The sequence below is a fragment of the Nerophis lumbriciformis genome, linkage group LG17 (assembly GCF_033978685.3).
Source record: "Nerophis lumbriciformis linkage group LG17, RoL_Nlum_v2.1, whole genome shotgun sequence".
Taxonomy (NCBI): domain Eukaryota; kingdom Metazoa; phylum Chordata; class Actinopteri; order Syngnathiformes; family Syngnathidae; genus Nerophis; species Nerophis lumbriciformis.
The window spans coordinates 12,192,501-12,305,000 of NC_084564.2; the positions used below are offsets into that span (position 1 = coordinate 12,192,501).

At 39.3% G+C, this 112,500-nt stretch overlaps 4 protein-coding genes, 1 long non-coding RNA gene and 1 pseudogene across 5 annotated transcripts in view; 2 read left to right on the top strand and 4 right to left on the bottom strand.

Moving 5' to 3' along the window:
- Window positions 1-6,192: 6,192 nt before the first annotated feature.
- On the bottom strand, window positions 6,193-42,112 carry tgfb1a (transforming growth factor, beta 1a). Its single transcript, XM_061972510.1, has 6 exons — window positions 40,898-42,112; window positions 13,069-13,353; window positions 12,754-12,988; window positions 8,326-8,476; window positions 7,029-7,139; window positions 6,193-6,967 (listed from the first exon to the last, which is right to left on the bottom strand). Exons 1-6 carry the CDS (start codon window positions 41,226-41,228, stop codon window positions 6,920-6,922), a joined length of 1,161 nt encoding a protein of 386 aa, XP_061828494.1. The 5' UTR covers window positions 41,229-42,112; the 3' UTR covers window positions 6,193-6,919.
- An 11,019-nt stretch (window positions 42,113-53,131) lies between these two features.
- Window positions 53,132-72,498, top strand: LOC133614511 (cyclin-dependent kinase-like 1). Its single transcript, XM_061972511.1, has 10 exons — window positions 53,132-53,491; window positions 57,939-58,127; window positions 59,146-59,267; window positions 62,544-62,616; window positions 64,281-64,371; window positions 64,612-64,812; window positions 64,887-64,969; window positions 65,053-65,109; window positions 67,149-67,301; window positions 71,001-72,498. Exons 1-10 carry the CDS (start codon window positions 53,465-53,467, stop codon window positions 71,094-71,096), a joined length of 1,092 nt encoding a protein of 363 aa, XP_061828495.1. The 5' UTR covers window positions 53,132-53,464; the 3' UTR covers window positions 71,097-72,498.
- A 2,246-nt stretch (window positions 72,499-74,744) lies between these two features.
- LOC133614903 (cytochrome P450 2F5-like) lies at window positions 74,745-76,257 on the bottom strand (annotated as a pseudogene).
- Window positions 76,258-78,332: 2,075 nt separating this feature from the next.
- LOC133614512 (cytochrome P450 2F3-like) lies at window positions 78,333-90,432 on the bottom strand. Its single transcript, XM_061972512.1, has 9 exons — window positions 90,224-90,432; window positions 89,988-90,150; window positions 85,768-85,917; window positions 82,299-82,459; window positions 81,457-81,633; window positions 81,213-81,354; window positions 80,942-81,129; window positions 79,198-79,339; window positions 78,333-79,001 (listed from the first exon to the last, which is right to left on the bottom strand). The coding sequence occupies exons 1-9, from the start codon at window positions 90,398-90,400 to the stop codon at window positions 78,820-78,822; spliced, it is 1,482 nt and encodes a 493-aa protein (XP_061828496.1). The 5' UTR covers window positions 90,401-90,432; the 3' UTR covers window positions 78,333-78,819.
- A 3,823-nt stretch (window positions 90,433-94,255) lies between these two features.
- LOC133614514 (uncharacterized) lies at window positions 94,256-107,439 on the top strand. The gene is made up of 4 exons (XR_009816589.1): window positions 94,256-94,671; window positions 99,617-99,702; window positions 103,664-103,727; window positions 106,806-107,439. It is a non-coding gene; the product is annotated as an uncharacterized lncRNA (long non-coding RNA).
- Window positions 106,191-112,500, bottom strand: part of frem2b (FRAS1 related extracellular matrix 2b) — a 230,062-nt gene continuing 223,752 nt past the window's right edge. The window contains exons 21-24 of the mRNA XM_061972514.1: window positions 109,443-109,569; window positions 109,165-109,352; window positions 108,956-109,102; window positions 106,191-107,309 (exon numbers count right to left, since the gene is read on the bottom strand). Of these exons, the coding sequence (XP_061828498.1) occupies window positions 106,812-107,309; window positions 108,956-109,102; window positions 109,165-109,352; window positions 109,443-109,569 (960 nt within the window). The 3' untranslated portion in view covers window positions 106,191-106,811. The remainder of the gene's footprint in view (window positions 107,310-108,955; window positions 109,103-109,164; window positions 109,353-109,442; window positions 109,570-112,500) is intronic.

The following is a 112,500-nucleotide window of genomic DNA, read 5'->3' on the forward strand; positions in this document are numbered from 1 at the left end:
AAAACCAGCAATGTCACGGCGTGACTACGGCGCGCCGTCATGCCAGTTTAAAATTTTTAAAAAAAAGGGGAAATCTGTACTTTTTAGAGGCGGTATAGTACAGTTTATGATTCATTAGTATGGCGGTACTATACTAGTACCGGTATAACCGTACAACCCAAACACACATATATATAAATGTATTTGTATATATATATATATATATATATATATATATATATGAATATTTACCTCTCTATGTATATATTTTTATGAAACAGGCATTGTTAACACGTTAAAGGTGGTTAATAAAAATACAAGCATGTTTAAACCATGAAGACAAGAAGATAAGTTGGTGTATTACCTTATTCTGATGACTTGCATTGATTGGAATCAGACAGGATTCGGAGTAGTGCTGATAACTTCCACATTTTTAAATTTACATTGTGGAGGAGAAGCGGTAGAAAAATGGATGGATGGATGGAGGAGAAAAAAAAGGTTTTGATTGATTGAAACTTTTATTAGTAGATTGCACTGTACAAGGTCCTCCTTTCTGTCCAATACCACACTAAAGTGATTGTTTTTGGCATCTTATTAGTCCAGCTTCCAAACTCGCTTTTATACACTTTACAAGAAATACATTGACGGCAAATTCCGCAGCTCGCCAGCTTTTGTGCGCGCTAGCTTTCGGAGACTCTTATTTTGTTAGTGCAGGCAGGATGGAGCAGCACTTTTATTGTGAAGACAGGAACTGTGCGTTTGGTCTTTAGGCTTTTGACAGCAGGTGAGAGTGAGAGTCTTTGAAATAAAAAGTGTTTATCTCCTTCTTGGCGGTCGTTTTTTAAAATACGTCGGCTCACAAGATTTCCCGAGTGCCGTGAATGTCAATCAAGTGACGAAAGTGACGTCATAGTGAAGACTGATGATCGCTAATTTTTAGGTTTATTTTTTTAATGTCTGGCTGATCGACCTAACGGGCACTCCTGATGAAAAGTAACGGGAAAAGAGTTGAAATGTCGACGCTAAAAACATACTTTTTTTAAATTTTAGGCAAATTGATGGAGTTAAAATGTTCTGTTAAAGACTAAATCAATGTTATTCTTATTTTTAAGATGACATGCTTCTTTTCATTAATGTTATTAAGAATATGACGTTATAGAGAGGTGTACTTACTAATTTAGAGCATAACTGCAGGGGGAGGGGCGTATTTGCAAAGCACTGATTTAAAGACATTTGTGGGAAATATATATATATTAAAAAAAAATTAAAAGGTCCCTTAGTGATTGTTAAAAACCTCAAGGTATTGTGTGAAAATCAGGCTTGTGCAACATTTTGAATTTGATTTTGGCTTCAAAAAAAAAAAAAAATCCTTGCAGCCAACTAACAGGAAGAGTTTTTCATATTTAACAAAGGTGTTGGATCAAACACTAAAAAAATACTTTATATACTTTTAATTAAACTCAAATCCCTTCAATTTGAATATTTGGATTATGTAAATTATTCTGCGAAATTAAGTTTTTTCCCATCATTTTCCATAATTTGAAAGACATAATACAGTAAATTACCTCCGCCAGGAGATTATGTGATCACCAGTTTGTCTTTTAGTTAGTTAGCAAAATAATAAAAAAAAAATGAATGAAGCTTTCAGGAAATCTCAGAAGTGGGAGAAGTAATTACATTTCTACAATTAAATGATTTATTTAGCATCTATTTTGTTTTAGATAGCTCAAAAAAGTTGGGCGCATTTTCATTCAACATTTGGGAAATATCAGAAATGGGATAAGGAACAAGCGATTATATTTTGGGGCTGATCCGGATCACCGTCCGGGTTCATGAATTATTTTTATTACTGGAAGGTAGAGCCTGCCTCCAAGTACTTTTGTAGTTCAAGTATGTATTTTATAGCAGGGGTTCCTAACCTTTTTGACCTCGGGGCTCAACCTTTCCATTACGGAGGGGCTCACCCAAATATGAACCCTGAATTAGTAATCTTACTCCTAATTTAATTGGTATCCAATAATTATATCTAACTTACTTACAGTTTACAACTTTGTCCAATGATATGAAAGCATGTGTTAATCTAAAACAAACAAACAAAAAAAACATTCTTATTAAATGAATAAGGAATAATGATAACAAATATGTTTCTTAAAGGGGAACATTATCACAATTTCAGAAGAGTTAAAACCATTAAAAATCAGTTCCCAGTGGCTTATATTATTTTTCGAAGTTTTTTTTTAAAATTTTACCCATCACGCAATATCCCTAAAAAAAAGCTTCAAAGTGCCTGATTTTAACCATCGTTATATACACCCGTCCATTTTCCTGTGACGTCACACAGTGATGCCAATACAAACAAACATGGCGCATAGAACAGCAAGGTATAGCGACATTAGCTCGGATTCAGACTCGGATTTCAGCGGCTTAAGCGATTCAACAGATTACGCATGTATTGAAACGGATGGTTGTAGTGTGGAGGCAGGTAGCGAAAACGAAATTGAAGAAGAAACTGAAGCTATTGAGTCATATCGGTTTGAACCGTATGCAAGCGAAACCGACGAAAACGACACGACAGCCAACGACACGGGAGAAAGCGAGGACGAATTCGGCGATCGCCTTCTAACTGTCATGTCTGTATTATCATGTTTTGTTTTAAGTCATGTTTTGTTTAGTTTCTGTCTTTTCACTCCCTTGTCTGGTCACCATAGCAACCATTAGTTTTCACCTGTCACGTCACGCACCTGTTTCACGTTTTGACTCACACACACCTGTCACCAATCATGTCACTGTTATTTAAGCATACCTTGTTCATCACTCGTCCTGCCTGCATTGTCGTCATGTCACTCCGGTTTATGTCTCGTTTTGACAAAGTAAGTTTCCATGTCCATGTCCTAGTTTTTGTTAATTAGCAGCTTCATATGTTTTAGGCACACTTGCCTTTTTTGGTTGTATCTTTGTGTTTTGTGGTAGTGACTGTTTAATGTCAATAAATCCAAGCCTACCTTCACGCTGTCGTCCGGAGCCGTCTATTTTGCGTTGGAAGAACAACCCCGCAGCTAGCTGCGACCCCCCATAGTGACAGAATGCAGGCAGCATACGTTCTTCCGCAGACCGGCCACGAGGAGGTGATGGAGACGCACTGGCAAAAATGGAAGCCAGCCAGAAAGGCTTTTTCTCGCCAGCATAACGCGTTGTTCCCCCAAAATCTTCATCCGGACAACAAGATTCCACAACCAGCCCATTCTTCCTTCCCGCCGCAGGAGACCCGTGCTGATGACGTCATCCCGCCCACTGGTGATGACGTCAGAAACCAAGATTTTTTTTTTGAGTCTATTTACACCCTCTGTCAGCCGCCCACCAAGGACTTCGTTTCAAAAAATAATCCTTTTGAGAATTTTTTTTCTAAATTTAGATTTTTTCAGACCCAGTCTAAAGTGGGGGTGGTGAATAGATTTTCTGGACAATTTAATGGGGAGGATTCTGCCCCCCTCCATACTTCCCCCCACCCACCCTTAAAGAGAGTTCCAGACCGCAGGGAGCGCGTCTGGTATCCGCTCCTTGAGGGGGGGGCTAGGGCTGGGAACTGCACTGGTGGGGTGACTCAGCTTCACCATGTCAAGCCACAGCCTCCCTCACGGCCGCCACCACCAGTCTTTTACCATGCCAAGCCGCAACCCCCAGCTAGACCACCTCCACCTGCACCAGTAGCTCCACGACGCCAAGCTCCGGTACCAGCTCCACGACGCCAAGCTCCGGTACCAGCTCCACGACGCCAAGCTCCGGTACCAGCTCCACGACGCCAAGCTCCGGTACCAGCTCCACGACGCCAAGCTCCGGTACCAGCTCAACGACGCCAAGTGCCGCCATGCCAAGACCTAGACCAAGACCAACACCCTCCACGCCAAGTCCAAGACCAAGACCCTCCACGCCAAGTCCAAGACCAAGACCCGCCATGCCTAGACCAAGACCAAGACCCGCCATGCCTAGACCAAGACCAAGACCCGCCATGCCTAGACCAAGACCAAGACCCGCCATGCCTAGACCAAGACCAAGACCCGCCATGCCTGGACCAAGACCAAGACCCGCCATGCCAAGACCAAGACCCGCCATGCCAAGACCAAGACCCGCCATGCCAAGACCAAGACCCACGCCAAGACCAAGACCTATACCAAGACCCACGCCGAGCTTCGCCGCCTGACGCGCCACGCCGAGCTTCGCCGCCTGACGCGCCACGCCGAGCTTCGCCGCCTGACTCACCACGCCAAGCCACGCCTGCCACGATGACGACGCGCCTGCCTCCTCGTCGGCCACGGATATGGCCGCTACCTGGTCGCCCGCCACGCCAAATGCGCCCACCTCCCAGTCGGCCACGAATGTGGCCATTCCCTGGGCGCCCGCCTCGCCTGCTGCAGCGGCGTTCCACTCGCCGCCGCCACCTAACTCTGCCCCGGTGGATACGGGGACACGTGGTCTGGCGACCCACCGCCATGTCCCCCTCCCGCCCTCCCATGACTTTTGTTAAGTTTTTTTTTCTTGGACATCTGGTATCTGTCCTTAAGGGAGGGGCTCTGTCATGTCTGTATTATCATGTTTTGTTTTAAGTCATGTTTTGTTTAGTTTCTGTCTTTTCACTCCCTTGTCTGGTCACCATAGCAACCATTAGTTTTCACCTGTCACGTCACGCACCTGTTTCACGTTTTGACTCACACACACCTGTCACCAATCATGTCACTGTTCTTTAAGCATACCTTGTTCATCACTCGTCCTGCCTGCATTGTCGTCATGTCACTCCGGTTTATGTCTCGTTTTGACAAAGTAAGTTTCCATGTCCATGTCCTAGTTTTTGTTAATTAGCAGCTTCATATGTTTTAGGCACACTTGCCTTTTTTGGTTGTATCTTTGTGTTTTGTGGTAGTGACTGTTTAATGTCAATAAATCCAAGCCTACGTTCACGCTGTCGTCCGGAGCCGTCTATTTTGCGTTGGAAGAACAACCCCGCAGCTAGCTGCGACCCCCCATCGTGACACTAACCAACGATTGGTATGTGTTTGTTTGGCATTAAAGGAAACTAACAACTATGAACTAGGTTTACAGCATATGAAATACATTTGGCAACAACATGCACTTTGAGAGTGCAGACAGCCCAGTTTTCATCAATTAATATATTCTGTAGACATACCCTCATCCGCTCTCTTTTCCTGAAAGCTGATCTGTCCAGTCCAGTTGGAAATGCATCTGCTTTGAGTGTCGCAGGATATCCACACATTCTTGCCATCTCTGTCGTAGCATAGCTTTCGTCGGTAAAGTGTGCGGAACAAACGTCCAATTTCTTGCCACTTTAGCATCTTTGGGCCACTGGTGCAACTTGAATCCGTCCCTGTTTGTGTTGTTACACACCGACGAGGCATGATGTCTCCAAGGTACGGAAAACAGTCGAAAAAAACGGAAAATAACAGAGCTGATTTGACTCGGTGTTTGTAATGTGTTTGAGAAAATGGCGGATTGCTTCCCGATGTGACGTCACAACGTGACGTCATCGCTCCGAGAGCGAATAATAGAAAGGCGTTTAATTCGCCAAAATTCACCCATTTAGAGTTCGGAAATCGTTTAAAAAATATATGGTCTTTTTTCTGCAACATCAAGGTATATATTGACGCTTACATAGGTCTGGTGATAATGTTCCCCTTTAAATAAACTGTCAAAAATTTTTAATGCAAATGAAAACACGGTTTCACCAGTTTGGTCATAATTTTTGCGCATAAGAAACTTCTCTAAGACTTTAGCTCCAGACTTCTTCTGTTTGTTTGATATTGCCATTACTGCTACAAGTGGTGGAAAAGTGTAGTGCAAGTGAGTACTGCTGCACCCCACACGGACCACAGCTGAGAAACACATATTTCTTGGCTCTTTACCCTATATGTCGGTAAAAATTGTTTTACTGTTGTTAAAATATAATGCGTGTTGAAGTTCGTAGTTATATTTCTGTAAAATATGTAAAACAGTCTTGTATGGCATTTACTGTAAAGTGTAAGTCTATAATACACCAACATTATCAATTAGAATATCATGGAATTTCAATTCTACTTCCTTCAACTTGAATCGTAATTCAAATTCAATACAAAACTCATAAAATTTGGGAAACACATTTTGCACAAGCCTGGTGTTAATAGGCGTGAGGCTACATTTACACACTTGACCCCTGACAGAAGTATGTTGACATAACCATGTAACATCACTTTTTATTTACTGTGTTTCTATTTACAACATTCACACATGAAGTGCACTGGCAAACATGTTACACAATGTCGCTTTGTTCCTAAAACACATGACTCTGCAAGAAGTGAATGGTGCAAAAAAAACAAGATCCTCATACAAATCTGAAACGTAATGCAAAAAAAGTGACTATGGTGGCATTAATGGGGAGAGGGTGCAGCCTGGAAAGCTTCATTTGAATAAGCTAAAATTCAATCATGACAACAAACATTATTAAAACACTTTACACGGCTCAAAAAAGAAAGTCAAACCATGCCTTTGTTAAGAGGGAGTTTCCACTGCGTAACCGTCCTTTTATGGTCTCTGCAAACACACCTGTGGTAATGTCCCCTGGGGAAACCAGAACAGCTGTTTTCCAAGCCATGCAGCTTCCGTGACCCTCTGGAGCAACATAATTTTCTTTTTATCTATCCAAAGATGTCACTTTGGTCCTGATGTGACACGTGTGTCCATCCAACAAATAAATTAATCACGTATGTAATGTAGAAAAAAAAAGTATATACAATATTATCAATGACATCAATAGAAGGAAGTCCATGGTTTCAATCCATCATGGCAAGGGGACTTCCAGGAGGAATAGTTTGTTCTCCGTATTCCACTCCTACATTTCACCATCGGTGGTCCCAAAGCAGGATTCTCCCACGTCTTGAAGGTGTAGCTTTCAGCTTTAGCTGCACTTGCAGGACTTGACGATCATGTTGGACAGCTGCTCCACCTAAAAGAAATGTGTGAAATTTAGTGGTCGCGTTCAAAGTTAAAAACAAATGTGCACGTACCTTGTGTTGCCTGCCGACGTAGTAAAGAATGGGAAGCGGTTCCAGAGTCTGAGGGACGCAGCACGGCTGGGCTGAGGCTCCGGGGTTGTGGTGCTTGTACAAGGCCAGAATCTGAAGAAAGACAAAGATTTAACTTAGTTCCATCCATCCATCTTAATCCGCGGGGGGCCTAAGCAGGGAAGCCCAGACTTCCCTCTCCCCATCCACTTCGTCCAGCTCCTCCCGGGGGATCCCGAGGCGTTCCCAGGCCAGCCGGGAGACATAGTCTTCCCAACGTGTCCTGGGTCTTCCCCGTGGCAACCTACCGGTCGCACGTGCCCTACACACCTCCCTAGGGAGGCGTTTGTGTGGTATCCTGACCAGATGCCCGAACCACCTCATCTGGCTCCTCTCAATGTGGTGGAGCAGCGGCTTTACTTTGAGCGCCTCCCGTATTGCAAAGCTTCTCACCCTATCTCTAGGGGAGAGCCCCGCCACCTGGCGGAGGAAACTCATTTCGGCCGTTTGTACCCGTGATCTTGTCCTTTCGGTCATAACCCAAACCTCATAACCATAGGTGAGGACGGGAACGTAGATCGACCTACTGAAGACCAATCTGCCTGCCGATCTCACGATCCACTCTTCCCTCACTCGTGAACAAGACTCCGAGGTACTTGAACTCCTCCACTTGGGGCAAGGTCTCCTCCCCAACCTGGAGATGGCACTCCACCCTTTTCCGGGCGAGAACCATGGACTCGGACTTGGAGGTGCTGATTCTTATCCCAGTCGCTTCACACTCGGCTGTGAACCGATCCAGTGAAAGCTGAAGATCCTGGCCAGATGAAGCCATCAGGACCACATCATCTGCAAAAAGCAGAGACCTAATCCTGCAGCTACCAAACCTGATCCCCTCAATGCCTTGACTGCGCCTAAAAATTCTGTCCATAAAAGTTATGAACAGAATCAGTGACAAAGGGCAGCCATGGCGGAGTCCAACCCTCTCTGGAAACGTGTCCGACTTACTGCTGGCAATGTGGACCAAGCTCTGACACTGATCATACAGGGAGCGGACCGCCACAATCCGATAGTCCGATACCCCATACTCTCTGAGCACTCCCCACAGGACTTCCCGAGGGACACAGTCGAATGCCTTCTCCAAGTCTACAAAGCACATGTAGACTGGTTGGGCAAACTCCCATGCACCCTTAATTTAGCTTAGTTATTCCAGTAAAATTGCAGGTACATTAAAAAAAAAAGCTTTATGAGTGCCAACATGGGCAGGTTGTAATCCCCTTGAAGTAGACTCCAACCCACGTACCTGAGAGTATTTGTTCTCAGCATTCCAGATGTAGGTGCAGGAGCCCATGCAGTAGTTGGCGTGGTAGCCAGTTGGCCGGTGGATCCACTTCCATCCCAAATCCTTCCTGAAGTCGATGTACAGGCTCCTCACGCAGCAGGTCTCGGTCTGGCTGCATGGAAATCATGCCAGTTAAGGATTTGGCCATCATCTTACGAAGAAGCACATCGTGGTACATTGGTTGCTAGGACGCCGGACCGGCCCCTGGCAAAAACACTCGGCCACAACGACACAGTAGTTGTTGTGCTCTGCAGGTTTTTGTTTTTGTTGGGTCTCGCAGCAGCACAGCCTCGTTTATTCAAAAACCAGTAGCGCAGGGATGTAAAACTTGTTTTCATTGAGGGCCACATCGCAGTTATGGTTGCTCTCAGAGGGCTGCTTTTAACAATGATTAATATATGAGTATACATCTATATTTATAATACATTAACAATATATTTTTTTACATAAGCTGCAAAAGAAATATTTACATTTTGCTTTAAAAACTGGAAGCTCAGTCACCAGAATTTTATAGTAAAAGCAGTTTTACAGCATATAAAAAAATTGAATAAATGGAATGTAATGGAGAAACAATACCACTGTTTTTAGCGGTAAAATTCAAGCAACAGAGCTGCCAGTTGTTGTTTTTTTTACCATAAAATCTTGTTGTTTTAATGTTTTTTGTTTGTTTGTTTTTAATGTTTTAGTGTCTTACTGTATATGGAAAAAAACAGTACCAAAGTTGATTTTATGGTAAAAAAAAATTCAGTCCGCGGAATCTAACCGTAAAATCTATTGTCATTCTACAATTTGATTGATAATTTGTTTTGAAATCATAAGTCAAGCACATATTTAAGTACAGTATTTACCTTTATTTCAACAAAAAATATTTTTGGAATAATATAATATTTTTATTTTGATAATATTTAATTTTAAAAGATATGCAATTGCATGCAGTACATGATGTTTAATGTCAAAAGAGAAAGAACAAACATAATTAGTAAGAAAAGATTAAGCATTTTATTAATGCATATTATTTCCAGGCTTTCGCAGGCCACATAAAATTATGTGGCGGGCCAGATTTGGCCCCCGGGCCTTGAGTTTGACACCTGTGCCGTAGAGTTAATTGCTAATTTAGCATCGCTTCAAATGCCGTCATTCTGACAGATTTACAGCCGTCTTTCTAAAACGATCGTACCATTTAAGTTTATATTGTAGCCGAACCTTTTTCCTAAAAATATAGAGACTAAAAACATTTGTGTTTTCATAGTTTTTGCCCATTTATTGGGTTTTTGTTTACTTTCTCAATTAATATTGAAGCAGAAAAGCAGTTTTGAATTGGCTTCACTGCGTAAACGTTATCAAACTTTTCCCTTTGGATATTATCCGAAAAATAAAACACATGACAATTGAACATATTGGATTGAACCAAATTGTAGTTATCAACATAGTCTTTGTGTTTATGGTTCATATGTGAATATTTACAGTCAATACAAATATTTACATAACCTGTAAAATAATAACAATACTTATTTTTTCATATCTAATCATAAATGTACTTGAACTGCATTTTTGTTGGTTTTGTCTGTTATGCACACACTCAGCCCCCAATAGCCAAATTTACTTCTGGTCACCAAGAGTACTATCCAGTAAACCCTCTTGTATCACTGTTAATTGGTTCCAAGTAGGAATTATGAATTATAAACTGATTATTTTTACAGCTACAGCATAATAAACCTGTTTACGACTTTCTAAATAAGGTTTCTGACATTAATAATGCACTCTAGACATGAATTAACACCCACACTGTCACTTTTACAAGCCGCTCACTGGAAAAACTTACAACCTCAGCAAGTATATATCTAAAAATATCTAAACAAACTTAATATAAGTCACAATATCCTGAATAGGAATTTTTCAGTGAGACATAAGAACTTATTAGGCAATAAATCTTCTGAGGAATAAAAAAATACTACTTTTGAGCATCACAGGTTTGTTATAAGACACACAACTTCACATTATGAGTAAGTGTAGCTAATAACATGTTTTAATTGCTAATTCCAAGATCAAAAATAATGTCTTATTTCATGAAATCTTACCAAGACAAGTTTGACTTGTTCCATTGGCAGATTTGTTTACTCAGTACAAGCAGAAAAAACTTGTATTAATTTTGTTTCTGTTCTTTCTTTTTAAGAGGGGCATTTTTTCCAGTGCAAACTTCAAAGCGCATCATAGCGAAGGACGGCTATATCACAATACTCACGAGGCGGCAGTCATCCCGACTGTACAAACCCTAGCGTGTTACATGAGTAATATTTAAGACAGAAACTAAATCTTTTTAAGGGTCACAAAACATTGCAAAAGAGAGCTGACCAAATCTAAGATGAAAAGATCAGATTTTAGGGAAAAATACAAAAACATAGTTTAAGTATATGCCCATGCAGCTATAGTTAAATTTAATTGATAAAACATGCAAATTTAAGATTTCTATAACTCGAAATGGGTGTTTTTATTCTGAAAACAAGCATTACTTAACTTGCAATTCTTAAATTAAGCATCCAGAATTTTTAAACACAATTTCCTGTGTGGAAAAAACCAAAATATTTTATTTCAATAGTTATTTTCTCAATATTTTTTTAACTAGAATAAACAAAATACAAAACCCAAAACCAGTGAAGTTGGCACGTCGTGTAAATCGTAAATAAAAACAGAATACAATGACTTGCAAATCCTTTTCAACTTATATTCAATTGAATAGACTGCAAAGACAAGATATTTAATTTAGTTTTGCAAATAATCATTAACTTAGAATTTAATGGCAGCAACACTTTGCAAAAAAGTTGGCACGGGGGCATTTTTACCACTGTGTTACATGGCCTTTCCTTTTAACAACACTCAGTAAACCTTTGGGAACTGAGGAGACCAATTTTTGAAGTGTTTCAGGTGGAATTCTTTCCCATTCTTGCTTGATGTACAGCTTAAGTTGTTCAACAGTTGTCTCCGTTGTCGTATTTTAGGCTTCATAATGCGCCACACATTTCAATGAGAGACAAGTATGGACTACAGGCAGGCCAGTCTAGTACCCACACTCTTTTACTATGAAGCCACGCTGTTGTAACACGTGTAGAATGTGGCTTGGCATTGTCTTGCTGAAATAAGCAGGGGCGTCCATGAAAAAGACGTTGCTTGGATGGCAACATATGTTGCTCCAAAACCTGTATGTACCTTTCAGCATTAATGGTGCCTTCACAGATGTGTAAGTTACCCATGCCTTGGACACTAATACACCCCCATACCATCACAGATGCTGGCTTTTGAACTTTGCGCCTATAACAGTCCGGATGGTTATTTTCCTCTTTTGTCCAGAGGACACGACGTCCACTGTTTCCAAAAACAATTTAAAATGTGGACTCGTCAGACCACAGAACAATTTTACACTTTGAATCAGTCCATCTTAGATGAGTTTGGGCCCAGCGTGTCTGGGTGTTGTTGATAAATGGCTCTCGCTTTGCATAGTAGAGTTTTAACTTGCACTTACAGATGTAGCGACGAACTGTAGTTACTAGCAGTGGTTTTCTGAAGTGTTCCTGAGCCCATGTGGTGATATCCTTTACACACTGATGTCGGTTTTTGATGCAGTACCGCCCGAGGGATCGAAGGTCACGGGCATTGCTGCACACGTGCAGGGATTTCTCCAGATTCTCTGAACCTTTTGATGATATTACGGACCGTAGATGGTGAAATCCCTAAATTACTTGCAATAGCTCGTTAAAAAATGTTGTTCTTAAACTGTTGGACAATTTGCTCACGCATTTGTTGACAAAGTGTTGACCCTCGCACCATCCTTGTTTGTGAATGACTGAGCATTTCATGGAAGCTGCTTTTATACCCAATCATGGTACCCACCTGTTCCCAATTAGCCTGTTCACCTGTGGGATGTTCCAAGTAAGTGTTTGATGAGCATTCCTCAACTTTCTCAGTCTTTTTTGCCACTAGTGCCAGCTTTTTTGATAACATGTTGCAGACATCAAATTCCAAATGAGCTAATATTTGCAAAAATTAACAAAGTTTACCAGTTCGAGCGTTAAGTATCTTGTCTTTGCAGTCTATTCAATTGAATATAGATTGAAAAGGATTTGTAAATCATTGTATTCTGTTTTTATTTACGATTTACACAACCTGCCAACTTCACTAGTTTTCGGTTTTGCATAATTATTCATGCTTAAATTAAAAATAATGATGTAAAGTCAATGATAACAAAAAAGTAAATATCTATTAAAACTAGGGAAATTCGTAGAAATACAATTGTACATCTTGGCAAACATTTTGCAGTGTAGGATGGTCCCATCAGTGCTTTCTAGACGTATTGTGGAAAACTGAACCGAATTGCAATTTGGAACGTTAACTTACGCCGTGCAGGTGTCCCGTGTTTCCGTAGCGCGTCGCTTGCGTGACGTGAGGTGACTGCTGGCGCTCTGCGGGATGGACATGGTCAGGATGTAAGGCGGCTGCTGGGTCATCTGCTTCAACATTCCGATGTCGCTTCGATCGGCGTCGATGCCCGAGATGGAAAAGCTAAAAGTGGCGTCGGCTCTCGTCTGGCCGCACTCGCAGAAGAGCCGAAGTTCAAACCCCTGCTCGTCCTCTGCCAGAACAGATGTTAAAAACAGGACTTAAAACATTTGTTAACCGACTGGTAAACCGGGTTCAATGTCTTCAACTCACCGTCGCCTTTGATCCAGTCCTGCAAGGTCTCCGTGACGTCAAAGGACAACCACTTGTCCTTCCATTGGTTGGTGACAAAGCGGGAGGCCAGGTATCGGGCCGACGCCCCCACGCCGTGGTACAGCTCCACCCGCTGCTCATCGGGTATCGCCGGCTGCTTGATGAGCATCCGTAGCTCGGCGGTGGTCAGCAGGCGGCTGTCGCCCACACTTTCCCGGATCTCAGAGATGTTGAAGGACAGGGAGACGCTTTTTGAGTTCTTGGTGGTCCCTAAATAGTTTTTTTCTGCGGGATTGAGAAAAAACATAATAAGGAAAAGAAAGGTAGGTCGCCCTTTAAATCAACGGTCAAACAGAATTAATTGTGATCGTTGATTGACTTTCTCCTCGTTATCCTTTTAACATCTGGGCAAAAGCTACAATGTTTTATATGCACACCAAAACAGCCGAATCTGGGAGGTTCGTAACTCCGTAGACAATGGCAATTTCCGGGAGTTTTCCGCTGAATCAAGAAGAGTTGGCAGGCCTAAGCATGTGACTGAGAAGCATGCGTTTCCCAGCATGCCTTGTTGTTGTCACAATGACCATTTTTGACTGTTTCCATGCATCGTTAAAGCCCCACCTAAGAACTGTCAGTTTTGGTTGATTTTGCCGACGCCAGTGGACCAAAGTGGTAGTGTTTTGCCTGGAAGGAAGAACACATTTCCCATGAGCACCGGCGCATAGTGTCGTAAATTGTCAGAAACTACTGTCACGTGCATAGAAACTGACATGATAAGTTCACAATCATTCAGTACGAAGGATCTGTCCACATACTTGCCAACCTTGAGACCTCCGAATTCAGGAGATTGGGGGGGTATTGAGGTGGGCGGGGTCGGGGTTGGCGGGGCGGGGTTAAGGGGGGAGGAGTATATTTATAGCTAGAATTCACTGAAATTCAAGTATTTCTTATATATATATATATATATATATATATATATATATATATATATATATATATATATATATATATATACAAACCCCTTTTCCATATGAGTTGGGAAATTGTGTTAGATGTAAATATAAACGGAATACAATGATGTGCAAATCATTTTCAACCCATATTCAGTTGAATATGCTACAAAGACAACATATTTGATGTTCAAACTGATAAACATTTTTTTTTTTTTGCAAATAATCATTAACTTTAGAATTTGATGCCAGCAACACGTGACAAAGAAGTTGGGAAAGGTGGCAATAAATACTGATAAAGTTGAGGAATGCTCATCAAACACTTATTTGGAACATCCCACAGGTGAACAGGCAAATTGGGAACAGGTGGGTGCCATGATTGGGTATAAAAGTAGATTCCATGAAATGCTCAGTCATTCACAAACAAGGATGGGGCGAGGGTCACCACTTTGTCAACAAATGCGGGAGCAAATTGTTGAACAGTTTAAGAGAAACCTTTCTCAACCAGCTATTGCAAGGAATTTAGGGACTTCACCATCTACGGTCCGTAAAATCATCAAAGGGTTCAGAGAATCTGGAGAAATCACTTTACGTAAGCAGCTAAGCCTGTGACCTTCGATCCCTCAGGCTGTACTGCATCAACAAGCGACATCAATGGGTAAAGGATATCACCACATGGGTTTAGGAACACTTCAGAAACCCACTGTCAGTAACTACAGTTGGTCGCTACATCTGTAAGTGCAAGTTAAAACTCTCCTATGCAAGGCGAAAACCGTTTATCAACAACACCCAGCAACGCCGTCGGCTTCGCTGGGCCTGAGCTCATCTAAGATGGACTGATACAAAGTGGAAAAGTGTTCTGTGGTCTGTTGAACAACTTAAGCTGTACATCAAGCAAGAATGGGAAATAATTCCATCTGAGAAGCTTAAAAAATGTGTCTCCTCAGTTCCCAAACGTTTACTGAGTGTTGTTAAAAGGAAAGGCCATGTAACACAGTGGTGAACATGCCCTTTCCCAACTACTTTGGCACGTGTTGCAGCCAGGAAATTTTAAGTTAATTATTATTTGCAAAAAAAAAAAAAAGTTTATGAGGGATGGCGTGGCGAAGTTGGTAGAGTGGCCGTGCCAGCAATCGGAGGGTTGCTGGTTACTGGGGTTCAATCCCCACCTTCTACCATCCTAGTCACGTCCGTTGTGTCCTTGGGCAAGACACTTCACCCCTTGCTCCTGATGGCTGCTGGTTAGCGCCTTGCATGGCAGCTCCCGCCATCAGTGTGTGAATGTGTGTGTGAATGGGTAAATGTGGAAATACTGTCAAAGCGCTTTGAGTACCTTGAAGGTAGAAAAGCGCTATACAAGTATAACCCATTTATTATTTATTTATGAGTTTGAACATCAAATATCTTGTCTTTGTAGCATATTCAATTGAATATGGGTTGAAAAGGATTTGCAAATCATTGTATTACGTTTATATTTACATCTAACACAATTTCCCAACTCATATGGAAACAGGGTTTTTCTCATCTTTTTTTCCACAATGCACTTCTGCCATGACCCGCCCTCGCCAAATTTTTATTGGTTGACGTATGTGTGTGACGATTACTGATATACGTCTAGTCTCTTACGTGAATGAAATAAATAATATTATTTGATATTTTACGGTAATGTGGTAATAATTTCACACATAAGTCGCTCCAGAGTTTAAATCGCACCCACGGCCAAACTATGAAAAAAACTGAGATTTATAATCCGAACAATACGGTATATATCATTAAAAGGGTCATGTTATGATTTGTTTCTACATTTAAAAGAGTTCCTTGTGGTCTACATAACATCTAATTGTGGTCAAAATGTTGCATAGATGATGTTTTACAGACCATCTTCAAACCGCTTTCTGACCGTCTCTCCAGGATGCTCTGTTTTGTGGGTGGTCTCACTTACGTGCCTCCACTTCAACTGCGTCTTCTCTATGTTGTTGTTTTTAGCACTTCCATAGCGAGTCTACCGACAGATATAAGTGTGAACAATACGCTACTTTGCATTGGAAATAGCAACAGCGGAGGATGCATGTGCATAAACGAGCCCACGACAAGAGGACAGAGAAAAAGCAGGAACTGATTAACTACAAAGTCGGGCAAAAATGATGGACTCGCACAAAGCTTTTTGGGTAACACTTTACCATATATGGAGATATCCTCTGACGTCACATGTTGGAAAAACGTCACAAATTGGGGAAATTCCAAACGGCTCATTTGGATAAAGTATGAATGAAGGCGAGATTGTTTTATAAATATCCCCGCAATGCTTCCATTGTTTGTTTTCAAATTTCCAGTACTCATGCAGATCCCAAATACACAAAAACAGGTGCCAATATGTAAAAAAAGTTGGTTTTGCATAATAAGTCCCCTTTGAATATTGTTGTTCCCTGTGATGATTTCCATCTTTTCTGACTTATAAATGTTGCTAGAATGTTGGATATTTGTGTTAAACATGTCATGTCTTGTCATGTCTAGTTTTGTTTTTGAGTTATTATTGCTCACTATGTTGTGTTAGGTCATATTCTCACGCAACCTATTTTGGTTTCTCCTCGTGTCTGTGTCATCCTGCTGTAATCACTTATTATTATTGAGTCGTGTTTCCACCTGTTTCCTATGTTAATTATGCTCCTTATTTATACCGGTCTCGCCTGCTGGTAGGCGCGAATCCATTGCTGGCTTCATGCGACGGCTTGCGTTTGTTTATACCCTTCTGCGACGAGTAAGACTTTAGTTTTTCCTGTGCACTTTTCATAGCTGCACAATCTCCTTTTGTTTGCTACTTTGTGACTTGCTTAAGGATTACATAGATTGTCCTTACCTGGATGCTGCTTCCTCCTTGCTTTTTGCATCCATAAAAACACCACCATCGCCGAGACGCGACGTGAACGCAACAAAACGATGCCAAAGTGTCCAATAATTAGGTTCATGCATTTGGGTGTGAGCTCACTTGTTTTGGACACCTTGAAAGCCTTTTTTTTAAGTGCCTTTTTTTTTTAAACAATAAGCAATTTGTGAGGTCAAAGACTGACGGATGTACTTATGTGGTCATCCTCGTACATACTGTGTCAGCCTCCTCACCCTCTGCGCAGTAGAAACTGCTGCCTGAAGTTTCCACTGTCATTCCTTCTCATTTATTATCCTCCCGCTTGCTTTGGTGTTCATAAAATAAACATTTTACACGGGACTGTTTCGGCAAAATGGGCCAAGGCGAAATCGGACAAACGCAGACAGAAAAAGACGACAACGTTACAACTTGAATTGAAGAAACCCAGGAGAAGGGGTACAATAACACTGACAAGCTTTTTTCATGCAGCTCTGTATCAATCGGATCGTGTGCAGGTGTACCTAATGCAATGACCGGTGAATCTATGCACATCTTATTTCGGACAGTGTCAGAGACAAAAATGGTAATGATGTCTGTCTTAAAAATAAATATCTAAACAAAGTCCATTTTCAAAAGATACATTCTGATACGTTTAGCAAGGGAGGGGCGTGGAGGGTTTCATTTGCATCTGAGGTAACGCCTGTACACACAAACCGTTTCATAGACTAGAATAGGCTTTTATTGTCATTGCACAATAAAAAACAACGAAATTGTGGCATACTGAGGACAGACGCTGCGAGGCAATACGCTAACTAAGTCATGGAGAAGTTAGGGGTTCAATATCTTGCTCAAGGACACCGCGACATGATCTCGCCAGGCTGGGGATCGAACCAGTATGAAAGACAGCCACTCTAGCCACTGAGAGATGCTGTCCCGTTTGCAGAAAGACTCAAAAAAAGGGGTTATAAATGTAGAGCAAAATGTACACAAAATGTACACTAAAACATATTTGATCTAGACCAGTATTTCTTAACCATTGTTGGACTGCCAAAAAAGATCTTGTTTCACAGTTATTGTAATAAACTTTTCAACCACCTGTGGCAGTAATGACAATCTGAAGCAAACAGAAGAAGTCTGGAGCTTAAGTCATAGAGAAGTTTCTTAAGCGCAAAAATTATGACTTAAGTGGTGAACCTGTATTTTCATTTCATTAAATTTTACTGACAGTTTATTTAAAAAAAACATGTATTATCAATATTTATCATTAAGTTAGTTAGAGTTTGTTTATTTTGGCACTGCGTAATTGTATGTACATTTAGTTTTTATCAGTTTCTGAGTCTATTTTTAGCAGAATATTTGATTATTTATTTTGTTATCAGCCTGACCTGAGCCTTGATAATAATCTTGTACCGGTACATGTACTTTTATGTCACTTAACAAGTTTTATCCTGTTATACGGTAAGTAGTTTAGATGCAATTATCGAATACGATTAAAATCACCAGCGTTTCTTAACCATTGTTGGACCGGCAAAAAATATCTGTTTCACAGCTATTTTAATAAACTTTTCCACCACTTGTGGTAGTAATGACAATCTGAAGCAAACAGAAGAAGTCTGGAGCTTAAATCATAGAGAAGTTTCTTAAGCGCAAAAATGATGACTTAAGTGGTGAACCTGTATTTTCATTTAATTTAAAACACATATATTATCATTATTTATTATTAAGTTAGTTAGAATGTGTTTATTTTAGCGCTGCATAATTGTATGTACATTTAGTTTTGATCAGTTTCTAAGTCTATTTTTTGAAGAATATTTGATTAGTATTTATTTTGTAATCAGCCTGCCCTAAGCCTTGATAATAATCTTTGCAATTAACATGTGCTTTCATGTCACAACTACGGTAAGTAGTTTAAATGTAACTATCGAATACGATTAAAATCACCAGCCTTTCTTAACAATTGTTGGACCGCCACAAAATATTTTATTTCTCAGCTATTGTAATACAATCTTCCCCCACTTGTGGCAGTAATGACAATCTGAAGCAAACAGAAGAAGTCTGGAGCTTAAGTCATAGAGAAGTTTCTTAAGCGCAAAAATTATGACTTAAGTGGTGAACCTGTATTTTCATTTTGTTTAATTTTACTGACATTTAAAAATTAAAAATAAAAACATATATCAGCATTATTTATCATTAAGTCAGTTAGAATTGGTTTATTTTAGCACTGTGTAATTGTATGTACATGTACTTTTCATTTTTACTTCTAATTTCATTTAGTTCTAATTTTAGCATTATATTTGATTAGTATTTATTTTGTAATCAGCCTGACCTGATAATAATCTTTGTGATTAACACGTGCTTTCATGTCAATTGACAAGTTTTATCCTGTTGAACGGTAATGTTTAGATGTAATTATCGAATACGATTAAAATAACGATTAAGATTACTACTTCAGTGTTAATATTTCAGTGGGTTCCGGGGCATCCGCAGTGGAAAATTTGGGCCCTGAGGTCAAAAAGTTTAAGAAGCCCCACAAGGAAGTGTGATAAATGTAGAAAAATCATCGTAGATTCCCTTTTTTATGTGTTTTACTATGCACCCATGCAGAAACAATTCATTTTGACGCACTATTTTATGCATTAGTGATTTCTCCCCAGTATGGAACACTCAAACATAGGAACGTGCGTGACATAACTGTTTTCATCACCCCAAATGTCTTTTCCAGCTGCGCACACACATTAGTAAAATTGAATAAGTGCACACAGAGTAAGGCCGTGGCCAAATATGAATCGATTCCACCTGCGGGAAAGTTGACCATAAAGAAAGAGGGTTTTTGTTTTCGGACTACTTTTTTTTTTTTTTTTTTAAGTGGGAACATCCCCCCCACAGAGTGTGATAGAAAACAGGAGCCAGCACCGTGCTGTAAATCTACAGCTGTGAAAAGACCACGTTGAGTGAAGGTTGTAGGTTGCAGGCAGGGTGAGGTGGAGAAGCAGCAAAGTAAAACATGTATGGAGGATGGGAGAAGGGGGAAGGGGGGCTGCGGGGGGGAATGTTTATCAATGCTGCTCGGCTCTGGCCTCAGCCCAAATGTTCTATTTTGCTTGGGAATGCCAAAGCTATGATTCTTCGCTCCCTTCTTCCAGAGGCGACTCGTTGAAGGCCTGCCTCGCATACTTCTCCGACTTGGATCCGGCCCGTACCAGGATCCTGGGTCGACTTGTGTAACAGTTACCGGAATCGGGGCCGTCGCTCGTGCATGAAAACCCCAACAGAAAGCTGAAAGAGCTGTTGTGGGTTGTTGGGGGGGGGGGGGGGGGGGAGTATCGGAACACATTTGCTGGGGCCCCGCCCTTGCCAGAGGACCGCTGGTGTATGGAAGCGGATGCGACCAACGGCGGGGAGCGTCAGGCCCGCTTGAGTCAAGTGAGATAAACGTGTGAAGGGTTAGAGAAGTGAAGTGAAACAGGAAATGAGGTCACTTCCCCTCTGAAGCGTATTAGCTGCCAGTCCTCACTTCTACTTTTTAATCAACACTCCAGACCTTTGATTGAACTTCTCTCGTGATCGAATCCTCCCACGCCCACGCACCTGTGCGCGTGCGTACACGCACGCCAGCTGCGTGGGCGTGGGAGGATTCGAGCGCCGATCTGCAGGTAAGCGGTTGTTGTGTCAGGTATGGAGGCAGCACTGTAATTACTGGTGGGAGGAAGAAGGTTCCAGCAGATACAACACCCCCCCACCCCCCCACCCGACCTCCCCACCGCATCACATGATATCACACACAAATCTAACACGCTACCATGTTCACCAGTGGCATGACTCTCCTACTTAACAGGGCAGGGACAACATTTGCATTTCAGATTTTGCTGGGACACGACCGGTTCTCGCCCGGAAAAGGGTGGAGTGCCATCTCGGGGTTGGGGAGGAGACCCTGCCCCAAGTGGAGGAGTTTAAGTACCTTGCAGTCTTGTTCACGAGTGGGGGAAGAGTGGATCGTGAGATCGACAGGGTAATGCGGACGCTGTATCGATCCTTTGTGGTGAAGAAGGAGCTGAGCCGGAAGGCAAAGCTCTCAATTTACCGGTCGATCTACGTTCCCATCCTCACCTATGGTCATGAGCTTTGGGTTATGACCGAAAGAACAAGATCACGGGTGCAAGCGACCGGAATTAGTTTCCTCCGCCGGGTGGCGGGGCGCTCCCTTAGAGATAGGGTGAGAAGCTTTGCCATCCGGGGGGAGCTCAAAGTAAAGCCGGTATTCCTCCACATGGAGAGGACCCAGATGAGGTGGTTCGGGCATCTGGTCAGGAGACCACCCGAACGCCTCCCTAGGGAGGTGTTTAAGGCACGTCTGACTGGTAGGAGGCCACGGGGAAGACCCAGGACACGTTGGGAAGACTATGTCTCCCGGCTGGTCTGAGAAGCTGGACGAAGTGGCTGGGGAGAGGGAAGTCTGGGCTTCCCTGCTTAGGCTGCTTCCCCCGCGACCTGACCTCGGATAAGTGGAAGAAGATGGATAGATGGACGACTGTTTTTTGTACAGGGGGAGTGTGGTTTGAAGGGATTAGACCAGGGATGTCCAAAGGAGGCCTTTGGACATCGAGTTGTTTTAGCCTGCAAAATGTTGTCGGAAAAAACAACAACAATAACTAGAATTTGCAATTCCAGTAGGAATTGCGTGTAAATGCCCTACGTGCGCAAGCCACCGAATCCCCGATACGCGTTAGTGGAACTGAAACGCTTGAATGTCCAGGGTGAGTGGGTTGTGTGGATGTTAGAACGGTTCAAATCGGTTGAGAAATGTGGGATATGGAGAGGTTTGTATATTGCCCATTCATTTTTAATGCGGGGAGATTCCTGGTAATTCTGGGTAATCAGGGAATTTTCAGAACCGGTAATTTCCAGGGTGAGTGGAGTGTGTGGATGATGGAACGGTTCGAATCGGATGAGAAATGTGAGATATGCAGTAGATTGTATAATACCCATTCATTGTCAGTGGGGAGAAAATTCCGGGAAAACTGAGAATTTGGGGAAAGGGAAAACATGTTTTGCGTTCGATATATCGGAAGAGTAGTGTGGGTGGATGGTCTAAAAATGGTGCAAAATTTTGAGAATTTAGGGTATTGTATTGTGAATACACACATTAATTTGAATGGGAAAATCCTGGAAATTTTGGGAAAACCGGGAATTAAAAAAAATCTTTATACGAGCACATTTGTCCTAGATGATATGAATGTTGACGTAGTAACAGTTTGAATTGAGAACGGGTATTTTGCAATCCCTGGAATTTCGGGAAAATCGTGAATTTGTACAAAAAAAATAATAGGAGCATTTGTTGCCCCAAATAAGAGGAATGTTTTGAAGGTGGAATGGTCAAAAGCGGTTGAAAAATGTGGACTGTGAAACATTTCCAGGAAGAGGTGAAAATAGGGCTTTGGAGAAAAGAATTTCGGAACTTGGTCAATTTAATTGTCCAGGATAAGTGGAGTGTGTGGATGGTGAAACAGTTCGAATCAGGGGAGAAATGTGGGAGTTGTGCATGTTTGAAAATTGGCCCATTCATTTTGAATGGGAAAAATGTCCCAGAAAACCGGGAATTCTGGGTAATCCAGGATTTTTTTTTCATGTTTTTGGGAAACTCACGATTTCCAGTCGAGCCGAACGTTTTTATACTCAAACGATTCCAATCAGACGAAAACTGTGTGCTGTGTAGCACGCCAAACCTTTGCGGCGGAATAATAAATAGATGATTTTTTGGTGTACAATCAAATTTCAAACATTCACACAAAAGTAGACAAACGAACAAAAATACGTAATGTAATGAGGAAAAAGGTGTAAATGTGACGCAAATTTGAAAAAGTCTAATAATGTGGGGCACATTTTGATATTTTGTAAAAATGTGAAAATGCTACAAACAGACATTATATATCAAAACTACCGTATTTTTCGGAGTATAAGTCGCACCGGAGTATAAGTCGCACCTGCCGAAAATGCATAGTAAAGAAGGAAAAAAACATATATAAGTTGCACTGGAGCCCGGCCAAACTATGAAAAAACTGCGACTTATAGTCCGAAAAATACGATAGGTGTCAGCTTTGTGTTATGAGTGACAAATTGTATTATTATTACTTATTGGTATCAAAATGTCAGCTTTCTGTCATTACATTACGTCTTTTTGTTCTTTTTTTTCCTTACATTTTTACTGATGCTTTTTCCAACAATATGTTGCGGGCCAACAAAACTTGAGCTGCAAATGGCCCCCTGGCTGCACTTTGGACACCCCTGTAATAAATGATAGTACACTTTGTCACCTATAACTCAAAAGTTTTGTCTTTAAATATAGGCAATGTGTCTTTTCCGTATTTTTTTTTACAAAATAAAAAACATATCAAAATGGCCCACGCATACTTGGACTTTTCAGTATGTAAAAAGTTTGTACAGGCCTGGATTAGATGTTTTGGAGATATAGCAATGGGAAAAGAAATGTTCAATACATTTTTTGTCCAAAATAACAAGATTAACAAAATGAAATGAGTAGCTTCAGTTAAGTTTTTCCAGGTTTCATTATGATTTAGATTATGTTGCATGTCCTGGCTGGGAATCAAAACATGTCTGCTAGAACAATATACTGATACTTAGGCCTTTGCACTACCAGGAATTCCTAACACCTCAGCTGCAATTTGCATTCTTATTCCCTTAGGGTAGTGCTTCTCAATTATCTTCTGTTACGCCCCCCCCTCCCGAGGGAGAAGGAAATATTCCCCGCAACTATAAATAGTATAATTTGTCTATACAACTATTATAAGTACACCTCTGCATAACATTGTATCCCTATTAACTTTTAACAAAACAGACAAAATAAATGTAGATCATATTGCAACAAAAAATAATTTTACTAACATTGTTTTTAGTCCTGGTCTGATATTGATATGAAATATCGGTCCGATACCAGCAAAAAAAATTGCTGTACCGAATTATTTCGGCTTGAATCTAAACTTTCCTATATAAAATCCAGATACAACCGGTATGACAGCCACTTAACAGCTAAATGTCCTTTTTAAAATATGTTGGTTTTTTCTTGTATTTACAAAAGGTAAACATGGTAGGCTGTAGGTTCATAGAAGCTAGCAGCTACACAACAGCTAAGCACACAACAGCACACAAGCTAGACATACGTATAATAATAAGTGTCCTTAACTCAGTGCTACTCGTTTTTTTTCTATTTTTTCATGACTCTCCACTGCGGCACAAAATAGTATAATTTGTCTGTACAACTGTTCTAAGTACGCCTCTGCATAACACTGTATTCTTATTAACATTAACTAAAACAAAGAGTTGAAAGAAATATAGATCAACTTCCAACAAAAAATACTTTACTAATATTGTTTTTTAATCTGTAACAGAAAAGATTTAAAGTGCATCAATTTACCTGAAATAAAAAATGATTAAAAACCTTATTGAAATTATTAACATTTTTGACCGACTTGAACCTTTTGATACTGTTAATTAAGTTATATAAACTCAATAAATACTAATACATTCAAACTGGCAGAATATATAAAACACTTTAATCTGCAAAACAAAAATGAAGGAATTAAAAATCTGTTCACATTTTGTAGTGTGCAGTTTTTCGAAGTGGGGTTTGAGGCATGATATTGCACGATACTGATAAAGCATGTTCTCCGAGCTCACCAGCGCACATCCTGGCATCGCACCTCGTTACTATTTGAGAAGGACTGCCTTCTATTGCAAGTCTTAGCTAAAAACAGAACTACATTTGATTGAAGCACAAGACTCCACTTGTTTGGATTTTTTATTTGTTTTACTTGTTGGTGATTCATATGGCTGTGAGAAGGCCAACTCGCTCTTATCTTGCATCTGACCACTGATTGGTCTGATGCTGCGTGCTGTCAATCAATGAGCTTGTGGGTCCGCCTGGCGCTAGTGTTTGACGTGTCTCCATTCATTAGCGTAATATTGTTTTTGGACGTTAAAAAGTGCAAAGAGAAAAAATCATTTCGGTAAAAGTGCAGAGGACATGTCCCCCGCCAAATTAAGTCCATGCAGGATGAGCCAAAACAAATATGACTTTTACAGGAAATGTTATTAAATTCTACAAAGGTCCAGCAAGTTTTCTTTGACCTTAAACTTTAATCTGTTATGATAGTTCCCCAAAGTTTCAGTTATCTTGGTCGCTTAGCAAAAAAGTCATGTTTTTCAAAAAATATACTCCAATTGGGCTCCGCCGATTTGTAGGCAAACTTGCACACGTAGTGCAAAATTAGCAATAACTCAAACTTTAGAGTCAAAATTTTGCAGAGTCCTATACTTTCTGAACTTCCAAACCAGGTCAAAAATTCAGCTTTTCAGGGTTCTCCAAGAATTGTCTTCCACTACAGTGATTCCACTACACATGATTTGTCAAACAAATAGGCCCTAATGCAGTTGACCAAAACATGTTGGGGAAGACTATTGTTTCAATATTTCACTTGTATACCCTGAAGAAGGAAAGTTTTGTATGGGTTCTGTTTTTTGAGTATTACTACTGTAAGTCTCATGACAGCAAGGCCTTGAGACCACTCGGGTGTACCGAGCGCATTCAGCTCGCACAGTCTTGGCAGGCCTTTTCCAGCAACAGGTCGATCTGTTGGAGGTCTTGGTCAACGATGTCGGGCCAAAGAGACCAAACTAGCTGTTAAACTCCATGAACTCCACTCTCGATTGCAGACTTGCACAGAGACCTGCATCAAAGTCTTTACTGTTTGAGCTTAAATTCGACAGTCCTCCATTGTGGTCTAGGTCTTGGCATGTTATTGAACTCTCCATATTATTCCTTACTTGTCTGATCTACGCTTAGGACTAGGGGTTTATGTCAAACATCTAAATCACGATTAATTGAACCCTTTACCTTGTTTTCGGTTAATGCACGATTAGCAAAACTTTGGTTGACGTCATTCTTTTTGCAGCCAAAGTCTGTCCTAACAACTAACACGGAATTGATTTTAGGTACAAGCTGCTCTCGTTGTACTGTTTCGGTTTTCCTCCATGAGGCTTCTGTGTAGTGGACAAGATGGGACAAGGTTACTTGGCCGCTACATCTTTGTTGGCTCCCAGTGAATTTAAGATGAAATTTTAAGGTTTTCTTACTTATGTAAAAAATACTAAACGGTCTATCACCCTCTTATCTCGCAGATTGTATTGTGCCGTATGTTCCGTCCAGAAATCTGCGTTCTAAGAACGTCGGCTTATTATTCCCAGAGCGCAAAAATGTCTGCAGGCTCCAGATTAATTTTGTAGTCCGGTAATGCCCTCCCGGTAACAGTTAGAGATGCTACCTCAGTAGAAGCATTGAAGTCCCATCTTAAAACTCATTCATATACTCTTGCCTTTAAATAAACCCTTTAACTAGTTGACCTGCCGCTTCTCTTTTCTGCTCTTCCCCCTTCTTCTTCATGGAGAGGTTACCAGGTGGCCACGGATAATCTCTAGAGAGGTACCAGTTGGAGGAGGCACTAGCTGTTTGAAATAGTGACCCAGAGTTAACCACTCCTCCATGAAATGGAAGAAGACCTCCCTACGACCTGCCGCTTGCTCTCCGATGGACTGGTGTGGAGGTTTCCCTTTTGTGGGTTCTCCTGACCGTAATAGATCTTCTCTTGAGCCCGGTAGTCTGGTGTAACAATGTTTCTTTTGGGTGGATATGCGCCAGGTTAGCAGTCTGCTCAGCAACGTTTCAGTCCTGTCTCTGTCTTGGCGTGGTACATCTACTGTACATCTCCTGTGTCTCGGCCCGGCTGCTGCTAATAAGCATGGCAGGTGAGTAGATGATCATACCCAGCTGGGTAATCCAATCACCTGCCAGCTGTGCTTCGAGGCCGGTCCTTACACACCCCGCTCCGCGGCAGGCCCGCAGACCACGCCCCCCTCCACAACTGGACTCTGACTTTCTCACATTATCATGCATGTAATAATTCAGTAACTGTACCCACTTGGCATCTATTTCAGCCGATCACCCAGGAGGAGGGTTCCCACATCTGCGGCACATTCCCAAGGTTTCTTCGATTGCCCGTTTTGGTATTTTGGAGTTTTTCCTTGGCAGGATGAGGGTTCAGATCCAGGGATGTCGTTGTGGTTTGTGAAGCCTTTTGAGGCACTTGTGAGTAAGGGCTATACAAATAAACATTGATTGATTAATTGATTCTTTTACTGGGTTTCTGGCAGCCTTCACATTGTTCCACACCTGGCTTCCTGTCGTGTAACTACACACTCAGTAGTGTATTTTAGGGGATGGTGTATTGTTAGAGACAGAATAACAAAGGGGTTTACAAATCCAAAGCATAGACATGGCAGTTTTTTGTTGGCGATTAGCTTTACATGTCGGTTTCCATTATTTTTTGATGAACCGCCCAGCCTTATCTACGACTCTGCTGTCCAGTTCTGTTGACAACTATGTACATTTTCACACGTACACACTGTATCAAAACAATCGCTGTTTGCACAGACCCAAAAAAACAACTGAAAAAGCTGTAGTAATAATGCCAGTCTAGTAGATAACAACTACCCACATGTTCACCAACTGGCCTTTTATCTAAGCCAGTAGTGACCAGTAGTACAATTTTTAGACTCGAGGGGCCGGATTGGGCTTAAAAAATTTGGCCGACTGCATGCAAAGTATAATATACTGTATGTATGTATGTATATATATACACACACACATATATATATATATATATATATATATATATATATATATATATATATATATATATATATATATATATATATATATATATATATATATATATATATCTCAGTATACATATCATTATAATAATATAATGGATATATAATTAATAATTATTATAATTGGTTATTAAGAGTATGTGAAAAGTCGAGTTCTACCTTGTTTTCTTTCGTGACGACCTCTTTAAATGTGTTTTAGTCAATCGCAAATATCAAACATGACAAACACGGAAAAGTGTGGAGAGAGAGTTTTGCATTTTTCCCACCATTCCTCATACTGGATTTAAATTGGTGTAATTAAAACATTTTTTTAATTGTTTTATGCTGATTGGATGTTTTTTTTTATAATATCCACAAAGTTCAATGAGCAGGTTGTGTTATGTGTGACCATGTTTGTTGATTTTTTGCGCTGGATGACTTTTCTTTTCTTCACCATGACTAAGGCAAGTTGTTTGGATAAGGTCATATAAGTTAATGTTGTGCATGAGAAACCATAATAGACACTGACTTGAGTTACTTTTGTTAGCCACCAGATGATGTGAAAATGGCAGATATCAGACCGCTGGCCCTTTGTATATGATGTGAAAACACAGCGCCCAGCCATATTGGAATTTTGCCGTCTCGTGGGCCAAATTGAAGACGGCTTTAGTTTGGACACCCCTGATGTAAGCATATGCAACATTTTATTATGACCAAAATTATCACGGTCATGATTATTGTCGAGGCATTGTTATCTGGGCTCAAAAAGTACTTAAATACCCACTGAAATCTTTTAACCAAGCTTCATTTGAACAATGACATGAAATAGACAAACAATATCATTTCCTGACTGAAGGAATATAAAATATTGTTTTGGCCGTATAATTTATAAAGGTTTTTGAGTGATTTTAACGACTAAGGCAAAGCAAATGTTGCACGTCTTGTTTATGTGATGCCGCACTGGTTCTGTTGGAGATACCTCCAAATCATATTCCTCCCAGCATAGATGGATCACTCTGTTCCAAGAGAGAACAGCTTGTAGTTTCAATGTTTTAATGTTTACAATTGAATATCTTAGTTGCTCAGACAGCAATGTGTTTATAGAAGTTTAGATTATGGTATGTAATTTCTTAATGGGTAAAGACATTAATGTTTCTTGTACTCATGCTACCTTCCCTCTCCAATAAATAAGCAGCATCCCCAGTCTATTAGTTTATCGAAGTGTGTGTATCAATCACGGTTTCACGATAATCTTAATTCAAAATTGTAGTACTAACTGTATGTTAGTCATGTGACTTGGTGTAGTATCTGCACACTTTAATGGATAAGTGTTCTGAACCCACACACAACAAGGGCATTGTTTAGTACCACATCATTGTGTTTCGGTTGAGGCGTACATATTTCCATTAAACACTTAACTACTCTGTCATCAAATGTTTGCCTTGTTAGGTTCCAAACACTGTCGTCATATAAACAAACTGCACTCTTTCACTTTCACCTTTGTAGAGCACACACCCACTAAAGATAATAGAAGTGGGGGTTAATAACTATTACTAATAGTACTCAACTTAAAAGCACCCTAACTTAAGTATTTTGAGATAAGAGCTGTTTCTTGGCTAATTGTAATGCTTTAAAGGGGACCTATAATGCAAAACCGACTTTTCTTAACTATTTGTACCTGTTTTTGTGTATTTGGGATCTGCATAATGTGAAATCAAACCATGGAGGCATGGCGGAGATATTTATAAAACAATCTTGCCTTCCTTCATACTTCCTCCAAACGAGTCATTAGGAATTTACCAAATTTGTGACATTTTTCCCAATAAGTTCCTTCTTTTTTTCTGTCCTCTTGTTGTGAGGCAGACTGTCTCGTACATGCACATGCATCTTCCGCTGTTGCCATTTCTAATACAATATAGCGTATAGTTCCAACTTATATCTGTCAGTAGACTCGCCATAGATGTGATACAAACTACAACATGGTTGACGGGAAGAAGACACAGTTGAAGTGTAGACCCATAAATAAGACCGCCCACAAAACGCCGTATCCTGAAGACACGTTCTTAAAGCGTCTTAAACATGGCCTGTAAGACATAATCTATGCAACATTTAGACCAAAGAACCACCATTACACATTATGCAGACCACAATGAAGTGTTTCAAACGCAGAAACAAAATCATATAATGACCCCTTTAAATTTTAAGCAAAAAATGTGTGTTACAAGCATCACTGCCATCGGTTGGCGTAGTAAACGCCACGGTGAACAACAAATAAGATCTGCCCAAAACATCTGGTCTTACTTGGTAGCATTAGCTTGTAGCTAGAGATCGACCAAACTATTTTTTTCCAACCTTGGGTAGGATATTCAATTTGGCGAAGCAATTTGAGCGTATCACTGCTAGTCCGCACCACACTGAAGCAGAACTAGTCTAATGCCAGTCAAGAATGTTAAAATAATATCCAAACAGCGGACATTTATCCATGAAAATATGAAGAAGCTGCTGATGGCGTGTTTGACAGTGAAGCGTATAAGTCCACTTTCCAAGGTAAATGCTGTACAATATTACATTACTTCATAAAACTACTGTACTTAATAGTACTGCATTATATTGTATTGTTTTTAATACAATATGTATTATCTAAAGCAGTGTCTTTCAACCTTTTCTGAGCCAAGGCACATTTTTTTCAATGAAAAAATTCCGAGGCACACCACCAGCAGAAAACACTAAAAAAATTAAACTCAGCAGCTGATATTGACAGTAAAAAGTCGTTCTCGCAATTGTTGGATATGAGTTCAAACCATAACCAAGCATGCATCACTATAGCTCTTGTCTCAAAGTAGGTGTACTGTCACCACCTGTCACATCACACCGTGACTTATTTGGAGTTTTTTGCAGTTTTCCTGTGTGTAGTGTTTTAGTTCCTGTCTTGTGCTCCTATTTTGGTGTTGATTGTCATGTCATGTACGGATGTACTTTGTGGACGCCGTCTGCTGCTCCACACGCTGTAAGTCTTTGCTGTCGTCCAACATTCTGTTTTTGTTTACTTTGCAGCCAGTTCAGTTTTAGCTTCGTTTTCCATAGCCTTCCCTAAGATTCAATGCCTTTTCTTAGCGGCACTCGCCTTTTGTTTATTTTTGGTTTAAGCGTTAGATACCTTTTTACCTGCAAGCCACCGTCGTCGTTCCCGACATCTACAAAGCAATTAGCTACCTGCTGCCACCTACTGATATGGAAGAGTATTACACGGTTACTCTGCCGAGCTCTAGACAGCACAGACATTCAACAACGGCACATTTGCAGACTATAATTACTGGTTTGCAAAAACTCTTTTTAACCCAATTAGGTGAAATGACATAATCTCCCACGGCACACCGAACAATATCTCACGGTACACTAGAGAGAAACTATTTTTTTCCAACAATGGGAAGCAAAATACATTTGGCGAAGCAATTCGAGCGTATCACTGCTAGTCCGCGCCACACTGAAGCAGAACTAGTCTAATGCCAGCCAAGAATATTTTAATAATATCCAAACAGCGGACATTTATCTATGAAAATATGAAGAAGCTGCCGAGGGCGTGTTTGACGGGGAAGCGTGTAAGTCCACTCTCCAAGGTAATTGCTGTACATTATTACATTACTTCATAAAACTACTGTACTTAATAGTATTGTATTATATTGTATTGTTTTTAATACAATATTTATTATCTAAAGGTTTGTGTTTCTTTTTGAACGGCATGTTACATTTAAAGGTTTTGAAATTATAGCGCCGTCACAGAACCAATTAGGCTGGTTTGTTGAGGTACTACTGTACTAGCTTAAAACTTTTACTTCAATTCAAGTTGGATGTATTTTATGTACACAGTTATGTACAGTACAGTACGACCGATCCAAAGAGTACTTTCCTCCTTCCAAGGAGCTCAATTACACTTGGACAGAGAGCTGGGAGTTGCTGCCAAATGATCCAATTTAGCACGGCCACAATGCAGAACAAAACTATTATGTCCTGACAAACGCTTCCCTAACGGCCGATTTTTGTGGAAAGCGTTAGTCATCCATTTTAAAAAATTACATAAAAAATAAAAAACACGGCAAATTTAAAAACAGGAGAGTTAATGAAAATAACAGGGAGGGATTCCCTCGTGTCCCACACCCACCTCTGTGTTTTTCTAACAATTGCAAACTATTCCTACCCTCGTACGGATCGCTGGGGCCCTGCGAGTGTAAGGAGGGTTTGTTGGAAAGGAAGCCATGTTCTGGCATTCCACAGAGGCATAGGAAACAAGCGCTCCCCACGGGCACCGCCGCTCGCACCGGACCTGAGTCACCAGAGATCTCTGTGGCCATCGGGTTGCCTTCCTTCCTGCCGAGCTGGTCCGTCACGCTCACCAACATGCAAACACGCTGATAGCGTGCTCAGGAAGCACAGGCCAGGAGCGGGGCGAGAGGTTGAGGCCCTAAACCAGGGGTGTCCAAAGAGCGGCCCAGAGCTAATTATTTTATGGCACATTTTTAAAACAATGTTAAAAAAAAAAAAAAAACATTAAAAATGTGGAATAAAAGCGCAAGAAGGTGAAATGTAATGAGAAAAAGTTGCAATATTGACTCTAATAACACCATTTTTTTTTTTTACTTTAAAATGTCATTGCGGAAAAAAATATAACTGATTAAAATCAATGTTGATATGAATTATTGACTTATTCAAAGCTCCAATCACTTGATATTAAATATTCCACTTTAAAATATTTGTGAGGGATATAAATTGCTGGTAACACTTTAGTATGGGGAACATATTTACTAGGGGTGTGGGAAAAAATCGATTCGAATTCGAATCGCGATTCTCACGTTGTGCGATTCAGAATCGATTCTCATTTTAAAAAAAATCTATTTTATTTTATTTTTATTTATTGATTTTTTTTTAAATATTTTTTTATTTTTTATTTTTTTAATTAATCAATCCAACAAAACAATACACAGCAATACCATAACAATGCAATCCAATTCCAACACCAAACCCGACCCAGCAACACTCAGAACTGCAATATACAGAGCAATTGAGAGGAGACACAAACACGACACAGAACAAACCAAAAGTAATTTTAATTCCAACATAGCAGTGATTAAAAATCCCTCATTGACATTATCATTAGACATTTATAAATAAATTAAAAAAATAACAATATAGTCGCAGTGGCTTACACTTGCATCGCATCTCATAAGCTTGACAACACACTGTGTCCAATATTCTCACAAAGATAAAAATAAGTCATATTTTTGGTTCATTTAATAGTTAAAACAAATTTACATTATTGCAATCAGTTGATAAAACATTGTCCTTTACAATTATAAAAGCTTTTTACAAAAATCTACTACTCTGCTTGCATGTCAGCAGACTGGGGTAGATCCTGCTGAAATCTTATGTATTGAATGAATAGAGAATCCCTTTGAATCGGGAAAACATCGTTTTTGAATCGAGAATCACGTTGAATTGAAGAAAAAAAAATCGATTTTGAATCGAATCGTGACCCCAAGAATCCATATTGAATCGAATCATGGGACACCCAAAGATTCGCAGCCCTAATATTCACCATTCATTAGTTGCTTATTAACATGCAAATTAGTAACATATTGGCTCTTAATTAGTCATTATTAAGTACTTATTAATGCCTTATTCTGCATGGCCTTATTATACAACCAGTAAGCCGATAACACTTTAGTATGGGGAACATAGTCACTATTACTAACCCTAACCCTAACCCTAACCAAATAACTCTAAATTAAGTCGTTGTTACTTAGAATATGTTCCCCATACTAAAGTGTTACCAAATTGCTTATTGTTTGCCATAAAAATAAAACGTTGTTTGTTTTGTTTTACAAAAAAAGCCATAAAACATCAAAATATAATAACAACCAGATGGATCTGAAGTTAATCTAAAGATAGAAAATAAAGATGATATATATTGATATATGATTTATTTTTAAGACTTTTGTGAGTGGGGCCCTTTTAGAAAAGCCTTTTTTTTTAAAAAAAAGAACAAAAAGCAATGTTATTATGAATTATTCACATATTTAAGGCCCCAATGATTTCACATCAAATATTGCATCAAATTGGGGAAAATACTCTTTATACCCCCCTGGACGCCTCCCTGGAGAGGTGTTTAGGGCACGTCCGACCGGTAGGAGGCTATGGGGAAGACCTAGGACACTTTGGAGGGACTAAGTCTCTGAGCTGACCTGGGAATGCCTCAGAATCCCCCCAGGAAGAGCTGGACATAGTAGCTAGGGAGAGGGAAGCCTGGGCTTCTCTGCTTAGGCTGCTGCCCCCGTGACCCGGCCTTGGACAAGCGGAAGAAGATTGATGGATGGATTTTGTGTTTTTGCCATAAAAGAACAGATTTTGCCTTGACAAAAAAGGCATACAATATTTAAAAAAGGAAAACTGTCTGTCAACGGATAGAGCTGAAGTTGATCTATCGATATTTAAGCATTGAAGGTAGTATTTATATATATATATATATATATATATATATATATATATATATATATATATATATATATATATATATATGTATATGTATATATATATATATATGGTGTTTTTAACCAACCCTGGACCGTGGGCATCCCCTCGAGGGCCGCCAACAATATCTGCTTCTCAGCTGTGGTCGGTAGGGGCCACAGGTACTCAGTTGTGATTACACTTTTCCACCACTTGTGGCAGTAATGAGAATATCAATCAAACAGAAGAAGTCTGGAGCTAAAGTCATGAAGAAGTTTCTTTGGCGCAAAAAATTATGACTAAAATGGTGAAGTTATATTTTCATTTGCACTTTAATTTTATTAACAGCTTATTTAAGAAACATATATTATTAGAATATGTTATTATTAATTTAGTTATAATGTATTTATTTTGACAAATCATCATTTTATATGAAAGAAAAAAAAATCATACATTTTTATGTGTCCCTTCTTTTGCAGTATATTTGATTAGTATTTATTTTTGCAATCAGCCTGACCTAAGCCTTGATAATAATCTTTGTGATTAACACATGCTTTCATATCATTCGACAAGGTTTATACTGTTAAACTGCAATAATTGTTGAATACAATTGAAAAGCAAAATTACTAATTCAGTGTTAATATCTGAGGGGGCCCCTGGCCCTTCTGGAGTGGAAAAGTTAGACCCCGAGGTCAAAAAGGTTAAGAACCCCTGTAGTAATACATGACTTATGACTTGTTATTACCACTTTTATGACTGAGACCCTTTTGGCCCTAAACCGAGGGGAGCCCTATTGGTACAATAAATATTGTATTGGTTTTGAAAATGAAATATATCAAAGTGGCCCCCGCATGCTTACATTCATTAGGTGAGGACACCCCTTCCCTAAAGCGTGGAGGCATGAGTCGGGTGGGGTGAAAGGTAGGTGGAAAGTGTCCAGGGAGAAACCCACAAGTGACACGGGAGAACCTGACGCTCAAGTTACAGGAAACCCCGTAGAGAGAAAATGAAAGTGTGCATGTCATGTCTTCATTTTTTTGAATTTTCCATCCAATCCACACTTTCATTTTAAAAGCTTCCTTTGTTCTGGCCCTTGGACGGAGTCTCAGGGGGGGGACGCAGGAGAGCGAGGACGCCTGTCAGCTTGGACGCGGGGTTTACAACACATTAGGACGTGTTTACGGTCACAGATTGCGAGCGGTTGCGTAAGCCTCAGCCCAGATGCTGGGTGCTGCTAACGTGCGGCCCGTGACCTCACAGCAGTGCCTGAAGATGTTGGCTGGAGATCAGAAAGATGGACGCTCGCTCGGGCCGTTTATTGGCCAGATTACGGTTGTTCTTGCAGCCGTCCCACATGATGAAATGTGAACATTCAAGCAGCTGTTCTATGGCGAAACGTGTTTTCCCATTTGTACATGAAACATCCACACCAACAACACAACAATGCAGCCCAACTCCAAAACTGCTCAATAAAACTTTGGAGAAGATTTCCCGTGTAAAACGGATGTGGATCCAGAATTGAAAAACTACACTGCAAAAAGTCAGTGTTCAAAAACAAGAAAAAACTAAACAAAAATTAGGGGTATTTTATTTGAACTAAGCAAAATTATCTGCCAATAGAACAAGAAAATGTGGCTTGTCAAGACTTTCCAAAACGAGTAAAATTAGCTAACCTCAATGAACCCAAAAATACCTTAAAATAAGTATATTCTCACTAATAACAACTGTACTAGTATATGAGTATGTATTTTCTATTGTTTCATTGAAAAATCCATTTGGCTGTCATCTGTTTTAATATGAGACACAATTGTGTTAAAGTCATGATTTTTTTTACATTTTTTTACAGAAATTATGACTTTAAAAAAGTAGTTTCAAACTTGTGAGTGTAGATGACACAGCTTTGCAACAGTTGATATTCTAGTTTCAAGCATGTTTTACTCAATATAGGTCATCAAATCTCAGCAACAAGATCATTTAGGACCAAAACCCTTAAAACAAGTAAAACACTCTAACATAAAATCTGCTTAGTGAGAAGAATTATCTTATCAGACAGAAAATAAGCAAATATCACCCTTATTTGAGATATTTAATTTTACTTAGATTTCAGTTTTTGCATTGTACACCTGATACTTGTGTGAACACACTGTTGAAAACAGCAGCAATGTCTTCTCCGTCTTCATCTTCCATTGTTTTGCTATCTTAAACACTTTGTTATGATGGCCGAAATTGATATTGATCAGATATCAGCAAGAATCATGCATACTTTTATTATGTTGGCATGTGGAATGTTAGAAAAGGTTTGATCAAGCGAAATGAGTCAAGCAGAGAACATTGGTAGGAACGAAAAACACTAAATCGGTAGGTTGTGAGTTCAAACCCCGGCCGAGTCTTACCAAAGACTATAAAAATGGGACCCATTACCTCCCTGCGTGGCACTCAGCATCAAGTGTTGGAATTGGGGGTTCAATCACCAAAATGTGTTTTTTCCTGACCGGAAATATATGTGTATATATATATATATATATATACCGGTATATATATATACAGTATATATATCCATCCATCCATTTTCTACCGCTTATTCCCTTTGGGGTCGCTGGAGCCTATCTCAGCTACAATCGGGCGGAAGGCGGGGTACACCCTGGACAAGTCGCCACCTCATCGCAGGGCCAACACAGATAGACAGACAACATTCACACTCACATTCACACATTAGGGCCAATCTAGTGTTGCCAATCAACTTATCCCCAGGTGCATGTCTTTGGAGGTGGGAGGAAGCCGGAGTACCCGGAGGGAACCCACGCAGTCACGGGGAGAACATTCAAACTCCACACAGAAAGATCCCAAGCCCGGGATTGAACCCCAGATTACTGAGGACCTTCGTATTGTGAGGCAGATGCAGCCCCAGTATATATATATATATATATATATATATATATATATATATATATATATATATATATATATATATATATATATATATATATATACAGTATATATATGTATATGTATATGTATATGTATATGTATATGTATATGTATATATATGTGTATATGTATATGTATATATGTATATATATATATACACACATTTATTTTATATTTATATATATTTATTTGTATTTATACAAATTGTAATTTTTAAAAAATTGACAGCAACATTAACTTAGGAGCACAATATTTACAATATTTTAACCTGCAAAAGAAAAATTAAAACAATTTGTGCATGAGTTTATTATATTTTTTAAATAAAAATAAGGACGTCAGGATTAATGGCTACAATGCATTACTTAGGCGCCACTATTTAGGAAGAACTCCACTAACTGAACAACATTGCAGTCTAAAACAGCACATTTGTCAACATAAACAAGTATTTGTTAATTATAGTCGCATAGTGGTTAGAGTGTCCGCCCTGAGATCGGTAGGTCGTGAGTTCAAACCCCGGCCGAGTCATACCAAAGACTATAAAAATGGGACCCATTACCTCCCTGCTTGGCACTCAGCATCAAGGGTTGGAATTGGGGGTTAAATCACCAAAAATAATTCCCGAGCGCGGCCACCGCTGCTGCTCATTGCTCCCCTCACCTCCCATTGGGTGGAACAAGGGATGGGTCAAATGCAGAGAGTAATTTCACCACACTTAGTGTGTGTGTGTGACTATCAGTGGTGCTTTAACTTTTTAACTTTAAATGCTTTATTATGTTGTCTTTATATTGAAGTGGAGTGGTAATGGTTTTGTTTGGGCGACACCACAATCATTTGTTAAATTCAAGTTTGTTACTGCATGGCTATTTTCCAATACACTTGTGCCTTGGAGACTATGTATGTGTGAGTAATATTAAGTTAAAGTTAAAGTACCAATGATTGTTACACACACAGTAGGTGTGGTGAAATTACTCTCTGCATGTGACCCATCACCCTTGATCCCCCCCTGGGAGGTGAGGGGAGCAATGAGCAGCAGTGGTAGCCGCTCCCGGGAATCATTTTTGGTGATTCAACCCCCAATTCCAACCCTTGATACTGAGTGCCAAGCAGGGATGTAATGGGTCCCATTTTTATAGTCTTTGGTATGACTCGGCCGGGGTTTGAACTCACGACCTACCGATCTCAGAGCGGACAGTCTAACCACTAGGCCACTGTAATCAACAAATACTTGTTTATGTTGACAAATGTGCTGTTTTAGTCTGCAATATTGTTCAGTTAGGGGAGTTCTTCCTAAATAGTGGCGCCTAAATAATGCATTGTAGCCATTAATCCTGACTTCCTCATTTCTATTTAAAAAATATAATAAAATGATGCACAAATTGTTTTCATTTTTGTTTTGCAGGTTAAAATATTGTAACTATTGTGCTCCTAAGTTAATGTTGCTGTCAATTTAAAAATACAAAAAAAATATATATATATATATATTAAATATAAAATAAATGTGTGTGTAGAGGATATTTCATCCCTGCAAGCCTGGTTCACAGGTTCCCCTGCTCTTCAGGGGATTGTATTAATAAAATCCCCTGAAGAGCAGGGAAACCCGTGAAACAGGCTTGTAGGGATGAAATAGCCTCTGTGTTTTTTCCTGACCGAACGTATATTCTGCTATTGAGCACTGTATAACGGATAAACCACAGAAACCTTGACTATATATATATATATATATATATATAGCGAAAGAGAGAGAGAGAGAGTTTTGAATATGGATTGAATTTTTTTGATGCACTTTAAATCTTTTCTGTTACAGACTAAGAAACAATGTTAATTAATGTATCCCTTGTTGTAAGTTGGTCTTTATTTCTTTCTTTGTTTTTTTTATTAAATGCAGAGGTGTACTTGTAACAGTTTTATACACAAATAATAAATCTGTAGTCGCGGGCGGAGAGTAGGAGGGAGGCAAAATATTTTCTTCTTCGTGGGCAGAACAGGAATTAATTGAGAAGCACTGAGTATGTCTAGCTTGTGTGCTATTGTGTGCTTAGCTGTTGTGTAGCTGCTTAATCTACAACCTGCCATGTGTGTATTTTGTAAATGCAAGAAAAAACAACAACAACATAGCGTGCTTTTTAAAGGACATTTAGCTGTTACGTGAGCTAAGTAAGTCATTCTAGTTGTTTCACAGTGTTGTATCGAAAAGTTTAGTCTAAACTGAAATAATCCGATACAGTGCTTGGTTTTTTTTGTGCTGATATCGGACCGATATTTGATATTAATATCAGCTCAGTAATCCTTCTAATTTTTGGTCATTTTTTTGGCTGCTATAGTCCACTTACACTAGGGCCAAGTGGGGTGGAAAAAAACATTGTGTGTACGTAAGTTGGCAGGCCATTTTTTGTACTGCCACCTACAGGGTTGGTTTGGAACAACATTTGCGTGAGATAATATAGTCTGGTCATTTTAAAAGATGAGATTGGAGAAGAAATACCATATTTTTCGGAGTATAAGCCGCACCGGGGTATAAGTCGCACCGGCCGAAAATGCATAATAAAGAAGGAAAAAAACATATATAAGTCGCACTGGAGTATAAGTCGCATTTTTTGGGGAAATTTATTTGATAAAACCCAACACCAAGAACAGACATTTGAAAGGCAATTTAAAATAAATAAAGAATAGTGAACAACAGGCTGAATAAGTGTACGTTATATGAGGCATAAATAACCAACTGAGAAGGTGCCTGGTATGTTAACGTAACATATTATGGTAAGAGTCATTCAAATAACTATAACATATAGAACATGCTATACGTTTACCAAACAATCTGTCACTCCTAATCGCTAAATCCCATGAAATCTTATACGTCTAGTCTAGGGGTCGGCAACCCGCGGCTCCGGGGACGCATGCGGCTCTTTGATCACTCTGATGCGGCTCAGCTGCATACTTGCCAACTTGCCAACCCTCCCGATTTTCCCGGGATTTCGGTGCCTCTCGCAGAAAACTCCCGGGATTGATATTCTCCGATTTTCACCCTGACAATAATAATAATAAAAAGGGCGTGCCATGATGGTACAGCATTTAGCGCCTTCTACAATCTGTACAAACAGCATGCCAGCCCAGCCTTTTGTTGTATGCATCTTCCACTTGCATACAGCAAGGCATACTTGATAAACAGCCACACAGGTTACACTGACGGTGGCCATATAAAACAACTTTAAGACTCTTACTAATAATGCGCCACACTTTGAACCAAAACCAAACAAGAATGACGAACACATTTCGGGAGAACATCTACACCTTAACACAACATAAACACAACAGAACAAATACCCAGAATCCCATGCAGCCCTGACTCTTCCAGGCTACATTATACACCCCTGCTACCACCAAACCCGTCATTCATGTAAAACTTGCGGGCCGCACTAACATTCAATTTTCATATTAAGGTGTGGGCTGCGTGTCTGAGACCCTTGGTTTATACATAGCACAAAGCAAAAAAACAACTTTGTATGCAGTGTTATTTCATTTTTAATTTCAAAAGATTTTTGTGGCTCCCATTGTTTTCTTTAATTTGTGAAACTGGTCAAAATGGCTCTTTGAGTGGTAAAGGTTGCCGACCCCTGGTCTAGTCTCTTATGTGAATGAGATAAATAATATTATTTGATATTTTACGGTAATGTGTTAATAATTTCACACATAAGTCGCTCCTGAGTATAAGTCGCACCCCCGGCCAAACTATGAAAAAAACTGCGACTTATAGTCCGGAAAATACGGTACGTGAAAGTAAGGATTCAGTGTGACCCGGTCTAAAATGTCACCGGATCTTCTCAGCCACGCAGTAAAACCGTTTAGTATGACGGGGTTCTGTACTCACTGGTCATGTTAAACTTGTGCAGCACCTTGGCGAAGTACTCCTCCTCCTCCTGCTCCGTGGAGATGTCCATCTGGACCTGGGCCTGCTGCTCCTTCAGCATCTCCTTGGTGCTGTTGTAGAGCGAGATCAGGGTGGACGGGATCTCCTCCTCGTCTCCGGCCTGGTCCTCCGCGGGCTCCTTGGGCATGCGCAGCTTGCTGAGGATCTGACTCCTGATGGCCTCGATGCGCTTCTTCTTCACCATCTCCAAGTCCAGAGTCTTGCACGTGGACATGCTGCTCCCTCGGGCCACCATGTGGACCAGCACTACGATCAGCAGGGCCACCTTCATGGTACCTCTGGAGTCGGCGCCTTCAGCCAGAGTCCTGGCTCACTTCTACCCCCCCCCGCCGGTCCCGGGGCCCCACCTCGGATGGAGTGAATCACCCGCGGAAAGGTGCGACTGACGCAAGGTGTTTACGCTCGGGGGGAACAATTAGAGCAGTGTGGAGAGAGCAGAAGGCCTGTGAATGGCTCCTAACATTTGGGTGTCTCTCCGCTCAGGAGCAGGTGGAGGACGGGTCGGACAGACGTGGAGCTATGAGCAAGATGCTGACTCAGCAAGGCAGGTAACCCGGTGGCGTGTGTGAGCTGTCAAAACCTACATCTACAACAAAAACGCCCTTTTTTTCATTGATCTATCCTCCGGCTCTACGCAGACAAACCCCCCTCCAGCGTTATTCGGATCACCAGTTCTTCGCACATGTCTGAGAGAAAAAAAAAGATACTTCCTGCGCTCCTTAACGCATGTGAACGCCAATCTGGGGAGGTCCGAATCGGGAAATGACCAGAGGACCTCTGTAGGCTTCCTTTTAAGGCTGGGGGATGAGATGCCTCAGAAATGAGCCGTGAGAACCATCACGAAAAATATGTTCTTCTCCGGTTGGGGGAATAAGCAACATGAGAGCTTCTCACCTCCGTCACGCTCAGGCAGAACGTTCACCAGTTCGAACTCTGACACACCTTCTCCGAGCTGCACACTCAGCAGTTGTGATGGACGTCCGTGAGAGTCCTCAGTCCGTCCATGTGTTTGGTTGCCTGCGCCTTCTCGCTGTGACGCGGCCTCGCTCCTCACGCCTCTTTTTAACCACTTTCCGGGGCTGCTTGTCACAGCTTGCTGGTGACAAAGTGATCTGTGGGATCTTGTTAGCTCAGCGAACTTTTTTTTCTCCCCACCCTTCTCCCTCCTCCTCTCGAGCCCTCTCTGGTTCCTGTTACTCGTCTAATAGAGCAGAGAGCTCTCCGCCCAGGAAATGAGCCTAACGGCCGCGGTGTTAGACATCTGCTGCTCAGCACGGATCTGCATGCTGCCTGCCTTCTCGTTGGGGAGGCCAGAGGACGGACATGCTGAGGTCGCCAACCCCCTCACACATGTGCCCCACGTACCACCTCATTGGCCTGTCGGTGTGCCCGCCTCAGAGGCGACGATGACTGACATGTCAACAAGCCGTGCGCGGTGCTGGCGTCTCGTTGACTGACCGCCACTTTTGCCCGGCGGCTGTGAAAGTCCAACCCCTGGCAGGCCCGAGCGCTCGAGCCCCCGGTCTAAAATTGGAGTTCCAAAAGGACGGAGACAACGGGGCTGATCTACCTGCTCTGGTTTCAAACACAGAACGTCGACCACAAACTGAGAACAGGGACTTTTTTTTTACCTTGGAAACTCCACCAACAATAGAGTTTCCAAGGTAAAACAATGAACCAGTGTTTTTTACGTCCACTTTATCTGTGGGACATACTGTATGTGTACATGAACAGCAAATTGATTCACATCCAAATCCCGATTTTTATTTATCACGATTCTAAATTGATTTCTAATTTTAAAAAATGGATTTAAAAAAAGAAGGTAAGCAAATGTTATAATTTTTTCATATTTTTTTTTTTATAAGAATCAATTTCAATCAATTCACATCTGAATCACGATTTTTATTCATCCCGATTCTAAATCGATACATAATTTTCAAAAATCTATGAAATATTTTTATTTATTGAACTTTGAACCCTTTTTTTAAAATAAGAATTTAGTAGGGGTGCACACACAAAAAATCATATTCAAGTCGTCATTCCTCTGATTCTGAATCAATTTATAATTTTAAAAAATGGATTAAAAAAAAAAGGTAAGCAAATGTTATAATTTTTTCATATTTTTCTTTTATAAGAATCAATTACAATCAATTCACATCTGAATCACGATTTTTATTCATCCCGATTCTAAATCGATACATAATTTTCAAAAATCTATGAAATATTTGTATTTACTTAACTTTTAACCCTTTTTTTAAAATAAGAATTTAGTAGAAGTGCACACAAAAAAATCATATCCAAATCGTGATTACTCTGATTCTGAATCAATTTATAATTTTCAAATTAGTTTAAATTTTTTACATTTTCATTTATTTATTTGTTTATTTTTTTATTTTTTTATCTTATTTATTTTGTATAAGAATCAATTTCAATCAATTCACATCCGAATCGCGATTTTTATTCACTGTGATTCAATGTTTTTTTCTAAAATGTATTAAATATATATATATATATATATATATATATATATATATATATATTCTTTTTTTTTCTTTTTTTTTTTCTATTTTTTTTTTTTTACAAATAAGAATTTAGTAGGGGTGCACAAAACATCAAATCACATCCAAATTCCGATTCCTCTCATTTTAAATCAATGTATCCTTTTCAAAAATGTTTAGATTTTTGGGGGGGGGTTTTATTACATTTTTTGGGATGTTTTATAAAAATCAATTTAAATCGATTCGCAGCCAAAATTACGATTTTTATTCATCCCGATTCTAGATTGATTTATATAATTTTCAAAAAGGGGTTAAAAAAAAAGGTAAATCAAACGTTATGGGTTTTTTAATATATATATGTTTTTTATAAGAATCAATTTCAATCAATCAATCACGATTTTTATTTATCCCGATTCCAAATCAATACATCATTTTCAAAAATCGATAAAATTTATTTTTTATTTAACTTTTAACCTTTTTTTTTATTTATAAGAATTTAGAAGGGGTGCACAAACAATAAATTCATATCCGAATCGTTGTTTAAATTCTTAGAAAAAATATTAATTTTTATCATTTTTTTTTTTGTAATGTTATTTATTTTGTATAAGGATCAATCAATTCACTCGATTTTTATTCACTGTGATTCAAAACATGTTTTCAAAAATGTGTTAAATATTTTTTTAATAAAAACTTTACAACTTTTTTTTTTAAATAAGAATTTAGTAGGGGTGCACAAATAATCAATTCACATCCAAATTGTGATTCTTCTCATTTTAAATCAATGTATAATTTAAAAAAATCGTGTAAAATGTTTTATTAAATGTTTTCATTTTTATTAAAAATGTTTATGTTTAAAAAGAATCAATTAAATCGATTCACAGCCGAATCATGATTTCTATTCATACCGATTCTAAATACATACTAAATACATCATTTTCAAAAATTTATTAAATATTTTTTTTAACTTAACTTTTAACCTTTTTTAAATAAGAATTTAGTGGGGGTGCACAAAAACAATAAATTAATATCTGAATCACGATTCTTCTGATTCTAAATCAATTCATAATTTTCAAATGTTTTTTAAATTTTTTTTACATTTTTTGTTTTGTTTTTTAATCTTTTTTATTTTGTGTAAGAATCAATTGCAATCAATTAACAATTCAGACCCAAATTGCAATTCTTATTTATCCTGATACTAAATCGATTCACAATTTTAAAAAATCGCAGAGAATAATAATAATAATTTCAATTGTTATTATTAAGATTATTTTATTTTTTATATAACAATCACTTTTTGAAAATACATGTTTAGGCCATCTCCATGCAACCAGTAAGAGATTTTCTAAACTGTGACATGTTTTAAAAAGTTTCGTTATAATTGTTATACCAAATGATACATTGCGAGAATTTATTTAAATCGAGAATCGTCTTGAATTGAGAATTGATTCTGAATTGAATCGAATCATTAGGTGCCCAAAATTTAACATGCCTAAAATGAAGGTACATTTTTAAAAGAATGTTCTCTCAAAAGTACTATATTAGTCTTTAAAAGTATATTTTCATACTACCAAAAAGGGTAAAACGTGATATAAATGTGTACTATTTTATATAAAAATAAATGGAGGTACATTTTTAAAAGAATGTTCTCTCAAAAGTACTATATTAGTCTTTAAAAGTATATTTTCATACTACCAAAAAGGGTAAAACGTGATATAAATGTGTACTATTTTAAATCTTAAGGGTACTTGCAGTGTTAAAAATGTGTCAAAGAAAATACCTATTATTAGAAGTATTTTAAACAGTACACTGTAAAAAAACAAACCAAAAACCCCCAAAAAAAACCACTAGAATTTCACTGTAAAACTAAGAGGCACTGTTTCCGTTTTTCCGTTTACAGTAATGCACTGTAACCACAACAGCGGCAGACTTAGCTGTAAAACAAATGGCAGCTTAGTCACCAAAATCTTAGCATAAAATAACAGTGATACGATTTTTACACTGAAAAAAACCGATTGTTTTAAGGTAAAAAATAGGCAACGTAAAAATAACAGTTGTACCGTTTTTCCATTCACAGTAATGCACTGTAAAAACGACGACCATATATTTTACAGTACAAAAACCGGCAGCTTTGTCGCCAGAATTTTACAGTACAAATAATAGTGGTACTCTTTTTCAGTCAACAGTAATGCACAGTAAAAACGATAACCATATTTACGATATACAAAAAACAAAAAAACGGTAGCTCAGTCGCCAGAATGTTACCGAAAGTAACAACTGTTACGTTTTTTAAATTGACAGTAATTATAGTGATTATAACCGTAGATTTTACAGTAAAAAAAGTAGCAATTCAGTCGCCAGAATTTTTCCGTGAAAATAACTGTGGTACCGTTTTTACATTACCACACTGTAAACCTAACGGACATATATTTTATGGTAAAACCTGGCAGCTCAGTCGTCAGATTTTTACTGTAAAAATAAAAGTGGTGAGATTGTTCCAAATACAGTAATGCGCAAACAACAACAGTACATTTTACGTTGCTCAAAAAGGTTCATTATGTCTTCTTATTCATATACTTTTCAAATGTTCTTGTAATCAGAAAATATTTTCGGTATCTAATATGTACAGTATATAATAGTACAAAGCTGCCAGTTTTTACTGTATAATCTAGTAGGAGTGTTAAAAAACATACATTTTTGAATGAATCATGATTCTTATTTGCAACTTAATCGATTTAAAAAAAAAAAAAAATATATATATATATATATATATATATATATATATATATATATATATATATATTTTTTTTTTTTTTTTTTAAATTGATTGATTAAAAAAAAAAAAAAAAAAAAATATATATATATATATATATATATGTATATATATATATATATATATATATATATATATATATATATATATATATATATATATATATATTTTTTTTTTTAAATCTGTCCTGTCCAGCCACTCACACAAATCATATAGTTGATGTACAAAACCCAAAACCAGTGAAGTTGGCACATTGTGCAAATCATAAATAATGCTCATCAAACACTTATTTGGAACATCCCACAGGTGAACAGGCTAATTGGGAACAGGTGGGTGCCATAATTGGGTACAAAAGCAGCTTCCATGAAATGCTCAGTCATTCACAAACAAGGATGGGGCGAGGGTCACCACTTTGTCAACAAATGCGTGAGCAAATTGTCCAACAGTTTAAGAACAACATTTCTCAACCAGCTATTGCAAGGAATTTAGGGATTTCACCATCTGTGGTCCGTAATATACTCAAAAGGTTCAGAGAATCTGGAGAAATCACCAACATTGAAAACCAACATTGAATGCCCGTGACCTTCGATCCCTCAGGCGGTACTGCATCAAAAAGCGACATCCGTGTGTAAAGGATATCACCACATGAGCTCAGGAACACTTCAGAAAACCACTGTCAGTAACTACAGTTTGTCGCGACATCTGTAAGTGCAAGTTAAAACTCTACTATGCAAAGAGAAAGCCATTTATTAACAACACCCAGAAACGCCGCCGGCTTCTCTGGGCCTGAGCTCATCTAAGATGGACTGATACAAAGTGTAAAAGTGTTCTGTGGTCTGACAAGTCCAAATTTAAAATTGTTTTTTTGGAAACTGTGGACGTCATGTCCTCCGGACCAAAGAGGAAAAGAACCAAGGAGGAAAAGCCAGCATCTGTGATGGTATGGGGGTGTATTAGTGCCCAAGACATGGGTAACTTACACATCTGTGAAAGCACCATTAATGCTGAGAGGTACATACAGGTTTTGGAGCAACATATATTGCCATCCAAACAACGTTATCATGGACACCCCTGCTTATTTCAGCAAGACAATGCCAAACCACGTGTTACAACAGCGTGGCTTCATAGTAAAATAGTGCGGGTACTAGACTGGTCTGCCTTTAGTCCAGACTTGTCTCCCGTTGAAAATGTGTGGCACAGTATGAAGCCTTAAATACGACAACTTGAACAACAACTTAAGCTGTACATCAAGCAAGAATGGGAAAGAATTCCCCCTGAAAAGCTTCAAAAATTGGTCTCCTCAGTTCCCAAACGTTTACTGAGTGTTGTTAAAAGGAAAGGCCATGTAACACAGTGGTAAAAATGCCCCTGTGCCAACTGTTTTTCAATGTGTTGCTGCCATTAAATTCTAAGTTAGTGATTATTTGCCAAAAAAAATGACATTTCTCAGTTTGAACATTAACATCTTTGCAGTCTATTCAATTGAATATAAGTTGAAAAGGATTTGTATTGTATTCTGTTTTTATTTACGAATTACACAACCTGCCAACTTCACTGGTTTTGGGTTTTGTCGATGCCCATATTTGCTGTACTGATATACTGTACAAAAGAGAAGTGTTGGATACTTCTCTTGTTGCCTTATTTGTATTTGACTTTATTAAATGTTTAAGTGGAATTTTTAAAAACAAAACCAGTTTTCTTTTAAGTAATATAGACATTCATCATTGCTGTTTATCTATTCTATGGAGGAATGTAGTTAATCACCAAAATATTTTTTTTAAAGTATTGATTTTGAATCGAGAACCGATTCTTAATCGAATTGTTACCCCCAAGAACAAATCCTGTGGTGCCCAAAAATTCCCAGCCCTATAATATACTCATTTTGTGAAATTTTAGTTAGGGCATTTGAAGCCATTATTAACATATTTTTCATTAACATTAATAATAATGACAATAAATGTTCCTATTATTAGAATCTTTGATTATTGCTAACATCTCTGGTACTGGTTTTTGAACATGCGGACACAATTGCAGAGTAAAAAATATGCTCAGTGTGTGTTTTTACCATGTTTGTGTTTTCAGACTATAAAAAAAGCGACGGTTGGCAAACAAACATGCAAAACGACACATTTGTTGTCTGATTATAGTCGTAAAAAAGGCCTCAAAGTAACCAGTGAGACTTTCTGAAGAGTGATTCATCGAGCAAAGCGAGTTGGTCGACTTCAGTCACGGTCTGAAGGAAACGCTGTGACTAAATTACAATCTGCCACTGTTTGATGTGGCAGTTTTTTGGGTTTCTCCTCGATGTTTCCCGTGGGTGTCGCTTGTCATCTGCGGGGCAGCGAAGAATAAGCCATTCATCACACGGTGGCCCTTAGCAGTCAGCAAAATCCCCTAGAATAATCCGCAGTAATGAAAACACAACGACAAAGATGACACACATCCACTGAGTCAACGGATAAGTGATAGAAAAAAACAAACTGGTAGAAGCACCTCCCACACAAAATATGAGATAATTGAGTTCCCATTTAGTATAGCAGAGATTATCATAGCCACCCTAGCAGGCACAAGACATTGATACAACGTTGATTAAACATACATGTCCTTTAAAATTGACTTTGAAACAACGTTGCAAAATAGTTGTACAAACCCCGTTTCCATATGAGTTGGGAAATTGTGTTAGATGTAAATATAAACGGAATACAATGATTTGCGAATCCTTTTCAACCCATATTCAATTGAATGCACTACAAAGACAACATATTTGATGTTCAAACTCATAAACCTTTTTTTTTTTTTGCAAATAATAATTAACTTAGAATTTCATCGCTGCAACACGTGCCAAAGTAGTTGGGAAAGGGCATGTTCACCACTGTGTTACATGGCCTTTCCTTTTAACAACACTCAGTAAACGTTTGGGAACTGAGGAGACACATTTTTTAAGCTTCTCAGGTGGAATTCTTTCCCATTCTTGCTTGATGTACAGCTTAAGTTGTTCAACAGTCCGGGGGTCTCCGTTGTGGTATTTTAGGCTTCATAATGCGCCACACATTTTCAATGGGAGACAGGTCTGGACTAAAGGCAGGCCAGTCTAGTACCCTCACTCTTTTACTATGAAGCCACATTGATGTAACACGTAGCTTGGCATTGTCTTGCTGAAATAAGCAGGGGTGTCCATGGTAACGTTGCTTGGATGGCAACATATGTTGCTCCAAAACTTGTATGTACCTTTCAGCATTAATGGCACCTTCACAGATGTGTAAGTTACCCATGTCTTGGGCACTAATACACCCCCATACCATCACAGATGCTGGCTTTTCAACTTTGCGCCTATAACAATTCGGATGTTTTTTTTCCTCTTTGGTCCGGAGGACACGACGTCCACAGTTTCCAAAAACAATTTGAAATGTGGACTCGTCAGACCACAGAACACTTTTCCACTTTGTATCAGTCCATCTTAGATGAGCTCAGGCCCAGCGAAGCCGACGGCGTTTCTGGGTGTTGTTGATAAACGGTTTTCGCCTTGCATAGGAGAGTTTTAATTTGCACTTACAGATGTAGCGACCAACTGTACTTACTGACAGTGGGTTTCTGAAGTGTTCCTGAGCCCATGTGGTGATATCCTTTACACACTGATGTCGCTTGTTGATGCAGTACAGCCTGAGGAATCGAAAGTCACGGGCTTAGCTGCTTACATGCAGTGATTTCTCCAGATTCTCTGAACCCTTTGATGATATTACAGACCGTAGATGGTGAAATCCCTAAATTCCTTGCAATAGCTGGTTGAGAAAGGTTTTTCTTAAACTGTTCAACAATTTGCCCACGTATTTGTTGACAAAGTGGTGACCCTCGCCCCATCCTTGTTTGTGAATGACTGAGCATTTCATGGAATCTACTTTTATACCCAATCATGGCACCCACCTGTTCCCAATTTGCCTGTTCACCTGTGGGATGTTCCAAATAAGTGTTTGATGAGCATTCCTCAACTTTATCAGTATTTATTGCCACCTTTCCCAACTTCTTTGTCACGTGTTGCTGGCATTAAATTCTAAAGTTAATGATTATTTGCAGTTTGAACATCAAATATGTTGTCTTTGTAGCATATTCAACTGAATATGGGTTGACAATGATTTGCAAATCATTGCATTCCGTTTATATTTACATCTAACACAATTTCCCAACTCATATGGAAACAGGGTTTGTGTTTGTAAAGTGAGACATCATTGTTGTCTAATGTTGGATCCCCTTTGTTGGTTGGGAAATGACCAAAATTCAATGGTCAAATCAACGTCACAACATGACATTGAAAGAATGTCGTCAAAGAGCATGTTGTTTCAACGCTGTAGTCGTGTTGTAGAACAATGGTTGAGAAATCACCAAAATTCAATGGTCAAATCATTGTCACAACATGACTGTGACAGTCTCTCACTGTCGGGGTTCCATGGACCACCAAGAACTGACATGACTGGAGCAATTTTGACTTTGTTTTATTATTTCAATAAAACGTTAGTGCAGGTCGGGTCGCTTTTCAGCTCCTTCCTCTTCCCACTGCTCGTTCTTCCGGTTGCTTTTCAGCCGCCCTCGTCGTCTCCGTCTGCCTCTCGCTCTCTTCCGCGCTGCATCCGTTGCTGGCTCTCCAACTCCTTCTCTTTCCTCGTTCTCGGCTGCCGCCCTTTTACACACTGAGGGGGGATTACACAATTGTGCCCATTACGGCGTCGATCCCGGCGCGCCCCGTCAGCCAGGCCTCCTTGCCACCATCTTGGAGTCGGCCCCGGTGTGCCCTGCCTCGCTGTTGGTCTGCCGGCCACGCCTCCCCACAATGACATTGAATGAATGTTGTCAAAGAGCATGTTATTTCAACGCTTTACTCGTGTTGTAGAACACTAGTTGAGAAATGACTGAAATTAAATGGTCAAATCAACGTCACAACATGACATTGAATGAATGTCGTCAAAGGGCATGTTGTTTCAAAGTCGTATTTGTGTTGTAGAATATTGGTTGGGAAATGACCAAAAATCAAGGGTCAAATCAACGTCAGAACCCAACATTGATTAAACGTCGTCAAAAAGAACATTATGTTTGAGTTGCTCAACGTCTGGACCTAATCCAATAAGTTCTCAACGTTGTTTTATTGTCTTGTGCCTTGTATCTTGGTTTGATTGATATCAGCACTTCAGTCATCAACAATTGCATCATCTGAGAAATGGACATTGAAACAGTGTAGGTTTGACTTCGTAGGATATGTACAGAGAGCAGTGACCATAGTGGTTTCAGAAAGCATAAGAAAAAGTATATACATTTGATTATTACAAGCGGTAGAAAATGGATGGATGGATGGATTTACATTTGATTATTTACAATCCGGGGAGGTGGGATGTGGAGGCGGGAGCGTGTTAGTCTCGGGTTGAGGAGGGATGTGTTAATATATAATTATAGTATTACACCATTGCTATTCTGTCCATAAACTATATTTTTGAAATAATTATGTTTTTTTCCAGAAGAAAGTGAATATGTATCCTGGTTGAAAAATAGTAGATGCATAATCCCATACTTGCCAACCCTTACGGATTTTCCGGGAGACTCCCGAAATTCAGCGCCTCTCCCGAAAACCTCCCGGGACAAATGTTCTCCCGAAAATCTCCCGGAATTCAGGCGGACCTGAGTGACGTGTCGACAGCCTGTTTTCACGTCCGCTTTCCCACAATATAGACAGCGTGCCTGCCCAATCACGTTATAACTGTAGAATGATCGAGGGCGAGTTTTTGGTTTCTTATGTGGGTTTATTGTTAGGCAGTTTCATTACCGTCCTCCCAGCGCGGTAACAACACACAACAACAGCAGTCACGTTTTCGTCTACCGTAAAGCAGTTCGTCTGCCGTAAACAGCAATGTTGTGGCACTCTTAAACAGGACAATACTGCCATCTACTGTGCATGCATATGTGACAATAACATCTAGAGCTTTTAGAGAGTGCAGTGCACAACTGCGCACACAACAAGGAGACGAAGCAGAATGCATCATCAGAGAGGGTGTTTAGCATGGTTAGAAAAATAGTGACAGAGAATAGAACAAGGATGGACAATTCAACCCTTAACTCAACAATGAGTAGATGAGTGTTATGTGTGTGTATATGTGTAAGTAAATGAACACTGAAATTCAAGTATTTATCTTATTTATATATATATAATAAAAAAATAATAATAAAAAAAAAAATATATATATATATATATATATATATATATATATATATATAGCTAGAATTCACTGAAAGTCAAGTATTTCTTATATATATATATATATATATATATATATATATATATATATATATATATATATATATATATATATATGTATATATATATATATATATATATATATATGAAATACTTGACTTGGTGAATTCTAGCTGTAAATATACTCCTCCCCTCTTAACCACGCCCCCAACCACCTCCCGGAATCGGAGGTCTCAAGGTTGGCAAGTATGCATAATCCCCAATCAGACTCTGTTAAGAATGGTGATGCTGTTGAGTACCAATAAAACATTCATAATATTTTTACAAAAATAATGGCTCTGCTTGATTGTCTCTCGTTTTCACAACAATTACTTTATTGTGAACACGTTTCCATTCATTATTTGGCAAAAAAAAAAAATGGTTAGGTAAAAGACATCAAGCGTCAAACGAGTGTTCTGTTTAAAATGAAGGTTAGCACTTCCCTCTGGTGGACAAACATCAGATGACATCTACTAGTGCGCATGTGCGGGTTTTAGTCCACACCGGAAAAAGCACAATGTATGAAATATACCGTAAAAAGTGCATTTAAAACGTATTACTACGAATTAATAATAGCATGAATTACCCAAGACGTTGAATGTCATTTTGATGTAGTCCCTCTCTCCCATTAAATGATGCCTTTAATTCCGGCGAACGTGTCACTCATTAGTGAACAAAGTGCGTAAAAGAGCGTGGTGAATTGCAGCCTTGCGCCATCGTAGGTGTTCTTGCGTTGTCACCAGGATGCAGCCTAAACGTCCTCCTGGCCGAGGCGCCATTTGTTTGTCACTTTGTCAATGTTGACGCCGACGTCAAGACCATTCTTAAAAGTGGCGGGTTTTTTTTTTTGCGTATTGTGTTGTTGTAACCGTGTTGTGTTTCCCGGGTGAGGACGAGAAAGACCCTTCTGGACGTCCTGCCTAACTCGGGAGGAGTTTTGAAGACTTTTGGCTGCTGATTTGTCAATGAAGTACTTGTCAGGTTGTGGACAGGTGAGTGCACCTTACATTGACTTTAATAGTTTATTTTCATAAATAGTTGTCCAATTATTACCTTATTATATAGCCTTTTTATAAGACCTCAACTTTGGAACATATTTCTATATAACTGTGCTTATTATAGCAACGGAACGTATTTGAGCGATACTCTTTGTGTTCAATGTAATTAATTCATGATTATTTTGTTGATTTGATTGTGCCTTCTTATCTTTAAAGCAGCTGAATTCTCAATTGATTTAAAGTATTCCACCACAAACACATTCCGCTCATCCTGGACATTCAAGCTAAAATGTTTACAACTTCCAAAAATTCACGTTTTTTCCAAAGTTCCCCATTTTTTTTCGGAATATTTATTCTTTATTAAAAAGTGTTACTACTTCCACATATCTCAACCAATTCAAATTGTTCCAAAGTCCAAATGCATTTCTTTATTTTAGCAAATTTTACTGGTATGCACCTCAGAGTCAAATATATTAATTTATGCATGCTAAATGCTATCACGTTAAAGTTAGCATGCTAGCTAATTTAGCCTAATATAAAGGTATAGACCTCAGAGTCAAATATTCTATTACAAAACCCAAAACCAGTGAAGTTGGCACGTTGTGTAAATCGTAAATAAAAACAGAATACAATGATTTGCAAATCCTTTTCGACCTATATTCAACTGAATAGACTGCAAAGACAAGATATTTAACGTTCGAACAGAGAAACATTGTTTTTTTTTTTGCAAATATTAGCTCATTTGGAATTTGATGCCTGCAACATGGCTAAAAAAAAGGTGGCACATGTGGAAAAAAAGTTTGTCAAAGTTGAGGAATAATCAGCAAACACTTATTTGGAACATCCCACAGGTGAACAGGCTAATTGGGAACAGGTGGGTGCCATGATTGGGTATAAAAGCAGCTTCCATGAAATGCTCAGTCATTCACAAACAAGGATGTCGGTCGAGGGTCACCACTTTGTGAATTGTCCAACAGTTTAAGAACAACATTTCTCAACCAGCTATTGCAAGGAATTTAGGGATATCACCATCTACGGTTCGTAATACCAACAAAAGGTTCAGAGAATCTGGAGGAATCTGGAAAAAAATTGCTGCACGTAACATTGAATGCTTGTGACCTTCGATCCCTTAGGCGGTACTGCGTCAAAAACCGACATCAGTGTGTAAAGGATATCATCACATGGGCTCAGGGACACTTCAGAAAACCTCTGTCAGTAATTACAGTTCATCGCTACATCTGTAAGTGCAAGTTAAAACTCTACTATGCAAAGCGAAATTCATTTATCAACAACACCCAGAAACGCCGCCGGCTTCTCTGGGCCAGAGCTCATCCAAGATGGACTGATGCAAAAGTGTTCTGTGGTCTGACGAGTCCACATTTCAAATTGTTTTTGGAAACTGTGGACGTCGTGTCCTCTGGAACAAAGAGGAAAAGAACCATCCGGACTGTTGTAGGTTCAAAGTTGAAAAGCCAGCATCTGTGATGGTATGGGGGTGTATTAGTGCCCAAGGCATGGGTAACTTACACATCTGTGAAGGCACCATAAATGCTGAAAGGTACATACAGGTTTTGGAGCAATATATGTTGCCATCCAAGCAATGTCTTTTTCATGGACGCCCCTGCTTATTTCAGCAGACAATGCCAAGCCACGTGTTACAACAGCGTGACTTCGTAGTAAAAGAGTGCGGGTACTAGACTGGTCTGCCTGTAGTCCAGACCTGTCTCCCATTGAAAATATGTGGTGCAATATGAAGCCTAAAATACCACAACGGAGACCCCCGGTCTGTTGAACAACTTAAGCTGTACATCAAGCAAGAATGGGAAATAATTCCACCTGAGAAGCTTAAAAAAATTGGTCTCCTCGGTTCCCAAACGTTTACTGAGTGTTGTTAAAAGGAAAGGCCATGCAACACAGTGGTAAAAATGCCCCTGTGTCAACTTTTTTGCAATGTGTTGCTGCCATTAAATTCTTAGTTAATGATTATTTGCAAAAAAAAAATTAAGTTTCTCAGTTCAAACATTAAATATCTTGTCTTTGCAGTCTATTCAATTGAATATAAGTTAAAAAGGTTTTACAAATCATTGTATTCTGTTTTTATTTACCATTTACACAATGTGCCAACTTCTCTGGTTTTGTACTTCACGCATGTCAAAATTATCCATGCTAATGTTTTATATTTTAATTATATTATGCACCTAAGAGTCAAATATTTTAGTTTACGCATGCTAACTGTTAGCTGCTAAATGTTATCACGTGAAAGTTAGCATGCGAGCTAATTTAGCCTAATATACAGGTATGCACCACAGAGTCAAATATTCTATTACTTCACGCATGCTAACTGTTAGCATGTTAATGCTAGTTATACAGGTATACGCCTCAGAGTCAAATATTTTGTTATTTCACAGATGCTAACTCGACCGATTCAAATCGTTCCAAAGTCCAAATGCTCTTTGCTAATGTTTTATATTTTATTTATATTTTAGCTTGTTTTACAGGTACACACACTAGAGTGAAATATCTTAGTTTACGCATGCTAACTCTTATCATGTTAATGCACATTTTACTGGTATACGCCTCAGTCAAATATTTTGTTATTTAACACACGCTAACTGCACCGATTCAGATCGTTCCGAATTCAAATTGCTCCTCGCTAAATTTTATATGTTTTTTTGGTTTAGCCTATTTTAAATGTATGCACCCCAGTGTCAAATATTTTAGTTTACGCATGCCAACTGTTAGCATGCGAAATTTATCGCGTTAAAGTTAGCATTTTAGCTAATTTAGCTTAATGTACAGGTTTAGACCTCAGAGTTGAATATTCTATTACTTCACGCATGCTAACTGTTAGCATGTTAATACTAATTTTACAGGTTTTCGCCTCAGAGTCAAATTTTATTTCACACACGCTAACTCGACCAATTCAAATTGTTCCAAAGTCAAAATGCTCCTCTCTGTTTATATTTCATTTATATTTCAGCTTATTTTACAGTTATACACATTAGAGTCAAATATTTATCCTTACACATGCTAATTTTTAGCATGCTAAATTTTTATCAAGTTAAAGTTAGCATGCTAGCTAATTTAACTTCATATACAGATATTGACTTTAGAGTCAAATATTCCATCACTTCACGCATGCTAACTGTTCTCATGTTAATGCTAATTTTACGGGTATACGCCTCAGAGTCAAATAGCTTATTTTACTGGTATGCACCTCAGTCAAATATTTTAGTTTACGTATGCTAAATGTTATCACGTTAAAGTTAGCATGCTAGCTAATTTAGCTTAATATCGAGGTAGAGACCTCAGAGTCAAATATTCTACTATTTCACGCATGCTAACTGTTAGCATATTAAAGCTAATTTTACAGGTATACACCTCAGAGTCAAATATTCTACTATTTGACGCATGCTAACTGTTAGCATATTAAAGCTAATTTTACAGGTATACACCTCAGAGTCAAATATTTTGCTATTTCACACACACTAATTTGACTGATTAAAATCGTTCCGAAGTCTAACCGCTCATTGCTAATTTTAGTCAATTGCAAGCATGCTAGTAATTGGGGGAGACCTGGGACATTTGTGTCTTTTCACTGCCATTGAAGATGACGCTATGCAACAGAAACATCATTTTAAAGGTTAGCGGGATGAAAAATGGCTGCACGAGTTGTAAAGGAATTAATGTCAAAATTTGCATTGTCTGTTTGCTAATTTTTTAGCACGAGCTATCGAGTGAGTTTACATTGGAGTTCCCTGGGACCCTTTTTATTCCCCATTGACTACCTTTTATAATGGCCATTTTTTTTATATCAATCAAAGTTGACTTATATAGACCTTAATCACAGATGTCTCAAAGGGCTGGACAAGCCACAACGACATCCCACATCAGGGCAAGAAAAAACTCAACCCAATGGGAACAACGAGAAGCCTTTCAAATTACTGAATTAATTCATATTTAGTAAAACACAAAAGTACCGAAAATTGGTATCGTTGAGTACCTGTATCGATTCTCATGCACCGGTAATTGTTAGCCGTCCCTGTTCATTTCATTATAATGTATTTGTGGAAGTCGCTTCCTAGCAGTTCCACTGAAGACACGGCACAAGAGTCCAGCGTGCAGGTTTAACAAGGTTTTTAATAATAATATTTTTCAGTAATCCATTTCTCTCCCAGAACATGACTTTTCAGTCATGTCCGTATCCACCTCCTTCTCCTGCATCCGGCCGCTCACTGTTAAAGACAACAGATGATTAGATTAACACGCACCACCTGTGCAATCTAATCATCTGCCAGCTGTGTCTCGCCGTCAGCACATGTCACGCCCCCGTCTGATGACGCTCTGATTTCAGCACCATGGACAGAGGCGGTGACCTTTGCTCCTGCAAGCGCGCTGATCACACTCCCTTTCCACAGTATTATTCTTTGTTTCTTCGAAGGTGTCAGCGAGCCACTGCCCGATGGAGAAATATGAGAAACTGGCCAAAATTGGAGAAGGTTCTTACGGCGTGGTGTTCAAATGCAGGAACAGAGACACGGACCAGATAGTTGCCATCAAGAAGTTTGTGGAATCTGAAGACGATCCCGTCATTAAGAAAATTGCATTGAGGGAAATACGAATGCTGAAGGTGAGCAAGCTAGCATACGCAAATGGCTAAAATGGCATTTCCAAACTATAGTACCACCTATTGCTTTGATAGATACCGTATTTTCCAGACCATAGGATGCACCGGATTATAAGGCGCACTGCCGATGAATGGTCTATTTTTGATCTTTTTTCATATATTAGGCGCATTAAAGGAGTCATATTATTATTAGTTTTTTTCTAAAATGGAAAACACTTCCTAGTGGTCTACATAACATGTAATGGTGGTTCTTTGGTCAAAACGTTGCATAGATTATGTTTTACAGATCATCTTCAAGCCGCTTTCTGACAGTCTCTTCCGGATGCGTCGTTTTGTGGGCGGTCTTAGTTACGTGGCTCACCTTCGGCAGCGGCTTCTCCCCGTCATCTTTGTTGTAGCGGTGTAGCGTGCAAGGACGGGGGTGGAAGAAGTGTCAAAAGATGGAGCTAACTGTTTTAATGACATTCAGACTTTACTTAAATCCATAACAGAGCTACCAGAAGGTAAGAAAAGTTGCTTTTGCATAATATTACGAAACAAAACAGCAGATATTATGTCTTACCTTATACACAAACCATAATAATACTCGTATGTTTAATGCACCGACAATCCATCAAGCGGTACGGCTTCATAGCTCACAAAAGTCGTACTAAAACATTTTGGTAAATTTTTGAGCGCTGTGTGTAATGTTCTATATTTTCAATGGAACATTTAAAATCTTGAGACTCATCATAGTGCAGCCTACACTTATCTCTTATGTTTGACTGCCATCTACTGGTCACTCTTATCATTACACCATTTACCAAATAAAATAGCTTCGAGGTGGGTAAGCTCAACCAAACTTATTCCTTACATTAGGCGCAGCAGGTTATAAGGCGCACTGTCGGGTTTTGAGGGAAAACATTTTTATTAAGTGTGCCTTATAGTCCGGAAAATACGGTACTTGAAAATATAAATATAGTTTCCACCTCAATGATGTTGTCTATCATCACCGACATTGTGTCCTCTTGTCCTCCTGCAGCAGCTGAAACACATCAATCTGGTCAACCTGCTGGAGGTCTTCCGCAGGAAACGCCGCCTCCACCTGGTCTTTGAGTTCTGCGAGCAGACGGTCCTCAACGAGCTGGAAAAACACCCACGGGGGTGAGTGCCATGTCACCTTCCGCACTCTCTCTCACCTGCTGAGATGTTCTCTGGAGAGACCACTTGGTTGTTCCAGCTCCAATTTAGGAATTTGGTCCAGCGTATGACAAAATTATCCAAATTGCCAACAAAGACGAGTTTGTAATATTGTTAAACAGATCTGTATATTCCAGGGGGTTCTCTTTATTCCAGGTGTTTTTTCCATTTAGATCCATAATGAAAATTCAGATTTTGGAGATATTCTTTCATATTTGAACAGTAGATATGTTAAGAAGTTATATAATAAACATGTAAAGAAAAACAGCCTGCATGTCAGCTTCGTGCTATATGTGACAAAGTGTATTATTATTAGTGCTAGTAATAACCTTTCAACTTTTCTCATCTTTTTACTCTTATTTTACTTTTTCTGTTGTTTATTAGTCCTATTTTTTTAATTACATTTTTAGAACGTCCCGTAAATGTTAGGGATGGATACCGAATTCTTTACATTTATAGGCACAATTCCGTCGGTACTACCGGGTATAGATTCACGTAAAATCAATAGGTTCCATATTTCAATACCTTTGTTGCTCATGACGACGTCCGGTTGCAGACTAAACACCGGCTCAAACATTTGGCGAGGAAACAAGCCCTCAAACAGCACTCAGCGCGGACTCGGCAAACTGCCTTTAGTTACTGTTGCAATCGTCAATGCCATCAAAGAAAATATGCATGATCGAAAACCCTCAAATAATTTTTCCAAAATGCGCTAGCTTGATGCTAATTTTCATTGGTTTGGCTATGTACATGCTACTACTACGTTTGTGATTTTACATGGCCATTTCAACACCTCCGAATTAGGAAATCAAAACTACAACTAAGGTTTCGTTCAAACTGCAGGTCAATTTCGATTTTTGTATCTGACAGTAGGGACGCCGTGGACGTCATTGTGTCCTCGGGCAAAACACTTCACCCACATTGCTGCCAGTGCCACTCACACTGGTGCATGAATGGGAATTCATTTTTGGTAGTGGTCAACGGGCCATAGGTGCGAACTGGCAGCCACGCTGCCGTCAGTCTACCGCAGGGACGCTGTGGCTACAACTGTAGCTTACCACCAAAAAGTGTGAATGTAGAGTGATTGAATGATGGCTTCTCAGTTCTCTGTGAAGCAGAGTGTCTAGAAAAGCGGTATACAAAATTAATTTATTATTGTCATTATTATAATTTTTTTTCAATGTCTTTGTGAACAGTGCCATATCGATTTTTTTCAAATCTGACCCAGACCTTTTTTGAATGTGGATATACAGTAAATCGGATATGTATCCAATAGGGGTGTAAAAAAAATCGATTTTGTTATGTATTGCAATTCATATATGTAACGATTCTTAGTCGATTCAAAGAAATTAAAACTCGATTAAAACAAAATTTATATATATATATATATATATATATATATATATATATATATATATATATATATATGTATATATGTATGTGTGTATATATATATATATATATATATATATATATATATATATATATATATATATATATATATGTATATATATGTGTATATATATATATATATATGTATATATATATATATATATATATATATATATATATATACGTATATATATATATATATATATATATATATATATATATATACACGTATATGTATATATATACGTATATGTATATATATATATATATATATATATATATATATATATATATATATACGTATATGTATATATGTATATATATATATATGTATATATATACACAAGTATATACGATGATGTAGATGATCATATCTGCTGTACAGAATTACTTATCAAAAAGAGAAGTGTTGGATACTTCTCTTGTTGCCTTATTTGTATTTGAGTTTATTAAATGTTAGGGCAGAATTTAATTAAACAAAACCAGTTTTCTTTTAAGTAATATAGAAATGTATTGGAGCTGTTTGTTTATTTTATGGAGTAATGTACCGGTAGTTAATCATAGAACTGGCTCCCAGTGTTATTTAAAATCGTTTTAAATCGAGAATCGATTCTGGATCGAATCGTTACCCCAAGAATCGAATCATGTGGTGCCTAAAGATTCACAGCCCTATTATCCAATGCGACTGCAGTCTGAATGCTATGGCCGCTTTCATCCGACCAATACCATGTTTACTTCCGTAAACACTGCAGCACATGTGATGTCATGAAGTCTTGTGCATGTGGGTGAGATTGCGTTCACATTAGACATCACATTTAAAAAAAATGTTTCATAAAAATGTTAGATTTGATGAAAAAAATCTGAATTGGACATCCTACAATGTAGTGTGAACATCGCCCTAGATGTGTGCTACAACCAAGCAGCTGTATATTGTACTTATTACACACAATAAGTACAATATTTATAGTATAAACACTTTGTAGGGCGCAATGTACGACTAGATTGGCACATTCATCATCATCCTCGAAACGAGGGGTATCCCTTTATGGAGGATGCCTGTGCGTGACTTAGTTTAACGTGGGGAGATTGGTGCACACATTCAACTTAATGGCAAAGACTACTTCCTAGCTAGGCAACACACTGCCTATACACCACTGCCAGCTAATGTCTTGGAATTGCAACTGCATGCAAAGTCTACTATGTAATACTTGCAATTGAGACTCAGAAATGTAATAAGAAAACAGGATACAACAACTAGATAGCACAGGTATCATAAACGGCTCGTTTTCAAATGTTCCATTAAAAATAATTAGGATTTATTTGCACACACCAAAGTCCCACACATTGGTACTGTATTGGCTCAAATGTGAAAGGTACCCATCCCTACACTTGACCCTATAAGCTCCAAGTGGGATGTTTCCAACTTTCCATCAGTCTTGAATGCAGCACGATACTTTCTAAAGCAGACACTACACACCCTGCTGAGTCATCCTCCTGACTGAAGGTCATGTAGCGTCAGTGAAACTAATGAAAGTGGCACCGTAAGTTGATCATGTTTGCAATCTGCACACCTGTCCTTTTCTTGGCGCTCCGCTCGTGTAAACCAACGTCACAAAAGAGACAGATCAGCTGTTTGAGGCCATGCGACCTTTTTTTCCCCACAAGGCCGTGCAACAGAAACTGTAGCCTGCCCTGGAAACAAAGCCGCTGTTACCCAGAGAGACGGGGCCCGAGGGTTACCGTGGCGACATGGTGTGGCACTGCGCGTCTTTTTTTTTAAATGCCAGCACAAATGGAAAGCCATGTTTCTCATGAGGTCATAAATGATGTTCCTTGTTTTCTCCGCAGGGTTCCTGAGGCTCAGCTTAAGAGCATTGTATGGCAGACGCTGCAGGCGGTCAACTTTTGCCACAAACACAATGTCAGTACAAGTTTGTTCGTGAATACTATGCACTCAAATACTTTGTTTATATTTACCACTGTTTTTTGGGGGGTTTTTTTTTACACATGCACATAAATATTTAAAGACTGCAAAAATGTCTGTATTTGATTTATTCTTCACTGTGTTCATTGGGATTTGCCTGTTTGTTTGTTTGTTAGTTATTAATCCCTGAACTCTGGCTGACAGGGTCTCAAAGCTTTTCCCATTACATTAGCAACGTAACTCAAAAAGTTATGTGCGGATTTTGATTAAAATTTCAAGAAATGTCTCAAATGGGAACAAGTGATTACATTCGGGATTTTGGATTCAGGATTTTTTAAAAGGTCTGTGCTCTCCAAGTGCTTTTCTGATTATTTATGTGTTTGTTATTATTAGGCCATCATGCCTGTTTACAAAAAAGCAAATAAAATAAAAAGCATCATTGCAATATATATTACCAAATCACACACACTAGAATAGCTAAAATACATGATAATGTACAAGCTGAAAAATCACTTTTGCTGTTTTCTTTGAGTGGTTGCTATAAGCAGGTTTGACTGTATTTGATTACTTAACAGTTAGAAACTTCTTAGTATAAATAGTAACGGTTTAGTTTATTTAAGTACAGCACATGTTTACACAATTCATCCATCCATCCATCCATCCATCCATCCATCCATCTTCTTCCACTTATCCGAAGTCGGGTTGAGGCGGGCAGCAGCCGAGCATTTCTGAAAAGAGGTATACCCCCAACCCAATAATCATAGTTTGTTAACGTTCAGTGCTCAACAAATACTTTTAATTGTAAAAGAAAATAATGAAGATGGCAAGCAGGAAAGGGAGATAAATATATTAGTCATAAATAAATAAATTAAAGGAAAATAAATAAAGAAAAAAGGAACCCCAGACAGATGTCATCATAAAACCACAGAACAGCTGCATTCCTGAATGGCCTTAGAGATATATAACAACCAACAAGCACACAAAAGGCTCGTCAACCACCCACATCCCAGTTGTTTCAATCAGGGTTAGTTTGGAGATCAGTTTCTCCTACATATCTCTAAAAGGTACCTCAAAACTTTGCAGAAAAAACATTCAATGTCCGCCCAATCTTCTCAGAATACAGAACATCTTTAATCCAGCGGGTGTGGCAAGGAGGCGCTGTTGCCTTCCAATGAGCCTTCTAGCCAACAAAGTAGTGAATGCTAAAATATTATTTTTGGATTTGCTTAAAGTAGATGACTGAGATATTTGAATTTTTTTTTTTTTAAGTGACGCAATAATTATTTCCCCTAGTAATTGATTACATTCAATCGGGGCGGCATAGAGTGGCCGTGGCAGCAACTTGAGGGTTCCAGGTTCGATTCCCGTTTCTGCCATCCTAGTCACTGCTGTTGTGTCCTTGGGCAAGACACTTTACCCACCTGCTCCCAGTGCCACCCACACTGGTTTAAATGTAACTTAGATATTGGGTTTTTACTATGTAAAGCGCTTTGAGTCACTAGAGAAAATTGCTATATAAATATAATTCACTTCACTTCATTAAAGCATAATTCCGTTTGTCATTCAACTACTTTTTTGGCAAAATAACAACTATAATGAATTACTTTTTAAAAGAAATTTTCCATACAGATTTTGCGTGATGTGTTTTGTGTGTGTCGCAGTGCATCCACCGCGACGTCAAGCCTGAGAACATCCTCCTCACCAAAAGCGGCGTCATCAAGTTGTGCGACTTTGGCTTCGCTCGCATACTAAGTAGGTCCTTTATGCGTGTGTGTGTGTGTCCTTTTATTGTACATTAATCACCACTAATGACTTATTCAGCGCAGCCTCCTTACTTTCAATGCTTCACATCAAGCCAATTAGTGCGTCTCTTCCTGCACTGTTGACCCCTCCTGTTTTGGGTTTCGGTTTTGTGTTGCCATACATGTAGTCTCTCCTCCATAATGTTGTAATTTAGTGCATTCAGCACACGTGTCTGTCTACTGTGCTCAGCTGGACCAGAGGACGACTACACGGACTACGTAGCGACCCGCTGGTACCGGGCTCCAGAGCTCCTGGTTGGGGACACTCAGTACGGGCCCCCAGTGGACGTTTGGGCGCTGGGATGCGTCTTTGCCGAGCTGTTGAACGGAAGTCCGCTCTGGCCCGGGAAGTCTGACGTGGACCAGCTCTACCTCATACGCAAAACCCTCGGTACGACACTACCCATTCCCAGAAGTGCCTCCACAATTGTACCTGCTGCTTCATGCAATTCCTCTTACTTCCAGGGGACCTCATTCCTCGTCACCAGCAGGTGTTCCGGTCTAATGTGTTCTTTAGTGGAGTCAGTATTCCTGACCCTGACACCACGGTATGATTCCCCATCCTCAAAGAGGCTTTGTTTCTCCAAAAAGGCGTCAGTGTTGATGCTCGGTCGTATTTTTGCTCGTATAGGAAACTTTGGAAAAACGATTCTCCGGTGTGTCACCACAGGCTCTCCAAGTTATGAAGGTGCGCTGAAGCTATTATTATTCAACATTTTACTCCTTGGTGTTCCTCTCCGAGGGATTCGTTTAAGCGAGATCCACTCTTACATATTAGAACGTATGAGAAAATCCATAAGATGTCTTGCAGGATCTCATTAGATCAGTGGTTCTCAAACTTTCCTCACCAAGTACCACCATAATGAGCAACATTAAAATACAGTAGTGTAATAGGCCTAAGCATTCATTAAAACAAGTATATTTAATATTTTGGCCACTGTAACACTACACACAGTTTGAACAGTAACACTGTGTTTAAATATAGGAAAATTAAATATTGTACTTTAATTAAGGGATTCTTTGGAGTACCACAGTTTGAGAGTCACTGCATTAGGGATGTCCCGATCCAGGTTTTTGCACTTCCGATCCGATCCGATACCGATACTGACCGATACCGATACTGACCGATACTGGCCTATCCGAGCATGTATTAAAGTTTAAAGGTATTTAGCCTACTTAGTTGTCAGAATCATGTTGAAAAGGGTTTTAGTACTCTTGATAACAACTAGCCAGCTGAATTAGGGGAGTTTGAATAATACACAATGGTTGGTAACAAGAAACTGACCTGTTTATTCAAGGATAAACACAAAATAGACAAAATTATACATGACAAACAGAAATGGCATCATTGAAACTAGGGCTGGGCGATATGGCCTTTTTTTAATATTGCGATATTTTAAGGCCATATTGCGATACACGATATATATCTCGATATTTTGCCTTAGCCTTGAATGAACACTTGATGCATATAATCACAGCAGTATGATGATTCTATGTGTTTTGATTGATTGATTGAGACTTTTATTAGTAGGTTGCACAGTGAAGTACATATTCCGTACAATTGACCACTAAATGGTAACACCCCAATAAGTTTTTCAACTTGTTTAAGTCGGGGTCCACTTAAATTGATTCATGATACAGATATATACTATCAGATATATACTATCATCATAATACAGTCATCACACAAGATAATCACATTGAATTATTTACATTATTTATAATCCAGGGTGTGGAGGGGGGCGCCGGATGTAAGTGTCAAAAAGACAGCCAAAAGAGTTTGATATGAGAATAAATCTAAAGTTAAAATATAGGGTAGAAATGCACCCATTTGCAGGAAATGTAGTCTTGATTTTCAAAATGTTCTTTCAAGGCTTGCATGTCTACATTAAAACATTCTTCTTCATACTGCATTAATATATGCTACTTTTAAACTTTCATGCAGAGAAGGAAATCACAACTAAATAGATCACTAATTTTTTCAGACGGTGTTGATCTGGAAATTTTTGCCTCAGCATTTTGATGGTGTGGGCGTGTGGCACCGAACGGAGATAAGCGTCTCGACAGACATTACAATATTTGAACAATGATGACGAAAACGGTTTTCTCTGTCGTGTCCATGTGTCGAAAATTGTTATGCGCTTATTTTTTTATTTGATTTTGTGCGTGGCATAGATTTGCCGTGCGCAGAGGACGTTTGAGCAGGCGCGCACCTTAGCGGCTGCGCTAGCATCACAGCTAACGTTAGCCATGCTGCTACCTCTCTGCTCGGGGAGGACGTATACGTATGTGACGTATGACGTGACAGTATGTGACGTATCACGTGACAGTATGTGACGTGTGTAAGAAGGTGCGCTCGCTGTCTGTGAGAGGGAGACACAGGAAAGAGTGAGAAGAGCCTGTCGTGTAATGCCAGCAGCTAAAAGCAACTGCGTGAGATTCCACAGACCTGTGGATGTGTTGAAGGTGTGCTGGAAAATGCGGAACGGAAATTACGGAGCAGCAGAAAAGTGGAATGTATTATTTAAATCGGTGCGTTGGAAAACACGGACCGGAGTTTTTTTTTAAACTGGATCTGGATCGGCATTTTCCCATGCCTTGCCGATACGCATTTTTTGGCAAATATCGGCGGCCGATCTGATCCAAATATCGGATCGGGACATCCCTACACTGCATTAGATGTTGCAAGTATACTGTGTTCATAAATGTCTCTCCACGCCTGCACAGTTGTGCCTGGTGATGGACCCGTCCCTTAGGCTCTCCTGCGAAGAGCTGCTGGAGATGCCCTACATCCACAACGACGGGGGGTCCAGCTGGACCCGAGAGGGGGAACGTCCCGCCAGGCGCCACGATAAAGGACCCCGCCGCAGACAGACCGGGGTGAGTGTGAGGTCGTACACTTCTACTCTCAATCATTATTCCCTATGAGAATAACTGCTTAAGTTGGGGCCCTAAGCAGAATTTTATTTGAAGCCCCTCCACCCTATAAACCTTTTTAACACTTTTTTTATTTATGTGAAATGATTTTTATACTTTTTCCATCAAACTTTAATTAAATTGGATACATGTTTTGTACTGAAACAAAATAATGGGAAATTAATTGTTCAATGATTTATTTTTTGTGTGCAAAATAACAAATTTAACACAATCAAAGCTAGTGCTATCAAACAATGCATTTTTCAAATTAAATTAACCACACTTTTAAATTCAATTAATCCCGGATAATCACAGTTGCTACAAATGCGTCATTTAACTTATCTGTGGTACTTTTGTTGACAACAATGCCGCCTTTCAGGTAACTATCCGCGATTAAGTATAAGGAGCATGTGTGGTCAAAATAAACTGCGTGATTAGTCTGTGTTTATACAGTGGAACCTTGATTTACAAACTTAATTGGTTGGTAAATCTAAAAGTTTGTATAATGAAGCAAATTTCTCCATAAGAAACAACGCAAATACGAACAATGGATTCGGGCCTCGATAAAAGTCCATATTTTAGTGAAGGTTTGTACACTTTGACCACAACATAAAGTGCTTTACAGTACTGTATATCAAACAAACATAACAAGGATGTGATGAATTAACTATCTCTTTATTAACAAGCTAAAGCGACGACAAGCTGCTGTCCTCTGTGTGCGCTGCTCTGCCAAGACCCGCACACACAGAGAAGTCCCTTTGCTGCTCTCACAAACGATCAGAAATCACAAAAATCCAGAACTTAAACAACCATATTGCTATACAATAACAAACATTTAAAATATGTAAAAACAACTTATATGACCATATTTTCGGGACCGCACCCTTTCAAACATTTAAAATAAATACCATATATCAGCTGCACCGGACTATAAGCCGCAGATGTATTCAATAATTCAAGGAGCTATATTTGTCACACATGTACGATACGAAATTTGGACTGTGAAATTAGTTATTTGTACAGAAAGGTTTTATAAATGTTTATTTGCATACCTTTAATTCTTTCCAAACGGTGCCTGTCACACGGCAGTAAAACAACTGCTCAAACAAAACAGAAGTCATCGTCGTGGACCCACTAGTTGCGGAGTAACGCCACAGTGATGTTTTGGTGAATTTACTGAGGAATTTGTGAAACTGAAATGATACAAAAAACATGCCGTTTTAAGTTAATAATACTAACACAGGCACTCGTAAATGTGTTAGCATATTAGCTCATGCTAACGACGCTAGCTTCATTACATTATGATAGCACGTACAAATATGCATGAAAACACAGACGTCACAGATGGGACGGTTTAGTAAGTAAGAATGTTTTATTTATATTGTAAAATTTACAAACGTTGTTTGGAGTGATGAATGAAGAATCCATATGAGTAAAAAACGCTATGGACGACTAGAAGACCAAACGGCACTACTACTTCCGGTACTAAGCTTTAAAAAGCAGGAAACACTTGTTGGCATTCACCTAGCAGCACCTGAGCAAACTCATCCAAAAGATGATGCCACACACCATTTAAGTATATTTGCATGAGTTTAATGAAAACTATATGCTTCATGGCCGTTAGCAAAGTAAAATCCATAAATTAGCAGCACCATTTTTTTAAGCCGCAGGGTCCGAAGCGTGGGAAAAAAGTAGTTGCGCTTATAGTCCAACGACCACTCATGAGCCGCACCTCATGAGGAGAGAAAGGAGCAAACAGAGGGGCGGGGGGTGGCGTGTGTGTGTGCTCTTGGAAGAGGCGCCGCTGAATGAGAGTTAGTGTCTGTTCCTGCGCTGTGAAATAAGTCCGCTTCGGCATCTTTTTCTAGAAAAGTCCATTCTCATCCAAATGAAAAACTTGCTGTGGTACGAAGCCAGCTTTCTCAATCGCTTCAATATGAGCAAGCACAAAATCGCTGCCAGCGGTACACAAAATGAATGAATGAAGCGTTCATACACACACTAAAAGTGCCTGAACCCAAAAGTTCCAAATAGAGGAGTTTGTAAATCGAGGTTCCACTGTACATGACGAATGCAATATTTTTTGCGATTAATCACAAGTTAACTTGTTAAATTTGACAACCTAATGAAAACATCCATTGGCATATCTTGCTGACACATCTCTTTTTATAATGTCTATCACTAATGACACATGCCAATGAAAATCATGGGGACATTTGCCATTATATTCTTATGTGACATAGCAGGAATGTGCTAGGAATACGTTTGTGGAGAAATTTCATATGAAGCGCCCTGTCATTCATTAATTGTCATTTTACATGCGCGTATTTATGCAAAACGGGCCCCCCACCCTACGGATCGCATAAAGCAGGGGTGTCAAACTCATTTTAGCTCTGGGGGCGCATGGTGGAAAATCTATTCCCAAGTGGGCCGTAATGGTAAAATCATGGCATGATAACTTAAACATAAAGACAACTTCAGGTTGTTTTATTTGTTTTACTTTGGTAAATTGGTGCAGCTTCAAAAACACAAAGAGTTTAGACTTCGTCCGAGTATCTACAAAGCCAGGATGAAACTTTAAGTCATAGTCTTTCTGGGATTGAACAAAAAACACATGTAAACTCTTCGAGGTATCAAATGCCTCCTTTGTCATGTCTATGTATCAATCCAGTGCTAACTCAACAAATTTGTAAGAAACGGAGGTAAAAACTATTCAAAAGGGTTAAGTTCACTTTTCTCGTGTTTACAGAGACATTTTGGGGCAACAAGGGTGCCAAATGACCCTGTGTTCGAAGCAGAAGACATAAAACGGCATGTTTTAAGTTTGATGTGGGTTGAGAAGGAGGAGCCACAGTCACCCTTTACTGTGTACCTCCTGCTTGGCCTCGGCATAAACCGTTTGCTTGCCTAACAGAATTGCTGTTGTGACATCCAGTGGACACATTTAGAATAGGAGTTTCGTTAAAAAAAAATACCGTATTTTTCGGACTATAAGTCGCAGTTTTTTTTCATAGTTTGGTATGACTCAGGAGTGACTTATGTGTGCAATTATTAACACATTACCGTAAAATATCAAATAATATTATTTAGCTCATTCACATAAGAGACTAGACGTATAAGATTTCATGGGATTTGGCGATTAGGAGTGACAGATTGTTTGGTAAACGTATAGCATGTTCTACATGTTATAGTTATTTGAATGACTCTTACCATAATATGTTACGTTTACATACCAGGCACGTTCTCAGTTGGTTATTTATGCCTCATATAGCGTACACTTATTCAGCCTGTTGTTCACTATTCTTTATTTATTTTAAATTGCCTTTCAAATGTCTATTCTTGGTGTTGGCTTTTATCAAATAAATTTCCCCCAAAAATGCGACTTATACTCCAGTGCAAATTATATATGTTTTTTTCCTTCCTTATTATGCATTTTCGGCAGGTGCGACTTATACTCCGGTGCGACTTATACTCCGAAAAATACGGTAAAGCAGCTAATTTTTATACTTGGCAAACTCATTACGCGGGCCAGATAAAACCTGTTTGCGGGCCTCATCTGGCCCGCGGGCCGTACGTTTGACACCCCTGACATATAAGGAGGGGCAGGCCCTGCCTGTTCATCAACATCATCCAATAATTAAGAACTGTATCTGTGTCCTGCAGGCCCAGTACTTTCCACAGTTAACAAACAGCAACATGTCACCTGCGCCAGACGTCAAGAAGCCGGCGAAGCACAGATATCACCTGCCCAACATTTAGCCAATGACCAGCCAGCCGGCCCCCATAAACCTTGTTGCCGAGGACGCACCTTCTTCTCGCTGATATCACTGAACACTAGAGATGGAATGGTTTATGAAAAAAATCTAAAGCGTTCGTATGAGCTGACATCGTTTCGAAGTGCGTGTGATGCTCGGATAACGTGCTTTTTCTTTGTGTTACTCATTAGTTTGGAGCGTGTACGTGTAGATCTGATCATACGGAATCACGGAACTAGCCAATAAAAACAAAATCTACTGTTAAACAAGAAAAATCATGGAAATTAGCATAAATGTGATTGAAATGCTGTCATCGTGAGGATAGGGAACATTTGTCTGGGGATATCGTGTGTCCGGGGCCCGCTTATCGTCCCTGAAACACTCGTGTGGCTAACACCTGCTAAGTCTGCGAACACGCTAATGCTAGTCAGGACAACCCATACACCTGCAATACTTCTCATCTGCTTGTGTTGTGTTACATTTCCGTTTTCTTAACGTTGAGTTGCAAAAAGTTAGCGGACATCCATTGTTTAATTTCATTAAGACACGCCTCCAGCTGACTACAATCTGGCGTGTTGGTCAGCTTGAGGGGCATGTAGAGTTGGGTGTCATCAGCGTAACAGTGAAGGCTAACACCGTATTTGCGTATGATGTCACCTAGCGGCAGCATGTAGATGCTGAAGAGTGCAGGGCCAAGAACCGAACCCTGGAGAACTCCACACGTTACCTTAACATAGTCCGAGGTCACATTATTATGGGAGACGCACTGCATCCTGTCAGTAAGATAGGAGTTAAACCATGACAAGGCTAAGTCTGACATACCAATACGTGTTTTGATACGCTGTAATAAAATATTATGATTGACAGTATCAAAAGCAGCGCTAAGATCAAGAAGCAGCAACATAGATGACGCATCAGAATCCATCGTTAGCAATAGATCATTAGTCATTTTGGCGAGGGCTGTCTCCGTAGAGTGATTTGCCCTGAAACTGGATTGAAAAGGTTCACAGAGATTGTTAGACGGTAAGTGTTCATTTAGCTGCTGTGCAACAATTTTTTCGAGGATTTTCGAAATAAACGGAAAGTGGGTCGCCGGCCGAGGTTAGGTCTTTTGAGCAGAGGATGAATAACCGCTTTTTTGAATGCAAGGGGAACAGTGCCAGAGGAAAGTGATAAGTTTATAATATTTAGCACTGATGGTCCTAATATTACAAACAGTTTCTTGATAAGTTTCCCAGGAAGTGGGTCAAGTGAACATGTTTGTTTTATCCCATTTACACGCCGTAACAATTCCTCTGTTATTTCATCAAAAAGAGAGAGCCTATTTTGGAGGGCAATATCCGTCGTATATACATTCGTATCTGTGTTAATAAAACCCAGTTGTAGCTAGGATGCGTTGTCTTTAATCTCCTTTCTAATGAGTTCAATTTTCTTATTAAAGAAATTCATAAAGTCCTCTGCCGAGTGGGTGGAGCTACTGGGAGTAGTCCCTTGTTGGGTTAGCGATGCTATTGTGCTGAACAAATATTTAGGATCGTTTTTGTTGAGGTGGATGAGATTTGAGTACTAATTAGCTTTAGCTAAGGTAAGCATGCGTTTATAAGTTATTAAACTATCACTCCATGCTTGATGGAAAACCTCAAGTTTAGTTGCGTGCCATTTGCGTTCCAGCTTTCTACATGATCGTTTAAGAGCTCTAGTTTCTTCTGTAATCCATGGGGTAGACCTTTTAGGGGCCTTTTTTAGCTTCAGCGGTGCTATACTATCAATGGTTTCGCGCAGGGCTTCGTTTAAGTTGTTAGTGAGGTTATCAATAGAGTCCACATAATTTGGGAATGGCGCCATTACCGAAGGCAGTAGGCCAGTAAGAGTCATCGTTGTGACAGCATTAATGTTGCGGCTGCTAAAGCAGTTATTATTATTAGCTTGTTGACAATGAGTCAGAACTTCAAATTTTATAAGGTAATGATCGGACATTACTTTAGTATACGGGAGTATCATGCGTGGGTTCATTTATTATTTATGTAAGACCACAGCTATCAATTATAGTCTGGAGCGTCACGCACGGAGGGTCTGATGGGTATTCATATAGATATTAAAGTCCCCCATTATAATTATATTGTCGATGTGCGTCACTAGGTCAGCGACGAACTCTGAGAATTCACTGATAAAGTCTGAATAGGGCCCAGGGCGGCGGTAGATAACAGCCAGGTAGAGAGGCAGCGGTGCGGCAGACCTCATAGTAAGCACCTCAAATGATTTATATTTAATACTTAGTTTAGGGGTAAGGTTAAGGATTTCATTGTATAATAGTGTGACGCCCCCCACGGGCAATTTGCGCATTCGTATAGTTAGGAGGAGATGCCTCGTTCAGCGCAAAAAATTTGTCTGGTTTGAGCCAGGTTTCGCTGAGACCAATGACGTTAGGATTGTTGTCTCTAATGACCTCATTAACTAATAACGTTTTGGGAGACAATGATCTTATGTTTAAAAAGCCCATATTATAGGTATTGGGCTGTTTTGAGGAGTTTTTGTTAAAGTTATCCGCAGTAGTAATATTAATAATGTTGCGTTTCTTATGCATAGTGCGCTTTAAATAATTTCGACCATATCTCGGAATTGATATGATGGGAATCTTTAGATTGTTTGCTTGGTGCTGCGATACACTAAACGCGTCATAATTTGCCACCTCAGTAGAATGCATGTCCACTTATGGCACAGTCACTGCAGAAAAGGCATTATGTGAGTTGTGTATTATTCTAGGAGAAATGCTATGTGTGGAGGGATTTTCCAGCCTAGCGCTGGCTAGTTGTAGCTCAACTGACTCCTCACTTGGACTAACAGACACTGTAATTGCCTGTGACCGGGCTTGCTCTAGTGTAGTTAGTCAAGTGTGACTCAAACAATAATCTATGTTCCTAGTCAGGATGATGGCGCCTTCCTGGTTAGGGTGAAGGCTGTCCCTCATCAACAAGCCCGGTTTGCGGACCGGTACTTTTCAGAGGCGGTATAGTACCGAAAATTATTCATTAGTATCACGTTACTATACTAATACCGGTATACCGTACAACCCTAGTCACTACTGGTCCGACGTTTCCTAAAAAAAACTAACTTAAAGCCTTGTCCAGCTCTTTATTGATGTATACTATTTGTGTTTAAATAACTTGTACTGCAAATTAATATCGGCTCCAAATATCGGTTATCGGCCTCCTTGAGTACACACTAAAAAAATGCTGGGTTATTTTTTTCTACCCAAATGCTGGGTTGAGCCTGTTGAGTCATATTTATGGGTTATTTCCAAGAAGTTGGGTAGGTTTTGTGACCCAACCAGTAACCCAGCATCTTAAAAAACTACAACTTGCAATACTGACCTCCGCCTGTTGGCGTCATAAATCATTATGACATTTAAAATACAAAAAACCCTGAAAATAACCAAGTTATTTGGTAGGCTTGAAGCAGCATTGCAGTTAAAATAACCCAGCATTTGGGTTGAATATATAACCCAGCTGGGTTAAATTAACCCAGCGTTAGTTTGGTCCAGTTGTTACCCTGCAGCTGGGTAGAAAACTACCCAAATTGAGTAGTTTTTAACCCAGCGGATTTTAGAGTGTACTAATAATTGGTATCGGCCCTGAAAAAAATCGGTTGATCTCTACTGTCGATTACTCTTTTGACTCCACACCTTATTGAGTCTGTTTAGGAAGCAGTCGATGTAGTCTCTGGGACATTGTGGGTTCAGGGTATCCCGGTGCTCCTCAATCATCTCCATGATTAAAGCTCTCAGCTCGTCCACCCTGCCAAACGATGCGTGGTGCGGACCCGGCAGCCACTCCATCAAGCCGGGGAAGACGTTCTACAGCTGTCAACAACTCAGCAACCCTCATTGGTCCACCTCCTCCGCCCCGGTCTCACCTGGCCGCGGGGGCTACTGACGAATCTGAGGGTCTTGGAGATGTTCTGCAGCAGGTAGAGAAGCACTCATCGTCGTAAGTGAAGCGCTGACCGAACACCACGCTGCAGCTCAGGAAGAAGGTTGGATCGAACTGCAAAGGTGGGTGGGGAAAAAGGTAAAGAAACCAAGAAAATAACTTGTTTAGGAGCTACATGACAGCTTAAAGTATCAGAAACAGCTCTCAGCGTGCAATCCCAATAATTAAAATGTTTTAACAGAGTCAATCGAACCTTTAGTAGCTGTCATGCGGGCCACCAGGAGCTTACTCTCCTCCTGGATCCACTCCTCCATCCCTTTTGCGTCCCATCCCTAAATCTCGAAGGGTGGTCAGGGTGAAACGCCTCAGCTGGCACAAGTGCTCGCTGTTACTGCTGGCCAAATCGTGCCACGTACACGTGGACACAGTTAGAGCAGCTCACAATTTAGAAGTTTTCTTCCTATTAATGGGGCTCTTTGGCGCTAACTCTTTAGTGCAGGGGTGTCAAACTCATTTTAGATCGGGGGACACATGGAGAAAAATCTACTCCCAAGTGGGCCGGACTGGTAAAATCACGGCACGATAACTTAACAATAAAGACAACTTCAGATTGTTTAAAATTAAAACAAGCACATGCTGAAAATGTACAAATCATAATGTTGTTGGGTTTTTGTTACACTTAAATCTTGCGGTTAATAGTATTCTATCTTTATTTGTCGTTATTTATACTTTCTGAATAAATGATGTGATGATGTTCATCAGTGTTACTTGTCAATCCTTAATGATAAAAAAAATATTATGAAAAACAAATTAAAGGATGTTATTTATGTTTTTGCTCATTTTCCTCGACTGGTGCACTAACATCATGTGGATTAGTTTTTCATCTCCAAAGATACAAATAATTGCTATTGCGACATCTAGTGGACACATTTAGAACAGCGGTTTCTTTCATTCAAAAATTTCGGCTCATTTTTATACTTAGCAAACTCATCCCGCGGGCCGGATAAAACCTGTTTGCCGTACGTTTGACACCCCTGCTTTAGTGTGTACTATATGTAGCATTACAGTGGAACCTTGATTTACAAACCTAATTGGTCCCTGCACTGGGTTTGTAAATCAAATCTCCTAAATGATTGGTCAAAAGCCCTCACCTGACTACAGGGCGCCTTGTTTGGTAGGAACTTTGAGCTGGCCACAGCCGGAGCTATGCGTACGCTGCCCTTCCTCATTGGACATCTATTTTATTTGAGTTTTTAGGCCGTGTAAACATGCCCTGTTGTGCTGTGTGAGGCTGCTCCACTCGCAAAAACTGCAGAAAGCGTTTGCATTGCAGAAAGAAGAAATGTATGGGAGGTGAAGATTTGCCGGGAGGTGCCAAAGACAACAGAATCTTGTTCGAGGTTGGATAAGGGAAATTGTCTGAAAATGATGGAAAGTGTCACTCCACAGAGCAACTGACACTGTGGTCAAAGTTGGAATTGTCACAAAACACATTTGAAGATATTTAACACTTTACTGCCATCTGGCGGCTAAAGTGGATAACTTGTCACATTTCATGTGTCAGGTGAACCGTGACAAATGGGGCCATATGAATCCCTTTCTTACTGTGTGTGTGTGTGTGTGTGTGTGTGTGTATATATATATATATGTGTGTGTGTGTATATATCTGTGTATCTATCTATATATATATATATATATATATATATATATATATATATCTCACAATACAAAGATCCTGAGGAGTCGTGAGTTCAATCCCGGCCTCGGGATCTTTCTGTGTGGAGTTTGCATGTTCTTCCCGTGACTGCGTGGGTTCCCTTCGGGTACTCCGGCTTCCTCCCACCTCCAAAGACATGCACCTGGGGATAGGTTGATTGGCAACACTAAATTGGCCCTAGTGTGTGAATGTTGTCTGTCTATCTGTGTTGGCCCTGCGATGAGGTGGCGACTTGTCCAGGGTGTACCCCGCCTTCCGCCCGATTGTAGCTGAGATAGGCTCCAGCGCCCCCCGCGACCCCAAAGGGAATAAGCGGTAGAAAATGAATGGATGGATGGATGGAGATATATGTATGTATATATGTATACAGTTAGGTCCATAAATATTTGGACATTGACACAATTTTCAGTATTCCAGCTCTGTACAACACCACAATAGATTTGAAATGAAACAATCAAGATGTGCTTTAAGTGCAGACTTTGAGCTTTAATTTGAGGGTATTTACATCCAAATCAGGTGAACGGTGTAGGAATTTCAACACATTTTATATGTGCCTTCCACTTTTTAAGGTACCAAAAGTAATTGGACAATTGGCTACTCAGCTGTCCCATGGCCAGGTGTGTGTTATTCCCTTGTTTTTTTCCATTTATTTAATTCACAAAGAGCGGATAAAAGGCCTACATGTCATTTCAAGTGTGGTATATTAATTTGGAATCTGGGGAGGTCATCTCTCAATATGAAGTCCAAAGAGCTGTCACTGTCAGTGAAGCAAGCCATCATTAGGCTGAAAAATCAAAACAAAGCCATCAGAGAGATAGTAAAAACTTGAGGTGTGGCCAAATCAACTGTTTGGTACATTCTTAAAAAGAGAGAACACACTGCTGAGCTCAGTAACACCAAAATACTTGGAAGACCACGGAAAACAAGTGTGGTGGATGACAGACAAATCCTTTCCCTTGTCAAGAAAAAGCCCTTCACAACAGTTGGCCAGATGAAGAAAACTCTCCAGGAGGTACAGTCAGTGTATCTGTGTCCAAGTCAACAATTAAGAGAAGACTTCACCAGAGGAAATACAGAGGTTTCATCACAAGGTGTAAACCATTGGTGAGCCTCAAAAGCAGGCCAGATTACAGTTTGCCAAGAAACATCTAAAAGAGCCTGTGCAGTTCTGGAACAACATCTTATGGACAGATGAGACAAAGATCAACTTGTAGCAGAATGATGGAAATAGAAGAGTATGGAGGAGGGAAGGAACTGCTCAAGATCCAAAGCATACCACCTCATCAGTGAAGCATGGTGGTGGTAGTCTAGTGGAACTGGTTCTCTTATATTTATTGATGTGACAGCAGAATGAATTCTGAAATGTTTGGGGCAATATTATCTGCTCATATTCAGCCAAATGCTTCAAAAGTCATTGGACGGTGCTTCACAATGCAGATGGACAATGAGCCGAAGCATACTGCAAAAACAACCAACGTTTTTTAAGGCAAAGAAGTGGAATGTTGTGCAATGGTCAAGTCAATCACCTGGCCTGAATCCCATTGAGCATGCATTTCACTTGCTGAAGACAAAACTGAAGGGAACAAGCAGGGAGTGAAGACAGCTGCACTGTCAGAGCATTACCATGTTTAATGCATCCAGCGGGGCATCACAACAAAATTAGGCATAATAATGTGTTAATTCCACGACTGTATATATCGTATCGGTTGATATCGGAATCGGTAATTAAGAGTTGGACAATATCGGATATCGGCAAAAAAGCCATTATCGGACATCTCTACTAATTACAATTGGAAACGGTAATAGTAACCGTCAATAATTTTTCCTGTGGTTTATCATTATCATCGCTAGACTGTAGAGCACAAATTTTCAAACTGTTGACCACATTGTAATATGCATATTTAAACATATATAGATAACCCGTGAAAAAATATTTTGCTCACAAGCTCATTAACCTGTGAGTAAAAAGCCACATGTTGAGACTAAATTATAATGGCAAAAAAACGTGAAGCAGCCATATGTGAAGATGGTGTGAGAGGTCTGAGACGCTGTTCTGATTAGCCTTTTTGGAGGCGCGCGTGTCAGCGAGGCGTAGCGATGAGCTGGTGTTGCCGCGGCACGTTGGCGAAGCTGCTGTACTCCGGCGTAAGGTTGACGCTGTCTGGACCTCCGACGCAGGAGAAGCTGAAATGTTGCAGCAGTGACGTGATGAAGATGAACAGTTCCATGCGGGCCAGAGACTCCCCGACACAAGCTCTTTTCCCTGTGAGAGGACGGGAGACACACAAGACAACAATAGTCCTTAGTTCTCCCTGAATCTCAATTCTTGGCAAGACTTGGGAAGCTTCTCTTTTAATCCCTGCATAGAAAAGTAAAGACATGCTTGCAGGAGTTTGCTGCACCGGTGACCTCTGACCTCTCATATGGTCGGAACATTTGAACAGACAACACACACATACCTGCCGCAAAAGGCATGAACGCCGGGTTCTTCTTAAAGTTGCCGTTGTGGTCCAGGAAGTGCTGAGGATTAAAGGACCAAGGCTCCGCCCACTGTTTCTCGTCTTTCAGCACAGAGTGCAGCATGGGAATGATGATGGTGTCCTGTTGGGACAACGTGCAGAATAGGAGTCTTTATTAATAAAAACTAGGGATGTCCGATAATATCGGACTGCCGATATTATCGGCCGATAAATGCTTTAAAATGTAATATCAGAAATTATCGGTATCTGTTTCAAAAAGTAAAATTTATGACTTTTTAAAATGCCGCTGTGTACACGGACGTAGGGAGAAGTACAGAGCACCAATAAACCTTAAAGGCACTGCCTTTCCATGCCGGCCTAGTCACATAATATCTACGGCTTTTCACACACACAAGTGAATGCAATTCATACTTGGTCAACAGCCATACAGGTTACACTGAGGGTGGCCGTATAAACAACTTTAACACTGTTACAAATATGCGCCACACTGTGAACCCACACCAAACAAGAATGACAAACACATTTCGGGAGAACATCCGCACCGTAACACAACATAAACACAACAGAACAAATACCCAGAACCCCTTGCAGCACTAACTCTTCCGGGACGCTACAATATACACCCCCGCTTGTCCCGTTCGGGGTCACGGGGTGGTGCTATCTCAGCTGCAATCGGGAGGAAGGCGGGGTACACCCTGGACAAGTCTCTCACTCTGCCTTTCTGGAGTCTTACATCTTTAAATGTGTCCACATTTTACTCCTTTTCCTGCTGTCACTCATCTTTGGTAAAATCTTCTTGCGCTCTCGTGTCTCTCCCTCCTGTTCGTGTGCACGCTGCATGCAGTGTCTGTAACAGTGTAGTAGTCCCAGTCACAAAAACACTGCTACAGCCACACATGTTAAACAATGCGTCTTTAAAAGACAATTTAATGGCGATCGCGAGCCGGATCCAGTCATTGACTTCAAAGAACCTGTTACGTGTGGGGCGTCGCAGCTTGCTGCGAGGTTCGTTGCCCCGGGATGCAAACGGACCACTCCGGACAGGATGTGCAGGTAGGAGCATGATTTATTTGTAGAACTCAAACAAGTACCAAAAACTGAAAATAAGCCAAAGGAAAAATGTGCCGATCGCACTCGAAGCGAACGCTAACACTTAACATAGGCAAAAAGACAAGTAATACTCACGTAACTGTAGCATAAGCAAACAAAGAAGCCAGGTCGACTGACCGGCAAAGGCAGGTTTAAATAATGCCTCTGATTAGTGCTTGGGGAACAGGTGAGCGTCCCGAACACCAATCAGAGGCAGGTGAAAATAATAAGTAGCCAAGGTAACTAAACAAACTCAAGGGTGCACAACAACAGGAACTAAGGGAGTCCAAAACTAACAGAAAATAACAAAACGTGATCCGGGCCACGGATCATGACAGAACCGGCTCTCGTTCGTAAACGACCCATCACTAGAAACCATACAGTTTTGCTTAAAACTGCTTATTAATGGAGGATATTCATTGTAAGTGACTGGAAAGCTCATTGGGTAATAACTCTTATTCTTTGGACAAGGGGACAAGGATTCAAATCCCAAGTCCTAATGATACTGGATCTGACAGTGTCTGCTGGCCCTTGAACAAATGTAATTGAGGACCTTCGTGTTAGACTATGACAAACTCCAGAAACAGGAAGAAGAAACATCAGTAGAGAGAGAGTACTGTCCAGTGGGGAATACCTTGGGAATGGTGTAGCCTCTAAAAGAGACGTCATGCAGCGTGTAGTGTGGCAGGCTAAAGGGGACAATGTCCAGAAAGCGCTGCACCTCATGGATGACTGCATCTGTAAAGGGCATGGACTTTCTGTCCTCCATGTTGGGACAACGTTCTCGTCCAATCACATCGTCGATCTCCTGCTGCATTTTCTCTGCACAAAACATTTATTTTTCATTTTTTTGGCTGCAAAGTCTCAGATGCAAACGTTTCGTTGTTTGTCCTCTTGAGACCAACCTTGTATATCAGGGTGTTTAATGAACACGCTGAGGGCGTATCGAATAGTAGAGCTGCTGGTTTCTGTTCCAGCCATGAAGAGATTCATGACTGTGGATACCAGGTTGTCATAGAAGAACTCACTGGAAGCGTTGTCCTTCTCCTAAGGGGACAAATAATCCACTGTCTTGTTTGCTTTCAGAGCTTTTCGCAGGTCAAAGCATAAAGTTATAGGTCTGGTGAGACAGTTCTAGGTCTTTCCAACCTGTTGGATGCGATTGAGGAAGCAGTCAATGTAGTCTCTGGGAGAGTTAGAGTCCAAAGTGTCTGCATGCTGCTGGATCTTCTTTTTGATGAAAGATCTCACCGTCTCCATGTGAGCAAAGACTTTGTGCTGGTGGCCTGGCAGGCGCTCAGTCAGTCCAGGAAAGATGTTGTACATCTGAAGAAGACATGCTGAGTCCTAAGTGTACACTCTGTGCACAAGGATTAGTAAATTGTATTGTTGAGTGTGAATGTTTTTACAGAACACATTTGGTACATACTGTAAGGTTTTTAGCTTGGAACGGGGTTTCATACTAGGGTTTACAGTTAGGGCTAGAGTTTCAAGCTCAGGTTAGGATTTTTTGAATACAGTTAGAGGTTTCATGCCAATGCTTGGGTTGAGGTTTTAAACAAGGTTGTTAGGTTTTCAAGTTAGAGTTGGAATTTCAAGCTAGGGTTCGGATAATCCAAACTATTTCAGACCATGCTTTTTTACAGGAAGAACATAACATTTAGAGAACATGAGCATCAATTTTGCTAACTTGTGAATGCCAAGCGATCACTCGACTATTTGAGCTAATTCTCCCAGTAAAACTTTGGGACACAATGTTTTGTGACGTAGACCTCACTTACAATAGATGTTATTTTGAGACTAGTCTGCCATTTGAGCGTTAAAGCAATAGACTGCTAATACATTGAAGAAAAGGTTTTTAACTAGGGTTGGGTTGTTGGTTAGAGGTGGGGTTAGTGTCCTGGAGAAGGCTGGGGTTAGGGCTAGGATTACAAAGAGGTACGTTGGGGATGGGGTTTGGGATTTGGTTTGTAAATGTATGGCAATGTTACCTGCCCCAGAGGACTAGCCACAAACATAACCAGTTCCTTGATAATGGCCAGTAGCTGCTGGAAGTCGGCGTCCTCGTAGTTGAAGCGTTGTCCAAACACCAGGCAGCACACCACGTTGGACACTGAGCAGCTCAGCAGGAAGGTGGGGTCAAAGGGCGCCTCTGAAGAGAGGTACAACTGATGTTGAATGATGTCGATGCAACACTGATTAAATCTTTACATCATGGCGCGCGACAGGACTGGTGGGAAGCTGGACTCGAACCAGAAACCTAATACTGAATCACCATACTACAGGTGATGTCTCGCCTTGTACTAATTTTGGATTTTCACAACTAAATTTGGATCATTTTTCTGATGCTTTTGGTCTGATCTGGGCAACAACACTGAGGTCCAGAATTGTTGTTTTTGTTGAGACCTACTGAACCTTGGCTACACGTTTACAGATATGGTGCTTTAAAAACTGTCCACGTTTAAAGCTATTTTTAATGTTTGCAATTAAAAATAAAAATGTTTTGGTGCAAACTCTGTCATTTAAAGAATCCAGTAGAGTGGAAAAACAAGTTGCCTCTATGTTGAAGTTATAACATATATCTGATTTATGACACCAAAAGACTTCCAAAGTTTGCAAATAGATACGATCAAAATAGGATCAATCACAGGGATTCCCGAGCCATTTTGAGAGATAATGAAAAATCATTTCCCCATCAACAACAATGCTAATCAAACAGACTTTGTGAAAGCCAACGATTACTTTGGGAAGAAGTATGATCCAGGACCATATATTTTTGAGCCCGAACACAAAGAGGATGAGCAATAAGTTTTAGAAAGCCGATTGCTACCCGGATGCAGTTTTATTTTGACACTAACATCAGCAGCATTGCTAAACAAACACTTACTGTCATATTTCCACTCGCTGGAATGCCAACCGACGGGAAGCTCACATAATTCCATTTGGATGAAGATTCAATTACAATCCTCACGAAAGGTTAAAAAAAATGTTGCTGCAACAAGCATCTTTTTGTGTCTTTTTTGTCTCTTTGGGGATGTGATAGTCAACCAACCTGTCGGCCCATGGCCACATTTGGCTACTAGCAGGTGAGAGCTGCATGAATTATAATCTAGAATTTACTTTTAGTAAGTTTGAGACAAAACAAGCAACCACGGGCTCAGTGTGTCAACAATAGCAGCGTAAACTAGGATTAACTCACTGCTATCAACGCGCCGCTAAAATAGTCCGTCTGCGTTGGCGCTTATAATAACAATATCACTCATATTTGGTTCATTTTCAGGTCACAACATGTAAATGGAGTATTGTTGGCGCTTTCCTGATGTTTTTAGAGGTATAATGAGCGCAATAGAGGACACCTCGATCTGTTGACTATTAGCTATTTATTTACAATTCCAGTGCATAAAAAAAGCCAAGCATATGTGTTTTTGTCTTACAAAAGGATTTTGAATGATAGACGGCACATCTCTTTCCAATTTTTGCGTATTTTCAGTATGACTGATCTGATGACATGGTCCGAGTGCAGAAACGTTACTACACTGAATCTACGGAAATTGCCGAAGGTTTTCGGAGCGGAGTATTTAAAATACATTTTATCACATTTTAGACTGTATTTTCACGTACCGGTACTTTGCAGATTGTAAATACAATTGGATGTGGTTTAATGGATACAATGAAAAACAAATAGGCATATGAAGTCAAAAAAAATTTCCACTCTACTGGTACTTTAAAGAGCGTATCAACAATATGTATTTACATATAAAGTTTGTCTGTGAATCCCAAACAATGTTAGCAAAGCAACCATGCATTTGGAGAAGGAAGCTTCTACAAGTAAAGCGCACATTTTTTTTAATGTTGTGCAAAAGTCCTTTAATGTCAGTGTCAGGCTTGTCCCTGACAGTTTGACTGTGTTTTAGTTTTCCTCTGCGTTTGTCTTAGTTTTCTGTCAGCGCTTTTATTTTGTCTTCATTTCCTGATTGTCTCGCTGAGTGCTGCTTCCCCTCAGCTGTGGCTGATTGGCACCTGGCCACACCTGGTGTCAATCAGCCAGCTGCTATTTAAACCTGCCTTCCCCTCCAGTCAGGGCTGGATTATTGTCGTTCCTACCTGTCGTGTCGTTGTTCTTAATACTTGTCGTTGTAGCTCTGTCTACTTTTGTTTCACTCTGCTCATGTCCTAGTTCCTTCGTGTCACAGTAAGTGTTTTTGTTTCTTGTCCACAGTTAGCCTCTGTGCTATTTTAGTTCATAGCCAAGTTTGTTCTCCGCCTTGTGCGCGCCTTTTGTTGTTACCCTTTTGTTTGTTGTTTTGCCTTAGTGTTTAATTAAATCATGTTTTCTCACTCAATGCACGCCGTCATCTCTGCATCTTGGGGTTCGTCACCAACAATCTCTGACAGTCAGCAATTCAACTTCAAATGTGAGACTATCCATCCATCCATTTTCTACCGCTTATTCCCTTCGGGGTCGCGGGGGGCGGTGGAGCCTATCTCAGCTACAATCGGGCGGAAGGCGGTGTACACTAATACATGACAAACTCACTACATACAAAGTGAGGTATGTCAAGCCTTTGTTATAATGTTAATGATCATGGTTAAAAGTTTTTAAAAGACACCTTTTCAATTTAAGGTTTTCATAAACTGTAAGCCATAATCATCAAAACGATATCAAAAGAAGGCTTGAAATATCTTGAGTTGCATGTTATGAGCCTATGTCATATTTTAGTTTCACCTTGAAAATCGAATTGCTGGAATAAACAAACTTTGCACGATATTCAATTTAGTGAATGTTTTCCTGCCTATTTTGTGGTATTTAAACAAAAGATGATGTCACATTAATGAGTGTTTGCTGACTTTTGTCTACTAAAATCATCACAACACAATGACTTTGAGTACAGTAGCAAAGTATCAAATGTTCCAGCATGGATGAGTCAGCACTTGCTTGTTTGTGCCCTTTAGAAAACCACGAGGACGAGATTAGATAAAACCGGCCGACACAATAACATTTGCACGCTGGCTAACGCTCGGTTAAGCAAACACGAGGTGTGTCAAAAATATTTCAAAAGTCATCCTCCTGGATTCTAATGCACTTTCTCAGCCTTTCCTGACAAGTCTTCACACTCTCCTGGAAACAATCTTCCAGAATCTCGCGGCCATCCTGTGGTCCTCCAGGTCTTTCAAACAGACCCCCTTAATGAGCCCCTTGATCGTGGGAAAAAGGACCACAAAACCAGGTCGGATTAGTCGCGAGGTTGCTTCAGGAACAGTCCTGCCACAACTCTCACCTCTTCTCATGCATTAAACGAAGCATCTCTTTGTCAACGTGCTGGTTGATTGTCTCGGGTAATGTGGTAAAAACCGGAACAGCTCTGGAACATTTCTGACACACCTCGGAATGTTTTGACCGCCAAAACCACACAAGCACGATCAGACTAATCGCTGGTGAATGTCTTGCAGTGTCATCACTTTTGTAAGAGTCCATGCGGGCCCTCATGTGTTGGCTCTCCTCCTGGATCCACTCCTCCATGCCTTTGCGTCCCATCCCGAAATCTCGTAGGGTGGTCAGGGTGAAACGCCGCAGCTGTCGCCAGCGCTCGCCGTTACTGATGCCCAAACCTGACAAGAACAAGACAGTTTTTTTTGTTATGGAGTGTCTTTAGAATAGTCAACTATTAGACAAATCGATTCAGTCAGTCACTCAATCAATGAGGGATAGGGACGAGTTGGGAGGATTTCCAGAGATGGGGGACAGGTATCATGTCGTGCCTTCGGCCAGCAAATCCCGCGATTGACCCTTGTGGGACTTGCCGGAAAGTGGACCCGGCGCATGCTGTCGAGGAGTTACTTGGACCGGTTTAGCTTGGGCAGGAAGTCTTCCTCATTTCTCCACTCTGGCAGCAGTAATGATCCTTGCACGGGTTGAAGGACAAAAACCTTGTAATGACGTTTACCTTCTCTAGATTAGGGCTGTCCAATTAAATGTATCCAAGGGTCAGAACATTTCTCTGCGGACAACTTAAAGGGGAACATTATCACAATTTCAGAATAGTTAAAACCATTAAAAATCAGTTCCCAGTGGCTTATTATATTTTTCAAAGTTTTTTTCAAAATTTTACCCATCACGCAATATCCCTAAAAAAAAGCTTCAAAGTGCCTGATTTTAACCATCGTTATAAACACCCGTCCATTTTCCTGTGACGTCACATAGTGAAGCCAACACAAACAAACATGGCGGAAAGAACAGCAAGCTATAGCGACATTAGCTCGGATTCAGACTCGGATTTCAGCGGCTTAAGCGATTCAACAGATTACGAATGTATTGAAACGGATGGTTGTAGTGTGGAGGCAGGTAGCGAAAACGAAATTGAAGAAGAAACTGAAGCTATTGAGCCATATCGGTTCGAACCGTATGCAAGCGAAACCGACAAACGACACGACAGCCAGCGACACGGGAGAAAGCGAGGAGGAATTCGGCGATCGCCTTCTAACCAACGATTGGTATGTGTTTGTTTGGCATTAAAGGAAACTAACAACTATGAACTAGGTTTACAGCATATAAAATAAATTTGGCAACAACATGCACTTTGAGAGTGCAGACGGCCCAATTTTCATCAATTAATATATTCTGTAGACATACCCTCATCCGCGCTCTTTTCCTGAAAGCTGATCTGTCCAGTTTTGGAGTTGATGTCAGCAGGCCAGAGAAGCGAGGGTCGATAGGGGGTTTAGCTCGCTCGTCTGCGGGAACAAACTTCCGCCATTGCTTGCCGTGCTACCGAGGTCCTTCGTCCCTGAATTGCTCACACACTCCGGCAGATTCAATGGGGGTCTGGCGGCAGATTTCTTTGACTTTATCGTTGGAAATGCATCTGCTTTGAGTGTCGCAGGATATCCACACATTCTTGTCATCTCTGTCGTAGCATAGCTTTCGTCGGTAAAGTGTGCGGAACAAACGTCCAATTTCTTGCCACTTTCGCATCTTTGGGCCACTGGTGCAACTTGAATCCGTCCCTGTTCGTGTTGTTACACCCTCCGACAACACACCGACGAGGCATGATGTCTCCAAGGTACGGAAAACAGTTGAAAAAACGGAAAATAACAGAGCTGATTTGACTCGGTGTTTGAGAAAATGGCGGATTGCTTCCCGATGTGACGCCACGTTGTGACGTCATCGCTCCGAGAGCGAATATTAGAAAGGCGCTTACTTCGCCAAAATTCACCCATTTAGAGTTCGGAAACCGGTTAAAAAAATATATGGTCTTTTTTCTGCAACATCAAGGTATATATTGACGCTTACATAGGTCTGGTGATAATGTTCCCCTTTAAATTGGACTTCCTGATAACAGTGATAGTCCCCTGGCATATCAAGCACATGGGTATTTGTTTAAATACAAATCACTCAGTCCAATTTTCTCGGAAATGCCGATTTTCACTTTTACTGGCGAACTTGTAACACGCCATTTGGTGAAGTGTCGATATGCCTGCAAAAACGAAAGTGAAATTTGAAAGTTCACACAGCAGTGAACTCTTGAGTGATGGTTCGCGGACAATCTCCGGTAACACACGTGCTAACCCAAACATGGCGGAATAATCGTCCAGGAGCCACCAATAAGCGTCTCACAGGACGAATTCGGCTGCCTAATCAGAAGGCTTGCGCTCGATAGTCAAGTTTCCTTTCGGCACTCTGCTAGAGCCAAAGCCAATCCCTTATGCCCGGACCTCACTAAACTATCCAATCACTGCCATATTTATTTGTTTATTTGAGTGTTTTAGCTATTTTGATTTGAAGAAAAGTCGCAATTGAAATCCCTTTTGTATGTAAGGATCCAATTAGCTGTGCTAGGAGGTAGCACGCATGCTAGCATGTTTTGAAATAGTAGAGTGTTACTTAACCATAGGGCCAAGGCCCATTGTTGGGTTGCCGAAAATGATCTGTTTCTCAGCTGTGGTTTTTTCGGGTCGCAGCGGAACTCAGTTGTAATACACTTTTCCACCACTTATGGCAGTAACGATAATATCAAACAAAGAGAGGAAGTGTGGAGCTAACGTCATAAAGTTGTTTCTTAAGCGCAAAAAATAGGACTAAAGTGGTGAAGCTGTATATTCATTTGCACTTAAATTTTACTGACACTTTAGTTAAGAAATATATTCATTATTAATGTCTATTGTAGTACACCATAATTGTATGTACATTTATTTTGTGTCAGTTAATTATGAGTCTCCTCTTATTCCGTATATTTGATTAGTACTTATTCTTTAATCAGCCTGACCTAAGCCTAAGATTTATGTTAACTAATAATCTTTGTTATCAACACATGCTTTCATATCATTTGACAAGGTTGTAAACTGTAAGCAGGTTAGATATCATTAAAATGAAGAGTAAAATGACTAATTCAGTGTTAATACTTGAGTGGGCACCAAGCCTCTCTGTAGTGGAAAACCTGAGCCCCAATGTCTGAAAGGTTAAAGGGGAACATTATCACCAGAACTATGTAAGCGTCAATATCTACCTTGATGTTGCAGAAAAAAGACCATATATTTTTTTAACCGATTTCCGAACTCTATATGGGTGAATTTTGGCGAATCACAGCGTGAAGCAATCCGCCATTTTCTCAAACACATTACAAACACCGAGTCAAATTATTATATAGTTATTTTCCGTTTTTTCGACTGTTTTCCGTACCTTGGAGACATCATGCCTCGTCGGTGTGTTGTCGGAGGGTGTAACAACACAAACAGGGACGGATTCAAGTTGCACCAGTGGCCCAAAGATTCAAAAGTGGCAAGAAATTGGACGTTTGTTCCGCACACTTTACCGACGAAAGCTATGCTACGACAGAGATGGCAAGAATGTGTGGATATCCCGCGACACTCAAAGCAGATGCATTTCCAACGATAAAGTCAAAGAAATCTGCTGCCAGACCCCCAGGAAAAGAGAGCGGATGAGGGTATGTCTACAGAATATATTAATTGATGAAAACTGGGCTGTCTGCACTCCAAAGTGCGTGTTGTTGCCAAATGTATTTCATATGCTGTAAACCTAGTTCATAGTTGTTAGTTTCCTTTAATGCCAAACAAACACATACCAATCGTTGGTTAGAAGGCGATCGCCGAATTCGTCCTCGCTTTCTCCCGTCTCGCTGGCTGTCGTGTCGTTTTCGTCAGTTTCGCTTGCATACGGTTCAAACCGATATGGCTCAATAGCTTCAGTTTCTTCTTCAATTTCGTTTTTGCTACCTGCCTCCACACTACAACCATCCGTTTCAATACATGCGTAATCTGTTGAATCGCTTAAGCCGCTGAAATCCGAGTCTGAATCCGAGCTAATGTCGCTATAAACTTGCTGTTCTATCCGCCATGTTTGTTTGTATTGGCATCACTATGTGACGTCACAGGAAAATGGACGGGTGTATATAACGATGGTTAAAATCAGGCACTTTGAAGCTTTTTTTAGGGATATTGCGTGATGGGTAAAATTTTGAAAAAAACTTCGAAAAATAAAATAAGCCACTGGGAACTGATTTTTAATGGTTTTAACCCTTCTGAAATTGTGATAATGTTCCCCTTTAAGAACCCCTGATCTAGTCGACTTGTACTGTAGGCATAATCTAACAAATCATAATCTACGACAGAAATCATTAGTGGAAGACGGCCCTAATTTAGTTTTTAGTCAGAGGTGGTCTCACCGTAGCCCCCGGTGGCTTTGTAGAGGAACGGCAACTGCATTCTTCCTGCAAAGTCATCAGCTTGGTCTACCAGAGCCTCTTTGACGGCCTCGTAGCCCACCAGGACCACCGTACGCTGCCAGCCCAGGTGCACGGTCATCACCGCTCCATACGTTTGGCTCATCTTGGAAAGCGACACGTTATCATCATCATCGCCGCGGCGACGCTAACGTCACACGTGCCTCACAGGAGCTCACCTTGAGGAAGCTTTTAAAAGGTGCATGTTTGTCCAGCTGAGGCAGGTTTCCTAGCAGAGGAAGCGCCGTTGGTCCTGGAGGCAGGCGCCTTGTCGTGGTCTTGCTCTTTTTGTCGTAAAGCAACCACAGCAGAGCCCACAGGAGCCCCAACAACAGGACCGCTGCAGTGCACTCCATAGCGCTGCTGTTTGTCCGACGGGAGCCCGGGTGTGGACTTTATGGTCCCACAGGTCAACCATGTGACTCCTGTGAGTGCACCTTCACCTGCTTGTCATTGGCTGACAGCCCGCGGCAGAACAAACAAAGGTTTGACCGAGGTTGCATCAACAGCAGAGGGCCAAATGTGAACAGAGTTCCCGAAAAATACAACTTAGGCCTGGACCGATAACAGATTCTGCTCAAAGATATATTGACCTACAAATTATTGTCAATAAACAATAATATTGCCATTATTCTTTTGAGACCAAATTATCAATCAATCAATCAATCAATCTTTATAAAGATTGATTGATTGATTGATTGATTTATATAGCCCTAAATCACAAGTGTCTCAAAGGGCTGCACAAGCCACAACGACATCCTCGGTACAAAGCCCACATAAGAGCAAGGAAAAACTCACCCCAGTGGGACGTCGATGTGAATGACTATGAGAAACCTTGGAGAGGACTGCATATGTGGGTAACCCCCCCCCCCCCTCTAGGGGAGACCGAAAGCAATGGATGTCGAGTGGGTCTGACATAATATTGTGAGAGTCCAGTCCATAGTGGATCCAACACATTAACCACATGTAATAATAATACAGAACAATAATGCAATTAAACCCTTTCCAAATGCAATACAATTTTAGTTCTAGTATATTTTAAGACTGTAATTGAAATTAAAACTTTTAAATATCTAAAAATATATATATATAGTCTGTGCGCAACATTTTGCACTTGAAAAAAAATCACAACCAAAAGCAATAAAATATGTCTCTGTTAAGGAGGGGGACCCTCAAATATACACAACCAAAATAATAAATACACTGCAAAAAGTCAGTGTTCAAAAACAAGGGGAAAAAAATACAAAAATGAGGGGTATTTTACTTGAACTGAGCAAAATTATATGCCGATAGAACAAGAAAATTTGGCTTGTCAAGACTTTCCAAGACAAGTAAAATTAGCTAACCTCAATAAACCCCAAAATACCTTAAAATAAGTATATTCTCACTAATAACAAGTGCACTTTTCTTGATAGAAAAAACAAATATAAAACTTTTTTTCTCAGTATGTTGAAAAATATTTTTAAATTAAGATATGCGCTCGGCATTACATTTCTTGAAATCAGCAAACTTATACTATATACCTGTGTGTGTGTATATATATATATATATATATATTTATTTACAGCCCGGCCCACGGGCTATTTTTTTTTATTGTAATTTTGAAGAATTTATCTGAATGTGTATGAACTATTTCTGTTCAAAATTGTTTGAAATGTTAAATGTTTAAATGTACTGTGCCAACTGTACTACTATAGGAGTACATCTTTTTTATTGTTTCATTGAAAATAAAACAGCAAAGTCAATTTGGCTGTCGTCTGTTTTAATTATGAGACACAATTGTGTCAAGGTCATGATTTTTTTATTTCATGCTTGAAATAGGAAATTATTACTTTAAAAAAGCAGTTTTATACTTGTGAGTATTGATGACACAGCTTAGCATCAGTTGATATTCTAGTTTCAAGCATGTTTTACTCAATATAGGTCATCAAATCTCAGCTACAAGCTGTAATATTTTACTGAGGTCATTTAGGACCGTAACACTTAAAACACTCTAACATATAATCTGTTTAGTGAGAAGAATTATCTTATCAGACAAAAAATAAGCAAATATCACCCTTATTTGAGAGATTTAATCTTACTTAGATTTCAGTTTTTGCAGTGTAATGGCTAAATAAAGTTATTGTGACCAAAATTGGTAACACTTTAGTATGGGGAACATATATTCTAAGTAACAAAGACTTAATTTTGAGTTATTTGGACACTAGGGGAACATATAATGGTTTGGGTTACTAATAAGCAATAATTCTGAGATAATTGAGGGAAGACTCTTAGTTAATGGCTTACTGGTTGTGTAATAAGGCCATGCAGAATAAGGCATTAATAAGTACTTAATAATGACTAATGAAGTTACTGTTATGTATGTATGTATGTATGTATATATATATATATATATATATATATATATATATATATATATATATATATATATATATATTCCTCGCGCACTGATTGACTGAAAGAGCACGCACATGGCGCGATGATGTCACGTTATCGATGGGAAAATGCATTTATAGACAATATGATTTGCCTGAGCGGCTAGGAGACCCAACGAGTAACAAGCGGTAGAAAATGGATTAGGAAGGACAGATTTAAAATAATAATAATAATACATATATATATTTTTTTAACTTGGGTCTTCCCGCCGGTTCCGGCCTACGGGCCATAATTTGGGGATCCCTGAGTTATACACTCCATATTCCTCTGTAAATCCATCAATACCACAGAGCAACCTGAAGTCAGGGTTGCGGCTGTGAAATCCGATTGATGTGGCCTAATAAGAGTTTCAATAAAATAGTGATGAAAATAAGGCAGATAACGCAGTGCCAAACCATTTTGAAGTTTTCAAATATGATATTTAAAACGTATGGACAAAGGGGGAAAACAATAAAAAATGTAGCAAGGCTCTAATGAGATATCTTCAGATCACAGATTTAATACTTAAATTATAGGTTTTTTTTATTTTTATTTTATTTTATTTATTTTATTTGTATTATTATTTTTTCCCTCCCCTTTTGTTATGTGTGGTTTTGTGTAAATACATATTTGATATGTATATACCAGGGGTCGGCAACCCAAAATGGTGAAAGAGACATATTGGACCAAAAATACAAAAACAAATCTGTCTGGAGCCGCAAAAAATTAAAAGCCACATTACATACATAGTGTGTCATGAGATATAAATTGAATTAAGAGGACTTAAAGGAATCTAAATGAGCTCAAATATAGCTACAAATGAGGCATAATGATGCAATATGTACATATAGCTAGCCTAAATAGCATGTTAGCATCGATTAGCTTGCACTAATGCAGTGACCAAATATGCCCGATTAGCACTCCACACAAGTCAATAACATCAACAAAACTCACCTTTGTGCATTCACACACAACGTTAAAAGTTTGGTGGACAAAATGAGATAGAAAAAGAAGTGCCATAAAACACGTACTAGAAAGTCAGAGAAAGTTATACATGTAAACAAACTACGGTGAGTTCAAGGACCGCCAAAATTAGTAGGACAAAACGGCGCTCGCCAAATACTCGAATCAGTGAAGCATGTTTAATAGGGATGTCCGATAATGGCTTTTTGCCGATATCCGATATTTCGATATTGTCCAACTCTTTAATTACCGATACCGATATCAACCGACATATACAGTCGTGGAATTAACACATTATTATGCCTAATTTGGACAACCAGGTATGGTGAAGATAAGGTACTTTAAAAAATGTTTTAATAAAATAAGATAAATAAATTAAAAACATTTTCTTGAATAAAAAAGAAAGTAAAACAATATAAAAACAGTTACATAGAAACTAGTAATTAATGAAAATGAGTCAAATTAACTGTTAAAGGTTAGTACTATTATTGGACCAGCAGCACGCACAATCATGTGTGCTTACGGACTGTATCCCTTGCAGACTGTATTGATATATATTGATATATAATGTAGGAACCACAATATTAATAACAGAAAGAAACAACTTTGTGTGAATGGGGGAGGGTTTTTGGGGGGTTGGTGCACTAATTGTAAGTGTATCTTGTGTTTTTTATGTTGATTTAATAAAAAAAATAAAAATTAATAAAACAATTTAAAAAACGATACCGATAATTTCCGATATTACATTTTAACACATTTATCGGCAGGCCGATATTATCGGACATCTCTAATGTTTAATATAAACAATGTGATTTATAACAATTAGGGAGGTTTGTGTCATGTTTGTCCTCCTACAGAAACCATATTAAAACAAAAAATATATTTTTTCCCCTCATCTTTTTCCATTTTTCATACATTTTTGAAAAAGCTCCAGAGAGCCACTAGGGCGGCGCTAAAGAGCCGCGGGTTGCCGACCCCCGGTATATACCAACATAGTCTGTAACTTACGTAGTCACCCTGAGGATACACACTCCGGTACAGTAGGTGGCGGTATGCATGCGCCTATAACGTTGGTTGCCACCCGCCATTAAATCGAAAAAGAAGAAAAAAGAAGTTTCAGCGGGCTTCCTGTTTAACATGTGCTGTTTGACATTTGAGTCGTTGTAAATGTTCTAAAGTGACGACGCCACGGATGAAGATGGAAGTGCTTTTCCGAGCATGGACTCTACAACAGTTGCAGTGTTGAAAGGTAACGCTAACTTGCTTTTATAAACATGATAATTAAAAAAAAAACTGGGCTTTTAGCTAGGCTGATATAGTGAAATCCCAAAAAGAGGACACATATATGCGTGCCAAGGCGGGCAGCACGCCAAGGCCGGGACAAGGTGAAAATTTGCCAATGATACTCCAACTTGCTTTATAAATAATATATTTATTTGAATAAAGCATTTTTTCTCTTCTGTTGACTGCAGTGTTGGCGTCAAGTCATACAAATGGGGTCCCACAGTCAGTGCCGGCCCAAGCCTCCATGGGGCCCTAAGCAAAATTTGATTTTGGGGCCCTCTATTTCTGCCAATAATATATAAATAATATATAAACTCATTGCGGCTCTGGCAGTGTTTACATTATCCTATTGTCAGCCTGGCATGTCTTTACAAATGACATGTCATTTATAAAGATATGGGGGTGGCCCAGTTAAGAACATAAATAATACCAATGAATGAACGAATGATGTCCAGAGTGCCACATATGGTTCCTAATCTTAAAATGTAGAAAACATTCAGCTACAAGAGTGGCCTGGGGTTGAACAGTCCAAGTGATAAAGCTTTGTATTTACAGTAAAAGTGTCATCTTGTCTCATCAGTCTTGTACATATTAGTCTTTAATTACTAGTTTATATTTTTAGTTAATTGTTCATATTTAATGTTTACTTTGTACAAAAAGAGCGCAGTCTACTGATGTTAAATTCCATGTGTGTTAAACATAACTGGACAATAAAGCTGATTCTGATTGACTTTATTATTTTTGGTAACAAAAACCTGAAACAGCAATGTGCAAAAATGTTGACCTAAAATTGTGTTTTTGTACAATAATATATCTTTGATCATTTAGAAATCATCAGTCAGACTCGTACAAGCAAAAAATAAAAAAAATAAATTTTTTGTTAATTGCTTTTGGGGGCCCCCTGGTGGCCGCGGGGCCCTAAGCAAGCGCTTAGTACGCTTATGCCTTGGGCCGGCTCTGCCCACAGTAAATTTTTGGGGCCCCACTTTTTTGTAAGCGTTTTGAAAACAAATGATAAACGTACGCATTATCCTGTTATATCTCACATTCTATATTGTGTTTTGGAAAAAGGTTGTCATAAACGTTATTTAATTCATTTAAAAAAATAATAAAAAAAGAAAACACATGTGTATACATATGTAAATGTATTCAGTTATAAACATACATTCACTTTCTTCTTTCCTTCATGGATCTAAACTTTGCCGCTGGCGGTAGTTTTTTCTATGTTTTTATTTAATAAGTTGTAGGTGTACTAAAAAATTGGCCCTAGTGTGTGAATGTGAGTGTGAATGTTGTCTGTCTATCTGTGTTGGCCCTGCGATGAGGTAGCGACTTGTCCAGGGTGTACCTCGCCTTCCGCCCGATTGTAGCTGAGATAGGCTCCAGCACCCCCCGCGACCCCGAAGGGAATAAGCGGTAGGAAATGGATGGATGTATAAAAGTGTAAAAAGTGTTTTGCTTCAGTCATACCCGATTGTAGCTGAGATAGGCTCCAGCGCCCCCCGCGACCCCAAAGTGAATAAGCGGTAGAAAATGGATGGATGGATGAAATGATAATGGTGTGCCAGGGCATACATACATTTTATATTTAATGCTTAAATCTCTGGAGTCTACATCAACTTCACATCCATCCCTCATTTCAAAATGTTTTATTTTTTTATTTTTTTTGTTTGTTTGTTTTCCGCCCATTTTGTCAAACAAAACTATGTTTTTAATGGCAAAATCTTCCACCAAAAATATTTTTCATATTGGAATATTTGATGTGAAGTAATGGGAACCTTGGATAGGTCAATAATTCATAATAACATTGATTTTGATTCAATATTATGTTTTGAGCAATGACAGTTTGAAAGAAAAAAACAGCTTTGTTTTATTAGTCAACATTGCAACTTTTTCTAAATTACAGTTTACCTTTAAGCTTTTTTATTTCACTTTTGTTTATTTTAATAGTATTTTTAGAATGTGCCGTGGGCCTTTAAAACATTAGCTGTGGGCCGCTAATGGCCTTCGGGGTACACTTTTGACACCTCTGCTATAGATAATAAAACATTTAATCTGATAAATCTATGGATAAAAAGCAGAGCCTGGTGACGCATGCGCGTTTATCATAACTGTCTCGCTCTCGCTCTCTCTGTCTCTGCCCCTCCCTCACCAATGCTGCTGCACGCACAATTTTTGTTTTTAACCCCTTCTTAACCCTGAACGTACATTGAAAATACACGCAACCATAACTCAAAATGCCGGACATTTGAGGCATTTAAGAAACTCCGCCCGGACAGGCCCACAAAAGAGGACATGTCCGGGGAAAAGAGTACGTATGGTCAGTCTACTTTTAGCCAAACGTTGTCTAGAAACAGTTAAACTGTTAACTGACTTTCAATTTAGTATATTTTGAGTTGGCTAATGTTAGCATGGTTGATGCTGTAAATGGGGGTGGAGGCACAGTGTTCATTCGAACACTGCACAATAAAACACTGCTTTCTAAGGGTGTAACGGTACACAACAATTTCGGTTCGGTACGTACCTCGGTTTAGAGGTCACGGTTCGGTTCATTTTTGGTACAGTAAGAAAACAACAAAATATAAATTTTCTGGTTATTTATTTACCAAAATGTGTAAACAATGGTTTTATCCTTTTAACATTGCTCTAATATAGCTGAGTGTGAGATGGATGTGAGCCACCACTAGGCTGATCAGTGCAACAGCAGTAGGGGTGTAACGGTACACAAACATTTCGGTTCGGTACGTACCTTGGTTTAGAGGTCACTTTTCGGTACAGTAAGAAAACAACAAAATATAAATTTTTGGGTTATTTGTTTGCCAAATTTGTAAACAATGGCATAACATACATATACACACAGGGTCCATTGCCAGGGTTAATGTAGTCAACATGTATAAAATAAAAACTAAATAAGATAAGGCTCAGAATGGTTTCTTAACAAAACCTTTCTACATATAAAGTGCTTTTTTTGATTGATTAATTGAGACTTTTATTAGTAGATTGCACAGTACAGTACATATTCCGTACAATTGACCACTAAATGGTAACACCCCAATACGTTTTTCAACTTGTTAAGTCGGGGTCCACGTTAATCAACATTAAACTGCCTCAAGTTGTTGCTCAGATTAAATACAATGACAAAACTTTTTTCTACGTATAAAAAGTGCAACATTAGACAGTTTCAAGTCAACTCAGCCTCAGATTAACTCCCCCCCCCTCGCCCCAGCCTGGCTAATTTAGGATATGTGGGCTTATTGTTCTTCCACCATAGAAGTGGGTCAAAATCTAGTTTCTAATGCAATATGAACTTAAATCTGCTGCTATAAAAACATTTGTTATTGCTTTAGCCCTGCCTGACTCGCCGAGGAGAGGCTGCTTGAATGCGGTGGTGACGCTTCAAATGGGGGTAGCATGTTTGACGTGTTGTCAGAAGCAGCTGCTGAACAATGTCGGCAAACCTCCGTCCTCCATTGTTGTATCGTGCAGCCGAAGTGTTCCCAAACGGGAGACCTTAACGAGGCAGGAGGGTCTTCCAGCTCTGGCTTTTACATGTTGTCGTTGCTAGCATGCCGTGTGTTGTGCCTCGGTGTGCATTGTTTACACAACGTGCGGTACGCTACTTAATATGCCCTTGTGGAAACTTTTTGGGTACACCTCCGAACTGAACCTAAACCCCCGTACCAAAACGGTTCAATACAAATACACATACCGTTACACCCCTAAACAGCAGGTAGTCATGAATGCTAAGGATAACAATAACATACATATACACACAGGGTCCATTGCCAGGGTTCATGTGGTCAACATGTATAAAATAACAACAAAATAAGATGAGGCTCAGAATTGGTTACTTAACAAAACCTTTCTACATATAAAGAGCAACATTTCCACATATAAAGTGCAACATTAAACTTATTCAAGTTGTTGCTCAGATTAAATAAAATGACAAAACTTTTCTTCTACATACAAAAAGTGCCACATTAAACAGTTTCAAGTCAACTCAGCCTCAGATTAACTTTTCTTTTTCACCCTCAGCCTTTAACCCTGGTGACTTTCCCTCAATCTTCATGTTTTTTGCCAGAAAAATCAGTTAATCCACATTGTCTGCAGAAAGAGCAGACCTGCTTGCATTTAAAATGTCTCCAGCTGTGGAAAATAGCCTTTTGCTGGGCAAGGAGGTAGCAGGTGTGGCGAGGTAGTGCCTGGCTAACATGGCAGTAAGAGGATATGTGGGCTCATTGTTCTTCCACCATAGAAGTGGGTCAAAATCTAGTTTTTAATGCAATATGGACTTAAATCTGCTGCTATAAAAACACCAACGGCATTTGTTATTGCTTTAGCCCTGCCTGACTCGCCAAGGAGAGGCTGCTTAAATGCGGTGGGGAGCTGTGTTTGTTCGTCTTTCTCTTCGTTGAAGCGATGTTCACTTGGGGGTGGTGTTGCTTCAAAATGTCGGCAAACCGCTGTCGCTTTGTCCAACTCTCGTCCTCCATTGTTGTATCGCACCGCGAAGCCGAAGTGTTCCCAAACGGGAGATCTTAACGAGGCAAGAGGGTCTTCCAGCTTTGGCTTTTGCATGTAGTAGTAGTCCGGTCGTTGTGCCTCGGTGTGCATTGTTTGCACAACGTGCGGTGCGCTACTTCATATGTCCTTGTGGAAACCCGTTCGGTGCACCTCCATTCCGAACCGAACCTCCCCGTACCGAAACGGTTCAATACAAATACACGTACCGTTACACCCTTAGTGCTTTCTGACATTAGTCATATTAGTGGAAATGGCAGGCAGACTTTACCTAAAAGGTAGATACCTATTCCTGTGTAAGATGTGCTTTTGTGCTGCCACCACTGACTTAACAATCAGGTTATGACCTTATATTGTATATTTACATTGTGAATGTATGTGTTTTTCAGCTGCTAATATTAGCACGGAGATGCTTTGATCTCGGAAAGATCATCACTATCTGGAGGCAGTTCTCCAGAGGCTGAACATGTGGATGGTAAGAGCACATACTGAGATTATGTTTGTATTAAAACTACTAAAATACATTTTTTTATTGTTTTACTTTAAATGAACACGTGGAGTTATGTACTTAACGAAAAATGTGATATAATGAAAACATATTTTATATTCTCCTTCCTTCAAAATAGCCACCCTTTGCTCTGATTACTGCTTTGCACACTCTTGGCATTCTCTGGATGAGCTTCAAGCACACTTGTGAAGTGAAAACCGTTTCAGGTGACTACCTCTTGAAGCTCATTGAGAGAATGCCAAGAGTAATCACGGCAAAGGATGGCTATTTTGAAAAACTCCACATGTGTTCATTCATAGTTCTGACGCCTTCAGTGACAATCTACAATGCAAATAGTCATGAAAATTAAGAAAACGTATTGAATGAGTAGGTGTGTCCAAACTTTTAGCCTGTACTATATATAACCTGTTATTTGCGCACTATTGACAAGTCATGTACCGAAAAAAGACTTTGATCACTGAAAACCGCGCTATCGAAACTGGATGTAAACAAAACCTATGGCATTGTCTGGAGCGTTGTCAGCATGTCTGTGATGTGGATGTGATTTTTATATGTATTGCAAATATACCGGCGGACAGCCATCTAGAAAATGTGTAAATATTAAAAGGACAGTGGCGGCTTTTAGAAAGCGAAATCTAGAGCAACAGCGCCAAGCAAGTGTGATGTCATGCTCGCTGCAGCTAGCCTCTTTTGTCAGGGACATCGAGGGACAGAAGTTAAGAGTCTCTAAACACGAGTACATTTTATAACAACACCAGAAGAAAATGCTAGATTTGTTGCTAGTTGTTTTAAAAAACATTTTTTTAAAGTCATAAAATGTCTCTTAAGTACTTTGTACAAAAACAGCAACAATTGAAAATATGGAAAGACTATACAAATATGTTAATACTAATTAATAAAATCAGATTTGTTTTAAAGGTATGCATCCTTTTTTTTTTTTTTTTTTTTCATTTTTAAAGAAAATCATAAACTGTTTTTTTCGGACTATAAGTCGCAGTTTTTTTCATTGTTTGGCCGGGGGTGCGACTTATACTCAGGAGCGACTTATGTGTGAAATTATTAACACATTACCGTAAAATATCAAATAATATTATTTAGCTCATTCACGTAAGAGACTAGACGTATAAGATTTCATGGGATTTAGCGATTAGGAGTGACAGATTGTTTGGTAAACGTATAGCATGTTCTATATGTTATAGTTATTTGAATGACTCTTACCATAATATGTTACGTTAACATACCAGTTGGTTATTTATGCCTCATATAACGTACACTTATTCAGCCTGTTGTTCACTATTCTTTATTTATTTTAAATTGCCTTTCAAATGTCTATTCTTGGTGTTGGGCTTTATCAAATAAATGTCGCCAAAAAATGTGACTTATACTCGAGTGCGATTTATGTTTTTTTCCTTCTTTATTATGCATTTTCAGCCGGAGCGAATTATAGTCCGAAAAATACGGTAATAGCAAATGACTTTGACGTCATGGTGACCCCGCCCATAACCACACCCCCACCGCCACAGGTATCTTGGCATTATAATTCGGGCATCTGGTCAGGATGCCACCCGAACGCCTCCCGAGGGAAGTGTTTAGGGCACGTCCGACCGGTAGGAGGCCACGGGGCAGCCCCAGGACACGTTGGGAAGACTATGTCTCCCGGTTGCCCTGGGAACGCTTCGGGATCCCCAGGAGGAGCTGGACGAAGTGGCTGGGGAGAGGGAAGTCTGGGCTTCTATGCTTAGGCTGCTGCCCCCGTGACCCGACATCGGATAAGCGGAGGAAAATGGATGGATGGATGGATACTAACCGTTGGGAGTTTTACAACGGCTGCCGTTACTACCGTTTATTTGTGGTGTAGCGCAATCGCCCACAGCTGCGAAAGAGTGACCGCTCTCGTAACCCGTAACAACGCTTACACGCAGCGATTATCGAGACTGGCAAACTCATCCATCGTCCGGTTGATTGATTTATCGAATACTGTTATACCAACCTTTATACAAGCAGAGATCTAAATCTTAAACACTTAAAAAATGAGATAGAATTCCAAATGGAACGTGGGTGAACATAGTAAAAATGAGTATACTGCCAGCAGTTAATTATAAACTGAAAATGATGCCTGTCCTAATTAATAAGTCGGTTTAAGAAAATACATACAATGATATCACGTTTAATATGGTGTGGAAAGAAGACCAGATGTTCATACTTAAGGTTGTCTTGTACACAAGATAAAGGAGGACTACAATTACCAAACTTCTTACATTATTATATCTTCTTCGGTTGTGAACAAGCCAGCCACTTATTTCATTCTTCTGCAGATAAGAACTGGATCAACATAGAAAAAAAATCTGTTAATGAATTGATGTGGGGAGTTTAAAAAATACCTAATGAATTGAGGCAGATTCTAAAACTGTGTCAGAAAATACTTGGAATCAACCCAATTAGATCTGTGAATCAACCGCTTTGGTACAATCCTAATATCATTAATAAAAATGTGGTTAAATGGACAACATGAAAAGACAGAGGTGTTACTAAACCTCATCATATTATTAATAAAAACTCTTAAACCGTTCATTGATTTAGTTGATCAATATAATGTACCCAGAAATCATTTTTTAAATTGTATCTCTTTAAAACAGGCTGTAAATAAATGCATATAATATGAAAGTATGTCTTTAAATAGCCATGAACTGGAAGATGCACTTTTTAATCAAGATCAATTAAGAAATTAATTAAACTATTTTATGGAATAATAAATGAACACCATACGAGAAATGCAAATGATGCATGTGTTCGGAAATGGATGATGGACTTAAACATTTGAGATGAAAGAGACATATCATGGAATGATATTTGGAAAAATGCCAATAAGCCCTTTAGAAGCATTAAAGATGAGCTGACTCAATTTAAGATATTGAATAAATTGTATTTTACATCTTCTCAGCTGTTTAAAATTGGTGTAGTAGATAGCAAGTTATGTATGAAGTGTCGGGCAGCCGAGGCAACTCTTGTTCATTTATTGTGGGAATGTCAGAGAATAAAAGAGTTATGGTTGAAAACAACAAAAGAAGCAATCTCATTCCTTAATATAAATATCCCAAGGACACTGCAAACTTGTATTCTTGGGGATCTCCATCAATTTAGTAACGTGTCATCAGAGTAAAAATGCATTTCTTTCAATATGCATAATAACAAAAAGGGTAATATTTAAAAAATGGATAGATGTTGATAGTCCAACGCATATTGACTGGTACACACAAGCTATGGAGATGATATCAGTAGAAAAAACTGCATTTAGTTTCGATAATAATGAGTCATATATTGGAATATGGGATCCATTATTTACATTTGTTTTAACTATTAAATGAACCAAAAATATGACTTATTTTATCTTTGTGAAAATATTGGACAGTGTGTTGTCAAGCTTATGAGATGCAATGCAAGTGTAACACTACAATATTGTTCTTTTTTTTTTTTTTTTTAATAAATGTCTGTAATGATGATGTCAGAGGGATTTTTAATCACTATGGTGAAATTGTTACTAATATTGATACTGTTGATAATCATTTTTGTTTCGCCACTTTTAGATTGTTCTGTGTCAATTGCTCTGTTTATTGTTATTCTGAATGTTGCTGGGTCGGGTTTGGTTTTGGAATTGGATTGCATTATTATGGTATTGCCGTGTATTGTTTTGTTGGATTGATTAATTTAAAAATATAAATAAAATAAAATTAAAATAATTCCAAAAAAAAGAATACTGTTACGCTCAGGCCTAATAAAAAACGTTTTGCTTTTTCTTTGACTTCCTGTGTCTTCCACACAATACTAATTCCAACAGAAGAACTCTTCTACAAAACAGTAATATTCTTATTTTCCTGTTTACTGTTCGGCTCATTGATCTGAGTTTGTCTCCTGTTGACTTTATTTGCAGGTCGAATGTAGTGACTCCTTCAGTCCAGCAGATGGCGCCATTTTTCAAAAGAGCAACACAGCCAGTAAGTGTGCCACTTTCATAAATGCATACGGTCACAATAACCCCAACACCACCCTCAAAAACATGAAAGATCGTTTCTTTTTTTTCTTGAAAAATGATGTTTATTTTCAGACCAGTGGTCTACAGTACAGTTACTTCCTGCAAGTATGCTTTTTCAACAGCAGCCATTCCCAAACCATCCAAATTGTACACACATATATACGTACTATAGCTGTATATACAAACATTTGCATAAAAAGGTCAAGGGAACACAAAAACACAGACTCTTATGAATATTGACAAGCAAGGTGTTCATTTTAAAAAAAAACATTCAAAGTGGTTATGATATCAAAAATTGCATAGTTGTTCTTTTTCCCTTCAAAATAAAGCCCCAGAACGTATGACACTAAAGATGGCGCAGAATGAGGTAATCCAGTGGAATAAGAGGAGCTTGATTATTAAAATACATGAACAGCAGATGCAGAATTATTTCAAATCAACATTGAAGGCGATATACTGCAAGATTAACGCGACCATAAAATAAATAAATGAGCTGACGACTGGGTGAAAAGCAGTAATGCACTTTTGCCTCTTTCAAATCAGTAGTTTTTTTTTGTTTTTTCACAAAAACACCACCAAAAAAAAGCGCAGGAAATCAAAGTCTGCTATAGTTGCATGACACAAACAAAACAATTATTTGATCTCACGGCCAAAATACAAATAATGCACTTTTTTTTTTACACGTAGACGACGTGTCGCGCAGCACCTTTGGAAACATTAGCCACACTCGTGTTTGCCTTCTTGGACTGTGAGGCAGAAGAAGCGAACAAACGGCAACACAACACGAGTGAACACGTCTTCAAGTAGATTTCAGAACACAATCCAAGCTTTCGACGCACAAAATTAAAAAAAAGACACGATGTCATCAAATGCGAGGCACTTGCGAGAATTACACAGAAAGTATCAGGGGCACACGGAGAAGAAAAAGGAATACATGAAAAAAAGATTTATTTTAGAGTAAAAGGTCGCAATTTTTCTGGTAAAATCAAGTTTTTCTTTGAATAAAATTAAAATTTTGTTTCTTGTAAAAGCATGACTTACGACTAAGACGACAACTCTAAAAATCACCGTAAATTCCGGACTATAAGCCACAACTTTTTTCCTACACTTTGAATCCTGTGGCTTCTAAAACGGTGGGGCTAATTTATGGATATTTATTCGCTGACGGCCATAAAGCAAATGGTTTTCATTAAACACACTTTAACTTAACTTAACTTAACACTCACATTTGTGTGTTATTGTGCTATGGCGCCATCTTTTGGACGAGTTCGCTTACTGCAGGTGCTGAAAATTCTTGCTGTTTAAAGCTTTGAACCAGAAATATAAGTGCCGTTCAGTCTTCCAATCGTCCATAGCATTTCAACTTGTATGGATTCTTTATCAATCACCCCAAGTAATGTTTGTAAGTTTTACAATATAACTAAAACTGTTTAGAATGACTAAACTGTCCCATGTGTGATGTCCGTAGGAGTGTTTTCAGGCATATTTGTACATGCAATCGTAATGTAATGAAGCTAGAGTCGTTAGCATTAGCTAATATGCTAACACGTTTACGAGTGTCTGTGTTACTATTATTAACTTACAACGGCATTCTTTTTGTATTGTTTCAGTTTCGTAAATTCACCGAAACGTCACCGTGGAGTTATTGAGTCTGTTTAGCTGATTGGAGAGCTAGCTCCCGCAGCTAGTGGGTCCATGACGATGACTTATGTTTTGTTTGATCATCCGTTTTACTGCCATGTTACAGGCACTATATACAATTAAGGTATGTAAATACCTAATTTCACTACGAATATATCTGTGACTTATAGTCCGGTGCGACTAATATATGGGTAAAAAGATTCAAAAATGTAGTATGTGCGCTCTATGGTCCACAAAATACAATATTTTGCCTTACATTTGTTTGATCTTAATTTTTTTTAATTACAACTTTTTTTTACAATAACTTAAATATGTCTTATTGCAAGAAAATAGTGGCATTTTTAAATTAATGATTGCATTGATAACATTTTTCTTTTTTTTGTCAAAAAAAAAAATTATTTTGGTAATTAGGATTTAAAAAAATGTCAAAATTAATCTTTAAGTCATTTTTGGTGTGACATGACAACTTTATTCTAAAAAAAACAAAAACGTTTTATAATAGACATTTTTAAATTATAATTATATTTAATTGTGTAAAATGTTCTACTAAAGGTACGTTTTTTCATAGAATATTATGATTTTAGTTTCCTAATCTTCCTTATCTTTTTTCTGTAATGTCTTTCCTATTGTCTTACAATACTTCAGCTTTGCTTTTGTTAATGCAATATTATGAAATTTTTTGGGATTACTAGTAACTTTAAATTACAATTTACTCCCATTAAAATATTAATTTGTATAAAAATGTTTTATCTTCTAAAAATTAGGCTCTTTGTTTCTCAATATAAATCTATGTAGTATTATCAATTTATTGTAAAAATACTCAAATTTGATTTTGCTAAATATTTTACTAAATGTTTGTTTAGTGGGTGTGGCTAATGTACTGGTGCGCTCTATGGTCCGGAACATACAATATTTTGCCTTACATCTGTTTGATCTTTATTTTTTTAAATTCCAACTTTTTTTTTTTACAATAACTGTAATATGTCTTATTGCAAGAAAATAGTGGCATTTTAGAAAACAAATGTATTTTTAAATTAACTATTGCATGCGTAAGATAACATTTTTTTAGAGGAATTTCAACAAAACAGTCGCGCCAAGTCTTTTTGTCAAAAAAATTAATATTTTGGTAATTAGGACTTTAAAAAATGTCAAAATTAATCTAAGTCATTTTTGGTATGAAATGACAACTTTATTCAAAAAAACCTTTTATAATAAACATTTTTGATAAGGGTGATATTTAGTTGTAAAATTACAGTTACAAAAATTCTGTTTCTTAAGTTTTATGTTTTTCTCATAAGATGAACTTTTTCCCCTGGAAATTTTCAGCGAAGGTATTTTCCTTTTTTTTCTCTTCCATGCGCCCCGGGTGCTCCTGTGTGGCAAACCAACCTTCCCCGAGGACACATCAGACCTCAGAGCTGTCACCGAGGCCCCGCGTGGTCATCATGGGTTGGCTGCTAGCGGACGTCTTGGGCCCCTCCTTCTTCTCCCGCCGTGAGCGCAGCAGCGCCACCAGCAGGATGACGAGCAGCGCGGTGAGCAGCAGCCCCACCAGGACGCCGATGATGAGCACCAGGCCGTCGTCGTGTCCGTCCTCCTGGCTGTCCTGCTCTCGGGTGACAACCCCCCTGGTGAAGACCTCCCTGTCGGGCTGCGTCCTGTGCTGGCTGCCGAGGTCCAGCGCGATGTGGAGGATGTTGGTGCCGCGGTTGTTGTCCACGCCGATGTCCTCCGCCGCCTCAGGCACGTCGTGGGTGGACCTCTTGAGGTGACGACGAGCGTTTGGCGTGTGGCGGCTGAGGGCGTGGTACTCCAGGCTGCGTTTGCCTATCCCTCTGTTGGCGTTGTCGCGGGAACGCACGGTGTAGATGGTGTGGATGTACCATTCTCTACCTGCCGACACCTGCAGCAACGACGTGGACACTTCAACACAACTATCTGATGTTCATTTTGTCAAAGTACCTGGTTTTCTTTTTTACTTCCAACAGGATTACTTGTTGAATTGATCAAAAAAGACAAATATATTCTACTAAATTTTTCTCCACAGAATATTATGACTTTATTCTCCTAATCTTCCTTTTCTCAAATATAAAGGTTTTTGTTTTTTTTACAATATCACAGCTTTTTTTGTAAACACTATATTGTTACCCGTTTTGGGATTCCGAGTCTTGTAAAAGCATTTTTTAAAACAATTTAATTACCAGTTATTTCTGTTAAAATATTTATTTGCATACAATTTTTAAATATTCTAAAAATGAGGCTTTTTGTATCACAATATATATTTAACTAACAATTTATTTCTGGTAAGATAATATTTTTGCATAGAATTTTTTAATCCTAATTAAGCTTTTTGTCTCACAATATTACAGGAATATTATTTTAAATTAAATAAATCACAATATCCATGTAGTATTAACACTTTATTCTAAAAATACTACAACCAAATTTAATTTAGCAAAATATTCTACTAAATGCATTTTTTTTTTGCAAAATAGTATGACTTAAGTCTCCTAACCCTCCTCATCTCTGACTTTTTCTGTTTTGAAATATAAAAAACTTTTTCCCCCAATTGTCTTACAATACTAAAGCTTTTTTTTTTTTTTTACTTTGCCTTTATTAATGCAATATTCTGACCTTTTCTTTGAGGAATGCTAGTCTTGTAAAATCAGTTTTAGGTAACAATTTATTTCTAGTAAGATATTTATTTGCATACAATTTTTAAATCTTCTGGAAATGCGGCTTTTGTCTCACAAAATTACAGAACTGTTACGGTAAAATCACAATATCCACTTTGTTTTAAAAATATAATTATATTTAATTGTGTAAAATGTTCTACTAAAGGTACGTTTTTTCATAGAATATTATGATTTAAGTCTCCTAATCTTCCTTATCTTTTTTCTATTGTCAATTTTTTTTTTTTTATATGTCTTTCCTATTGTCTTACTTCAGCTTTGCTTTTGTTATTGCAATATTAATTAAATTACAATTTACTCCCGGTAAAATATTAATTTGTATAAAACATGTTTATCTTCTGAAAATGAGGCTCTTTGTTTCTCAATATAACAGTAATATAAATCTATGTAGTATTATCAATGTATTCTAAAAATACTCAAATTTGATTTGGCTAAATATTCTACTAGATGTTTGTTTTTTCACAGAATATTACGACAATATTCTCCTAATATCTGAGTTTCTTTTTAATAATGTATCATATTTTACTATTGTTATTGTTTTCATTACTGCAATATTATGACCTTTTGGGGATTAACATTTTTGTAAAATCAGTGTTTTAAGGAACAATTTATCTAATATTCTTTATTTGATCCTTTTCAGACTTTGACCACTTTCTTTAGTGACGCGAATTTAGTAAAAAAAAATTCTACTTTTTCTTCTGATTTATTCCCTCATAAGATTACAAATTGGATGATGACTATTTCCATAAAAATCCAGCAATACCACTTATCTTAAGGGTGAGTATTTGATGGAGCTGGTGTACCTAATGAAGTGTCCAGTGAGTGTAGGAAACGTCATGTGACTGCTTGATCTGACCTGGAAGAGGGCGGAGGACTCCATCTTGAAACCATCAGATCCGGGCTGCCTCACCAGCGCCAAAGCTGCGGGGTCATCGGCCGCCAGGAGGGCCTTGAAGGCCACGCTGCCAAAGGAAGTGGCCTGCGTCTCCGGCTGGGCTTTGTCCTACGAGACAACACTCTTAGCTTGACCCGGCGGCGAGGGTTGCGGCGACCGATTGAACTCACGATGATTTTGAATCTGTAGAGGAGCGAAGGGGCGTCGGCCAGGCAGCCAAACTCAAAATGTTCCGGGTTGTACTTTGGCACGTAGCCGTCAGCGCCCGTGCACAGGAACACTTTCTCGATGTTGCAGATGAAGGAGTCGCCCAAGTTCTGCACGGGGTCCACCATCACGCGGCCGTAAATGATGTCGCCTGGAAGGACACACATGCTGTTAACCACTATAATCAATTAATATTGCTTGGTGACTCTTTTATTTTTTGTGTGGGGGGTGTTTGGCGCACCTTGCGAGAAAGCCGTGTCGCTGGTCCGGCCGAAACCCATCGAGCCGTCAGAGAGCCAAAGAGACTTTTTGGAGAGCAGCATCATTTCTGTGTTGAGACTAAACTCAGCAGCGACAGGGTCGCTCACCTACAACACACACATTCACAACAAGCTCATGGAATTGATTCTGAATCGAATCGTTACCCCCATAAATCGAATTAAGTCGTGTGGTGCCCAAAGATTCACAGCCCCAACCTATATATATATACACACATCTTTAAAAAACATATATATATATACATACATATCCATCCATTTCTACCGCTTGTCCCTATACATATATATATACATACATATATATATACATACTAGAGATGCGCGGATAGGCAATTATTTCATCCGCAACCGCGTCAGAAAGTCGTCAACCATCCGCCATCCACCCGATGTAACGTTTGATCAGAACTGCATCCGCCCGCCATCCGCCCGTTGTTATATATCTAATATTAATAAAAAAATTAAAAAAAAGGGTGAAAACTACGCGAATTGCACCTTGTGCAGACAAGATTTTTCGATCGGACACGGAGGAATTAGCGATGTAAAAGACCACGTTGGGACAAAAAAACACAAGTCTAATGCCGTTGCTAGCGATACAAGTGGAAAACTTTCAACGTTTTTCGTCGCCCAAACAGATTCTTTGGATGTGATAAATGCCGAAGTTTTATTTACGGAGGCAATAATTGAGCATGGACTTCCAATCGCACTGGCTGATCACATGGGACAGTTAATAATGTAATGCAACCTTTAAAAATCATTACGCGGTGATCGCGATCCCAAAAATAAACTTTTCTTGCATGATAATGTCCAGAAAAATTCGCTTTATATTACTATAGAGTCCTTTTAACGAATGAGTTTGATGGTTTATCACAAACCTTAAATGAAAGAAGTCCTTTGTTCTCCTGCACCATGCATGCGCAATCCTGTCGGCTGTATTTCACAGCACGACATACTGTAAAAAGTGTTTATACTATTTATACTTTCAATTAACAAATTGAAGTCTTGTGAAAGGTTGACAGGATAACTGGCATTAACTGTCAAAATAATTTCAAACTATTGAAGTTAGCTTACAGAATAAACATGTCAATCAACCCATATGATTTTTGCTGTAATATTTTTGTTTTGAAAAGTCACTGTGACTGATAGAAAAGTGATGGTTTTAGCAACATTTTAACCTGTCTGAATGCTAATAGTCATTTTGCGTCGGGGGGCGAAGCCCTGAACCCTCCACCAGGACTTTGTCCTGGACCTACCGGGGCCTGCGGCCCTTGGACCCTGGCTACTAGGTTTTTCTGATTTAAAAGTTGGCAGGTATGGTGAGGTTATAAAGCTTTTGCCTGTTAAAGAAAGGAGAATGATCCAATGCACAGACATTCGCGTGCCACGCTGTCACGACCCAGACGCACACCAGTGCGCAATCATATGGGAGCCGCGCTGAGCGCACCTCCAAGCGCGTCTCGCTGCCGGCGACAGCCAGGTATGGGCCCACGCTCCAGCGCCATCCATTTTCAGGGCTAGTTGATTCGGCAGGTGGGTTGTTACACACTCCTTAGCGGGTTCCGACTTCCATGGCCACCGTCCTGCTCTCTATATCAACCAGGGTGAGCCCCACCCCTTTCATGAGCGCACTACGCGCGGAGTGACCCCTGTTACGCGCCCCCGGCAACAGGGGTGGCAAGCAGGTAAGCTGCGCGGGCGGAGCGCGCGGAGTGACCCATGTTACGAGCCCCCGGCCACGGGGGTGGCGGGCAGGTAAGCTGCTTACCTGCTGCGCGTGACGCCGGCCGCGGCGAAAGCGGACGAGGCGGGGTGTCGGTGCGGTGGGCGCGGTAGTGACCCTGGACGTGCGTCGGGCCCTTCTCGCGGATCGCCTCAGCTACGGCTCCCGGTGGGGCCCTCTCGGGGGAAGGGGCCTCGGTCCCGGACCCCGGCGAGGCGTCCCTTCTCCACTCCGTAAAAGTGTCCATCTCTTTTCTTTTTTTTTCTTCTGTTGTGGCATATGCAGCAGGTGCCTGCTCGTTTTTCGTATGTGGGTAACAACATTTAACTATGTATATATATTTCCGAATTGGTTTAACTGCCACCCGCAAAAAAAAAAAAAAAAAAAAAATTGATCCGCCCGACCCGACCTGCGAGCGGATAAAATCTTAGTTTTTTTAATTTCATCCGCCCGATCCGCGGATAATCCGCGGACTCCGCGGTTGTGTCCGCAAACCGCGCATCTCTAATACATACATACAAAAATATACATACATACATGTATACACATATACATATATATTATATGTGTGTATGTATACACACACATTATATATATAGAAATACATATATATATTCATATACAGTATATATGTATATAGATATGTTCATATATGTAGATATACATATATGTATTTAGACATACATATATGTATTTATACTTATTCATAAATACATACATACATATATATACATAGATATATAAATATATATACACATATATGTATACATATATATACATACATATATATATATACACATACATATATATATACACTTACACATATATGAATACATATATACATAGGCATACATATATATGCATACATATACTGTATACATACATATATACATACACACATATATACATACATAAATATATACATACATACATATATACACATATATACAGTACATACATACATGCATACATATATATGCATACATATACTGTATACATACATATATACATACACACATATATACATACATACATATATACACATATACATACATACATATATACACATATATACAGTACATACATACATACATACATACACATATATACAGTACATACATACATACATACATACATACATACATACATATATATACATGTACATATAAATACATACATACAGGTAAAAGCCAGTAAATTAGAATATTTTGAAAAACTTGATTTATTTCAGTAATTGCATTCAAAAGGTGTAACTTGTACATTATATTTATTCATTGCACACAGACTGATGCATTCAAATGTTT

Excerpts from the sequence above, each read along its gene's own strand:
- tgfb1a (XM_061972510.1), bottom strand. The coding sequence starts at position 41,228 with ATGAAGGTGGCCCTGCTGATCGTAGTGCTGGTCCACATGGTGGCCCGA. Across the intron at positions 7,140-8,325 it reads CTGAGAACAAATACTCTCAG|ATTCTGGCCTTGTACAAGCA; the intron begins GTACGTGGGTTG and ends GTCTTTCTTCAG. Across the intron at positions 6,968-7,028 it reads ACGTCGGCAGGCAACACAAG|GTGGAGCAGCTGTCCAACAT; the intron begins GTACGTGCACAT and ends CATTTCTTTTAG.
- LOC133614511 (XM_061972511.1), top strand. The coding sequence starts at position 53,465 with ATGAAGTACTTGTCAGGTTGTGGACAG. Across the intron at positions 62,617-64,280 it reads ACTTTTGCCACAAACACAAT|TGCATCCACCGCGACGTCAA; the intron begins GTCAGTACAAGT and ends TGTGTGTCGCAG. Across the intron at positions 67,302-71,000 it reads CCCGCCGCAGACAGACCGGG|GCCCAGTACTTTCCACAGTT; the intron begins GTGAGTGTGAGG and ends TGTGTCCTGCAG.
- LOC133614512 (XM_061972512.1), bottom strand. The coding sequence starts at position 90,400 with ATGGAGTGCACTGCAGCGGTCCTGTTGTTGGGGCTCCTGTGGGCTCTG. Across the intron at positions 90,151-90,223 it reads CTTTTAAAAGCTTCCTCAAG|ATGAGCCAAACGTATGGAGC; the intron begins GTGAGCTCCTGT and ends TCGCTTTCCAAG. Across the intron at positions 79,340-80,941 it reads GAGGCTACACCATTCCCAAG|GACACCATCATCATTCCCAT; the intron begins GTATTCCCCACT and ends TTGTCCCAACAG.